This window comes from Babylonia areolata, chromosome 23, assembly GCF_041734735.1.
Source record: "Babylonia areolata isolate BAREFJ2019XMU chromosome 23, ASM4173473v1, whole genome shotgun sequence".
NCBI classification, from domain to species: Eukaryota; Metazoa; Mollusca; class Gastropoda; order Neogastropoda; family Buccinidae; genus Babylonia; species Babylonia areolata.
This window is the reverse complement of record NC_134898.1, coordinates 27,526,006-27,670,184: the sequence shown is the minus strand read 5'-3', so window position 1 is coordinate 27,670,184 and position 144,179 is coordinate 27,526,006. Positions and strand designations below refer to the sequence as shown.

Here is a 144,179-nt window from a genome sequence, read left to right as displayed (position 1 = left end):
AATTACAGCACACACATACACACACACACACACACACACACAGACATACACAGGCAAAGACACACACACACACACACACACACACACACACACACACACACACACACACACACACACACACACACACACACACACACACACACACACACACAATGAAGGCAATTTCACCCTTTGAAACCTCTTTGGTCAAAGAGAAAGTAAAATGAAAACACTGGTACTTTCGCAGCCAATACACGGACACACAGACAGACAATGACACTGGTATTTTCACAGCTATTACACGGACACGTTAACATGCGGACAGACACGTAAACAGCGAAATCTTCGGAGAGTAATGATAATAATAATAATGGTATTTATATAGCACTGAATCTTGTGCAGAGACAAATCAAAGCGCTTTCGCACCAGCCATTCACACGCATGCATAACTAAAACTGTAGAAACTAAAGATAAGAAAGGGCAGGCAAGGTAGGCTATTTTGGGAAGAGGTGGGTTTTAAGGCCAGACTTGAAAGAGCTGAGTGTGGAGACTTGACGAAGCGAAAGAGGAAGTTCATTCCAATCGCAAGGTCCAGAGACAGAGAAAGAACGGCGGCCAACAGTCGAGTGTTTGAATCTGGGTATGCCTAAACAGAGTGGACCGAAGCCGATCTGTCTGGTAGACATACAACTCGAGAAGCGAACATTCGGACAAAACGACCAGTAGGCAGACAGACAGACAGACAGAGGGACAGAGATACCTGCAGCGTGATGGGCAGTGAGTGAGACAAGGCAGTGAACTGTCAGTGTAGCTCTGTGTTACATCGGACCGGCAACTTAGCTCTGTAACAACATCACCAGCCCCCCACCCCCATCCACACACTGTCAGCAGCCGTAATGTACACTCCACCACACCACACCACACCATCACTCCACTGTCAATATTATCATCACTGTCAACGGTTGTGGTCAGTGTACAAACACTCCACCATCCCACCCTACACCATCACTCCACTGTCATAATTATCATCACTGCCATTGTGGTGTACACATACTCCATCATACCATACCACACCATCACTCCACTACCATAATTATCATCACTGCCATTGTGGTGTACACACACTCCACCACCCCACACCACACCACTCCACTGTCATAATTATCATCACTGCCATTGTGGTGTACACACACTCCACCACCCCACACCACACCATCACTCCACTGTCATAATTATCATCACTGTCATTGTGGTGTACACACACTCCACCACACCACACCACACCATCACTCCACTGCCATAATTATCATCACTGTCATTGTGGTGTACACGATGGAACACCCCGCACCCACCCTGTGTTGTACACACACTCCACCACACCACACCACACCATCACTCCACTGTCATAATTATCATCACTGTCATTGTGGTGTACACACACTCCACCACACCACACCACACCATCACTCCACTGCCATAATTATCATCACTGTCATTGTGGTGTACACACACTCCACACCATCCCACCCCACACCATCACTCCACTGTCATAATTATCATCACTGTCATTGTGGTGTACACACACTCCACCATCCCACCCCACACCATCACTCCACTGTCATAATTATCATCACTGTCATTGTGGTGTACACACACTCCACCATCCCACCCTACACCATCACTCCACTGTCATAATTATCATCACTGTCATTGTGGTGTACACACACTCCATCATACCACACCACACCATCACTCCACTGTCATAATTATCATCACTGTCATTGTGGTGTACACACACTCCATCATACCACACCACACCATCACTCCACTGTCATAATTATCATCACTGTCATTGTGGTGTACACACACTCCATCACACCACACCATCACTCCACTGTCATAATTATCATCACTGTCATTGTGGTGTACACACACTCCACCATCCCACCCCACACCATCACTCCACTGTCATAATTATCATTACTGTCATTGTGGTGTACACACACTCCACCACACCACACCACACCACACCACACCACACCATCACTCCACTACTATAATTATCATCACTGTCATTGTGGTGTACACACATTCCACCATCCCACCCCACACCATCACTCCACTGTCATAATTATCATCACTGTCATTGTGGTGTACACACACTCCACCATACCACACCATCACTCCACTGTCATAATTATCATCACTGTCATTGTGGTGTACACACACTCCACCACACCACACCACACCATCACTCCACTACCATAATTATCATCACTGTCATTGTGGTGTACACACACTCCACCACACCACACCACACCATCACTCCACTACCATAATTATCATCACTGTCATTGTGGTGTACACACACTCCACCACACCACACCACACCAGCACTCCACTGTCATAATTATCATCACTGTCATTGTGGTGTACACACACTCCACCACACCACACCACACCATTACTCCACTGTCATAATTATCATCACTGTCATTGTGGTGTACACACACTCCATCATACCACACCACACCATCACTCCACTGTCATAATTATCATCACTGTCATTGTGGTGTACACACACTCCATCACACCACACCATCACTCCACTGTCATAATTATCATCACTGTCATTGTGGTGTACACACACTCCACCACACCACACCACACCACACCACACCACACCATCACTCCACTACTATAATTATCATCACTGTCATTGTGGTGTACACACATTCCACCATCCCACCCCACACCATCACTCCACTGTCATAATTATCATCACTGTCATTGTGGTGTACACACACTCCACCATACCACACCATCACTCCACTGTCATAATTATCATCACTGTCATTGTGGTGTACACACACTCCACCACACCACACCACACCATCACTCCACTACCATAATTATCATCACTGTCATTGTGGTGTACACACACTCCACCACACCACACCACACCATCACTCCACTACCATAATTATCATCACTGTCATTGTGGTGTACACACACTCCACCACACCACACCACACCAGCACTCCACTGTCATAATTATCATCACTGTCATTGTGGTGTACACACACTCCACCACACCACACCACACCATTACTCCACTGTCATAATTATCATCACTGTCATTGTGGTGTACACACACTCCACCACACCATACCACACCAGCACTCCACTGTCATAATTATCATCACTGTCATTGTGGTGTACACACACTCCACCACACTACACCACACCATTACTCCACTGTCATAATTATCATCACTGTCATTGTGGTGTACACACACTCCACACCATCCCACCCCACACCATCACTCCACTGTCATAATTATCATCACTGTCATTGTGGTGTACACACACTCCATCATACCACACCACACCATTACTCCACTGTCATAATTATCATCACTGTCATTGTGGTGTACACACACTCCATCATACCATACCACACCATCACTCCACTGTCATAATTATCATCACTGTCATTGTGGTGTACACACACTCCATCACACCACACCATCACTCCACTACCATAATTATCATCACTGTCATTGTGGTGTACACACACTCCACCACACCACACCACACCATCACTCCACTGTCGTAATTATCATCACTGTCGTTGTGGTGTACACACATTCCACCATCCCACCCCACACCATCACTCCACTGTCATAATTATCATCACTGTCATTGTGGTGCACACACACTCCATCACACCACACCACACCACACCATCACTCCACTACTATAATTATCATCACTGTCATTGTGGTGTACACACACTCCATCATACCACACCACACCATCACTCCACTGTCATAATTATCATCACTGTCATTGTGGTGTACACACACTCCATCATACCACACCACACCATCACTCCACTGTCATAATTATCATCACTGTCATTGTGGTGTACACACACTCCATCATACCACACCACACCATCACTCCACTGTCATAATTATCATCACTGTCATTGTGGTGTACACACACTCCACCATACCACACCATCACTCCACTGTCATAATTATCATCACTGTCATTGTGGTGCACACACACTCCATCATACCATACCATACCACACCACACCATCACTCCACTGTCATAATTATCATCACTGTCATTGTGGTGTACACACACTCCATCATACCACACCACACCATCACTCCACTGTCATAATTATCATCACTGACATTGTGGTGTACACACATTCCACCATCCCACCCCACACCATCACTCCACTGTCATAATTATCATCACTGTCATTGTGGTGTACACACACTCCACCATCTCACACCACACCATCACTCCACTGCCATAATTATCATCACTGTCAACAGCCGTGGTGTACACGATGGAAACCCCCGCACCCACCCACCCACCCACCCCACACACAACGAGCATGTGTACCAGAAGCTTTGTCTCGTAACGTTTGTGAATCAGAAAGCTGACACCTATCAGTAACAAGGATATCTTCGTTGATATATTGCAATATGACGAGCTTGTCAAACCACCATCAGTCATCCCTGAACACGCCTCTCTCTAGCCAGCGTTGTCTACATTCTAAGCACAACACTAGCAATCATTATTATTCATTTACATTCTAGACACCTTCCAACTCAACCACAATTAGCCATTCCTTTTCTTTCCAAAAAAAACTCAGTTACAAAAAACTATTTAACTCTTCGTCATCAATTTACGAATTTTTGGTTAGTTTATCTAAATGCCCAATAGCTAATTACCAGAAGTATTCAGACATTTGACTCTTACCTTTTTTACCAGTCAGTTGATGTTATGGTTCTTTTTCTCGTTCGTCATAGGGATGGTTTTATGCTTGATTAATTGGATTCCTTTGTTTGTTTCCATCCCCCATATTTCTTTCTCCATTCTAGATTTATATTTCGTGTTACATTTATAATTGTATACAGTTCGAACACGTTCCCATACACATAAACACATACACTGCACACATTTTTTTTCCGCGTCTGAAATCACTTTCGTGAACAGACGTTAAAGTCAATGACCAATCAACCACAATTATCAGTCTAGCTTCCGTATACATCCCAGTCTAACCACCGTTATTCATCTAGATTCTATGCGTATTCCAATCCAGCCATCATTATTTTACATTCTCGACATATCACATCCAACCATCAACTATTTATTTAGGTCCTATGTATATCCCTCTTTAACTACAATCATTTGTCAAAACACTCTGTGCAATATCACTCTCCAACCGTTATCATTCGTCCGAGTCCAAAACATACACCGTTCCCTTCATCAATTCTTCCCCAAGGATCCAGTCATGCTGCTTTCCCTATATCAATCCATTTTATCAAGGATCTAGTCATTTTCCTCTCCCTTCACCAATCCTTTTTATCAGGGATCTAGTCATTTTCCTCTCCCTTCATCAATCCTTTTTATCAAGGATCTAGTCATTTTCCTCTTCCTACATCAAACCTTTTATCAAGGATATAGTCATTTTCCTCTCCCTATATCAATCCTTTTTATCAAGGATCTAGTCATTTTCCTCTCCCTACATCAATCCTTTTTTCATCAAGGATCTAGTCATTTTCCTCTCCCTATATCAATCCTTTTATCAATAATCTAGTCATTTTCCTGTCCCTTCATCAACCCTTTTTTCAAGGATCTAGTCATTTTCCTCTCCCTACATCAATCCTTTTTTCAAAGATCTAGTCATTTTCCTCTCCGTAAATCAATATTTTAAACTAGGATCTATTCGTTTTCCTCTCCCTTCATCAACTCTTTTATCAAGGATGATAGTTATTTTCCTCTCCCTACATCAATCCTTTTTTTTATATATATCAAGGATGATAGTCATTTTCTTCTCCGTAAATCAATATTTTTATCGAGGATCTAGTCGTTTTCCTCTTCCTACGTCAATCCGTTTTATCAAGGATATAGTCATTTTCCTCTCCCTACATCAATCCTGTTTTTATCAAGGATCCAGTCATTTTCCTCTTCCTACGTCAATCCTTTTTATCAAGTATATAGTCATTTTTCCTCTCCCTTCATCAGTCATTCTTTTAGGATCTTCTTGTTAAAACTATTCCCCAATAACGAACTGATTTGTCGCCCCTCATTTCCAAAATACGTCACAACCTTCAACCTGCCAACAGACCGAGGCCTGCTGGACACGCTGTTATAAATGATCTCAAACCTCAGTCACCTTCCTCTGAAGAGCATCTCGGCGCGGCCACGTGACCCGTGAGATTGGAAGACTGATTCAGGAAGGTGGAGGGGCAGGGAAGGTCAAGGTCGCAGCAGTCACAGCGGTCGTACAGCTCTCGCTGCAGACAGCCGTGTTGACAGCCCTGTGCACAGAGCCCACCAAGCTACCCGAGTCAGTCAGAGTGAACAGCAGAGGATTGTTCTATCTGCCATTCACAGTCCCTCTGTCTCTCTCCATGTTTCTGTTCCTCTGTCTGCCTTTGTGTCTGTCTCTGTGCCTATGTCTCTGTCTCTCTCATGTACTTGGCTTTGTTCCTGGACAAGGCTTTGAATGCACGGTGTTTGTAGGTACCTCTGCATTCACTTGTATCCAACCCGAATGGCATGGGCCATTGACTGATTCATAAAAAAAAAATCCGACAAAAAATCTCTCTCTCTCTCTCTCTCTCTCTCTCTCTCTCTCTCATTAACCTTTAGGTTTGCACTGTTATGGATTTTTATTCATGCAATGATGATTTTATATTGTACATTCTGTATCGACAGAATAATCTATTTTCTCTTTCTCCTAATGCCTGATGTTCTTTTCTGACCCGTTTCTTTCATTCCCTCTGTTCTTTTGAAGGCTGGATGAAAAAAAAACTGATTGCTTACTCCATTACCATCAGATGATGAAACGTAATTAATCGGCGCAATAGCCGAATGGTTTAAGTGTTGGACTTTCAATCTGAGGGTCCCAGGTTCGATTCACGGTAACGGCGCCCGGTGGGTAAAGGGTAGAGGTTTTTCCGATCTCCCAGGTCAACATATGTGCAGACCTGCTAGTGCCTGAACCCCCTTCGTGCGTACACACACGCAGAAGATCAAATACGCACGTTAAATATCCTGTAACCTATGTCAGTGTCCGGTGGGTTACGGAGACACGAAAATACCCAGTATGCATGAACCACGACAGAGTCGATGTTGGTCGTGTAACGGAAAGAAGAAGAAGAAAGAAGAAGAAGATTGCCATTGATTCATTCATTCATTCATTCACATATTCTAAATTATCATTTCTCAGCAGCTCACTCTGTGAGAATAACGTCACCTTCGTTTGAAGGCTGTATGAAAAAAAACACCATTGCCATTACCTATAAAAAAAACAAAAACAACCGTAATTAATCAAACAATCAATTATCATTCATTCATTCATTCATTCGTTCGTTCCTTCCTTCCTTAACATATGTCATTATTTCTCGGCAGCTCACTCTCTGAGAGTAACGCCAGCCAGTGTCAGCAGCGTACAGGTTGCGGTCGCTGTCTTCCTCTTCATCCACACAGTCTGATTCCAGAGATTGAGTGCTCTGCACAACACCACACATGTCGTCATTACCACACACTGTATGTGCTGCCAGCAGTCCTGCACAGCGACACATTCTGTGTCATCATTCACATTATTTGACTTCGGAGAGTCCTCCACAAACAACACTCATGTCGTCGTCATCGATATCATCATCATCATCTACACTGTATGACAGCAAAGAGTCCTGCACAACAAGCCCCATGACATCATCATCATCATCATCATCATCATCATCATCATCATCATCATCTTCATCCACAATGCGTGAACTGCAGACAGTTCTACAAAACAACACCTGTACCTTCACTATCCACACCATATGACTGCAGTCACAACACATGTGTCATCATCATCCACACTGTATGACTGCAGACACAACACCTGTATCATCATCATCATCCACACTGTATGACTGCAGACACAACACCTGTATCATCATCATCCACACTGTATGACTGCAGACACAACACCTGTGTCATCATCCACACCATATGACTGCAGTCACAACACCTGTGTCATCATCATCCACACCATATGACTGCAGACACAACACCTGTGTCATCGTCATCCACACCATATGACTGCAGACACAACACCTGTGTCATCATCATCCACACCATATGACTGCAGACACAACACCTGTGTCATCATCCACACCATATGACTGCAGTCACAACACCTGTGTCATCATCATCCACACCATATGACTGCAGACACAACCTCTGTGTCATCATCATCCACACCATATGACAGCAGACACAACACCTGTATCATCATCATCATCCACACTGTATGACTGCAGACACAACACCTGTGTCATCATCATCCACACTGTATGACTGCAGACACAACCTCTGTGTCATCATCATCATCCACACCATATGACTGCAGACACAACACCTGTGTCATCATCCACACCATATGACTGCAGACACAACACCTGTGTTATCATCATCCACACTGTATGACTGCAGACACAACACCTGTGTTATCATCATCATCCACACCATATGACTGCAGACACAACACCTGTGTCATCATCATCCACACCATATGACTGCAGACACAACACCTGTGTCATCATCATCCACACCATATGACTGCAGACACAACACCTGTGTCATCATCCACACCATATGACTGCAGACACAACACCTGTGTCATCATCATCCACACCATATGACAGCAGTCACAACACCTGTGTCATCATCATCCACACCATATGACAGCAGTCACAACACCTGTGTCATCATCATCGTCCACACCATATGACAGCAGACACAACACCTGTGTCATCGTCATCCACACCATATGACTGCAGACACAACCTCTGTCATCATCATCCACACCATATGACAGCAGTCACAACACCTGTGTCATCATCATCATCCACACCATATGACAGCAGTCACAACACATGTGTCATCATCATCCACACCATATGACAGCAGACACAACACCTGTATCATCATCATCATCCACACTGTATGACTGCAGACACAACACCTGTGTCATCATCATCATCCACACCATATGACAGCAGACACAACACCTGTATCATCATCATCATCCACACCATATGACAGCAGTCACAACACCTGTGTCATCATCATCCACACTGTATGACTGCAGACACAACACCTGTATCATCATCATCCACACTGTATGACTGCAGACACAACACCTGTGTCATCATCATCCACACCATATGACAGCAGACACAACACCTGTATCATCATCATCATCCACACCATATGACAGCAGTCACAACACCTGTGTCATCATCATCCACACCATATGACTGCAGTCACAACACCTGTGTCATCATCATCGTCCACACCATATGACAGCAGACACAACACCTGTATCATCATCATCATCCACACCATATGACAGCAGTCACAACACCTGTGTCATCATCATCCACACCATATGACAGCAGACACAACACCTGTATCATCATCATCCACACTGTATGACTGCAGACACACTTTAGAATCTAGAGTGACAACATTATGTATGAGATAATATCTGAGACCAAACGAAACACCAAGCAAACAAAGAAACAAAGCAGAAGACACATCAAAGACAAATGAGCTGTTGCGTTCCAGCAAAGCTGTACACACTGAACAACGTCAGACTTTCAGCAAAGTTGTACACATTGCACAACGTCAGACTTTCAGCAAAGCTGTACACATAGAACAACATCAGACTTTCAGCAAAGTTGTACACACTGAACAACGTCAGACTTTCAGCAAAGCTGTACACATTGAACAACATCAGACTTTCAGCAAAGCTGTACACATTGAACAACATCAGACTTTCAGCAAAGCAGTACACATTGAACAACATCAGACTTTCAGCAAAGTTGTACACATTGAACAACATCAGACTTTCAGCAAAGTTGAACACACTGGACAACACTAGATTTGATCAGGAAGTCCCCTCTTGTGAAAATAGAAATAACTGTGTCTGTCGTCACCTTCCTAGTCAAGAACACTATGTCTTTTTTTGTCTTTTTTTTTTTTTTTTACTGAGGGATAGTGGAATAGGGGAATGTTACGTCTGGTTCCACACAAGCAAAAATTGGGGATGTAATACCAGCCACGTGTGCACATTATGATAGGCAGCCATGGCAGTCTGACAGATAGGCAACTTCCCACAAGCTGGACTGGATTTTGTTAGGAAGTATGACAGCACTGTAACGACCTCCTTCCTAATCCTAGCCTCCAAATGGTCTTTCTGGCCTGCCAGTTTGATTCTCCTGTCAGGTCCCAGAGGATGTTTCATCTGTCTGTCTGTCTGTCTCACCTCTCTCTCTTTCTCGTTCTCTCTGTGTGTCTCTCCACACACACACACACACACACACATGTCTGCGATAATTACCTTGGTAAGAGAAACGTAGGTGACCTGACCTGCCGGCACAAAGAAGCCCTCTTCAGGCAGAAAGGGCGTGTCACGTGACTGGTGAACACCAATCACAAAGCCAGCCTCCTCCTGAGTGACGTCATTCAGGCTGGTCATCAGTTTCAGTATGAGGCCTGAGACATTATGGTTCATGTTGTGACGTCAACTTGTTGACAGACGTCATTATATTGTCACGTCATCTTGTTGACAAACGTCATCATCTTGTTAACAGACGTCATCATCATGTTGACAAACGTCATCACGTTGCCACCTCAACTTGTTTACAGACGTCATACCTTGTTGGTAGACGTCATGACATTGTCACCTCACCTTATTGACAGACGTCATCATCTTGTTGACAGACGTCGCCTTATTGTTACCTTACCTTGTTGATAGATGTCATCATTTTATCGCCTCACCATGTTGAAAGACGTCATCACAGACGTCATCCCACTGTGAGTTCATTTTGCTGACAGACGTCAAAACAGTTCATCATGTTTTTGTCCTTCATTAAGTTTCTTTTATTGTTCTTTTTATCTTCTTCTTTTCTGGCAATACGGCCTTGATTAATCAGACAACAAGGGGACACTCTACTGTTTAGTATTGTGTCCATCCTGCACTTGAATTGCCCATATGTCGCACGTGCACTACACACGATCCTAATGTCCCGTGAGTACTATACACATTCTAGTGTCACACGTGCGCTATCCACGGTCCTACTGTCCCACATGCGCTGAGCACAATCATAACGTCCCAATTCCTACATGCACTATACACAATCCTAACATTCAACGTGCACTATACACAATCCTAACGTCCCACGTGCACTATACACAATCCTGACGTCCCACGTGCACTATACACAATCCTAACGTCCTACGTGCACTATACACAATCCTGACGCCCCACGTGCACTATACACAATCCTAACATTTAACGTGCACTATATACAATCCTAACGTCCTACGTGCACTATACACAATCCTAACGTCCTACGTGCACTATACACAATCCTGACGTCCCACGTGCACTATACACAATCCTAACATTCAACGTGCAATATACACAATCCTAACGTCCCACGGGCACTATACACGATCCTGACGTCACACGTGCACTATACACAATCCTGACGTCCCACGTGCACTATACACGATCCTCACGTCCCACGTGCACTATACACAATCCTGACGTCCTAGGTGCACTATACACAATCCTAACGTCCCACGTGCACTATACACAATCCTAACATTCAACGTGCACTATACACAATCCTAACGTCCCACGTGCACTATACACAATCCTGACGTCCCACGTGCACTATACACAATCCTAACGTCCCACGTGCACTATACACAATCCTGACGTCCCACGTGCACTATACACAATCCTAACATTTAACGTGCACTACATACAATCCTAACGTCCTACGTGCACTATACACAATCCTAACGTCCTACGTACACTATACACAATCCTGACGTCCCACATGCACTATACACAATCCTAACATTCAACGTGCAATATACACAATCCTAACGTCCCACGGGCACTATACACGATCCTGACGTCACACGTGCACTATACACAATCCTGACGTCCCACGTGCACTATACACGATCCTCACGTCCCACGTGCACTATACACAATCCTGACGTCCTAGGTGCACTATACACAATCCTAACGTCCCACGTGCACTATACACAATCCTAACATTCAACGTGCACTATACACAATCCTAACGTCCTACGTGCACTATACACAATCCTGACGTCCCACGTGCACAATACACAATCCTAACATTCAACGTGGACTATACACAATCCTGACGTCCCACGTGCACTATACACATTCCTAACGTCCCACGTACACTTTTCACAGTCCTAACGTCCCACGTGCACTGTACACAATCCTAACGCCCCACTTGCACTATACACAATCCTAACGTCCCACGTGCACTATACACAATCCAAACGTTCCACTTGCACTATACACAATCCTAACGTCCCACGTGCAATATACACAATCCTGACGTCCCAGGTACACTATACACAATCCTGACGTCCCACTTGCACTATACACAGTCCTGACGTCCCACGTGCACTATACCCGATCATAATGTCTCACATGCACGAGACACAGTCCTAACGTCCCACATGCACTATACACAATCCTGACGTCCCACGTGCACTATACACAATCCTGACGTCCCACGGGCACTATACACAATCCTAACATTCAACGTGCACTATGCACATTCCTAACGTCCCACGTGCACTATACACAATCTTAACGTCACACGTGCACTATACACAATCCTAAAGTCCCACGTGCACTATACACAATCCTAATATCCCACGTGCACTATACACAATCATAACGTCCTACGTGGACTATACACAGTCCTAATGTCCCACGTGCACTATACACAATCCTAAAGTCCCACGTATACTATGCACAATCTTGACGTCCCACGGGCACTATACACAATCCTGACGTCCCACGTGCACTATACACAATCCTAACGTCCCACGTGCACTATACACAATCCTAAAGACCCACGTGCACTATACACAATCCTAATGTCCCACGTGCACTATACACGATCCTAACGTCCCACGTGCACTATACACAATCCTAACATCCTGCGTGCACTACACACAATCCTGACGTCCCACGTGCACTGTACACAGTCCTAATGTCCCACGTACACTGAACACAATCCTAACGTCCGACGTGCACTAAACGCAATCCCAACGTCCTACGTGCACTATTCACAATCCTAATGTCCCACGTGCACTATGCACAATCATAACGTCCTACGTGCACTATGCACAATCCTGACGTCCCACGTGCACTGTACACAGTCCTAACGTCCCACGTGCACTATACACAATCCTAATGTCCCTCGTGCACTATACACAATCCTAAAGTCCCACGTGCACTATACACAATCCTAAAGTCCCACGTGCACAACACTCTGTCCCACAAGCACCACACACTGGGCACACTGACCGTGCTGGGGCCCAGTCAGCCAGATGTCTTGGTGGGCAGAGTCGGGGCTGAAGGTGTAGCAGTTACCGTACTTGTGGTGGTAAAACCGCGTGAAATTGCTGCCGGAATCAGAATCAGATAAATAAGTCAGGTTTCAAACAACAGGTTGAGTTGCGATAATGCAAAACGCGCCGATTTAGGTCTGGTATGAACAAACAGGATGAGGATGACAGCAGATAATTATTATGTCAGGGCAAAACAACAGTAAGTGGTGATAATGTTTTAGAACAGAATGGGGTCAGAAAGAACCAAGAGAATCACAGGTAAAACTATATTACACATAATGAGGTCAGACTGAATTAACAGGATGAGTAGTCACGGCGCAGAATTAGGTCAGATTAAGCAACAGGTTGAGTAGTGACAACACAGAATGAGGTCAGGTTAAGTAACAGGATGAGTGGTGGCAACACAGAATTAGATCAGGTTAAGCAACATGATGAGTGGTGGCAACACAGAATGAGGTCAGGTTAAGCAACAGGATGAGTGGTGGCAACACAGAATGAGGTCAGGTTAAGCAACAGGATGAGTGGTGGCAACACAGAATGAGGTCAGGTTAAGCAACAGGATGAGTGGTGACAACACAGAATTAGGTCAAGTTAAGCAACATGATGAGTGGTGGCAACACAGAATGAGGTCAGGTTAAGCAACAGGATGAGTGGTGACAACACAGAATGAGGTCAAGTTAAGCAACAGGATGAGTTCTGACAACACAGAATTAGGTCAGGACGAACCGACAGGATAAGGAATGAAAATATAATACCCATAATCGATCCATTAATCTGCGTCCCATCCAAAACAAGAGTCTATCAGTCAATTAATCAATCACTCCATCCATCCATCAGTTGATACACCCATCCATCTATAAGTCAGTTCATCCATTCATCCATCCGTCCGTCCGTCCGTCCATCATTCAATCCATCCATCCATCCATGCTTCCTTCCTTTCTTCCATCGATCTACAAGTCGATACATCCACCAATCAGTCCATCCATCCATCCACACATCAGTCAGTCCATCCACCCACCCACCCCCACCCACCCATCAATCCACTCATCCTTCCTTCCTTCCAGTCAGTCCATCCAACTATCCACCCATCAGTCCATCCATCCACCCTTCCTTCTTTCCTTCCTTCCGTCATTTCCATCCGGCCATCCACCCATCAATCCACCCACCCAACCATCCATCCGTCCACCTACCAACCAATCCATCGATGTCAGTACATCCATCCATCTATCCATCCACCCATTCTTCCTTCCTTCCATCAGTCAAACCATCCATCTATCCATCCATCCACCCACGCACGCACCCACCCATCCATCCATCTACCCAGCCACCCTTCCATCATAGCATCCATCCATCAATCCATCTATCCACCCATGAGCCCTCCCAGGCCATGCAGACAGCCGACCTGTCCTCACAGGGGGCATCCCCCAGGGCACAGTCGGTCAGCCTGTCCTGCAGGACGAAGCCAGCTTTATCCCTCTCCTCAGACGACAGCTGGTCCACCAACGTCTGGTACTGGTGGCGTAACTGTCTGTTCTGTGCCTCGGATTGCTCGTTCTGAAACAGTTATCGTGCGTTCTGTTTTAATTCTCTCCATACGAACGGCGAAAGAGACGACGTTAACAGCGTTTCACCCCAATTACCACCATCAAAATATTGCAAGCGGAAGGCTCTTATACTGAAGAGGTAAATGTTGACAAAGAATACCACAATTCTGACGACAGAAGCTAAAGGTTGGGTCATTGAGACACCCACTGGACATCCGAGGGGTCTGTGTCGAGGAGAAGAGAGGGCTAGCCGTACTGAGTGAGTTAAACAGTGTCAGAATGACTGGTTGTGTAGGTTCCACCAGAACATTCTTGTTATGTAAGATATCAGGAAAAAAACCCTAACAATTTCCGTGTTATATAGGATATCGGGAAACAAACTAACAAACAATTTCCGTGTTATGTAGGATATCAGGAAACAAACTAACAAACAATTTCCGTGTTATGTAGGATATCAGTTATGTAGGATATCAGGAAACAAACTAACAAACAATTTCCCTGTTATGTGGGATATCAGGAAACAAACTAACAAACAATTTCCCTGCAGGAAACAAACTAACAAACAATTTCCGCGTTATGTATGATATCAGGAAACAAGCAAACAAAGAATTAAACACATGAAGAAACAAAGACAGGAACAAAGAAATAAAGAAAGGACAAAAACGAACCATTTACTCTCAACCAGTTTGGGTCTCCATAGAATTATCATCATTATCGTCATCACTCATAGTGACGTTTTGAAAGAACACACGCGCGCACACATGCAAACACACACACTCACTCACTCACACACATACACTCACTCACACATACACACACACTCACTCACTCACACTCACACATACACACACTCACTCACTCATTCACTCGCTCACTCACTCGACACACACACACACACACACACACACACACACACATCACAACATACCACAAACGCAACACAACACAACACAGCACACACACACACACACACACACACACACACCACCACAACAACAACAACAAACTCACACCACAACATACTACAAACGCAACACAACACAACGCAAACACAACACAGACATCCCTCCCTACCAGAGGTGTGTACAGGGAAAGGTTGGCGATCAGTAGTCCCCACAGCAGGCGGCTGCTGGCTTTGTTGACCACCCTCCGCACCCTGTTGAGCTGTACGGCGCGTACGTCACACACCGTGACATCAGGAAACGTCACGCTGCGCGTGTCGTCCACGCCTGACGTCACCGCACGACGTCTCTGCGCGCGGACCGTGACGAGTCGGACCACGCTGTACACTGCCACGGCTGTGGAGGGTCCACCGATGATGATCATGATGATGATGATGATAATAATAATTACAACATATTGTTGTTCTTTTTGTCATTATCATAATGATGATGACGATGATGAAGATGGTGATGATAATGATGATAATGATAATAGTAATAATGATAGTAATAATGCTAACAATAATAACGCTAATAATGCTGATAATAATAATGATAATGATAATAGTAATAACAATGCTAATAATTCTTAAAATAATAATAATAATAATAATGTTAATGCCAATAATAATAATAATAATAACAATAAATAAAAATTGAATGCTTGAAACCTATCACATAATCACAAGCCCAGGTAATGCCCAACTCAAATCACAATACTTAAAACCTCACTTTCCCTTCTACACAACTCCTCAACGACATACACAAACAGGAGAAACAAACACACTTTCCTAATCGTCGCAGGCATCTGGAAAGGTGAAATTCCATTGTCCACACACCCATCCATCAGTCCACACATCCATCATCCATCAGTCATCACGTCCATCCGTCATCCATCATCCGTCAGTCCACATATCCATCCGTCAACACATCCATCAGTCCACATATCCATCCATCCTACAGTCCATACATCCATCCAACAGTCCACACATCCATCATACAGTCCATACATCTATCCATCCTACAGTTCACACATCCATCCTACAGTCCATACATCTATCCACCCAACAGTCCATACATCCATCATACAGTCCACACATCCATCATACAGTCCATACATCTATCTATCCTACAGTCCATACATCAATCATACAGTCTACACATCCATCCTACAGTCTTATCCATCCTACAGTCCATACATCCATCATGCAGTTCACACATCCATACTGCAGTCCACACATCCATCCATCCTACAGTCCATACATCCATCCTACAGTGCACACATCCATCCTAGTGTCCATACATCCATCATACAGTCGCCACATCCATCCATCATACTGTCCATACATCATTCTAACAGTCCACACATCTATCCATCATACAGTCCACACATCCATCCTACAATGCACACATCTATACTGCAGTCCACACACCCATCCATCCTACAGTCCACACATCCATCCTACAGTCCACACACCCATCCATCCTACAGTCCACACATCCATCATACAGTCCACACATCCATCCATCCTACAGTCCACACATCCATCACACAGTCCACACATCCATCCATCCTACAGTCCACACATCCATCATACAGTCCACACATCCATCCATCCTGCAGTCCACACATCCATCATACAGTCCACAAATCCATCCATCCTACAGTCCACACATCCATACTGCAGTCCACTCATCCATCCATCATACAGTCCACACATCTATCCATCATACAGTCCACACATCCATCATACAGTCCACACATCCATCCATCCTACAGTCCACACATCCATCCTGCAGTCCACACATCCATCCTACAGTCCATACATCCATCATACAGTCCATCCATCCATCCATCCTGCAGTCCACATATCCATCCTACAACCCATACATCCATCATACAGTCCATACATCCATCCATCCTGCAGTACACACATCCATCCTGCAGTCCATCCATCCATCCATCATACAGTCCACACATCCATCATAAAGTCCATACATCCATCCATCCTACAGTCCACACATCCATACTGCAGTCCACACATCCATCCTACAGTCCACACATCCATCCTACAGTCCATACATCCATCCATCCTACAGTCCACACATCCATCCTGCAGTCCATTCATCCATCATACAGTCCACACACCCATCATACAGTCCACACATCCATACTGCAGTCCACACATCCATCCATCCTACAGTCCATACATCCATCCATCCTACAGTCCACGCATCCATCCATCATACTGTCCATACATCATTCATACAGTCCACACATCCATCATACAGTCCACACATCCATCCATCATACAGTCCATACATCCATCCTGCAGTCCACACATCCAGCTATCATATAGTCCACACATGCATCACAGTCCATACATCCATCCTACAGTCCACACATCCATCATACAGTCCACACATCCATCCATCCTGCAGTCCACACATCCATCCATCCTGCAGCCCACACATCCATCATACAGTCCACACATCCATCCATCCTACAGTCCATACATCCATCCGTCCTGCAGTCCACACATCCATCCTACAGTCCATACATCCATCTATCCTACAGTCCACACATCCATCCATCATACAGTCCACACATTCATCCATCATACAGTCCATACATACATCCAACAGTCCACACATCCATCCATCCTACAGTCCACACATTCATCCATCCTGCAGCCCACACATCCATCATACAGTCCACACATCCATCCATCCTACAGTCCATACATCCATCCGTCCTGCAGTCCACACATCCATCCTACAGTCCATACATCCATCTATCCTACAGTCCACACATCCATCCATCATACAGTCCACACATTCATCCATCATACAGTCCATACATACATCCAACAGTCCACACATCCATCCATCCTACAGTCCACACATGCATCCATCATACAGTCTACACATCCATCATACAGTCCACACATCCATCATACAGTCCACACATACATCCATCATACAGTCTACACATCCATCACACAGTCCACACATACATCCATCATACAGTCTACACATCCATCATACAGTCCACACATCCATCATACAGTCCACACATACATCCATCATACAGTCTACACATCCATCACACAGTCCACACATACATCCATCATACAGTCTACACATCCATTCATCATACAGTCCACACATTCATCATACAATCCTCATCATACATGCGCTGACGACGATGATAGCGACCCAGACGATGCGGACGACGAGGTTTGGGCGTGCTGCTCGTCTGACGCCTCCCACACTGCTGTCCTGCAGGTAGGCACGCCCCACCCCCCTCACCGTCCTGTCCTCCTCCTCCCCCATGCCCGCCTTCCCGTGTCCGTTTCGGTTTCTTAAGGAGGCGTCACTGCGTTCGGACAAATCCATATTCATACGCTGCACCACGTCTCCCAGGCACATGCCAGACAAGGCAGCAGTATAACACAACGCATAATAGTCAGGTCCTGTAGTGCCTGTGTATATGTTTGTGTACCTATCAGAGTGAATTTCTTTTTCAGAATATTGTGAGATGACAACGCGTTTCTTGCCATGGGTTCTTATCCAGTGGGCCGTGTGCCTTCTGCACACGGGAACCTCGGTTTATCGTCTCATCCGAATGAGATATATGTTCAGTGTCCACATATCACAGCTTCACACATATCACTTTTTTTCTTTCTCTTGGAATATTTGTAAATCTTTCCTTTTCTTCTTCTTTTTTTTATGAATGAAAGATGTGTGCGCTTGGTTTCAGTAACGTAAACACATATGTGAGCAGAATCCATTTAATCGTCACCATAATCTCTTCTCGGAGTGGGGATGTAACTTGGGCAAGACATTCTCTACAGCCCAGATATGCCTACTTGGAACAGCAGTTGCCTTCTCTGCTGTTCTGATGGTCATAGTCGGACACGACTGTCATACACACATATATACATACAAAGTCTCTTCTCGATAATCAGTCTTAAGATTTTATAGAATAGTCCAGTCTGTTATGATCAGTTCTTTAGTTGTTGTTTTTCTCTTTCCAGAAATAAATATAGCCTATTCAATTTCAGTTGTGGATGTATGGTAAGAAAGTTGAGTCTGTCGTCAGTTAATGTCAATTGATTGATATAAATACAAATTAGTCTTACACCGTGGTGAATATTTTTTCCCGAATTGAAAAATACAGAGGATTTTCGTTTCTTTCGTATTGATAAAATTTCACAGTACACACCTTTTTCACATAAGTAACACTGTATCTTTTCTATGAATCCAGTGACTGTGAACACGGCATGCAATATAAATCCCAATAGGAAACAGCTGAATTCTGTTGGTGTTGATAGATTCTTTGGTTAATAATTTTTTGGTTTTTTTTGTGTGTTTTGTCTTCCGGTGTCCTTCCGTTTAGAATAAGCAAAATTATTGTTGCTATGTTGTTGTAGACATCGATCAATCTGTGATCAAGTTTGTGAACAGCGTGGTCTGCTAGCCTACGCTTTCTCGCAATCCCACACTTTCTCTCACTTTGTCAGAAATCGAGGGGTTGTGAGAAAGTGTGGTTGTTCCCCTCCCACGTTTTCTCCCAACTGTGAGAAAGCATGGGGCCGCCTACCACCCAACGCTTTCTTACAATGTGTGATTTGACCCGATTTTTGCCGTTCAAAAGATGATGATATTGGAGGTTGATAGCAGCTTAAATTTTCATCTTTTAATCTTGCATATCAATCAGTTACTATCAGTGTGTGTGTATGTGTGTGTGTGTTTCAGCAGTTCAACATGATAATTATCAACATCGATGTGGGGTTAGTTATCCTCAAATCATCATCGCAGATTAGTTGTATTCCTAAAAATCCGAGCACACAACAGTCAGAATCAATCTTACTGTTCTCTCCATGCTGGCTTACCTGTTGCAAAGAAGTACCCCAAAGAACAGAGCAACGAGGATGGCTCTAAGTTCGCTGCAGGAAACAACAAAGTGACAGCAAGACAGCGGTGATCATCCAGCTTCAGTTGAGATATGAATCGTTCAGCTCCAAGAAGTCCTCTATATACACATGGTAAAGGGTGGGGGATAGAGGGGGGTGGAGGGGGAGGGAGGAAGGGGTGAGATGGTTTACCACTTCAGCCAATGCCTGTGGTGTGGACCCCAGGAGAGGTGCCGTTGTATCCGGGTTCAAAACGCCACGACCAGACTCGTCATACCGTTTGGAAAACACGCGGGACGCTCATTGCTTCAAGGATGTTGAGGATCCTTTCTTTGTTATTTCCCTTTTGACTGTATTTTTGCTTTTAATTCTCAGTTGCACACACACACAGTTTTTGTGTGTGTGTGTGTGTGTGTGTGTGTGTGTGTGTGTGTGTGTGTAAAGATGTCAGTTACAACTAGATACTTCAAACGAATGGCTATTTTCCATGTGTGTGTGTGTGTGTGTGTGTGTGTGTGTGTGGCTGCATCTGTTGTTTGTGTGTGCGCTTGCTTGTTTTCAAAGTCGAAGAAAGTACACCTCATTTCCATAATCGAAAAATAGTCCAACAAAAGTTTCCGAAGTGGTAGTGTGTTTTTATCTTATGAACTGATAATGCGAAATTATGTTTGACTTCTGTTTTAAACCTCTGGCAACGTGCTTTTCATAAACTTGGGATCTTTGTCAGACATGCCACACAAGCCTTTATCCAGGCCAGTCGGTTTGGGATTACTGCCACAGATGACCAGATGTAACTGGGGTTATCAACTCCGACGTATCAACAGCACATTCAATACACATAAACTATGAACACATTACGCCAGTTAGAGGCAGACCAAAATTGCTCAAAATAGCCAGAAAACTAAATAGGCTTCCCTAGTATCATGGACGGCAGTTTTCTTTAAAAATTCAAAATTCGTGATGTCAAATGTTGGCTACAAACAAGAATAATCCGTGAAACCAGCCGCTGTGGCGAAGTGGTTAGCGTCGCGGACTGACGGCTGGGAGGACGCGGGTTCGAATCCCAGCGGAGGTGGGTTTTTCGGCCCGTGGCCGGCTCCTACCCAGAGTTGAGTGTGCTGTGGGCTTAAATGGGGAGACTGGGACCACACAGTCGAGTGTCATCCACTTCAAGGATGCGTCTTTGGGTGTGTTGCTCTAATTACCTGACCAACACTGCAAGTGCCTGTATCTCTCGGGCCTGGTTAACGCCGGGATATCATCATGACAGGAAGCGTAGAGTACAGCCTTGTCACGCAGTCCCAAACCAAAATGGACCTCCATAGCAACATCGTCATCATCATCGTCATCCTCCTCCTCCTTCATCGTCATCAATATAAACAAAATAGTCTCAAAGTCTGTGGCCTTTCATGCCCTGCTCTCATGGTGACCTCAGTTTCGATACCCCTCCACTTCCGTGCTTGGGGTGAGTCCTGTCAATGTCGTCAGTGTCGGCAGATTCATGGGGGGCTGTTGTTTGGGGGACGTGGTGGCGGTCTTCACTCTGGGAGGGACGCTCACTCAGTCTGGCTCCGCGACTAAGCCATTATTGTCGTTAGTAGGGGGCTTAGTAGGTGGTGTCCTAAGTACGTTAAAACAGAAAAGGCACCACTGAACACCACCGAAGTGACTCAGCAGCAGTGCAGGGTCTCTTCTGGTGTGTGGCCTCCTGGCGACCTAACATCGATGGTTCCCTGTGGACTGCCGACGCTGGAACTGTGAAGGACGAACCCGGGTGTGGCCGTGTATGGGGGAATCTAAATGAGCGGCGTGGGAGTAATGCCACTGAAACGGTGCAGATAATGGGGCAGCAAAAAAAAAAAAAAAAAAAAAAAGAAGAAGAATAATCCGTGAAATCATTGCCGAAAATATTGTTGTGAAAACGATGGGCGTTAAATCCATTGCATTCACAATATCTTCGGCAATGATTTTGAAATTGCAATGCATTGCTGTTACAGCCACAGTGAATTGTGCTTGTACTTTCAGCGAAGATGAAAACTATTCCTTTGAACATATTCTATGGAGCTACAGACATCTTGAAAAATTAATGCAGAATTCTTTTGAAAGACTATTCAATGAAAATTGATTTTGACATGAAGATTTGAGTGTGGACAAACTTTTGAAAACAGATGCTGTTTTCTATTTCAAAGTAATGTTTGCTTAATCATATCATTCACAGATGCAAGATCGATAAATTATAAGCAACGGATCGAACGCGTTCCCCAACTCCGAACATTTCGATCACATGACGTCTTCTTCTCGGGACTCAAGTTAGTGTGACCTGAGGTCTGCAAACTAGAAAGCTAAAGTCTACACTGAAATATCTAAGCTTGTTCGAACATCACACGAACGGGTAAAAAAAAAAAAAAAAACCCAAAAACCCCAGAGGATAGCCTGCTACTTAACTTTGAAACTACAATAATCATACATTCACTCTTACATCACAGTAATAGGGAGACAAAAAGGCCTATTACATAGATGTAGGATGTGATTTATCGTTACCTTGCAAGGCAATCTCATATATCGTTTTTCATGATGCTTTGAACATGTGTACATGCATGTCGTAAAATGTACGAGTGAGAATTGATTGTTTTATTAAATACTTTGAACATGTGTTTATGTTTCAGGAAGGTAGAGTCACGCTGACAGTGCATGCTTTAGTTATATTTTGCATTAGATGCCTGAGTGTTGTTGACATTATCTTTTGGGGTTTTCTTTTCTTTTTGTTTTTCAGTTAGGTGTTTTATCATAATGGTTATTGTTGTTGTTATTTTTTTTTCTTAAACATTTTTTTGTTTTTGTTTCTTTAGTTTGTGGGGAGTGAATGAACATTAAACCCAAAATCTTTCATCAGGAGTCATGCTGCCAAGTCACTTTAAGTGCTGTTTACAAGAGGGAATCTCCAACCGATCAAGAACACGTCAGTCGGGGTCGGATCCACTGAAGCGCTGCAGATAAAAGAGGTTCTTGGGTTCGTAAACATTTTATTCTTCATGTCTGCATATACATTTCCAATATAATGTCGGTCGATTATACACTTCGGGTATGGAGCCATTGAGGCGTAGGAACTGTTCAAGTGTGAAACAACTGTATGGTCGATAGATGTAGGAACATGTCCTATATAACGGTATGTGCATGGAGTTAGAATGGGGGCGATTGTTTGTTGCTTTCGAAAGATGACGGGCGCAACAGCCGAGTGGTTAAAAAGTTGGACTTTCAATCTCAGGGTCCCGGGTTCGAATCCGAATACGAACTGTGTTTGCCTACATGGCAGAGGTAAAAACAGTCATACAACATAAAAACAAACTTGTGTGCATTCGAGTGACCCAGGGGAGTGGGGTGGGGTGAGGGGGGTACGACAAGCCGAGCAGTACAGGTGTGCTCAGTCATCCATGACCTGACAGTGAGGCCCGGGGACATGGCACGGAACCATCCCCACGCCACGACTCGCCTGACCCGCCTCTTTAATGGATCCTCTATCCTGTCCTCGGCCTCATCGATCTTCTCTATCGATATATATATGTGTGATAAACTCCCCCCCCCCTTCCCCGCACACCCCGCCCCTGCCTCCACCCACCCTCCCCCTGTCTCTAAGAGCTAGAGGGGGGAGAAGAGAGAGGAGGGAGTATGGGAAGGAAAACGGAGGTTGGGAAATCCCGAAACGGATGGCCACTGACGTCAAGACCATTTTCCTTGAACCGTTTCGGCAGAACTGGACTTTTCCATACCACCCATAAATTGACTGACTGACTGCTGGACTGGTTTGCTTGGCAGTTGAATGGTTGATTTTGTGTTTGTATGCAAATAGTATATATATATATATATATATATGTGTGTGTGTGTGTGTGTGTGTGTTTGTGTGTGTGTGTGTGATGGCTGCCTCACCACATGCCGTCAGTTCAGTGGCGTTCACACCCACCGCCCCACGTCCCCCCCACCCCTCCCACACACATCACACCCTCACACCCGTCCCCCTTCTTCGCTCTTCGCGAGCCTCCCATTCACAGCCACTCCCACCCAGGTTCGTCTGCCGCATTCACAGTCCACAGGGAATTATCGATATTAGGTCATCACCATGGTTCTGCCCGTGTCTTGTTCCACTGTATTGTTATCACTGTCCCATCTTAACTGGACTGCACTGGACCGAACCAATTTATGCCTGTGTGAACTGACGTGTGTGTGTGTGTGTGTGTGTGTGCGTGTGCGAGGGAGAAGGGGGTGGGTTATGTAGGATGGTCGGGTGTGGATGTATACTTTGTCTCAGCGCAAGATTCAGAGCTATGTAATTACAAGTAGCAGCAGTAGTAGTGTAGTAGTAGTTGTGTCAGCATCGTGACCCAAGCTGGTTTTTTTTTTTTTTTTTTAGTTCTGGTTTCATTTTTTTTCTTCAGATGTGGTGTAGCGTATATGTATCTGTTCACGCGCTCTGACACCTCCCTGAAACTGAAACTATCGCTAACAATGCTTTAACTGAGGCGTATGACTGCATTTGGACAGCTTCCGTCTATCAGTTGATAATTACTTGTCACACGTTGTACTGAGGTCTGTGACCTGCAAGGCCAGCTGAACTGGGCAGTGTAGCCTCCCCTGCTTTAACTCTCTTCTTCAAGGAAAAGATGGAGATCCCACCAGTAGGTTTACTGGACCGACGGATGAGTAGGCAGGCAGGCTTAACTGTCAGTGGGTGTCCTCATATGGGAGAAGAGGCCGATTCTGGATGCGCAGCACTTCCCACAATTGTTGCAAGGGAAAACGTCTCTAGAAGTTGAGCCCTGCTTCCTTCGCTCACGCTTCTCCTTAATGGCCAGCGTTCTCTTGTTTCCAAACGTCTTTATACCACTAGAGCACAACATCCTCCAGCGACAGCGGTCAAGGGTATCAGTTTCCCAGGAAGTGATGTCTATGTCACAGGCTTTGAGGTTTGTCTTCAAGGTGTCCTTGATGCGCTTGCAGGGTCTTCCAAGTTCGCGGTGGCCTTCCTTCAGCTGGCCATATAAAAGCATCTTAAGGATCCTGCTGTCTGTCATGCGGACAACGTGTCCTGTCCAGCGTAACTGGCACTGGATCAGCAGGCTTTCGATACTGGGCAGGCCGCTCCTCTCTAGGACCTGGAGGTTGGGGACCCTGTCTTGCCACTTTAAGCCGAGGATCTTTCGTAGGCATCTCTGGTGAAACTGCTCAAGTTGTTGAATGTAACGGCGATACGTCGTCCATGTTTCACAGCAGTACAACAAGGTGGTCAGCACAACAGCTCTGTAGGTTTTCATTTTGGTGCTGAGCCTGATGCCTTTGTTGTTCCACAGCCTGTTGTTGAGTCTGCCAAAGGCAGAGCTGGCGTCACTTCTGCATCAAGGGCTCCGTTGCTGCATAGGGTGCTGCCCAGGTAGCAAAACCTGTTGAATGACTTGATCTCTGTGTCATCTATCTTAATTGCAGGTGGGTGGGGAGGCACTGGCGTTCTGTGAGCTAGCTGGTTGGTACATGGACTCGGTCTTGCTGAGGCTGATGGTAGTCCAAAACGCCTGCAGGAGGTTGAGAACCTGTCCATAATGAACTGCATATCCTCATGGGTGTGTGCAGCAAGCGTGCAGTCATCAGCGAAGAGGAACCCTCTCAACAGTGCCTCAAACACCCTGGACCTGGCGTGGAGTCGCCGCAAGCTGAAAAGTTTGCCGTGTGAAACTGAATGTAGATACCTTGGTCACAGTCTTGGAAGGCGTCAATCAGCATGGCAGAGAAGAGAATGGAGAACAGTGTGGGTGCCAGGACAGAGCCCTGCTTCACTCCATTTACCACAGGGAACGGATCCGACATGTCAGTATTTTCCTGTATTCTCGCCTGCGTACCATCATGGAATGACGCAATCAGCTGGATTAGGCTCTCTGGGCAGCCGAACTTTAGGAGGATCTTCCACAGACTACCGTGGTTCACCATGTCGAAGGCTTTAGTCTGGTCTACAAAGACCATGTAGAACTCCTTATTCTGCTCACGGCACTTCTCTTGCATCTGACGTACGGCAAACACCATGTCACATGTTCACCTGCCTGAACGGAAACCACACTGTGCTTCAGGGATGACTGCGCTGGAGACACGGTCAACCAGTCTGTTCAGTATGATGCGGACGAAGATCTTGCCAGCGATGCAGAGGAGAAAGATTCCACAGTGATTATCGCAGGATGTTTTGTCTCCCTTCCGTTTGTAAATGTGGACAATTGAAGCATCCTTGAAATCCTGGGGGATCTCCCCTCTCTCCCAGATAGTGGCACATATGCACAATAAAATTAATAACAGTAACACTGCTAATGTGGTATATGCATGTAATGATATATGTACTAATAATTGTAATGTTGATGAAAATTAAAACTTGAATTTATATTATATAAAAGACAGGACCACCAAAGGAAGTTCACCTTTAATTTATTTGTATTTCCATATCAGGCCAACCTGTGTGTGTGTTAGCAATCACACATGTATATAGTCCGAAAAATTAAATGTAAAATACCTAAACGATGTAAACAAAAATCCTAATTAATCCAAGTGTCTTTGCTTCAGAGTGTTTTCAGTCAGAGGCAGTTCATACTTAATAAATTCACTGGCCTGTGTCATTCCCAATCGGATTAATAAAGATGTTTTGTATTGTATTGTATTGTATTCACGGTGCTGTACACTCCCGACTGAGGGAATTATTATGTAAAAGAGTCAAGGACATGCATTTTCATGATCATCCACTCACAAACAAACACCAGAGTAAACTGAGCTTTCTACTATATTCTGTATACCAGCTTTTAAAAGATCAAGGGATCATACAATGTTAACAATTAGGAGTCAGTAAAATATCTCAAAAAGCAGACTGGTTTTGATCTGCTTGCTACCCTCATTTCCAGGTGGGGGGGGGGGGGAATAGGAAGACGGATGGAGGCTCTACGAAAAAGGAAGGAAAAAAAGTGGCTGTGTGTGTGGGGGTTGGGGGGTGGGGGTGGGGGACAGAAAAAGAGAAATACGTTGAGAAAAAAGAGCGAGGTTGGAGCCCACCCCCAACCCACCCCCACACACAAAACAACAACAATAACAAATGTTTCGTGTGGAATTTTGTTTTACACTCCTGTCTCTCCCTCACACCCGCACACACATACACACACGCACACACTCTCACTCACATTCTCTTTCTCTCAACACACACATGCATGCACTGTTTAGTGCTGTTGTCGCATTTCGATGTGAAAGTTGTATGTATATATTATCATTATATATATATATATATATATATATATATATATATATATATATAGAGAGAGAGAGAGAGAGAGAGAGAGAGAACTGCGGGTTGGGGAGAGAAGGTGCTGGTGGGAAAGAAAAGAAGGTTGTAGCAGGTACAGACATGTGGATCCCCCTTCCCCTTTCCCCTACCACCCACACACACCCTACCTCCCACATTCAACCCCCCCACCCTCCACATAGCCTCCTACCACCTTCCCCAAACCCCCACCCTCCACCCCCACCCTTGCCAACAACTCTCCACCTCCTCCTCCCCAGCCCTATCTATTCTTGATGCCTTTCTTGTCCTTGCCCTTTTTGGCGGCCTTGGGTTTGGACTTGTAATCTTTGCCGGAGGCACCGTGGGACATGGGAGACTTGCTGGACACCTTCCTCTTCTTGTTGGACGCCGCATCTGCAAAGGGCACACACACAGCGTGAAAAGACACACACACACACTCTCTCCTTGTATCTTAAATTTTGAGAGGACCTGTGATGCTTATCTGATTTATGTATTGATTATTAACTTTGTTGTTGCCCCTCTTCATATGGGGCCAATGAATAAAATATATGTTTCAGTCTCTCTCTTTCTCTTGCACAGAGAGAGAGAGAGAGAGAGAGAGAGAGAGAGAGAGAGACAGAGTCTCACACACACACACACACACACACTGACCTCATTCCTCCCTCTCTACCTCCCAAACAACCCAGACAATTTCACGCCTACTGAAGTCACCCTCACTTCACAATCACCACTAACTGACCAACTGTCTCGATCGTCTCTTGTCTGACACAGCCCCTCAAGTATAGACAGCATAGACGGATAGCGTGACAGTCTGACACATACTGAACATATAAAGTGACAAGCTGCCGTGGCGAAGTGGTTACGCGACGTCGCAGACTGTCGGATGGAAGGACGCGGGTTCGAATCCTAGCGGAGGTGGGTTTTTCGACCTGCGGCCGGCTCCTACTCAAGAGTTGAGTTTGCTATGGGCTTAAAATGGGAAGACTGGGACCATACAGTCGAGTATCACCCGCTTCACGGAAGCGTCTTTGAGTGTGTTGCTCTAATTTACTGTTGACCAACACTGCAGGTGACTGTATTTCTTGGGCCTGGTTAACCCCGGGGTGACCCGCACTTCACACTTCTAGACAGTGCAGAGTGACACACCCCAACATCAACACAACCTCCAGATGACACAAATATTGCGTGACACACACTGACATCAAAACCTCCACATGGCATAAATATAACGTGACACACACTGACATCAAAACCTCCACATGGCATAAATATAGCGTGACACACACTGACATCAAAACCTCCACATGGCATAAATATAGCGTGACACACACTGACATCAAAACCTCCACATGGCACAAATAAAGCGTGACACACACTGACATCAACTCAACCTCCAGATGGCACAAATATAGCGTGACACATACTGACGTCAACTCAACCTACAGGTGGCACAAATATAGCGTGACACTCACTGATGTCACCCTCGCTTCAGTCTAGACAGCACACACAAAACGCAGCACGAACTGACGCTCTCCGGAGGGCACACGGACAGAAGTATTGCAAAGATTTTGTTTATACACAGGAGCCACAAATTAATGACGTACTATTGAAACGAATCATTACAGACGTAAAACAATACAGAAATGAACCATAACAGACCCGGGAACAACTTGTGTAAAATTCTTACAAACAAGTAAGAATACACACGTGGCGAATTTTACCTTTAATTTTGGTCTGTAGCAGAGAGTCCAAGGCCGCTACAACAGAAAACAGCAGGTTGTATAAGTCAAAATTAATGCTTTCCGGTCGCCTGGGGAAATCAAAGACAAACAAGAACAAGACAAGACAAGACAATATAAGACAAAAATCTTTATTTCCCAGGATAATAGATGAGCACTGATGTGCTTATTTTCATCCAGTCCTCCCCCGGTGAGATAGGGAGGGGTGGGAGGGGGGGGGAGGAGTTGCACGTATGAAGACAAAGAAACAGACAGAGAGACAGATAAAAGCGGCAGACAGACAATCATGGAAACAGTTTTGGAGACAGACTGGTGGGTTTTTCGGCCTGCGGCTGGCTCCTACTCAAAGTTGAGTTTGCTGTGTGCTTAAATGGGAAAACTGGAACCTCACAGTCGAGTGTCATCCCCTTCACAGATGTGTTTTTGGGTGTTTTGCTCTAATTTCCTGACCAACATGCAGGTGACTGTATCTCTCGGGCCTGGTTAACGCCGGGATATCATTATGACAGGAAGCGTAAAGTACACCCTTGTCACGCAGTCCCAAACCAAAATAGACCCCCATAGCAGTATCTTCGTCATCATCATCATCATCATCATCGACATCCTCCTACTCCTTCATCAAGATAAAATAAAATGGCCCTAAATCAATTAAGTGGCCCTTCATGCCCTGCTCTCATGGTGACCTCGGTTTCAATATCCTTCCACTTCCGTGCTTCGAGTCAGTCCTGTCAAGGTCTTCGGTGTCGGCAGATTCATGAGGAACTGTCTTTGGAATGATGTGGTAGCGGTCTCCGCTCTGGAGGGGTCGCTCACTCAATCTGGCTCCGCGACTAATTCACTACTGTCGTTAGTAGGTGGTGTCCTAAGTACTTTAAATCAGAACAGGCACTACTGAACACAACCGAAGTGACTCAGGAGCATTGCAGGGTCTCGATCCTCTGGTGGGTGGCCTCCTGGTGACCTAACATCGGTGATTTCCTGTAGACTGCTGACGGTGGGACTGAGGCAGATGAATAAGGATGTGGCCGTACATGGGTCTCGGAATGAGCGGCGTGGGCGTAATGCACTGAAACGGTGAAAATGATGGGGCAACGAAAAAAAAAAACAACAAAAAAAAAACTAGAAAAAACGTGTGTGTGTGTGTGTGTGTGTGTGTGTGTGTGTGTGTGTGTGTGTGTGTGTGTGTGTGTGTGTGTGTGTTTGTGTGTGTGTGTGAGTTTATGTATAGGCCTAGGACCGTTGTGAAGGGATATGTGAACAATAGTCTTGTAAACATCACATTATTACACACGAATGCATCAAAATATGTATATAAAAAACAACAACACATTATAACTAAACTGCACTTCAAATCAGTGTGTTGAGACTGAGAGAGAGAGAGAGAGAGAGAGAGAGACAGAGAGACAGAGAGAGACAGAGACAGAGACAGAGAGACAGACAGACAGACAGACAGAGATGGAGGGGTTAAGTTGGACAAGGAAACAGACACCCAAGTAGACAGGAAGGCAGACTGATTGACAAACAGGGTGAGAATGGCAGGGTACTGAAACACTAACAGTGAAACTCAATTACTGTCAAGAAAACGAAGTGAAACACAAGGAGACAGAAAGACAGAGGAACAAACGGGGAGATGTACCCTTGGATTCTGGGAACTTCTTAGCGAAATGGTCCAACATGGGCTCTATAGACTGTATGATACCTTTCTCTGTGCACACACAAGAACAAGCACACGCACACGCACACGCACGCACGCACGCGCACACACACACGCGCGCGCGCGCACGCACTATTATCATGGTGATAAAAAGAGCATTTCAAAGTTGATCTGAATAAGGTTGAACAAGGGAAAAAAAGAATGCATTATATATTTCTGTCATTTAAAATCCATGATGCACAAACCCTGTTGGTGAGGGACAACGTGTGCAAAGGTTAGTTACCATCCTCGCCGAGCGAAGGCGCCTATCTGGTATCAGTCATGGCAGAGCAATCATGGAATGTCTGCTGGAAAAACAGCAATATAGGCTATGTTCATAGTAGGAAGGAAACAACACAGGTAAGACTAAGGGACACATCCATGTACACAGATAATGAACTGCGATTGGGATTTAAAACTGAAAACAGCTGAAATCAGCTACGCGAACAAAAACTCTCATCAACACAGCGACGCGAGCTGTGAAGTAAGCAACCGGAGCCCAGACCAGTTAGACACGAACCTTCTTCTTCGTTCGTAGACTGCAACTGCCACGTTCACTCGTATGTACATGAGTGGGCATTTACGTGTATCACCGTTTTTACCCCACCATGAAGGCAGCCATACTCCTTTTTCGGGGGAGGGGGTGCATGCCGGGTATGTTCTTGTTTCCATAACCCACCGAACGCTGACATGGACTACAGGATCTTTAACGTGCGTATTTGATCTGCTCGCGGATACACACGAAGGGGGCTCAGGCACAAGCAGGTCTGCACATATGTTGACCAGGGAAATCGGACAAAATCCCCACCCTTTACCCACCAAGCGCCGTTACCGAGGTTCGAACCCGGGACCCTCAGATTGAAAGTTCAACCCTTTAACCACTCGGCATTGCGCCCGTAGACACGAACCGACTAGCCCAGATAGCCGGCATGCACACAGAACAATGACACACACGGGGTGGCAACAAAAGTGCACGCGTACGCTGTCCAACCTTTAGCGATAACAGCAGGAGTGCACGTGTACAATGGCGACGAAATTCCATCAGTGACAAAATCTGAGTGTCTTACCCGCGTGCTCATGTTCCTTTGTGATTTAATCAATACATGTAAGCAGTTCTACCCACTGTGACAGCAACAAAAGTGTCCATGTACTTAATGATATCATCCCTTCCACACCGTAGTGTCCCATCTGCAGTAACTGCAGTGACAGCTACAAGAATGCACTTGTACCTCTTGGGATATAATCCTTGCAGCTTGTACTGTATAAGCAGCGAACGCATAGGTGCGCAAAAGTAAACACAAACGTAAACGCAGTCCACAAACGCAAAATAGTTACTCTCAACATGAACACACTCTTTAGCAAACGGACATCTGCAAATCTCGAACCGTGAATACACTGCAGGCTTGTAAAATTGTGTCAGATGGGTTTTTAAGTATTGCATTATTTAGGCTTTTTCATGTGATATGTATGAGTGCAATGATCGTGTGCGTGTGCATGCCTGCGTGCGTGCGTGCGAGCGCGCGCGGTCGTCTGTGTGTGTGTGTGTGTGTGTGTGTGCGTGTGTGCGTGCGTGCGTGCGTGCGTGCGTGCGTGTGTGTGTGTGTGTGTGTGTGTGTAAATGAGTGCTTGAGTGTTTGGTTGGCTGACTGTACACGGATATGCATGTAAGTTTTTCTTCTTTTTTTTTCTTTTCATTTCAGTGTTTAAATGCATGTTATAAATGTCGGTATCTACAATGTACAGCGTAATTGAGCATGTTTTAAAGGGAAAGGCACTTTATCAACTATATTATTAAACTGAATTGAACTAACATCTCAACAACAAACGCTAAGAATCGGTCTCTGGGTTGCGGACAGCATTAACCGCTTGGCTACTGCTGACAGGTATGCTCGTCAGATGATACTGAGATTACAGGCAAGTTTTTTTGTTTGTTTGTTTTTTTGTTGTTGTTCTTGTTTTTGTCAGTCACCATTCTTATGAAATTATCTGGACCTCTTCTTCTTGTCATCAAATTACCTTTAGTTAGCAATATCACTTAGAAGTACACACAAACTTGTTAAATCACAATGAAATCTGATGCCACACTGATCTCACTGCACCAAAGTTCAGCAGTCAAGGGGTTAATCGCGTTTTGCGTTTCCTCTTCAGTTTGATCACTGGTGTATATACCTTCATTTCCACCGGGGCGATTTTTCTTTCCGAACTGTGTTCACGTATTGATATGTTCGCGGCAGTGAAAGTTTCAAAACTGCACAATCATGTTTCCCAGGAATGAAATGTCTACAAGCAGTCCCAACTTTTGACAACAGAAAAAAACGAAAAAAACAAAACAAAAAACAAAACAAAATATTGTGATCGCAGTCCTACCTTCCGCGGAGAGAACGCTAAAACTGAAAATGTGCTCCAGCTCCCCTACCTATAATGATGGCCACAGGAGTGAAGATTCTCTTCTGGGTGTCTATTTGACCAAAGCTTGGAGCGGCCATGTCCCAGGGCTCCAGTAAATGCAACCCTATCAGGACCCCAGTCTCTAGGTCACACAGATCTAGCTTGCCTGCACGCACACACACACACACGCGCGCGCAATTTGTTTGCCTCTGAACTTTTTTTCAGCCCGAACTGTTATGACATATACCTACATCCACATCTGTAAATGTCTGTCTGTATGTCTGTCTATATACATATGTAGGCTACCTATATATATATATATATATATATATATATATATATATATATATAGGGGTAGCCTACATATGTATATAGACAGACATATATATATATATATATCTGTGTGTGTGTGTGTGCGTGTTGTAATGTTTGCAGATTATAATTAATTTCTTGTGCAAGACTGCGCACATACGTTCAACGCTACTGTTTTGTTTAGCTACAGTGTCCATAATTCCTTTGACAAGATTTACGACAATTAAAAATAGTTTGAGACTGAAAGCCTGAGACTATAAAGTCTGAGTTTCTCTCTCTCTCTCTCTCTTTGACACACACACACACACGCACGCACGCGCGCACACACACACACACACACACGCACGCACGCACACACCAAAACTGTTACATTATTAGCATGTCTCTAAAATTGTTGACATATGACATAGACAAACAGCAGTGCTGACAAAACAGATTGTTTGATGGCGTCAATGACGAAAATTAATATTATCAATAACAACGAGGATGATAATGATGGACACAAACTCACCGCCTTCGGGCCAGTTCGAACATTTCCTTTGCAGGAACAGTTGGAAATGAATATAGTGACAGTTGCCATTGACAAACTGCCACTCTCTCGCTGTCAACACACACACACACACATTAGAAAGATAAAAGACAATATCCTGAAACCAAGTGACTCATTCAATTGCGATGACTGTCAATAAAATACTCGCCAAATATATTTCATTGCATGCATCTTAGATGACCTTTTCTTTCTGTTCCTTTGGTGTGTCTATTAATCCTTTGGGATTTTATGACAATAATTGAAGCTGAGTCGAGTCGAGTCGAGTCGAGTCGCCCACACACACACACCAGAAATGTTACATAAATGGCATGTCTTCAATTAAAGCAGGTAACATGTGACAGGCAGCAGTGCTGAATATATCAAACCGGTGACAGACGTCAGGGTTCCAGATTATCCTGACACACTGTCTTCTTGTGGCACTTAGTGTTGGACTTGGTGCTATATCCAGCCTGCTCAAATTCTGAAAGAAAAACTGAATACAATCTTTTCAGGCTCGTAGGGGAATACTCGAACTCGAAGTTGAATGCTGCCTCACCCAGCCAAAAACGTTGAGTGAACAGGCATTTCGCAGGTAACCAGAATATGTATGTTATGCATCAATCTGTTTTTACTCAACTGTCTCATACAAGCCATGGGACAGCCTTTATCACATAATGTCTTGATTTGTGCACTTAAATTAACAGTTTGGATCTGCTCAGTGGCGTCACATATCTGGATCAGTAGTTCACGGAATCGAAATTAAGCCCAGATCTAAATGCTGACTTACCTCCCATAACAACCTTGAGCAGCATGTTGTGTCAGGCGAACTGCTTTCACTTTTTCGATAAAGCCGGTAAAGTCTTCATCCTAATATATCGCAGACACGACACAATCACATGTAAGGGCCGATGCATATGGTGTTTGAGAAGGCCTTTGGGTTAAACATGGTCTCCAACAGACCCTCAGAGGGGAGACAACTCTACTCTACAAAGGGAAGAGAACCAGACATTTTCCGCAGTCATTCTGTGATTGTCCACAAGCGCGCGAGCATGTGTATGTGTGTGTCTGTGTATGTGTGAGGGGGGGTGGGGGTGGGGGGCCGGGGATGGGGGGTTGAGAGGGGGGACAGACGGGGCGGGGGTGTAGGTGTGTGTGTGTGTTTGTGCACGGGAGCGTGTGCGTATGTATTTTATTTTGTCACAACAGACTTCTGTTTGATAGTGTGTGTGTATCTGTTCATGCGTGCGTATGTGTGTGCTGTGTGTGTACATTTGTTTGTGTATATGTATTTATGCCAGTGTGTGTGTGTGTGTGCATTCCCGCGCGAGTGCATAAGTCCACCAAGCTATGCTTTTTTTCTACGATATGCAGATAATGTATGCCATTGCGAGTGCGGATTTGTGTGTGTGAAACCATTTGTACGAGTATGTGGACGCTGGGGGTCAGCTGTGTATGTGGGTTAGTCTTGGGCATATGTGAGACTGTACACTGGTTCATGTATTTTACGTTATCTCTTGTGTGTGTTTGCGATCTCATGTGCTGTAGTGTGTAGTGTGTGTGTGTGTGTGTGTGTGTTTCTGGGGAGGGGGTGAGAGGTTCAGGTGTAGAAGTTTTCTGAGTGTGGTCCATTTCTATTCTTATTCTAATCATTTGCCTTGTATGTAGCTCTCATATTTGTTCAATTTTTATTATTTTGATTGCTAATTTTTTTTCTACATTTAAAAAAAAAAAATATTTGGCTCATTTCATTTTGTATTGTAGTTTTACATGTAAGTTTATATACAGGAATAAATATAAATAAATGAATAATATATATATATATATATATATATATGTATAATTATGGTTCTGTGTTTGTACAACTCTCTCTCTCTATATATATATATATATCTCCATACATTCATTTATTTTTATTTATTCCTGTACAAAATACAATATATATATATATAGTTGTATAATTATGGTTCTGTTTTTGTTGTTGTTTTGTTGTTGTTGTTCTCAGCACTTGGTATGCTCCAAGAGCTGTCAAGTGAGTGGGGTTGATACAAAAGGCAGTCATCTGCAATGCTACCCCCACTTTCCCAATCCACCCACTTCCCTGTTATCCTTTCAAAGCAGTCAATCATAACACCATCACACAAAGATTTAATGTAATTTTATTTTGTCAAGGACATATTATTTGATGAATATTCCGTGCTGTTTATATAATTCTGAATCAAGATGAACATGTGTTCACAGTTTCCAATGTTCATTCCCAACACATAATTATGTAAAACAACAAAGAACCATTTACACATACACACCCTCACACACATGCAAACACACACACACACACACACAACATACATATACTCACATATACCAACACACTTAATACTTTTGCAACTGTAAAATATCACACACACTAACACACACACACACACATTACACCATTTGTCTTAGAATGACTGCTCTGAAATGCAACACCCGCATAATACACATACACACACAAACACACACCACCAAAGTCCATCAAGTGGTGTAGTCCAAAATCCATTGGCCTGTTATCTGTGATTTCAAGATCCTGTTTCATTTAAAACTCTGATATGACACAACTAGCATCACCCAAAACCAAAGATTTCTGATTCATCTGACAGGATTTTCACAGTAAGCCAGTCTTGTTTCATGTCTCGAAATGAATTTTTCACACTGCCCACTGCCTGTGCAAGAATGCACACACACACACACACACACACACACACATACACTTCTGCAAACACATTCTGCAACACAGATGGAGCTACACTTCATTGTAGCGTTTCAGAGTGAGACGAGGCACAATGTTCATAGCTTGCAGTTCCTGGAAGAGCAGTTTGCATGCATACGGCATCTTCAAGGTGGACATCGTCTTGGAAGATTCGCAGTACTTGCACCTGCAACCGTCACAGCACACTGGTCAGTTTCAGTATCAGTTTTCTATAAAAAAAATCAAAGAGGCATTACTGTGCTTGGACAAATCCATAAATGCTATACCACATCTGCAAGGGAGATACCTGATCAGCAGCATTACCCAACATGCTATACAAATAGGCGCCTGTGAGTGCTTGTATATTGATATATATTGTGTACCTATCAGAGTGGATTTCTTCTACAATATTTTGCCAGAGGTCAGTACTCAAAAGTTGCCACGGGTTCATTTTCAGTGTGCCAGGTATGTGCTGCAAATAAGACCTCGGTTAGTCGTCTCATCCGAATGAATAGATTCTCAGTTTGATTTTCCGGTCAAACGTGGGAGAAGGGGTGAGATTGGGATTTGAACCCAGACCCTCACGAACACAGTATTGGCAGATAAGCATCTTAACCATTCTGCCACCTTCCTCCCCAAATTGGTCAACCATAGTTCAGTTACAACCACCACCATCACCTACCAGCAATTCATCAGCTGTATTGTTGTTCTGATATTTTGCTGGTTTTTTTTTGGTTTTTTTTGTTTTGTTTTTTGTTTTGTTTAAAGATTTTGTTTAGTATTCTAACAACAGTCCAAGACAGCAAAGCTTTCCTTACTACAGTCAGCAACACAAAATGAACACATGTTCATTGAAGTCTTGTGGCTATATGGGGTTTAAAAATAAACTGAATTCTTGTTTCAACTCTTAAAGTACGATTTTGAAAAAAAAAGAAGAAAAAAGGAGAATCGTCATTCAAGAAAAAACAAATACTCCATCATGAAAAGATCTGACGGACCCTTGTTTCAAGCTACTGATAACATCATAACACTTGTTAGATCCACAACAACACTAACTTGTACCATACATAAAAGTCAAAATTTGCATGCACAAACTTACCTTCAGTTTTAGGTTTTTCACAAATATCCGCGCACACACACACACACGCACACACACACACACATGCAAAGCAGAATACTGACCACCCCGAATAGCCAATGAGACCACAGTTGCCGCAGACGTCCACCACAAAGACATCACTGGACAGCATCAGACGTTCCATCAGCAGCATGCTGCAACAACAAATCCAACGGCTGTACTCCTCCACACCACAGTCAAAAGATTTAAAGATTCAAAAAGAAATTTAATCCTTTTGCCCCTTTTGGGGTGTTGAGGATACAATAACAATACATACTCATTGAATCACAACTTCAGTCCAACAATGTCTCAGAAACACACAAAAATGCACACCTACGCACACACACATGCGCGCTAATGATGATTTGCAACAAAACAAATCAAATTTAAACATACTGACAAGTATGTTTTAGATGTAACAAAAGTTACACACCCTTTCCAAGTTTTATGAATTTACTTAGATTAAGTTCTGTCTTCTTCCCAGCAATGAATAAATTGCATAAACCGAACACTGACATATGTGATTCATATTTATGCGGTATCCATTTATTTTGAATTACAGTATTTCGGGGACATTCTAAAACAAAATGAAATTCATTCCCAACAGTACCCATGTTACATTCTTTGTCCCAGCTCACCTTGCCCCGTAGCCAATCAGACAGTCCCTCTCCATCTCGCCCAATCGCAGGCCCCCGTCACGGGCACGGCCCTCTGTGGGCTGGCGCGTGAGGATGGCGCGGGGACCTTTGGCCCGGGCATGCATCTTGTCCATCACCATGTGCTTCAGCTTCTGGTAATAGATGGGCCCGAAGAAAATGTACGCCTCCAACGGTGTCCTGAACACAATGTACTGTATTAGTATTGTATTGTATCACTCTTTTTTTGTCAAAACAGATTTCTCTGTGTGAAATTCGGGCTGCTCTCCCAAGGGAGAGCACGTCACTATCACTGAAGGCGCCACCTTTTTTTTTTTTTTTTTCCCTGCCTGCAATTTTATGTTTTCCTATTGATGTAGATTTTTTTCTACAGGGTTTTGCCAGGGACAACCCTTTTGTTGCCGTGGGTTCTTTTACATGTGCACATGGAACCTCGGTTTATCATCTCATCCGAATGATTAGCGTCCAGACCACCACTCAAGGTCTAGTGGAGGGGGAGATAATACTGGCGACTGTGGGATGTGAACCAGTGTGCTAAGATTCTCTCGCTTCCTTAGTGGATGCGTTACCTCCAGACCATTATTCCACTCCATGTAACACACAGAACCATGTTAAGCGTAATGATGGCAGCTGTTGGAGTCTAAGAGCAGGGCACTGGGGGGGATATGATAATGGTAAGGATGATAATGGCACTGCGGGAATGATAACGTAACAATGATAATGACACTGGGGGGAATAATTACATAAACAATGACAACAGCACAGAAGGGATGATGATAACAATAATGATGATACTGGAGAAATAACAATGATGAGGGTTCAGAAGGGATGACTATGATAACAATGGTAAGGGTACAGAAGGGCTGAATCATAACAATAATAATAATAATAATGGATACTTATATAGCACACTATCCAGAAATTTTCTCTAGGTGCTTTACAAAAACGCTTTTGATAACATAAAACATTACATCAATGTTACATACACACACACCAAAATGTGACTACACACACACACACACACACACACACACACACACACCATGCTAACAATGATGATGATACGGAGAAAAGATTGTATCAACCATGATCAGAGTGCTTGTGTTGTACACAGAGCACTTTCCCTTCAGCAATCTTTGTGAACAGACTATGTACCATGTGATATTCTTTGTGAAAAGACTACTTACCCTGTGGCATTTTATGTAAACAGACTACTTACCCTGTGGCATTTTATGTAAACAGACTACTTACCCTGTAACATTCTATGTGAACAGACTACTTACCATGTGGCATTCTATGTGAACAGACTACTTACCATGTGGCATTTTATATGAACAGACTACTTACCCTGTGGCATTTTATGTAAACAGACCACTTACCCGGTGGCATTCTATGTGAACAGACTACTTACCATGTGGCATTTTATGTGAACAGACTACTTACCCTGTGTCATTTTATGTGAACAGGCCACTTACCCTGTGGCATTCTATGTGAACAGACCATTTACCCTGTGGCATTTTAAGTGAACAGATCACTTACCCTGTGGCATTCTATGTGAAGAGACTACTTACCATGTGACATTCTCTTTTACCATGTGGCATTCTATGTGAAGAGACCACTTACCCTGTGGCATTCTATGTCAACAGACCATTTACCCTGTGGCATTTTATGTGAACAGACCATTTACCCTGTGGCATTTTAAGTGAACAGATCACTTACCTGTGGCATACCAGACCACCTACCCTATGGCATTCTATGTGAACAGACCACTTACCCTGTGGCATTTTATGTGAACAGACCACTTACCCTGTGGCATTCTATGTGAACAGACCACTTACCCTGTGGCATTTTATATGAATAGATTACTTACCTTATGACATTTTATGTGAACAGACTACTTACCATGTGGCATTCTATGTGAACAGACCACTTACCGTGTGGCATTCTATGTGAACAGACCACTTACCATGTGGCATTTTATGTGAACAGACTACTTACCATGTGGCATTTTATGTGAACAGACTACTTACCCTGTGACATTCTATGTGAAGAGACAACTTACCCTGTGGCATTCCAAGTAGAAAGGACCCCTTTAACTGTTAGATTTGTGAAACAGACCACTTGACCCAAGGCATTCTAGATAAGCTACCCTGTGGCATTCTATGTGAACAGAGAATTTACCCTGTGGCATTCTATGTGAACAGAACACTTACCCTGTGGCATTCTATGTGAACAGTACACTTACTCTGCGGCATTCTATGTGAGCTACCCTGTGACGTTCTGTATGAATAGAACACTTACCCTGTGGCATTCTATGTGAACTATGCTGTGACATTCTATGTGAACAGAACACTTACCCTGTGGCATTCTATGTCAACAGAGCACTTACCCTGTGGCATTCTATTTGAACAGAACACTTACCCTGTGGCATTCTATGTGAACTACCCTGTGGCATTCTGTATGAACAGAACACTTACCCCGAGCCCGTGACATTCTATGCAAATAGAACACTTACCCTGTGGCATTCTATGTGAACAGAACACTTACCCTGTGGCATTCTATGTGAACTACCCTGTTGCATTCTGTATGAATAGAACACTTACCCGTGGCATTCTATGTGAACAGAACACTTACCCTGTGGCATTCTATTTGAACAGAACACTTAACCTGTGACATTCTATGTGAACAGAACACTTACCCTGTGGCATTCTATCTGAACAAAACACTTACCCTGTGGCATTCTATGTGAACAGAACACTTACCCTGTGGCATTCTATGTGAACAGACCACTTACCCCCAGGTGCCTGACGACATGTAGTCCTTGCCCATGTAGCTGAAGCCCTTGTTGATGAGGATCTGAGACACGTCCTCCATCTTTTCCCCACCAAACGCTGCAACAACAAGGCTAAAGTTCACAGTTACTGCTGGTTTAGGGCCATCACACCATCTGTCACACACACACACACACACACACACACACACACACACACACACATACACACACACTTGCAAGTTGCATCACTGGGTCACTGGCATCTCTGTACAGCTTTTTCTTAACATAATTTTGGGCCGTCACTCTTTAATGCATGTATTGTTTTTGGGCCATCACTCATAGATTCATGATAACTATTGATTTTAGGCCAATGCCCATAAAATCATGTTTACTATTGGTAAATTCATGTTTATTACTGGTTTAGGGCCATCACTCTTAAATTCATGCTTACTACTGGTTTAGCCGCCACCATTCTTAGATTCATGCTTACTACTGGTTAAGGGCCATCACTGTCAAATTCATGTTTACTCTTGGATTAAGGCCATCCCTCTCAAATTCATTTTTACTACTGGTTTAGGGCCATCATTCTTAAATTCACGTTTACAACTGTTTTATGGCCATCGCTTTCAATAATTCATGTTTACTATTGGATAAGGGCCATCACTGTCAAATTCATGTTTAGTATTAGTGTAAGGCCATCACTATCAAATTCATGTTTACTAATGGTTTAGGGCCATCACTCTTAAATTCATGTTTACTACTGCTTGCAGGCCCACCACTCACTCAACTCACTGAACCGTGCAACCCAAGCGTAACTCAAGCACCTTTGAACCATTTGATAAACCTGCTCCCAAGCAACCTGCACTTGGGCACTCCTCATATGTCGAAGTTCGTTTCATTTCAACAGTTTCCATCTTCCTACATACCCACAAACTACAAGAAAAGGAAACCAACTTCTACAGTATTTATGGCTGTGTCCATACGTGTCAGCTTGGGAGGTGAAACGTGACCAATGTCTGTACATTTTCTGCATTTTCCAGCACTAATACAACCAAACATCAGGACAGAAAATACCTCACCTGTGCCGTATTTGAACTGTCCCTCCATGACGCCAGCCTTGCCAGACAACAACTCCATCAGCTTGCCCACCGTCATACGGGACGGAAACCCATGCGGGTTCATCACCTGTCTCACACACACACACACATGCGCGCGCACACACACACATGCACACACGCGTGCATGCACACACACACACATGCATGCACACGCACAAACACAAATGCACTTGCATTACTGAGTCACTGGCATCTCTCTGTACAGACTTTCTACTGGACTATATGTACTGCACAGCCACAATCATCTTCATTGTTATTCTTAGTCCCTTTTACTTGACTTGTTTGTGTGGTGGTGGGGCAGGGAGGGCGGGGGGAGTGCGGGGGAGCTTGCTTGTGGTGTGTGTGTGTGTGTGTGTGTGTGTGCGTGCGCGTGTGCGTGCGTGAGTGCATGCATGTGTGCGTGCATGCTTGCGTGCATGCTTGCATGCATGCATGCGTGCGCGCATGTGCGTGCATGCATGTGTGTATGTGTGTGTCTGTGAACAGTTTTCAGAATAAAGAACAATCAGCATGCTGAAACAAATAGAAGTAACAAAAAAGTAAAAGAAATTTCAACACAAAAAACACCCTTTCTATGGTGTTTGTTTAATCCCTCTCTGTACATCATCTCGTGCAGTCACAGGTACTCACAATGTCAGGAACAAGGCCAGAGTCAGTGAAGTGCATGTCCTCCTGGGGTACCACCAGACCAACCACCCTGAAACACAACACATCATACCCTGTTATGGTTTGTGTCATGAGGTATCATACCCTGTTATGGTTCGTGTCATGAGGTATCATACCCTGTTATGGTTTGTGTCATGAGGTATCATACCCTGTTATGGTTTGTGTCATGAGGTAGCATACCCTGTTATGGTTTGTGTCATGAGGTAGCATACCCTGTTATGGTTCATGTCATGAGGTATCATACCCTGTTATGGTTTGTGTCATGAGGTAGCATACCCTGTTATGGTTTGTGTCATGAGGTAGCATACCCTGTTATGGTTCATGTCATGAGGTATCATACCCTGTTATGGTTTGTGTCATGAGGTATCATACCCTGTTATGGTTCGTGTCATGAGGTATCATACCCTGTTATGGTTCATGTCATGAGGTATCAATCATACCCTGTTATGGTTTGTATCATGAGGTATCATACCCCGTTATGGTTCATGTCATGAGGTATCATACCCTGTTATGGTTCGTGTCATGAGGTATCAATCATACCCTGTTATGGTTTGTATCATGAGGTATCATACCCCGTTATGGTTGGTGTCACAACATATACCCCTTCATTGTTTGTGTCAGGACATATCACGCCCTGTTATGGTTTGTCACAATATGTATCCCTTTATGGCTTGTGTCACGACATATCACACCCCGTTATGGTTAGTGTCATGACATATCATACTCCACTATGGTTTGTGTCATGACATATCATACCCAGCTATGGTTTGCGTCACAACAAAAACCCCGTTATGGTTTGTGTCACGACATATCATACCCTGCTATGGTTTGTGTCACGACATATCAGACCCGGTTATGGTTTGTGTCACGACATATCATACCCCGTTATGGTTTTGTGTCACGACCTATCATATCCTGTTATAGTTTGTGTCACAATGTATCATACCCCGTTACAGTTTGTGTCATGACATATCATACCCCAATATGGTTTTGTGGCATGACCTATCATATCCTGTTATAGTTTGTGTCATGACATATCATACCCTGTTACGGTTTGTGTCACGACATATCATACCCCGTTATGCTTTGTGTCATAACGTATCATACCCTATCATGCTATGTGTCACAACGTATCATACCCTATCATGCTATGTGTCACAACGTATCATACCCTATCATGCTTTGTGTCACAATATATCACACCCTGTCATGCTTTGCCACAATATATCAATTTTTTTCATACCCTGTCATACTATGTGTCACAACATGCAATACCCCATCATAACCTTTCTGTCGCATGAATTACACAGAGCACATGAACGAAAAACAAATGTTCACGATGTTCCTCACCCAGACACCTCAATTCCCAATTGCCAAATTGCCAAGCAACTAGAAAAAAAAAAGGAAAAAAAAAAAAGAAACAGAAACAGACAGATAAATAACTACTACTACCACCACTACAACAACTACTAATGATAACGAATAAAGAAAGAAAACAGAAAAAAAAATAGGGAGAAAGAGGAGAAAGAAAATCAGTAGCAGGAGTAAAACAGTTGATTCCAAAGCACAGTCTCTGTCCCCGCTCACCCATCCATCCCCCTGCAAAAAAAAAAAAAAAAAAAAAAGACTAAAAACACCTCCCCCACTCCTCTCTACTCACCCTTTCTGTCCATGGCGACTGGAGAACTTGTCCCCTATCTCTGGGATTCGTGTCTGACGGAGGAGAACTTTGATGATGAAAGCTTCATCGGGGTTTTCCGCAATCATCACCTGCTCTGCGTACGATGCCTCCAAGCCCTTGTACCTGCACGTCAGTCAGTGTCCTGTTGATACAGTGTGAACTCACGGAACACTATAATGTACAGATACCACACAGACACTAAAACTCATGACATCCTGTACACAGATACCACACACACACTGAACTCAACTCATGATATACAGCACACATATACCACACAGACACTGAAACTCTTGACATACAACACACAGACAACTCACAGACACTGAAACTCCTGACACACAACTCACCTATATCAAACAGACACAGACACTCCTGATGTACAGTACACAGATACCACACAGACACTGAAATCTGACATACTGCACACAGTGACAAATATTACACAGACACTGAACCCAAGACACAGCATACAAAGACACAACACAGACACTAATCTCAGAAAACACACACACACGTAAACACACACACACACGCACACACGTGTATTCACACAAACAACATGCACACACACATAAACACACACACGAAACACACAACAAAACACAAAACTAAAAAAAAAAAAAAAAAAAAAAAAAACACCCTCAAGAAGAACAAACCCCCGCCCCCACACCCCCATCCCCCCCGACTCACGACACAGGCACTTCCTGGTACTGCACACTGTCCTGCTGGGTGACGCCCTTGACGGCCTCCATGGGGTTGGGGTCTGACTTGGTGACGGTGGGCATGGCCTTGTTCACCAGGGTCTGCCGGTTCTCCACCCGCTCCCCGGCCCCGATGATCCCGTCCGTGTCCAGGGCCTCGTGCTTCCAGATGTTCTTCCCTGTGCGCCCGTCCACCATGGGCCCCATCACCTTGTCAAAGGTCTGGTTGGCGTAGCGCTTGATCACCACCGTGTTCTTGCGGTACACGTGGCAGCGGCCAAAGCCTGCAACAAACCCGTGGGCGAATCAAATTAGGGTGCTTGTGAGTAGATCCTTGCCGACCACTATGGAAGGCTACCGGCAAAAACCTGCAAACCTTTGGATGAATCTTCTTCTTCTCCTTTGTTCGTGGGCTGCAACTCTCACGTTCACTCATACGTACACAAGTGGGCGTTTACGTGTATGACTGTTTTTACCCCACCTTGTAGGCAGCCATACTCTGTTTTTGGGGGTGTGCATGCTGAGTATGTTCTTATTTCCATAACCCATCAATGCTGACATGGATTACAGGATCTTTAACGTGTGTATTTGATCTTCTGTTTGCGTATACACACAAAGGGGATTCAGGCACAAGCAGGTCTGCACAAATGTTGACCTGGGAGACTGGAAAAATCTCCACCCTTTACCCACCAGGTGCCGTTACCAAGATTTGAGCCCTCATATTGAAATTCCAACGCTTTAACCACTCGGCTATTGCGCCTGTCGAATTAAATCAAATTATGGTGCTTAGAGCCTCGCCAACCACTAAGGAAGGCCATCTCAAGGCTATAGCCACATTAGTATCTACTTCCAATCAAGGATAAAAGAAAAGAAAGAAAAAAGTACAATAAAAACCGTTTCAAGTTTTTCATTCAAAGTTTAAAAACCAGAGTTTAAAACATTTAAATCTAATAAAAAATGTTCACTTTTTTCAAGAAGTCCATTAGTGTCCATGGAGGGACATCATGAAACAAAAAGTCTTCAGAGAATCCACCGTGTAATGTCTGTGTCTAACATCATGCAGATCCCAGCAGTCAAGGAGCACGTGTTTCACAGTGAGAAGCTCGTGACAGGGAATACATCGAGGGGCCTCCTCCCCCTTTAACAAGTAAGAATGAGTAAGAAAAAGGTGCCACTGCGCAGTCTGCACAGCACAGACTCCTCACAAATGCAGTCAGCGATGTCACTTTGCTGACCCCACGCTGGAGCGTTGGTGGCCTTAGGGGGTAGCGCGTCTGCACAGGAAACCAGAGAATCTGAGTGCAGAGGTTTGAATCCCACGCTTGCCAGTATTTTCTTTCCCCTTTACACTAGACCTTGAAAGATCATCTGGATGATGGTCATTTGGATGCGGTGATAAACCAAGGTCCCATGTGTAGCATGCACTTAGCACATGTAAAAGAACCCCTGACAACAAAAGCATTGTCCCCAGCAGCTAAAGTCTGTAGAAAAATCCACTTTCATTGGAAAACAACTACACATGCAGGCATGACAAAGAAAAAGAAAAAAAGAAGAAGAAAAAAAAGAAAAAAAAAGAAGAAAAAGGGTGTCGGTGCACTGAAGCAACACTCTTCCCGGGAAGAGCAGCCTGAATTTCACACAGAGAAATCTGCTGTGAGAAATATGTAATATCAATATATAAGCTGTTTCAGGATGTGGTCCTGTCACTCCCCTGACCCTTCACTGTTTCACAGTATGGTCTTGCCCCCTCTGGGCTCAACATGAGGATATTCAACACAAATATGACGTCTGACCTCCTGTACAGATCAGAGACTTCGTTTGATGAAAATCAAATAAAACACATTGACTCTTTCTTTCTTTTTTTTGGACAAATAACAACCTTGACCATTAACCTCTCACCCTGCTTACCAGATCATCATAAAGGGGATGACTGGAAAGACCCACAATCCCACCAAGTGTGGTTCCTATACCACTTGTGGTTGCTGAGAAAGTACCAGTGTCAATGTTTGTTTGCCACTAGATGTGCATACACACATTCACACACAGACTAAATGATTACACAGACTTTGTTTACACACCTGAGTTAGAAAAATCACTATTACGAACAAGATGTCGGAAGCCGAACACTGTTCACAAACACCTCGCAACATGTTAGCAAACACCACAAGAACACCAACATAACAAACAAATCAAAGTGAAATAAAGCACAAAAAACAACAAAAAACAAGCAAAAAATCCAAAACAATCTATTTTTTCAAACAATTAATAATGAAAATAATAACAATGATGATAACAATAATGATAATAATAACAACAATAATAATAATAACACAATAACTACTACTACTACATCTTCTGCCACATCCACCACTACTACTACTTATCACAATAATAATAAACCAAATGAAAACTCAGGTAATCAAAGCACAGGGCAGTCTGACCTCTGTCCAGCGAAGCCTTGTTGAGGATGAGGGCATCTTCGATGTCATAGCCTGTGAAACTCGTCACTGCCACAATAGCATTCTGCCCAGCCGGTAGTTTGTCATAGTCAATCAGCTCTATCGTCTGCACACACACACGCACACATACACACACATGACCAACACAGAATAGTAACTAGAATATAATAAAAACTGGAATGATTAAAAAACAAAAAAAACAACAACAAAAAACAATAAAAAGAAAGCCTTCAAGGCTCACACAAGAATGCAAGTGTCCAAGTAATCCAAATGAGTTTGCCCCTGTTTCTGAGTTGGAATATAATTTATCCAAAAAAACAAAATACAAGAAGACATGCACTATGGCAAGGGGAGTAGGAAAAGATTTCAATTTTTTTTTTAAACTGAGATAAAGGCATATAAAATAAGGCTGCAAACGCCTACACAAGATATATATACACATAAAAAAACCAAACCAGATGAAAGGCATCAACATCACACGCCAAGCAAAAAACCAATACAACATGCATGCGTGCACACACACACACATGCCCACACACACAGTCACACAAACACACACATACACACACACACACGCACACACACACACACAGTCAGTCACACACACACTCAAACATTCGCACACACACACAAAGTCACAAACACATACACACAGTCTGTCACACAGTCAGTTACACACACACACACACACACACACACATACACACACAGTCAGTCAGTCACACACACACACACACACACACAGAGTCACACACGCACATACACACACGCGCACACACACTGACTCACTCACAAACACACACTTCACCCACCTTTGTTTTGACCAGGGGAGCCTGAGGGTAGGTCATGAGGTACATGAGGGTATCGATGCGGTTTCGCTGGTTGTAGCCAATGGTGCCTGTAACCGGGACATCAATTCCCCTGTCACTACTACTATCATTATTATTATCATTATCATGAGCATTATTAGCATTATTATTATCATTACCATTATGAACATTATCATCATTATCATCATCATTATTATCAGCATTATTCTTCTTCTTTTTATTATTACTATGAACATTACTGTTGTTATTCTTATTATCGTTTTCTTTAAAATTATTTTCTTCTTCTTCTTATCATTATCATCATTATTGTTATTGTTGTTGTTGTTGCTATTCATATTGTTTGTTTTTGTTTTTTGTTTTTTTTATTCTATTCTTTTTCTATCATTAATTTCCAAAACAATTATTATTATCTAATCTTTTATCATAATTTCTATAGGTTATGTACATATTCATTTCCATTTATATATATATATATATATATAATCATTTTTCACTTTTATGTTTTATTTCTTTTTTCTTTTCTTTTTTTTAATGTTTTTATTTTATGATCACTTGTTTCCCATTAAGGCCTGACTAACAAAGCATGTTGGGTTTGTCACACTGCTGGTCAGGCAACTGCTTGGCAGATGCGGTGTAGAGTATATGTAGCATATACGGATTTTAGTCCGAACGCAGTGATGCCTCTTTAACCCTTTCACTGCTAAACTCACATTTATGGCGCAGCTGGGTAGTGGATCCACTACCACTTCTTCTTCTTCGTTCATGGGCTGCAACTCTCACGTTCACATGTGTGTACACGAGTGAGCTTTTTACGTGTATGACTGTTTTTACACCCCCCCCACCCCCCCCCATGTAGTCAGCCATACTTCGCTTTTGGGGGTGTGCACGCTGGGTGTGTTCTTGTTTCCATAACCCACTGAATGCTGACATGGATTAAAGAATCTTTAACGAGCACATTTGATCTTCTGCTTGCGTATACACATGAAGGGGGTTCGGCATTAGCTGGTCTGCAGGTATGCTGACCTGGGAGATCGTAAAAATCTCCACCCTTTACCCACCAGACGCCATCACCGAGATTTGAACCCGGGACCTTCAGATTGAAAGTCCAATGCTTTAACCACTCGGCTATTGCACCCGTCGAATGGTGTTTACTACACTGGCTGAAAACTTACACCGCCGATTGCCGGAAATTCAACATCATTTCACCATGGTTATGAATGGCGTTTCTTCTTCTTCTTCATTCTTCTTCTTCATTTGTGGGCTGCAACTCTCACATTCACTCATATGTACACGAGTGGGCTTTTACGCTTATGGCCGTTTTTACCCCACCATCCAGTCAACCATACTCCGCTTTCAGGGCTGTGCATGCTGGGTATATTCTTGTTTCCATAACCCGGACTCCTGCATTCAGCGATAACTTTAATTTTCCCCACACAGAAGGTCACACAGTTATCAATGATTCTAGTTTTCCTGTGTCATGCATAATTCAATAACACCAAGCTTTCCTAGGACATGTCATGCATTTATCAACGACACCAAGCTTTCCTAGGAAATGTCATGCATTTATCAACGACACCAAGCTTTCCTAGGAAATGTCATGCATTTATCAATGACACTAAGCTTTCCTAGGAAATGTCATACATTTATCAGTGACACCAAGCTTTCCAAGGAAATGTCATTATCTTTGGAACAACATTAGTTTTTTTTTTCTGGGACAGCACGCATTTCGTAAATGACACTTTTGTTTTCCTGGGAAATGTCATGTGTGTAAAAGAAAAAAAAGCTTTCCACCAATAACACTAATCTTCCTGAGATGTACAGAGTGTTACAAGGACACTGGTAGTGAAAGATACATAGACAGGAAGACAGACAGACAGACAGACAGACAAGGGAGAAGAAGTACCCATGGCCTGTTTTCCCATGGCACACTGGTAGGTGTTCCGCGGGGACTGGTTGTGGTTGGGGAAGGGGATCAGCCCCGCGCATACCCCTAGGATGGTGAACGGGTCGATCTCCAGGTGAGTGGTCCCCCTGTCAACACAGACACAGACAGCACTCAGGGACTGTCACTGTGACACAGCACTCAGGGACTGTCACTGACACGCCACTCACTGTACAATGACACAGCACTCACTGTCACTGACACAGCACTCACTGTCACTGACACAGCACTAAAGCACTCACAGTCAATGACACAGCACTCAGGGACTGTCACTAACACAGCTCTCTGTCAATGACACAGCACTCAGGGACTGTCATTGACACAGCTCTCTGTCAATGACACAGCACTCAGGGACTGTCACTGACACAGCACTCACGGTCACTGACACAGCACTCACTGTCACTGACACAGCACTCAAGCACTCACAGTCACTGACACAGCACTCAGGGACTGTCACTAACACAGCTCTCTGTCAATGACACAGCACTCAGGGACTGTCACCTACACAGCTCTCTGTCAATGACACAGCACTCAAGGACTGTGACTAACACAGCTCTCTGTCAATGACACAGCACTCAGGGACTGTCACTAACACAGCTCTCTGTTAATGACACAGCACTCAGGGACTGTCACTGACACAGCCCTCTGTCAATGACACAGCACTCAGGGACTGTCACTAACACAGCTCTCTGTCAATGACACAACACTCAGGGACTGTCATTGACACAACACTCACTGTCAATGACTTAGCACTCAGGGACTGTCACAGCACTCACTGTCAATGTAAAACTCTCTCTCTTCTTCCTGACAAACCGAACACAGCAGAATATGTATGTGATGCTACTCAGAGGAACGTGTACATGATAGAACACAGCAGAATGTGTATGTGGTAGTACTCAGAAGAATATGATGAAATATAGTAGACTCCACAGGTGATGGTACACAGCAGAATGTGCATGTGATGGAACATCGCAGAATATGTATCCGATGGTATACAGAAAAATGTATATGTTATCGAGCATAGCAGAATGCATATGTGATGGATCATAGATTGTGTATGTGATGGAACACAGCAGAATGGGTATGTGTGGAACACAGCAGAATGTATATGTGATGATACACAGAAGAATGTGCATGTGATGGAACACACAAGAATGTGTATGTGATGGAACGCAGCAGAAGGTATATGTGATGGTACACAGCAAAATGTATATGTGATGGTACACAGAAGAATGTGTATGTCATGGAACACAGCAGAATGTGAATCTGATGGAACATATCAGAATGTGTATGTGATAAAACACAGCAGAATGTGTATGTGATGAAACACAGAATGTGGATATGATGGAACACTTCAGAATGTGTATGTGATGGAACACAGCAGAATGTGTATGTGATGGAATACTTCAGAATGTGTATGTGATGAAACACAGAATGTGTATGTGATGGAACACAGCAGAATGTGTATGCGATGGAACACAGCAGAATGTGTATGTGATGGAATACTTCAGATGTGTATGTGATAAAACACTGTGATGAAAGACAGCAGAATATGGATAGGATGGAACACAGCAGAACGTGTATATGGTGGAACATACTGTACACAGAGGAATGTGTATGTGAATGGAAACACAGCTGAATGTGTATGTGATAAAACACAGCAGAATGTGGATATGACAGAATGCTTCAGAATTTGTATGTGACTGTACATAGCAGAATGTGCCTGCAAAGCTACTCACTGTTTGATCTTGTTTTCATACATGGCGATCAAGGAGTCGTTCTCCTCATTCACGTCAAGATATTCCACCAGTCCTTCCTGGATGAAGTCTTCAAAGCTCCTGACACATGCAGGTGAAACAAGAATTTCAATGCTTCTCTCTGGCTGTCCCTCTCTCCATTGCACACACACACACACACACACACACACACACACACACACACGCATGCATGCATGCATGCACATCTTAATGTAATGGATTCCGCATGCTCCCACTCTTACTCATTTCGGTCATCCATCATTCCCCAAATGCATCACTCCTTCCAGACAAAGTTCTTTGAATTTGTGAATCATCTCACGAACACGATTAGCAAAACAACTGCTTGGACTGCTTCAGATAAACCCAGGTGTGGCAGTGGAAGGGGTAATCAGAAAGAGAGGTGTGGGGAGTAATGACACTGAAAGGGTGCAGGTGATGGGACAACAGCAAAAAAAAAAAAAGAAAAAAAAAAGAGATTCATATCACATCATAGACTGACTCAAAGCATTATACACTGGTCACCCAGGAAACTCACTCACTCACCTCAAGCCTTGGGACAACTCCTTGATGTGCTTGTCTGTCACCAGTGGTCTCTGGTTCGTCACAATGATGTATGGTCTGTGAGACAGTCGTGCACACACACACACATACACACATACAAGTGCATGTGCACACACACGCACACACACACACACACATGCACACACTCATGCTGGTAAAAATCTATCAATATATGTGGAAAATGCACACACACACACACACACACACACACATATGCTGGTAAATATCTATCAATATATGTGGAAAAATGGAAAAATAAAAACTTGTACTACTACTAGTACTACTACAACTGCTACTATACTACCATCATTACTACCACTACTACAACACACATATAATGTGTGTACACACACACACACACACCTGCAAACACGGCCCCCGTCAGAAGCAATGTAGATGCAGCGCAGAGACTTCCTGACATGGATGGACACGAAGCGACTGATGCGACCGGTGCGGCGCAGCCAGCGGAAGTGAGAGACAAGGAATTCGTGACCACTGGTCACTCCCAGGATGATACCTGCCACACCACATCATTTCAGTATCTCTTGGAGGCATCACTGCTTTCAGACAAATCATGTACACTACACCACATCATATCAGTATCTCTAGGAGGCATCACTGCTTTTGGACGAACCTATGCACGCTGCACCACATCATTTCAGTATCTCTTGGAGGCATCACTGCTTTCGGACAAATCATGTACACTACACCACATCATATCAGCATCTCTAGGAGGCATCACTGCTTTCGGACGAACCTATGCACGCTACACCACATCATTTCAGTATCTCTAGACAGCAACACTGCTTTCAGACAAATCCATGTACGCTACACCACATCATTTCAGTATCTCTAGGCAGCAACACTCTTTCGGACAAATCCATGTATGCTACACCACATCATATCAGTATCTCTAGGAGGCATCACTGCTTTCAGACAAATCCATGTACACTACACCACACCAGTTTTAGTATCTCTAGGAGGCATCATTGCTTTCGGACAAATCCATGTACGCTACACCACACCATTTCAGTATCTCTAGGAGGCATCACTGCTTTCGGACAAATCCATGTACGCTACACCACATCATTTCAGTATCTCTAGGAGGCATCATTGCTTTCGGACAAATCCATGGACGCTACACCACATCACGTCAGTGTCTCTAGGAGGCATCACACTTTCCCCAAAATCCATGTACGCTACACCACATCTGCCTGTCATGCCACAGACCAAAGCCACAGACCATTGAAAGAGCCAGGAAAGAGAGACAGAGAGACAGACTGGGACTACAGAGGAATCAGAAGCCACAGACCGTTGAAAGAGCCAGGAAAGACAGACAGAGACAGAGAGACAAACAGAAGGATCAGAAGCCACAGACCGTTGACACAGGAAAGAGAGACAGAGACAGAGACACAGAGACCGAGACAACAGAAGGATCAAAAGCCACAGACCATTGACACAGGAAAGAGAGACAGAGACAGAGACACAGAGACCGAGACAACAGAGGAGTCCAAAGCCACAGACTGTTGACACAGGAAAGAGAGACAGAGACAGAGACACAGAGACAGAGACAACAGAGGGATCCAAAGCCACAGACCATTGAAGAAGACGGTGTGACAGTCAGGGGAAGAGAACTCCTCCCCACTGAGCTCTCTGAGGTCCTCCACGCCAGACCCGTACGCCAGGCTGATGAGGAGCTGGTCGTTCTTCTCCGTCTGGTCTGTGGTGATGTGGGTCATTAGGGCCAGGTTCTTCACCAGACCGCATGCCTGTCATCATCATCATCCTCACCATCATTATCATTACCATCATCATCATATGCCTCTCATTGTCATCATCATCACGATTACCATCATCATTACCATCATAATAAACATCGTTATCATCGTCACCACCACCATCATCATCATGTGTTGTTACTTTTCTGCCTGGTCTGTGGTGATGTGGGTCATTAGGACCAGGTTCTTCACCAGACCGCATGCCTGTCATCATCATCATTATCATCATCGTCGTCAGTATCAACATCATCATCATCATCATGTGTGGTCACTTCTCCGTCTGGTCTGTGGTGATGTGGGTCATTAGGACCAAGTCCTTCACCAGACCGCATGCCTGTCATCATCATCATCATTATCATTATTCATCATCACATGCCTGTCATCCTTGTCATCATCATTATCCATCATTATCATTACCATCAACATCACATACCTGTCATCATCATCGCCATTACCATCATCATCATGTGTTGTCACTGATCTGTCTTGAACGTTACATGGTAATGTGGGTCATCAGATGGCACACCGGTCATCATCATCATCATTATCATCATCATAAACATCACCATCATTACCATCATCATCATCATCAGCATCATGTGTTGTCACTGATCCGCCTTGAACATGACATGATAATGATGTTGGTCCTTAGACCGCAAACTGGTCATCGTCATCATCATTATCATCATCATCACCATCATCATGATTATCATCACCATCATTATGATTATCATCACCATCACCATCTTCATCATGTGCTGCCCCTCTCCGTCTGGTCTCTGGTGGGTCATCCAGGCCAGGTTCTTCACTAGAATTTTACTGCACACTGTTCCACTGTTCTTTACTTCACACTGGTCACACAACTTACTGTACACCACATACTGAATCTTATTCACTACACACAGCACACTTAATGTTTCAACCCCTACACACCGTCCACTGTTAAGTTAACACGGATAACAAAAGCAGTAACTACACACCATCACACACACCGAGCATTTACACAAGTACCATCATCAGAACTACCTATAAAACAGTCATGTCAGGACAGAACAACAGTGTCACAAAACACACACCAAAACAGAAGAAAGGAGAAGAAGAAAAAGACACACTGTCAGGTGAAGCACAACACACAGGTGACATAAACAGGGGTTACCTCCCCCTCAGGGGTATCACAGGGACACAGCATGCCCCACTGGGAAGGCTGAAGGGAGCGAGGCCCGCTCACTTTCCGCGTCTTCTCAAACTGCACACACACATGGCCCATCACACTTCTCGTCACACTTCGCCTTCTCTTTCCTTCATTTTCACCTTTCCACAAAGACGTTTCAGCTTCAGTTTCAATGCGTTCAGACATATCCATGTACGCTACACATCTGCAAGGCAGATGTCTGACTAGTAGCATAACCAAATGGCGCTGGTCAGTCCTTGAGTGCATGCATATAGTATTTGTGTATCTTTCAGAGTACATTCCAAGACCAACACCTCAACCACACCACCCTTCACAGAGAAAGACAACAGCCATGAACAACTTGACCTTAAGGGCAGACTGCCCATAGGCTGTTAAACTCATCACTTCAGAGTGGATTTCTTCTGCAGAATTTTACCAGAGGACAACACTTACAGCTGCCATGGGTTCTTTTACAAAGCTCCAAGTGTGCTGCTCATGGGACCTCAGCTTATCGTCTCATTCAAATGACTAGTCACTCAGTTTGATTTTCCAGTCAAACGTGGGAGAAAGGGCAAGAGCGGGAATGGAACTCAGGCCCCCATGAACACTGTCGTGGCAGACAAACTTCTTAACCACTCTGCCACCTTTTTCCTTCCTCTTCCAACAAAGATGATGGATGGGAATAAAAGGATGGGGCAGGGGGAGCTGGTGGGGGGGTGGAGGGTTGCAGCAGGGTGAGCTGTGTAGGAGGGTGTTCTGGGAATAGCATCTGAGTTTTGGAAGGTTTGGGAATTGGAAGGGGTTGGGTGGTGGAGTTGAGCTGAAAAAGAATTAATAAAATAATGCACACATGTACACACGTGCCACCATGTGTACATGCCAGTGCATTTACATGATACTATACCATTTAGGTTAATCATACAAATCTACCAACATGACTGTGTCTTAAAACTGTAGGACAGCGTGAATATGGTAAATTAATCAGGATTTGTTTGTTTGACTGTCTCATGGGAAATTCTTTCTCTTAGTTCATGGCAGTTGTCTTTTACAATGGTTACCATTAGAGTAAGTTAAGTTTCTGTATCATCTGCACCAATCTGATTATAATGCGTGTGTGTGTGTGTGCGCACACACACACACACACACACACACACACACACTTCACCCAAACACACATGTACACCCCTCTCACACACACATACCTGCACACAAACACAGAGCATGAACACACACACACACACACACACACACTCACACACACACACATACACACTCTCCCCCCCCCCCCCACCCCCCCCCACACACACACATGTGCACCCCTCCCACACACACACCTGCACACAAACAGAGCATGAACAAATAAACACACACACACACATACATATACACACATCATACACACACACACACACGCGCGCACACACACGAACACATGCACACGGACACACACATGTACACGTACACACACAACACACACACACACATGAACCAGAAACGTACACACACACACATGCACCACACACACACACACATACACACACACAACACACACACACATGCACCAGAAATGTACACACACACACACACATGCACCACACACACACACACACATACACACACACACCCCCCACACACACAAACAGCAGTTTAAGTGGGTCACCTGGCTGTTGACACGGGTCATCATGCCTAAGGCAGAGATGTAGGAGAGGCGAGACAGGACCTGTGTGATGCCCCCACGGTCCATCTTGAAGCGCTTGATAGTCCAGTTGCCCTGCACCACACCACACCACCATCACCATGACAACAACAACAACAATAATGATAATAATAATCATGACAATAATAATAGTAATAACAACAACAAAAATAATAATGATAATGAGAAGAAGAAGAAGAATGATGATGATGATGATGATAATAAAAAAATAAATAAAAAAAAATCTCTGGATTCTCCCATCATGTCCGATGGATGAGTAGGCATCCAGATATCATTATCATTATTGCTATTATTGTTGTCATGGTTATCATCATCATCATCATCATTATTTTTATCATCATCATCAGCAGCAGCAATATCATCATTATCATTATTATTATTACTATTATTATCATTACTACCATGGATAATAATAACATAATGATAATAATAATCATAATAATAACAACTACAACAGTAATAGAAAATAAAAGAATGATAATAACAGAAATAATGATAATTATAATAAGGATGATAATATTAACAATAATGATAATAATAACAACAACAACAACAACAATAATAATAATACTAAGGAACATAACCGAAAAAACATTAAAATACAAATTTGATAATACTGTTTGTAGAAGCAGTGTAACATCACTGACAACACCCACCCCTATCTCACCTCATCCCTCCCCCCACCCCCCCTCAACACCTGACACACTGGACAACTTTTCAACATGATGATGACACTATGAATAACTTCTTTGTCAGCATTCCATGACACCAACAGCACAGACAATCTCTTTACAAACATGACGTAACACTGACAGTATGGACATTTCCTTTATCAACACACCACTGATGGCACACACACCTTATCAACAAGACACAACTCGGACACCATGAACAATTTCTTTATCGATGATAAAACGACAAGAAGGAATGGATGGGTCTTCACCAATATGACACAACACTGATGACACAGATGGGTCTTCACCAATATGACACAACACTGATGACACAGATGAGTCTTCACCAATATGACACAACACTGATGACACAGATGAGTCTTCACCAATACGACACAACACTGATGACACAGATGAGTCTTCACCAATATGACACAACACTGATGACACAGATAAGTCTTCACCAATATGACACAACACTGATGACACAGATAAGTCTTCACCAATACGACACAACACTGATGACACAGGTGAGTCTTCACCAATATGACACAACACTGATGACACAGATGAGTTTTCACCAATATGACACAACACTGATGACACAGGTGAGTCTTCACCAATATGACACAACACTGATGACACAGGTGAGTCTTCACCAATATGACACAACACTGATGACACAGGTGAGTCTTCACCAATATGACACAACACTGATGACACAGGTGAGTTTTCACCAATATGACACAACACAAACAAGCAGGCAGGCAGACAGACAGACAGACAGGCAGGCAGACAGACAGACAGACAAACAGGCAGGCAGTCAGGCAGCCATACAGACAGAAAGGCATACAGACAGACAGACAGACAAACAGGCAGGCAGTCAGGGAGCCATACAGACAGAAAGGCAGACAGACACTGAGACAGGCAGGCAGACAGACAGACAGACAAACAGGCAGGCAGTCAGGCAGCCATACAGACAAACAAACAGAAAGGCAGACAGACACTGAGACAGAAAGGCAGACAGACACTGAGACAGAAAGGCAGACAGACAGACAGACAAACAGGCAGGCAGGCAGACAGACAAACAGGCAGGCAGACAGACACTGAGACAGGCAGGCAGACAGACCGACAGACAAACAGACTGACAGACAGACAGACAGACATGAGGGGAGGGGGAGAGAGGAGGCGGACTGACGGTGGAGATAGCGTTGACCAGGCCGTTGGTGATGCTGTCTTTGCGGAAGTAGTGCAGGATGTCAAACTGCTGGGTTCGAACCTTGATGATGGTCTTGTTGGCCACCATCCTCAGCTGCACAACGCAACACACACAACACACACCATGTCAAAGGCTGTCTGTATCATAATAATAATAATAATAAAAAAAAAGTTGAGTGCTTTCCTTCCTTAAAGGGAGCTCAAAGCACATTATAATAAACATTAAACACACACACATGCAATAACTCACAAAAGGAAGAAGAAGAACATTATTTAGTGTATGAAAGTATAGAACAGATTCAGAGAATACACATATTACGTTGCTTAATTACACACACACACACACACACACACACACACACACACACACAGAGGTAGAGAGAGAGAGAGTTTGCAAGGCTTATAACTGAGTAGGTATGAAAGGTCTATTCATAAGCATTTTCAAAAAGATTTGTTTTCAGACCAGTTTTAAAAGATTGAAATGAGGGATAGTGACGAAAATCATGAAGCAAAATCTTCCAGACAGATGGAGCTGAATGAGAACTGGAAGAATCACCAAAGGATCAGGTTTTAATACAGGAAGCAATTCAGCACTCTGTAGCTGTCTGACTAAAGTATCTTCCAGGGTTGGGTTTTTTGTTTGTTTGTGTGTGTGTGTGTGTGTGTGTGTGTGTGTGTGTGTGTGTGTCTATAATCTATATTGTTCATTTTTTAGAATGTTTGAAACCATAACTTTCATTGCTGACTCACAAAGGATCCCACCACACATGCTGACCACACATTCCCACAAAACACTTGTGGGAGTGCATGAAGCACTGATGAGTCCGGTCACACCCACTTTCAGTCACTGTCTGCTCTATACCTTCCATGTGACGGGTGCAATGGCAGAACGGTTAGAGCACTGGACTGACGCCCAAGTTTCCCGAGTTCGAACCCCGCTTTTGATGCACCTGATGGGTTCAGGTTGGAGATTTTTTTCTCCCAGATCAACAGATGCGCAGACCTGCTGGTGCCTGAAGCCCCTTTGTGTGCATACACATGCAGAATATCAAAACACACTGCAACATACACACACAACATACCCACTGCGCACACCTCAGAAAACGTGGCGTGGCTGCTTACACGGCAGGGTAAAAACGGTCAAAACACATTGGAGTCCACTCATACATATGAGTGAACATGGGAGTTCATACAAGTGAACATGGAAGCTACAGCCCACAAGAAGAACACCTTCCCAGCCTCCTCACCTCCATGTTGAACTTCTTGAAGAGATCCTCAAACAGGAGAGAGAGAAGCTGGCCTGCCAGCTCCAGACGCTTGTTGCCGTAGTAGTCGCTGTCGTCCTCCCCGATGACACTGTTCTGGGCCAGGATGACGCGTCGGATCATGATGGCCAGGTAGGTGGCTTTGCCCTGGAAGTTCAGCTGAGGAACCTGGGGAACAGACAGGTAGGCACCGCACGGTGCAGGGGAATGGAGGACAGACAGACACCGCATGGTGCAGGGGAATGGAGGACAGACAGACACCGCATGGTGCAGGGGAATGGAGGACAGACAGACACCACATGGTGCAGCGGAATGGAGGACAGACACATACAACACGGTGCAGGGGAATGGAGGACAGACACATACAACACGGTGCAGGGGAATGGAGGACAGACAGACACCACATGGTGCAGCGAAATGGAGGACAGACACATACAACACGGTGCAGGGGAATGGAGGACAGACAGACACCACATGGTGCAGCGGAATGGAGGACAAACACATACAACACAGTGCAGGGGAATGGAGACCAGACAGACACCACATGGTGCAGCGGAATGGAGGACAGACAGACACCACATGGTGCAGGGGAATGAAGGACAGACAGACACCGCATGGTGCAGGGGAATGGAGGACAGACAGACACCGCATGGTGCAGGGGAATGGAGGACAGACAGACACCGCATGGTGCAGGGGAATGGAGGACAGGCAGACACCACATAGTGCAGGTTACATGGAGGACAGGCATGGTGCAATTACACGTCAGGTCATGTCTTGTACTATCATGTTTTACGCCTTGTCCTGGGGTGTTGTCATGTCCTGTCATGTTTTATGTCCTTTAATGATGTGTCAGGTCATGTCCTGTCCTGTTCTGTTTTATGCCTTGTCCTGATGTGTTGTCATGTCCTGTCCTGTCCTGTCATGTTTTATGCCTTGTCCTGATGTGTTGTCATGTCCTGTCCTGTCCTGACATGTTTTATGCCTTGTCCTGATGTGTTGTCATGTCCTGCCCTGTTCTGACATGTTTTATGCTTTGCCCTGATGTGTTGTCATGTCCTGTCCTGTTCTGACATGTTTTATGCCTTGTCCTGATGTGTTGTCATGTCCTGTCCTGTCCTGTTCTGACATGTTTTATGCCTTGTCCTGATGTGTTGTCATGTCCTGTCCTGTTCTGTTTTATGCCTTGTCCTGATGTGTTGTCAGGTCATGTCCTGTCCTGTTCTGACATGTTTTATGCCTTGTCCTGATATATTGTCATGTCCTGTTCTGACATGTTTTATGCCTTGCCCTGATATGTTGTCCTGTCCTGTCCTGTCCTGCTTTATGCCTTGCCCTGATATGTTGTCCTGTCCTGTCCTGTCACGTTTTATGCCTTGTCCTGATGTGTTGTCAGGTCATGTCCTGTCCTGTTTTATGTCCTGTCCTGTCATGTTTTATGCCTTGTCCTGATGTGTCGTCAGGTCCTGTCCCATTCTGTCACGTTTTGTGCCTCGTCCTGATGTGTCGTATCTTACCAAGTCATGCTTCCAGATGTGCCATCCCATGTTCTGACGAGTTGTATCTTGTTTTGTCATGTGCTTATCCTGTCATGTCACCAGGTATTTTATGACTGTCCTGATGTGTCATATCTCGTCATGTTGCTAGGCATTTTATTCCCTATCCTGACATGTCATATCTTGTCTCGTCATGTATCATCTTGTCCTGTCACGCTGCCACATGTTTTATGCCATGTACTGACGTGCCGTATCTAGTCTGGTCATATCACCAATGTTTTATACCATGAGCTGATGTGTCATATCCTGTGATATCCTGTAACGTCTTGTCCTTCACCAGGTGTCTCATGCATGCAACATAACTGAATTACTTTTCACACACACAGAGAAACAAAAGCACACACACACACACACACACATGCATACACACACACACACACACACGTACACACACACACACACACACACACAGACCGTGCGCGCACACAAACACACACACAGACAAGGAGAAGAACTGACCGGCACATGGGCCAGCACAAGGTTGTACAGCATTTCCCGCCCCTCCTCCTCGTTGGTCCGCTTGGCCCCCCAGCTCCTGATGCGCGTCTTGCTGCCGATGTACCGCAACGCCTGCAACATCACCCCCACAACTGTGTCAGCCTGGCCCCACAATGTGGATAAACACAGTAACACACAACCCATGGAACTTGTCAGCCTGGCCCCACAATGTGGATAAACACTCACACACAACCCACACCACTGTCACTGTCTCAGCCTGGCCAGGCAATATGGATAAACACACTCACACACAACCCATAAAACTGTCAGCCTGGCCCAACAATGTGGAATTGCCGAATGGTTAAAGCGTTGGACTTTCAATATGGGGGTGCCGGGTTTGAATTTTGGTGGCGCCTGGTGGGTAAAGGGTGGAGATTTTTTCCGATCTCCCAGGTCAGCATATGTGCAGACCTGCCAATGCCTGAACCCCTTTTGTGTGTATATGCAAGCAGAAGATCAAATACAAAGATCCTGTAATCCATGTCAGCGTTTGGTGCGTTATGGAAACAAGAACATACCCAGCATGCATACCCCAAAAAATGTAGTATGGTTGTGTACATGGCGGGGTAAATAAACAAAATGGTCATATGTGTAAAATGTTACATGTTTGTCTGAGTGTGTATGTGTGCATGCCTGAAATCTGATTGAATGACAAAGGAAATGAATGATGAGCGCCCAATGGCAGCTGTCAGTCGGATCTACCCAGGTAGGCAGCCTGTTGTGTAAATGACCCCGTGTTTGTAAAGCGCTTAGAGCTTGGTCTCCAACCGAGATTAGGAGCTATACAAGTATCCATATCAATCAATAAATAAACACAGTCACACACAAAACATGCAACTGTCAGCCTGGCCCAGCAATGTGGATAAACAAAGTCACACATGACCCCCACAACTGTGTCAGCCTGGCCCCGCAATGTGTATAAACACAATCACACACTACCCACACCACTGTCAGCCTGGCCCCACAATGTGGATACACACACACACACACTACCCACACAACTGTCAGCCTGGCTCCACAATGTGGATAAACACAGTCACACACAACCCATGCAACTTGTCAGCCTGGCCCCACAACGTGGATAAACACACTCACACACAACCCATGCAACAGTCAGCCTGGCCCTACAATGTGGATAAACACATTACACACAACCCCCACCACTGTCTGCCAGGCCATGCAATATGGATAAACAGTCACACACAATACATGCAACTTGTCAGCCTGGCCCTACAACGTGGATAGACACGCTCACACACAGCCTATGCAACTGTCAACCTGGCTCTACAATTTGGATAAACAGTTACACACAATCCCCACCACTGTCAGCCTGGCCATGCAATATGGATAAACACAATCACATACAACCTATGCAACTGTCAGCATGGCCCCACAACATGGATAAACACAGTCACACACAATTCATGCAACTTGTCAGCCTGGCCCCACAATGTGGATAAACACACTCACACACAACCCATGCAACTGTCAGCCTGGCTCCACAATGTGGATAAACAGTCACACACCTCATGCAACAGTCAGCCTGGCCCCACAATGTGGATAAACACAGTCACACCCAACCCACACCACTGTCAGCCTGGCCATGCAATATGGATAAACACAGTCACACAGAACCCATGCAAGTGTTAGCCTGGCCACACAATATAGATACACACAGTCACACGCAACCCCCACAACTGTCAGCTTGGTCATGCAATGTGGATAAATACAGTCATACACAAGCCCTGTAATTGTTAGCTTGGCCAAGTAATGTGGATAAACAGAGTCACCTGACATTAACAGTGAGCCCAGCTACATACTGTGGATAAACAGTCACCATACATTAATTTATAGCCTGGTCTTGTAATGTTGATCTATACACAGTAATCAGATACTGTCAGCACATCCATGTAATGTGGATAAACACAGGTCACTCCATACAATTACTTATCAGTCCCCAAAATGTGATGTGGATAGTCACCATGCATTCACTGTCAGCCCAACCATGTAATGTGGATAAGCACAGTCACCTTACAAAGTTACATTGACTGTCAGCCCTGCCATGTGACATGGATAAACACAGTCACCATGCATTGTCAGCTGAGCCGTGTCATGTGGATCAACAGTCACCGTACATTAACTGTCAGTCCAGCCGTGCAATGTGGATAAACAGTCACCATACATTGTCAACTTCGCCTTGCAATATGGATCAAAAGTCATGAATACACTGTCTGACCAGCCATGTATTGTGGATAAACAGTCACCAAACATCAATTGTCAGTCCAGCCATGCAATGTGGATAAACAGTCACCATACTGTGATATATTAACTGTTAGCCCAGGCATGCTATGTTGATAAACACAGTCACCATACACCTGTCAGTCTGGCCTTGTAATGTGGATAAACACAGATATTAATATATATATTAATATATCACCATATATTAATTTGTCAGCCATGCCATGCAACGAGGATAAACAGTTACCATATCAAATGCCAGCCTGGCCATGTAATGTGGGTAAACAGCCACCATAAGTTAATTTGCATAGATAAACAGTCACTGTAAGTTACAAAAGTTAACTAATGTGGATAAATAGTCACCATACATTTATTAATGTGGATAAACAGTCACCATAGGTTACAAAAGTTAACTAATGTGGATAAACAGTCACCATACATTAACTAATGTGGATAAACAATCACCAAAAGTTGACTAATGTGGATAAACAGTCACCATAAGTTAACTTATGTGGATAAAGAGTCACCATATTAACTGTCAGCCTCGCCATGTAATCTGGATAAATACAGTCTGAGTCACCATAAGTTAACTGCCAACCTGGCCATGTAATGAGGTTAAACACAATCACAATGTACAGTCAGTCCAGCAACGCAATGTTAACAGTCACTATACATTGTCAGTGATGCCATATAATGTGAATAAACACCATTACCAAAAGTTTAACTGTCAGCTAAGCCATGTAATGTGGATCGACATAGTCACCATACACTGTCAGCCTTTTTCTTCCCCCTCAAGGCCTAAAAGTGTTGGGTTACGCTGCTGGTCAGGCATCTGCTTCGCAGATGTGGAGTTGGACATATGGATTTGTCCGAACACAGTGATGCCTCCTTGAGTAACTGAACTGAACTGTCAGCCTCGTCTTTTAATGTTGAAAAACATAGTAACCACACACTGTCAGCAAGGCCACACAATGTGGATAAACACTCTTACCATTAATAACAGCCAGCCAGGCAATGCAAAACTGCAATGTGGATTAACACACTCACCACAAATCAACTTTCTCTTTTAATTTTTTTGTTCTCATTCAATCTGTCTCACACACACACACACACACACTCAAACATACACTCACACATATGCACACAACACACACACACACACACACAAACACACACACACACACACACAATAAGTTGCATGCAGAGCAGTGTTTCACCTCTTTCTGTGAGAAGATGTTGTGTTTCTGACACTCCTCAAAGCAGGGAGCCATGGCCAGCACGGAGTCTTCATCCGTTCCCACCATCATCATCACCTCCTGGTCTGTCTCTATGCCCATCGCTTTCATCATGATCATCACAGGGATGTCCTGTTGCAATCATCACTACCATCAACATCATCATGACCATCAACATCATCATGACCATCAACATCATCATCACCATCATCACTACCACCACCACCACAATCACCATCATCACCACCACCACCATCACCATCACAACCATCACTATCATCACTACAACAATCCCCACCACCACCACCGTCATTACTACTATCGTAACCATTATCACCACCAGTACCATGACCACCATCATCACAACCATCACTATCATCATAATCACTATAATTACCACTATCATTATCATCATCACACCCATTACAGTTTGATGCCTCAACAATGTTGTCAGATTTTGCTCTTCCCTCGCTCCCACTTTTAAGTCTGATACAAATGTGGCCACACTGTTGTTGTTACCTCCGAAAAGCAGTTGTGCTTCAGATAGAATCTGTCCTTCTTGCAGATCACATACGTCTTGGTTTTCTTCTCATGGGTAGAACTGCAGACATAGCAGAGCTGGATACATCACCTCAGTGAGTCACATACATCACTACTGTGCTCAGTGAGTGTCACATACATCACCACTGCAATCTGTATTTCATCCAAAACACCATGACAATTTGTTCTTTGTGTTGCATCCACACACACCCTTACAAACTGTTCTTTGTGTCATGTTCACACACATCCTCGTAATTCATTCTTTGTGTCACGTCCACACAAACCATAACAATTTGTTCTATGTGTTCTTCCCACACTAACCTGAATAATTTGTTCTTTGTGTTCTGAGCACACACATCCTAACAATTTGTTCTTTGTGACACATCCACACACACCCAAACAATTTGTTCTTTGTGACACATCAACACACATACACAATTTGTTCTTTGTGACATGTTCACACACACACACATTTTGTTCTTTGTGACTTGTTCACACACACACACACACAATTTGTTCTTTGTGACATATCCACACACACCCTAACAATTTGTTCTTTGTGACTTGTTCACACATACCGAAACAATTTGTTGTTTGTTTCTTGTCTAACAATGTGTTCTTTATCTCTTATCCACACACTCCCCAACAATTTGCTCTTTGTGTCGCATTCACACACACCCTTACAATTAATTCTTTGTATCACATCACACACACCCTGACAATGTGTTTGTGTTCTGCCAGTATACCCCCCGAAACAATTTGTTCTTTGAGTTCTGTCCACCATTTTTTGTGTCCCTCCTCTACCCGCCCACCCACCCCCCACCCCCTACACCCCTCTCCCTCCCAACAACTGGCCCTGTGTGTGTCACCTGGTAACTGAGCAGTGGAAGTCCCCCAACAATTTGTTGTTTGTGTTCTGTCCACCATCCTTTGCGTCCCTCCTCCGCCCAACACCCCCCCCCCCCCCTCCCTCCCTAACAACTGGCCCTGTGTGTGTCACCTGGTCACTGAGCACTGGAAGTCCCCCTTGGGCCCCTTCTCCACGATCATCCGGTTCTTGGAGAGCTGCTCCTGGATGAGGATGACCTTCTCTGTGCCGCGGATGATGAAGTAACCGCCGGGGTCCAGGGGACACTCCCTCAGCTTGGCCATCTCTGCAGGGCTCTTGCCTGTCAGCACGCAGTTGGAGCTCCGCAGCATGATGGGCATGCTGACACACAACACACACACAATAGAATAGAATAGAATATGTCTTAATTACCAAGTGTACTGGGGGGATCACAAGGAGTATCGGGGGGGATACTACATAAAAAGGTACGAACACAAAATCAAAAATCATACACAAACCCATATACCATAGAATTTAGGATACAAACTAGGTACATGTATTTATTTTTATGGATTTCACAAACACACATGAATATAAACACTGGGCACATGTATGTATGTATGTATGTATATATACACCACATACACACAATGGGCTCAATCATACACATGCACACCACATACACTCCTATCATGTGTACAGTACAACATAATTTCTGGCTGATAAAGCACTTTTTTTTTAAATCTCAAATTTGACCCCTGTGTCTTATTGATTGTAGATGTCCTATCCCTGTCTGAAAACTTAATTCTGACCACTACTTGGTGATACACTGATACCTCTCTCAACAAACTCAATATTTGACAACATACTTGATCACAATAAACACGCAGAATCTCACTGAAATGCAAGATTTGCATGCTTTTTTCTTGCTACTGTCTGAATCAATGTTGTTTTATGTTCACCACATGCTTTAGTCTTATTACTGTCTGAATCAATGTTGTTTTATGTTCACAATCATTCTGCATTGAAACCAAATTGCACACAATACCAAATTTACAGTGAACATGTTGCAGCTCCACGTTTAGAGACTGGGTGGAAAAGTTCAGACTGTTTTTTAGTGGGAAAATAAAGCAATCAGAATGAATTGAGTGCCTGCAAGAAAATAGAAAATCGTTTTGCAAATGCAAAGCAAGAAGACAGCTGGAACTGGTAGCTGAGCCAAGCAGACTGGATTTTGATTTAACAAGTTCATTGCACTATGGTTTGACAACAGTGCAAGTTCAACTGACAGCTTGAGAATGTCAGAAATAGTACCAGCTAATGAAAAAGCAGATAACAGAGCAAACAGAGCAACAGATATGAGTCAATTAGTAGATGAAAACAACTCGGATTCAGCTTTGAAGATGACTCCACCATTCAGAAAACAACTTCTGGTGTCAACAAAGCTATTCTGCAAAAACCTGTACTCTATATGGCGGACTTTCACTTTTGAGCATTTTCAGCAAATGAGGATGTATGCTGTCTATATGTATTCAAAATAACTTTTTACTTTCAATTCAGGGGATGCGCACAAAACGCTGTACATATAATCTTTTAAGTCAGAAATTGCAGTACGTATGCATCACCCACACACACACATGCACACACATACACACACATACATACATACACATAGCTCTTGTTACACACAACAAACTGGCAACCTTTTGAAAACTTTCCAATGGTGATGTTTTTACAAACAACAGATAAGGTAACAGTTTTTCATATTACTATGTATACCGACCTTCCAATGACAACGTTTTTACGCAGAACTAGCTGGTGCCCTCGGGTGTACTCCACGTCCACCATTATGGGTGCAGAGTAGGTCATGTCCCTGAGCCGGCACTGCCAACAAAGTTACAATGCACTTGATGTACATGGTGTGTGTGTGTGTGTGTGTGTGTGTGTGTGTGTGTGTGTGTGTGTGTGTGTGTGTGTGTGTGTGTGTGTGTGTGTGTGTCTATTTGGACAATAAACCATGACTCAGTAATGTGTGTGTGAGTGTGTGTGTGTGTGTGTGTGTCTGTGAGAGAGAGAGAGAGAGAGAGAGAGAGAGAGAGAGAGAGAGAGAGAGAGTGTGTGTGTGTGTGTGTAATTGTCTGTAGTATAAATGGACAGTAAACTAAGACTCTGTAACCTGGTCGTTTCAACTTTGTAAGTGTTGATGACTGATTATCAACTCAAACTTAAACCCTGCAAATAACAGATAACATTTACAGTGTGTGTGTGAGTGAAAGAGAGAGAGAAAAATAGAGAGAGAGAGAGAGAGTGTGTGTGTGTGTGTAAAATGTGTTAATGATTGTGTGTGTGTGTGTGTGTGTGTGTGTGTGTGTGTGTGTGTGTGTAAAATGTGTTAATGATTGACAACAAGCTCCAAACTTACTCTGTACATAACAGATTCCATAATAATCTGGACAAGACAGCACAGAATAAGCAAAGTCACCATCTTCCTGTTCACACAGCACAAGACTTATCACCTTTTCACAGCTGCCATTATCAATGGAACTTGAAGAGAATGACTGCCAACAAAAAGCCAGCTGCCAACCAACCAACCAATCAAACCAACCAACAACCTACCCAGTAGCAAGTCAAAACTGACCTCATGTGGAGAGATGGGTTTGTCCACATTCACATCATGCCATGATGGCATTCCCACATAGATGTTGGTGTATCTGAAACATGAGACACATAGCATACCTTGGTTAAAAGGTGCGCGTTTGTGTGTGTGTGTGCTCGTGCGTCTGTGTGTGACTGTTCTGACATAACACTCAGATTAAATATGAGGCAGACATTATAATGAGTGAAGTCTTCCAGATAACTAATCAAGCTACTACTACATGGTATAATAACAAAATTTACAAGTTATTTCCCTAAATGTGACTACTGACAATGCCAACAAACCACTGGAGAGTTCCATGCTTACATGACAAACTGTTATAGAGGTATGTCACATAACCTGTGCTCTCAAAGTTGATTGGCTCTCTAAAGCTGCAAGCAACAAAGGCGATCGAGGGAGGAAGAACATACAACACAGAAGGTTTCTTTTTTTTCTCGACTTTTTGCTTTTTTTGTGAGTGTGTGCAAATAATGGCACTTCATTGTACAGAGTTTTGTTATAGCAATGGAGGCTATCAACTAAAGAAATGGAGGACAGCACATTTGCTGTTTTTGTCTGGTGATCGCTTTTGGCATTGCTCACGATTCTTTTTAGTAAAGTAAGACGCGCATGCGCAAGATCCAAGATAACCGCAGAACTCTCCAGCAGTCTACTACAATAATTACAATCACATCACAGACAGGGACAAATTTATCTCACTTGAGGTAGAATTTGGGGTCAGCATCACAGGTGACTTTCTCATTGGCCTTCACAATGCTCTTCAGCTGCACACATCATTCAGTACCAACTTCATGTTTTCACCATTACACATTCCAATGATAATAGGAGACAGACAAATTGATAGACTATAGACAAACAAGACATATAAAAAGATTGATAGGCGGACAGATGGAGAGATGCTGATACAGGCAAGAGGAAGACAAACAGACCACAGAGAGAGTAGAGAGAGTAGGGGGAGAAGGGGGGGAGAGGGAGGAAGGGAAAGAGAGAGATAGAGAGAGACAAAGACAGGGACACAGAGAGGAAAAAATCACAAAAAGTAAGCAGATAGACTGGTCTTTTAAATCAAGTATGACAGGGTCTTCATCATGGAACACTGTAAGAGTAACTTTAAGGCTTCAGCCTTCTCCTCCTGCAAGTATCCATCCATCTAATCATACACAAAGGACCTATTTCAATTTTTGTGCCCGTTTTCCCCTTGCTAATTTAGCGTGAACTGCATGAATGTGACACTGTCACACATGTCCATTATAACAGTCCTGTGAGGATTCATCTATTCATTAGAATTCAAGGACTGATCTATGAGATGGTAAACAGGCTTATTTTTCAGAAATATAATCATTACCACTATGATAACTTATCTATGAAGCATGTCCATTACAACTTTAAGGATTCCCAGGTTAAGTTTTAAAAGTCACCTATTCTGATCTGCCTAGTATGTTCCGAGTCACAATGTGCTTCTTCAGCTCCTGCTGGTGTGTGCATGTGTGCGTGCATGTGTGCATGGGTGAGTGTGTGTGGTATGTCATACTTGAATGCACATGTATGAGGAATTTAATAGAAAAACCAAAAGCTCCCTCAGTTCATGTCCAGGTCACATGTGTCAGTCTGCAATATTTAATTTCATACTGCTCATTCCCAGTTTTGAAAGAAAAAAATGTGCTCAACAATTATTTTCAATCATGTTTCTGTATACTTATGTGTGTGTTTGCATGCGTGAATGTGTGTGTGTGTGTGTGTGTGTGTGTGTGTGTGTGTGTGTGTGTGTTTGCGCACATGTATTCTATGTCCTGATGCTACAAATGGGAAAAATATGAGCACTCACTACCATCACAGTTGCCCATCAAATCTGACAAAGACATGAACATATCAATGTTGTCATCTATTGGAAAAATCAATGAACACACACCCATACAGTGATACACACAGAGTCACACTTGTTACTAATAGTGAAAAGACACTTAACTAAAGAATGAACACAGTGAGAAAGAGACAGACAGAGAGAGATAGCTCTAGACACAGAGAGAGAACACTATGAACTGAAAAAAAAAAAAAAAATCCTGAAACAAATCAAACAGGCAAGAAGCAAGCAGAGGCACTGACCTCTCTGTTGATGAAGTGGTTGAAGGAGGCTATGTGCTGCTTCACCAAACCTTTCACCTTGAGGAACGCTGGCACCAGCTTCCATTTCTCCTGCATCAGTCATCACATCCAAGTTGCAACTGATCAAATCACATTTCAACCTCTCTCTCTCTCTCTTTCTCTCCATGCATTCGTTTTGTTTTCAGTTTTATGTATTCTCTGCATTGTATGGCAGACAGATCCACACGTGGCAAGACACAGAACACAAAATGTTATGACATTGTTAAAACTGAAGTTATATGTTGGTTACTGCTTCATTTTTTCATTTATTATCTGCTTGATCACAAATGCTGTTTCAACACTTGTTCTATGCGATTTATCAATTTAAAAAAAGAAAGAAAAAAAGATAATTTAAAAAGGAAGAAACTGACAGGCATAACTTTCAGTATAGTAACTAGACTTATTTCTGTCAATTCTTCACTCATTCTTTAGTTGATTTAGCCATGGGGAAAAAAGTGGGTATCATCTGACCTTGAAGTTTTGTGTTCTTTATAAACAAGTCACTCAACTCAACTCTGCCATCACAAAAAAAGATAAACGAGTTCTGCAAAACAAATGTAGGGTGCCCCAGTGGTGAAAGTTTCAGTTTCAGTATCAGCTTCTCAGTGAGGGGCACTGCGTTCAGACAAATCCATACACGCTACACCATATCTGCAAGGCAGCATAACCCAACACACCTTGTCAAGCCTAGTTGAGTGCATATATATATATATATTTACAGGACCTTGATTTATCATCTCATCCAAATGACCAGACACTCAGTTTTGAACCCAGACCCTCACTGACTCTCTCAGTCTCTATTGGCAGCAGATGAGCATCTTGACCATTCTGCCACCTCTCTCCTCCACAGAGAGAGAGAGAGAGACAAAGACAGAGACAGAGAGAGCGAGAGAGAGAATAAAAACAAAACAGATCAGAATCAACTGACTGAAATAAAAGCTTTGTATGGAGGTTTTTATAACCATAAACTGTCATCATTTCTTAAACAAAGTAAAACCATGATAAAAAAAAAAAAGTGGCTTGATTACATCTGTTTGCAGTATTCACAAGCATTGTCAGGTATATCAACAACCCTTCATCACATTAGTCTGATTAGATGTCGCCATAGTCCACTCCATGTGATTATTTTTTGTAATAACTAATATATAAATTTTTTGATTTAGCATTTGTTTCCAGCTGTTGCAAATACACGATGGTATCAGATTAAAGCTACTGCATCACTGTAGTATTTTGTGTGCATATCTCAGGTCACTCAACTCAACTCTGCCATGACCAGACAACAAAACACGACAAGAATTTTCAGTCCATGTGGTAGGCTTACACAGTGGACATTTGAGTTTTATTAGAACATTATTAGAACATTAGAACAGAGCAGAATATAACAGAATAGAATATGTCTTTATTACCAAGTGTACTGGGGTCTGAAGGAATATTGGGAGGGGATATTACATAAAAAGGTACAACACAAATCGAAAATCATGCACAAACAGATACAGTAGAATTATGGATGCATTCATGTGCATATCAATATAAGAACTCACACACATATATATGCACACTCACACACCCGCACACACACACTCATGCACGTGCACACACACACACATTGACACAAGCACACACACACGCACACATGTTTGAGCATAAGCTGCACATAACATATGGATGAGGCTGATAACTAGATCTTCAAGTAAATGGTTGCTGATTGCAAAATCACCTTTGATCACACTGGATTTGTTCGAGAGACAGGGCATTGACTGCTTAGGGGAAAAGGCTACTGGTGAAGTGATTGGTTTTCATCCTTATACTTCTGTACCGACGCTCTGAGGGGATCATTTCAAAAATCCCAAAAGCTGGATGTAATTCATCCTGGCTGATTGATTTTGCTTTTTTGAGTAGCAGCTTATAATATATGTCGTCTAGAGAAGGTAGATCAGCCCAGTTAATCTTGATGGCAGTTTTTACAATTCTGTTCAAGGCTGTGATTTCTGCCTTGGAAATGTTTCTGTACCACAAACAGTAATAGCGAAGGTAAACACGCTTTCAATGACAGCTCTGTAGAAATCAACCTTGATTTATTTTTCAGTTCTGAACTTTTTGATGCGCTGAAGAAAGTACAGGCTCTATTGTGCTTTATTTTCAATTTTGTCCGTATTTTTCTCCTATTTCAAATCATGGGAAATGATCAGTCTGTGAAATTTAAATTCACTTATGATCTCTACTTGCTTGTCTTTATGTTTAACTTTATAACAACGTACCACGCATATATGCACGGAGGCTGATGCTCCACTGGGCATGACTCATGTATATCTGCATGGTAGCACCATTTACAGTTAAACATGCAGCGTGCGCACTTGCATGCCGAGCTTTGTTTCGAAACAAACTGCCCATCAATGGTCCGAGGGAAAAACACACATGGAATTCCACATACCAATCATCCGTCTATTTTTAGACCAGTTTATGATGAGCTAGTCAGCGTTATCTGGTCGAATCCCCAAATTGAAACAAAGGACTTGAGACCAGTCTTCTTCTTGTTCTGCGTTCACTCGTATGCACATGAGTGGGCTTTTACGTGTATGACCGTTTTTACCCCGCCATGTAGGCAGCCATACTCCGTTTTCGGGGGTTGAGACCAGTCATTTTGCTACCAAGGATGGCGTCGCAACGGACAAGGTGGACGGTCGTGTCACTTGAAGAAGGCCTTCAAGTTGTTCAGAATGGCTCTGGCGATGAAGGTAACTGTTCAGAAGGTGAAGATGAAGACAGAGAAAATGAAGACAATTTACTTGAAGATGTTGTCGTTACGGATGACAGTGAAAATGACGAGGAAATTGACGATACCGAGGAGGTGCGTGTGGGTGATGGCGATCCTGATTTTCAACTCGAAAACGGAGAAAGCGACAGTGACAGTGGTGATTCTATGGTTGTTGATGTGTGTGTGTGTGTGTGTGTGTGTGTGTGTGTGGTCGAAATATACCAGAAAATGCTAGAAAACAAGACTGCAAGACAAAACAAAACAAAAGTTCCCTTTGTTAAAAAAGCCAAGAACTTAGAAGTCTTCAACAAGAGTACGAACCTCTATGGTTTTGACTGGAGATGTGAGTTTCTTTTTATCTGCTTGCATTATATCTTCAATAGTCTCCATTTTGCGAAGTCGTTTTCTTTCTGTTCAGTCGGTGTCCTAACCAGGTGTGTTGCTTGCATCAGTCAACAAGAGTGATCTGCCTTGCTTATTTTTTTTCCACCTAATTGTCTTCCCACCAAAATAATCCAAAACACGAGCATAAATGCACCACAATTTACTACTGCTCCTACTACAATTACTACTCATAATTATGAAAATGATAATGATAATCATAGTAATCGTAATAAAAGCAACAGCAACAACAACAAAAGCAATGAGAAGAAGAAGAAGAAGAAGAAGAAGAAGAAAATTGTTGTGGTGCTTGCGCGCCACTGTATATTATATAAGATCGTGGATTCATTTAGCGCATGACACTCCATGAACAATAGATCAAGATAAATGAAAAATAGAATCAAGGAGACATGTTCAATGATAATAAGAATAAGAACAATGGCAGTCACCGTCATCATTATCATTTTCATCACCATCATGATGATGGCAACATAAACAGGCAAATTACCTTTCTTCTGGATTATGAACATATATTGGGTGTAGTTTTGTGACAGCAACTTTCTTGTTATTGGTTGTTGTGGTTGTTGTTATTTTTGTTTTTATTTTATTTTCATTTTCATTTTTTATGTAATTGTTGTTGTTTTTTCATCTGTTTCTTCCCCAAAGCTCCTACATACTTCCTTTATAATCCCTTTACAACCGTTTCTTTTATCTGTGTGTTCATTATTTCTCTTTTTTTCAGACGTTTTTGTACGGCTTTTATCACCCATCCACAAGCTTTTCAGCAATATTATATTTGGGACAGATCCGGTTTATCTGTTTAAAGAAATGGGAGTCAACAACAGACAAGAACAAAATTTCACTGAACTACCTTTCCTCAGTTTGAAAAAAAAAAAATCAGAAAAACCTAAATAAAATCATTGTAGATAACACTGTGTATGCACATGGATCTTTGGTATGCACAATGTGCTTTGAAAAAATAAAATAAAAAGTAATTACGGAAGAACGGTAACTCTGAACTTGCTTAAGATTTTGTCGTCTGGAGAATCTTTTGACTTCTGAGTGGTACATGAATCAGTGAGCCTTTTCTCCATCTGCTGTCTTTGCTCAAGCTAAGTGGAAGTGAAAGTTCTGGTTCTTGATTGGCACAAACATGCTAACTGGTAAACGTCAATGCTTAAGTCCGTTTTGATCTATTTTTGCTGGTAAGTGCTCGTGTTGTGGCATGGCTGAAAGACTTTTTATTTTATTTTATTTTTTTTATTTTTTTATTTATTTTTTTACAGCAGACAGATAGACAGCGGTATAATTTAAAACCAGCAGCACGCAGAGCTATGAATGGTGTTCTCATCATACAACTGGTTGACTGTGCATATCCATGCGCACGCACCCAGCTACCAATTGACACCCCTGTCCCCTCCGCACCCCTTCACCGCCCCCCCCCCCCCCCAACACACACATTCAGTCTGTCTCTGTCTCACACACACACACACACACACATACACACACACTCTGTCTCTCTATCTGTTTCACACACGCACGCACGCACACACAGACACACACACACACACGCACGAACGCACGCACACACTGCAAAGGCTTATATCCCTTTGTGTTAGTATTTAGACAGAAGATAGATGCACTGGTTAAGGGTCCCGTTATTCATATAAGAGTTTGATAGGTTATCAGGAACATGAAAATATTGTACATTAGTCATGAGCAAAGCTCCAGGGAATTGATGTTTGTGAAAAAGAAAAGGTGTTGTGTCAGTCTCTTTCTCTCTTTTGTCTGTCTGTCTCTCTGAAGTAGAGGCTGCAAACCATCCACTTTGCTCTGACACTTTGTGCTGTGGTTCATCAGTTGGTTTGTGAATTGAAACAAGTTGGTTGGTAATTATGTTTGAAGGTGGATAGCTTGCTGTGTATAGATCCATTGATTAGAACTTTATGAATTTTTAGTGTTCACCCAGAACAACATGATCACAAGTGATTAGCCTATACTGTACAGGGTTGTTGTTTTTTTTTTTTTAATTGAACCTGCTTGTTGATGAATGTAATTACCTTTTATGTCTAAATAGCACAGTCAAGAATCTATTTCCATGCTAAACCTTTTTTTGTTGTTGTTGTTGTTTTTTGTTGTTGCTTTTCAGAACACCAAGGAGGCACCACCAAGGTTGGATGAATATTTACATGTGATATTTCCTGAATCACCTGTTCTCACCATGTCAACAACACTCTTCTCTCGTGCAACTTCTATGTGTCCAACGTACTGTAAATCCCATCTGGTCTTCAAGCTGTTGAAAAAAAATATAGACAAGGCATCAGTTGTTATCAGCGTCGGTTCACAAAGACCTACCTCCTCAGGAAAATCCCGAGCGAAGATGCAGGCCTGGCAGATACACCAGTACGGAGACAACAGGGAGCTGACTCCAACAGACAAAGCACGTGCAGCCACCATCAAAGCTCCCAACGAACTGCTGATTAAAGTGCATGCTGCCAGTGTCAACCCCATTGACGTTCGTATGAGAGGTTAGCTTTATTAGGGTCTTGGGATTTGTATAGTTGTCAAAAGTACTGACATTGATGTGTGAAAGTTATGTGTGTGTGTGTGTGCATGTGTGTTTTTGTGTGAGTGTGTGTGTTACCATTATATTATTAAATTATAATGCAATTACCTGCCACTGTGGTGAAGTGGTTAGCGTCACGCACTGACGGTTGGGAGGACGCGGGTTCAATTTTTTTGGCCCGCAGGAGTATCATCTACTTCATGGATGTGTCTTTGGGTGTGTTGCTTAAATTTCCTGACTAGCACTTCAGGTGTCTGTATCTCTCTGGCCTGGCTTACACAGGGATATCATTATGAAAGGAAGCATAAAGCACAGCATCTTGTCATGTAGAGTTAAAAGGACCTCCATAGCAACATTGCTCTCAGTACCCTCCTCCTCCTTCATCATCAATGATTAAAAGAATTCAAAAATTCAAATTCAAAATACTTTATTATCTGCTTCAACCAAAAACAGAAAATTCTCTTTAGGCTCACTTAAAATAAAATGCCCGTCAGCAAAAATCAAGGAGAAAAAAAAACAAACAAACAACTGACACCCTTCACTTATCACCATGCCCACATCAATTATTATTTAAAAAGAAAAACATGTGGGTAAGATACTATTACATTATGATTTAGAGTGTAACAACTGTGTGTGTGTTGCGTGTTGAGCGTGTGTACGTGCACGCGTGCGCGCACATATGTGTACATTTCAATCATAAGAAAAAGGAGAATATTTAGTTAGATAATTATAACATTTAAAAAGACAAATGCTCATCAACAAATACAACCGAAAAATGAATGAGCAACTAGCACACCCTTCCTTGATCACAACATACATATGAACTATCATGTAAAAAGAAAACATTCAGGTAAGAGAACAAAAATTTCATTTTCAACCCCTTCTCCAATTCAGTGCTTGTCAAGGTCTTCAGAGTCTTTTGGGGACTTCTGTTGGGGGACGTGGTGGAGGTCTTCACATTAGGGTTTGGGGGGGGGGGGATGCTTGCTCAGTCTAGCTCCGCGACTAAGCTATTATTGTGGTAAGTAGGGGGCTTAGTAGGTGGTGTCCTAAGTACATTAAATCAGAACAGGCACTTCTGAACACCACCAAAGTGACTCAGCAGCAGTACGGGGTCTCCTCTAGTGTGTGGCCTCCTGGCGACCTAACATCGATGGTTCCCTGTGAACTGCTGATGCTGGGACCATGACAGACAAACCTAAGTGTGGTTGTGTTTGGGAGATTCAGAATGAGCAATGTGGGAGGAATGCCACTGAAAAAGCGCAAATAATAGGACTGAAAAAGAAAATTATGATGTAATCTGTCAATATGTATAGTATATTTGCCATTTATGTCAGATTGTTGTAAATGCAATCTGTTTGTATATATTCAAGTATATTTCTCACAAATGTCAGTATACTGTCTTATAGTCTGTCTGTACTGTGTAGACATGTGTATTTCCCATAAATGACAGTATATTATTGTCATGCAGTCTATTTTAGTATTTATTTGTTCTTTTCCCACAAACATCTGTTTATTTGTTCTTTTCCCATAAATATCAATATCTTGTTACACATTCTGTGTGTGTGTGTGTGTGTGTGTGTGTGTGTGTGTGTGTCCACTTTCCCCATATATGTAAATTGTTATGCATTCATTATTTATATTTCAATTTTCAGGTGGCAGCGTATATACATTTCAGATGCCAATGTGTACATCAGATGGCAATGTTTTTCAGGTGGCAGATGTCTTTTTCAGGTGGCTATGAGTGTATTTCAGGTGAAAGTTTGCATATTTCAGGTAGCTGTATGTGGAATTTTGGAGTGTGTGCTTGCATGTCAGGTGGCATTGTGTGTATTTCAGGTGGCTATGGATCAAAGATCCTGAATGCTCTGAGAAAGCGTCAGGGAGGGTTGAGTGGCAGTGAATTTCCCTTGATTCTAGGACGCGATTTCTCTGGAACAGTGGTAGAGACAGGGCAAGCTGTTCGACGCTTTAAACCAGGAGATGAGGTATAGTATCCCATTTTTCGCTTCGTGGTATTTGCAGAAACTGAGTGCATGGGATCAACATTGATTCTGAAGCATTGGCAGCTGTGGATATTCTGGTGGTATACTTTATTTTACATAACTGAATTTGGTCCTGGTTTATTTCACCTCAGGTCTTATGACACAAACAAAACAGATCAAAACAAAACCATCCAAACAAAACACCCATACATACATATATACACATGTTTGCACTATCTCTCTCTCTCTCTCTCTCTCTCTCTTTCTTTCTTTCTCTCTCAGAGGCACACACACACACACACGCACGCACGCATACACACACACACACATACACAAACACATAAACTCTCTCTCTGTCTCTCTCAACATGATTGATTGTATTGTGTTTCAGTGTTTAATACATGAATGATAACTGACTGATGCAGGTGTGGGGTGCTCTCAGTCCATTTCGTCAAGGCAGCCATGCACATTGTGTAGTGGCCTCCGAATCTGAGGTATGCTGATTGCTATTGAATGACATCATTTGTGCGTGTTATTTGAGTGGTTGTGTGAGTGTGTGCGGTTGTGTGTGTGTATGGTTGTGTGTGTGTGTGTGGTTGTGTGTATGTGTGTGTGTGTGTGCGTGGATGGGTATGTGTGTTCGTGTGTGTGGTTGTGTGCATGCCGGCACATGCATACACATGTGAGAATGTGTGTGTCTGTATGGTTACATGTGAGTACATGGGTGGTGGATTCTATGGAGGATTTGGGGGTATGGTTGAGTGGGGGTTCAGAACAGGGGTGAGTGGGGTTGTACTTTTTGTTTGTAAGTAGCAGGATTTTTGCGTTGATAGAGATAAATGGAGGTGCTGTTATTTGGGAAGAAAACATGTGGTGGAAAATGCACGATAAGAGACAGCAAAACTTCTATGAAGAAGACGAGATAAGGGACTGCGAAACACCAAGGTAGCAGCATGAACAAAGAGAATTCAAGGAAGTACTCTGTGTGATATTACAGATTTCGAAGAAGCCAAAATCTTTATCCTATGTGGAGTCAGCCTCCATTCCCTATGTGGCCGCAACAGCGTGGACAGCATTGTGCACAGTTGGAGAGCTAAAGGAGAGAAACGCTGCAGGGAAAAGGTAGGACCGCATGATAGTCATTGAGTCATGCGGATGAGACGATAAACTGAGATTATGGATGCAGCATGCTGTTAGCATACTTTAAAGAACCCATGGCAACTGAGATTATGGATGCAGTATGCTCTTAGCATACTTTAAAGAACCCATGGCAACAGAAAGGTTGTCTCTGGAAAAATTCTTCAGAAAAATCCACTGTAATGTACGTGTGTGTGTGTGTGTGTGTGTGTGCCTGTGTGTGTGTGTCTTTGTGTTTATGTGTCTATGTTTGTGTGTGTGTGTGTGTGTGTGTGCATGTGTGTGTGTATGTGTGTGTGTGTGTATGATATTTATAAGAATAATAGTAGTAATAATGTGTGGTGGTGGCCTGTGGCTGACCTGTGTATGCACAGCTTTGTTGATTGTCTGTGGTGAGCATCATTGTACAGCGAAATGGTAGAACCACATAATACCATGTGATGGTGACCTTTTGCTAGCGTCATGACGGTCCAGCTCATAGAGTGGAGAATGAAGGAAGACATGGGAGAACAATGAGTTCTATGGAGACAGATCTAGACATGAGTCATTTCTGTGTTTGTGTGTGTGTGTCTGCGTGCGAGTGCATGTGCCTGAATGCATACACTTAGGTCTTATTTCCTAAATTAATCTAAAGATTTTCTATACGATGGTAGGTTGAAAATGGGCCAATAAATGTTTAGTCCTTTTCCCTCGATACAAAAAGTTTTGATTTCAGTTTCAGTTTCGATTTCACTTAGCTTGACCATGATGATAATTATAGCAAATGTTATAATGCAAATGATAGTTATTATCTTCTTTTTTTTCTTTTTTCTTTTTATTCATCTTTTCAGAGTTCTGATTCAAGGTGGTTCAGGTGGAGTGGGGACATTTTCAGTCCAGGTAAAGATTTTTTGCTTTTTTATTTAGATTTTATTTTTATTCATATGTGTGAACAAAATGACTCTTCTGTTAGTTTTGTCTGTCATTCTATTCGTATGTGTTTGTGTGCGTCTGTGTGTGTGCATTCTCAGCTATTCTAGACACAGGCTGCGCTGCATTAGTGATTTTAGCAGCACAAACTTTGCTCAGTGTCAAAATGTTTCCTACATCTATGCTTCTTCCAAAGAACCTTAGCTATCAGCAAACTTAATACTGCTAAGATCAGTCATATGACCCAGCCCTGGATCTATCTTTTTTTGCATGTATCACAAATATTGGAAGATTGAAACTATATAGGATGATGAAGTCCTTATATTCTTCCCATGAGTAACCACTGCTGTCTTGCTGTTTTGGTTGTTAAAAACAAAACACAAAGAGTTGTAGTTTATATTTGTTGTTCTTCTATTTGTTTAAATGGGGAGGGCATGGGCATCAGAGAAGTTCCTTGTTGTCTGCATCTCTCCTTACTCACCGGAAAACATGACTGGACTTATATTGTTGTTCTGAATACGAAATATGAGACAAGAATGTTTTATTGTATTTTGAACAATACGTTAAGACATACTAAAGAAGTTTACCATGAAAAGACAAAAGTTATGTATCAGTGGAAAAGATGTGCAAGCTCTGTTTTCACACTATCTGTTTATGTTAGTGCATTGTCTGTGGGATTCTGTAATGTGTGCATTTGTTTATTGACTGTTGTATGTGTGTGTTTAAGGATTGTATATGTAGGTTTGTGTATTTATGTCTGCATTTGTGCATGTGTGTATTTCTGCATTGTTTGTGTGTTCATGTATTGTATGTGTTTGTAGTTTGTGTGTTTGTGCATCGTGTTTTACCTGTGTACAAATGATGACTGACTGTGTAGATACAGAGGTGGCAGTGAGGATTAATAGCTGGCCGTAGTACCCAGCGATAGTTTAATGTGTTAACGCTAGCTATATTCCTTCTACAGTGTGTATGAACTGTGCAAAATCCTGGTAATGATGATGATGATGCTTCTCATTTGAGAAATATAACCTTCAATGCAAGGGACGAAAAAAACAAAAAAGAAAGAAAGCGATGGCTGTGTGTTGGTACAGCTGCTGAAGGCGTGGGGAGCGGAAGTGACAGCGACATGCAGCACAGACGCTGTGGAGTTTGTCCAGGGGCTGGGGGCGGACACTGTGGTGGACTACAGGACCTGCAGCGTGCAGAAAGAGCTGGCCAGACACCCTCCGTGAGGCATAGTGTCTGTGGTGGTGTGGGTGGAGGAGTGTCTGTGGTGGTTTGGTGAGGGTGGTGGAGTGTCTGTTGTGGTGTGGGTGGTGGTGTGGGTGGAGGAGTGTGTGTTGTGGTGTGGGTGGTGGTGAGGGTGGTGGAGTGTCTGTTGTGGTGTGGGTGGTGGTGTGGGTGGTGGAGTGTCTGTTGGGGTGTGGGTGGTGGTGTGGGTGAAGGAGTGTCTGTTGTGGTGTGGGTGGTGGTGTGGGTGGTGGAGTGTCTGTTGTGTTGTGGGTGGTGGTGTGGGTGGTGGAGTGTCTGTTGTGGTGAGGGTGGTGGTGAGGGTAGTGGAGTGTTGTGGTGTGGGTGGTGGTGTGGATGGTGGAGTGTCTGTTGTGGTGTGGGTGGTGGTGTGGGTGGTGGAGTGTCTGTTGTGGTGTGGGTGGTGGTGAGGGTGGTGGAGTGTCTGTGGTGGTGTGGGTGGTGGAGTGTCTGTTGTAGTGTGGGTGGTGGAGTGTCTGTGGTGGTGTGGGTGGTGGTGAGGGTGGTGGAGTGTCTGGTGGTGTGGGTGGTGGAGTGTCTGTTGTGTGGGTGGTTGTGTGGGTGTTGGAGTGTCTGTTGTAGTGTGGGTGGAGGAGTGTCTGTTGTGGTGTGGGTGGTGGTGAGGGTGGAGGAGTGTCTGTGGTGGTGTGGGTCGTGGAGTGTGGTGGTGTGGGTGGTGGAGTGTCTGGTGGTGTGGGTGGTGGAGTGTCTGTTGTGGTGTGGGTGGTGGTGTGGGTGGTGGAGTGTCTGTTGTGGTGTGGGTGGTGGTGAGGGTGGTGGAGTGTGTGTGGTGGTGTGGGTGGTGGAGTGTCTGTTGTGTGGGTGGTGGTGTGGGTGGTGGAGTGTCTGTTGTGGTGTGGGTGGAGGAGTGTCTTGCGGTGTGGGTGGTGGTGAGGGTGGTGGAATGTCTGTTGTGGTGTGGGTGGTGGTGAGGGTGGTGGAGTGTGTGTGGTGGTGTGGGTGGTGGAGTGTCTGTTGTGTGTGTGGTGGTGTGGGTGGTGGAGTGTCTGTTGTGGTGTGGTTGGAGGAGTGTCTGTTGTGGTGTGGGTGGTGGTGAGGCTGGTGGAGTGTCTATTGTGGTGTGGGTGGTGGTGTGGGTGGTGGAGTGTCTGTTGTGTGGGTGGAGGAGTGTCTGTTGTGGTGTGGGTGGTGGAGTGTCTGTTGTGGTGTGGGTGGTGGAGTGTCTGTGGTGGTGTGGGTGGTGGAGTGTCTGTTGTGGTGTGGGTGGAGGAGTGTCTGTTGTGGTGTTGGTGTCTGTTGTGGTGTGGGTGGTGGAGTGTCTGTTGTGGTGTGTGTGGTGGAGTGTCTGTTGTGGTGTGGGTGGTGGTGAGGGTGGTGGAGTGTCTGTTGTGGTGTGGGTGGTGGTGTGGGTGGTGGAGTGTCGTGGTGTGGGTGGTGGAGTGTCTGTTGTGGTGTGGGTGGTGGTGAGGGTGGTGGAGTGTCGTGGTGTGGGTGGTGGTGTGGGTGGTGGAGTGTCTGTTGTGGTGTGGGTGGTGGTGTGGGTGGTGGAGTGTCTGTTGTGGTGTAGGTGGAGGAGCGTCTGTTGTGGTGTGGGTGGAGGAGTGTCTGTTGTGGTGTGGGTGGTGGTGTGGATGGTGGAGTGTCTGTTGTGGTGTGGGTGGTGGTGTGGATGGTGGAGTGTCTGTTGTGGTGTGGGTGGTGGTGTGGATGGTGGAGTGTCTGTTGTGGTGTGGGTGGTGGAGTGTCTGTGGTGGTGTTGTTTGAGGAGGAGTCTGGGGTACTTAAGTGACATTGTTGTTGGTGTGCAGTGATTTCACTGGTGGTGTGATGTGTGGAGGGTGTTCTTGTTTGTGTGTGTATTTCTCACTGTCTGTGTTTGTGTTTCTCACTGTCCATGTGTGTGTATTTTTTAAAAATTTATTATCATTATTATTTTTATTTCTCAAGGCCTGACTAAGCGCGTTGGGTTACGCTGCTGGTCAGGCATTGCTTGGCAGATGTAGTGTAGCGTATATGGATTTGACCGAACACAGTGACGCCTCCTTGAGCTACTGATACTGATACTGATACTTCTCACTGTCCGAGTGTGTGTATTACTCACTGTCCATATCTGTGTGTGTGTGTGTGTGTGTTTGTGTGTGTGTGTTTCTCCTGTCCATGTGAATGTGTGTGTTTCTCATGTCCATGTCAGTGTTGTGTATTTATCATTGCTCATGTGTATGTGTATTTCTCGCTGTTCATGTGAGTGTATTTCTCACTGCCCATGTAAGTGTGTGTATTTCTCACTATCCAAGTGAGTGTATTTCTTCTATCCATGTGAGTGTGTATTGCTCCTACCAGCCTACACATGTATGTTTCTTACTGTCCATGTGTGTGTGTACAGGTTTGACTTTGTGCTGGACGTAGTGGGAGGTTCCACAGCAGACGACTCCTTTGAGCTGCTGAAGAAATGGAGCAACGCCAAATTGGTTACCATAGTGACCCCCCTGCTGAAGGAAGTTGACAACAGAGGTTTTGTGCCTGGCCTGGCCCAGTCCACCTTCTCCCTGGGTACCAACCTGTTCAGGGTGGGTGGTCCATGATATTCTGTTCAGGTCTGTTATATCTGGGTATCAACCTTGTCAGGGTGAGCAGCACATGTTGTATGCGTGTCAGCCTGTTCAGGGTGGGAAGCGTGGGACCTCATGTTATCATTGTAGACATGTGAATCAGTCTGCCTTGTGTGTTTGAACCACCGAGTCAGGATACAATAGCTGTAAGCATTGAAAAGTATGTGATTATCATCATTGTCAGTGCGAACAAGTTATTAGAGAGACAATCTGCCCTTTTCTTTATTTTGTGAACAAGTTATGAGAGAGACATCTACCCTTTTCCTTATCTTTCTTCTCTTAAAAAATGGCCCATTAAGGTTGTTTTTATTGACAGCATTATTATTTATTGGTTATTTTGTGAAAAGGACAAAAATGTTTATAAAAAAGAATTTGCATTATGGATTACAAACAAAACAAAACAAAATGCACTAGTGTAGGTTGTGCTGAGTCTGATTGAGAGTTATTTTGTGTTGTTTTCTGGTCTGAAACCATATTCTTCTTCTTCTTCCTTTTCGCTTCCCATTAGATAAGCAACCCGGTGTCCTCGATGAAGGCTGCCGTCCGTCACAGCTCCTCCAGGGTGCCGTACAGTTTGGCTTCCACTGCTGTCGGTGTTGGCCAGTACTTCCTCCTGGATGCTGCATGCATCCTACAGTTTTGAAGGATGTGGTCGGTTGTCATTGGTCCCTCACCACAAGGGCACTGTCCACTCTGTCCAATGCCAAATTTTGTGTGCATGTGGTGGAGCAGGCGGTTGTGTCCAGTCCTCAGGCGGAAGATCTTGACCTGTTCCCGTCGTTCCAGCAAATGGTATCTGTCTTCTGGGTTATATTTGGGGTGCTGGAGGCGCCACTTTATTCCTTGCTGTGCCTTGATGATTGTCTTGATTTCATCGTATGACACCAGTTTGTTGGCCTGCTCCTTCTGTGCACCGTCTTTTGCCAGAATGTCCGCTTACCATATTAAACCATATTATATGACTTACTCTTTACATTGTGATAATGTGTATATGTTTGTTTATGTATTTGTGTGTGTGTATGTGTATACATTATGTGTGTGTATGTGAATATATTATGTGTGTGTGTGTGTGACTCTCCTTTGTCCAGGGCCTTACTGGAGGACAGAGTTACCGGTGGTCATTTTTCATGCCAAACAGCCGAGCCCTGGAGAGAGTGAGCCAAATGGTGGATGCTGGACAGGTGGGTAACAAGAGGAGATCAATAGATGGTCATACTGATGCTCTTCACCTGTGTGGTCCTGGTGAAGCTCTACCCCCGTGTGGTCCTTGTAGTACGTTTGAATCTCAGTTGATGATCCGATACATTGGCTTTTTGTTGTTACTAAGTTATCACAGTTCAGGGTAGCCTTGGTTTCATATTCAAGAGAAAGTAACTCATAACATCTCTCATGTCAACAGAATGTTTATAATCTAACGACAAAAGATAATGTAAGCTAAATAAAAGCATTTAATGTGAGTAACAATGACTAATAACAGACACTGGTGGCGTGGGCTCATATCCCACCACTGCCACCATGTAATGAATTTGAGTCTCAGTTGATGGTCTGATATGTTGGCCATGTTGTAATCGAGTTCCTGGAGTTGAGGTAACAGTCATTTTCACATTCATGGGAAGTAACTCACAATAGTCATGGTGAAGCTTTCACCTCTGTCCTCTCTTTCCCATAGCTGAGAATTAGTTTACACTGACAGAAAGGGGTTTCTTGTTCATCTTTTTCAAGAAGTGATAAGCAGCCATGTCATTTCATTTCAAATGTTTAATTAACCCATTCAACCCAAGGGCAGTTCACAGCCTAGGCTGGTTCCCATGCAATACTGACACGAAATAAATGCAGAAAATATACTGTACTTCCTCCAGACTACATCCAGAAATACTGTAAAAGTTAGTTCCTTTTCCTGGTGATTTGTGCAAATGTCAGAACATGAAAACCATTTTGGTGAGACACATTTTGACACCAGAGCAGTGCTCAAGCGCAGGGATTAATGAGTTAATCACTTGGAATTCTTTGACATACATGAATTTCCCATTTCAGCTAATTAATTCTGACATGTGGTGTATGCATGTTGTCTTTACTAATTGTCACTGATGTGGTGAATTTGTGTTCTTTATCAATTGTCATTAATGTGGTGCATATTACTTATTATCACTGATGAAGTGAATACATGTTTTTCCAGATGTCACTTGTGCGTTTGGTGGTTGTTTTTTCCAGTTGTCACTGCTGTAGTGTCTGTATGTTGTTTTTCCCTATTATCACTGATGAGGTGATTGCATGTTTTTTCAGTTGCGACTACTGTGGTGTCTGCAGGTTTTTTTCCCTATTATCACTGATGAGGTGATTGCATGTTTTTCCAGTCGTCAGTGCTGTGCAGGTGTCTGCATGTTCTTTTTTCCCTGTTATCACTGTCAAGGTGAATGTATGTTTTTCCAGTTGTCACTGCTGTGGTGTCTGCATGTTGTTTTTCCCTGTTATCACTGATAAGGTGAATGCATGTTTTTGGTTGTGACTGTTGTGGTGTCTGCATGTTGTTTTTCCCTGTTATCACTGATAAGGTGAATGCATGTTTTTGGTTGTGACTGTTGTGGTGTCTGTATGTTGTTTTTCCCTGTTATCACTGATGATGTAAATGCATGTTTTTCCAGTTGTGACTGCTGTGCTGTCTCCTTGTTTTTTTTCCGTATTATCACTGATGAGGTGAATGTGTATTTTTCCAGTTGTCACTGATGTTGTGGTGTCTGCGTGCTGTGTTCCAGATTCAGGCAGTCGTGGAGAAAGTGTTTCCCTTCAGTGATCTGCCGGCTGCTTACCAGCACGTGGAGAGGGGTCATGCACGGGGCAAGACAGTGATCCAGGTGGCTGACAGCAGCTGAAGACACTCAGATCCTTAGGGCAGCATCACCACCAACCCATCCACTCACTCTGCTTAGTCGAGTTTGCTGTTGCCATTAGCAGTGTACTCTAAGCTGAGGGGCCATAACGTCCTGCGTAAGTACAACATGACCAGACCTGCTTTCGTGCAGTGTGGAGTTTGCATACATCTCCTGAAGATATATTGAGGCCTGATGTTCGTTTACTGGTCACGCATGCAATACTGAGTGTGTTGATCTGAAGTAACAGGAACTAAACCTTCCCAATCCTGAAGTTTTCTTGTTTAAATGCAGAGTGTGATTCGTTAAAAGCTGTTGTCTATGTATGGGAGTTCTCAGCTGAGACTCGCATGCTCTCTCTTCTAGTATCACTGTCTATCCTCTTTATCTGGAAAACCTTTCAAATCTTGTCCCTCATTGTACTGAGTCAAGAGTCTTTCAAATCTCGCCCCTCATTGTATGGAGTCAAGAACCTTTAAAGTCATGCAGTCATTGTCCAAATGCCTGATTGTCCGGAGTTCAAATGACGCCCCTCATTGTACCAACTTCAAATTATGTTCCTGAGTGTACTGAGTTCAAACCATGTTCCTGACAGTAACCGTATTGAGTTAAAAATCATGTTTCTGATTGTACAGAGTTAGTCATGTTTCTGATTGTGCAGAATTAAAATTGTGTTCCTGGTTGTATGGAGTAAAGATCATGTTAATGATAAAATTGTGTTACTCATTGTACAAATGAAAACTACACCTTCTTTCATCAACACACATGTATGGACTGAAGCACACACATGCAAGCAAACTCATTGTAACACTGGCGCCCATGCTTGCATGATTGTACAAACACTTCTTTTTCCTGGCTTTATAGTTTCTCTTTTCTCCTACAAAAACATTACCATCATGATCATTTGAAATCTTCTGTGCATACAAATACATTTCATCAGTATCATTTCACACATGTAGATGCAAAATGCAACACACTAGTTATACAGAAGAAGGATCAGTTATAGCTCTGCTCACTTTTCAGTAATGATATTTGTTAAAAAAAAAAATTAAAAAAAACTTTCAAAATGTGTTGTTGTATTAGAACATGCATGCCAATTTTATCTGCATGTAAATGAATACATATCTATAAAAAAAAAAATTTAAAATCTTTTGTACACATTGAATTATGAAACAACACAGAAATTGTACACGTTATAAACAAAATATCCTATAAATGTAATAGTGGATGGAACCCAGATTGGATAATACACTTGAGTTTCAAACAGGGAGACATTCCCCAGAATAGTATAAAAAGAGTATAACTGCTTAGGTGGCGATGTGTTCACAGTCATTCACAGAAAAGCCTACTCATAGATCCAAGAGAACATGAGCAACAGATTTTGTATACAAGTACAAACACACCATACACACTAACACACAGACACAAAGCCATGTGCACAGACATGAAACACAAATGACAAGAACAGCGACAACTGTAAAACTGTGGATGTGAGGACAACCTCTAAGCTTTGTGAAAGCTGGTTCAAGAGCACCACTATTGTTTTCCCTCCTAGTTTTCTATGTAGAGAGCACCACCATTTTCTCTCTCCTAGTTTTCTATGTAGAGAGCACCACCAATGTTTTCTCTCCTAGTTTTCTATGTAGAGAGCACCACCATTTCTATGTAGAGAGCACCACCTTTGTTTTCTCTCCTAGTTTTCTATGTAGAGAGCACCACCATTTCTATGTTGAGAGCACCACCATTGTTTTCCCTCCTAGTTTTCTATGTAGAGAGCACCACAATTGTTTTCTCTCCTAGTTTTTTTATGTAGAGAGCACCACCATTCCTATGTAGAGAGCACCACCATTTCTATGTTGAGAGCACCACTATTGTTTTCCCTTCTAGTTTTCTATGTAGAGAGCACCACCATTGTTTTCCTTTCCAGTTTTCTATGTAGAAAGCACTGCCATTGTTTTCCCTCCCAGTTTTCTATATAGAGAGCACCACCATTGTTTTCCCTTCTAGATTTCTATGTAGAGAGCACTACCATTTCAATGTAGAGAGCACCGCCATTGTTTTCCCTTCTAGTTTTCTATGTAGAGAGCACCGCCATTGTTTTCCCTTCTAGTTTTCAATGTAGAGAGCACCACCATTGTTTTCCCTCCTAGTTTTCTATGTAGAGAGCACCACCATTTCTATGTGGAGAGCACCACTATTGTTTTCCCTTCTAGATTTCTATGTAGAGAGCACCACCATTGTTTTCCCTTCTAGGTTTCTACACAGTGAGCCACACTGTTGCTTTCCTATATAGATAGTTTTGTCTGCAAAGAGCACCACTGTTGCTTTTTTTCCTAGTTGGTTTGTTGGGAGGGGGGCTGGGGGTTGTGGGTTTTTTTGGTGTGTGTGTGTGTACTGAGCACCACTGTTGCTTTTCCTCCTAGTTTTCAAAAGCAAGCACCACTGTTGCTTTCCTTTCTAGTTTTCTATTGAAAGCATCACTGTTGGTTTCATCGTAGTTTTCAAAAACAAGCACCACTGTTGCTTTCCTATCTAGTTTTATTTTATCTTTCTATTTTTTTTTATATAGTAAACACCACTGACGCTTTCCTTCCTGGTTTTTCAGTAAGCACCAATGATGTTTTGCTTTCTAGCTTTCTTTGTAGCACTTCAGCACTATTGTTGCTTCCTTAATAGTTTTCTCTGTAGTGTCCAGTAGTGAACACTGATGTTGCTTTCAAGTTTTCTGAAGCATGCATCACTGTTGTTCCTTCCTAGTTTTCACCCACAGATTAAATTGTCATGTTTCTGGTCACAAAACCTTTATTTTTAAATATTTTCTTCCATTGTGCCAGTATGTGTACTCATATTACCAAAACATAAGAGTCATCAAAGTGAACAACTGTGTGTATATAATAACATGAAGACAACTTTATTTAGAACGCTAGCAGATATGGGCACATGTTGCACCATGGGTACATGTGTACTGTACCACCAACACTGTAAAGAAGGCAAGAGAAAGGGGTGCTGAAAGAACAAATGCAGAGATGGTCAAAGAGAGAGACTGAAAGAGAGAAAGGATTATTCACAGAGAAAGTGATTCACAGACAGAACATGGGCAGGTTTACCACATTACTTTTATTCCCAACTTGAAACGGAGATCACCATTCCTTTTTTGACAAAAAATAAAAAAGGCAAAAATAAAAAGGCAAAAGAATATCTATAAATGTACGTGTGAAAGTTTACTTGAAATTAATCCAGTTCATGATTTCATGCTTGCACCACTGCGTAAAGCTTGCACCCTCTTTGAAAAACAATAACGTTGTTTATAAAGCACTGCCACTATGCCAGATTACACACACAACTGGCCAAAAGTTAAAATCTTTCTTATATTTCCTTGTTGTTCCTTCTTCACAACTAAGTCCGTCCGTTATCACCAGCCACCATGGCAATGCGGTTATCAAGCTGGCTACCATCAGAAAAAAAGGCCATTCTATGGTCTACCAGTTGGATCAGTAATTAAGTAGTATTTCCTTTTTCAAGGCTGCTATGAAGACAACCGTTTCTCTTTAATACAACACATGATTCTGAGCATGATGGTGGTGGCACTGAAATCTGAAGAAAACAAAATACTTCCCATCTTGTGCTGAAGATGTCACGATCCCAAGAAACAGAGACCACACAGTGTGATGCTGCACTTGGACATCAGCACGGCATGGCCAGCCATACAGTTACCACTATCAACTACACAACACTGGTTTGCTGTTTTAGGTTCATGCATAAAAACTGCAATGTCTGTTACATTAAAACCACTGTAATATGCCCCATCCATTTTTCTGACACTGTTGTAAAACTGTTATGTGTTAAGAGAAAAACATTGAATATGAATATCAAAAGCACTGCTGGGTTGATACAATTGTTAAAAAGAAATAAAGGAGTAAAAACAGACAGGTGTTAAACATTCCAGGCAGTAACTCGCCAAAGTTCAAGACACAATGTGACAGCACAGCCCTTCTGTTGGCCAACTTGTTATGGATGCTGAAACCTGTAATGTGTGACTACGACACAGCTGCCCCTGAAGACCAGCTGAGGCCTCACACAGGCTGTAGAGTTCTGTGGTGACAGGGGAGGAGTTGTTATCAGTCATCATCCGACCCTGACAACACACTACATAGTAACATATCCTCCAGTCCTAACAACACGCTACATGTCCTCCAACCCTGACAACACACAGCACATAAATGTGGCCTCAGGGTCACAGCAGTCACTGCCACTGTCCTGACAAGGGGAAAACCACAACCACCGCTGCCTCCTGTCAGATCAGCCCTCAAAGCACCCTGCAGTTCCCCACCTTTCCTCTTTCACTTCTACACTGCCCTAGACTTCATCACTAACACACTTCTCAGCTGTTGACATACACTTCTCAGCTGTTGACATTTCCTGTCCCTTACCCCTCCAGGGCTCCACACTTAGCTGTTGACACCACCCAGTCCCTTACCCCTCCACACTTCTCAGCTGTTGACATTCCCTGTCCCTTACCCCTCCACACTTCTCAGCTGTTGACATACCCTGTCCCTTACCCCTCCACACTTCTCAGCTGTTGACATACACCTCTCAGCTGCTGACATACACTTCTCAGCTGTTGACATTCCCTGTCCCTTACCCCTCCACACTTCTCAGATGTTGACACCACCCAATCCCTTACCCCTCCAACCCCCACTTCTCAGCTGTTGACACCTCCCTGTCCCTTACCCCCACACTTCTCAGTTGTTGGTACCACCCAGTCCCTTACCCCTTCAACCCCCACTTTTCAGCTGTTGACACCATCCTGTCCCTTACCCCTCCACACTTCTCAGTTGTTGACACTGTACTGTTCCTTACCCCTGCACACTTTTCAGCTGTTGAAACCATCCTGTCTCTTACCCACCAGTTTCACACGTACTGAAGCACACAGCTGCCATAGGAGTGCTGACAATGCAGTAAGTTTACTTGGGCAAGTGAAGACTCCTCTTTCATGTCACTTCACCGTTACATGAGCATGTCAAAGACATCCCATCCCAACCCCAACCCCTCCGACATCCCCACATAGTCACAGGTGTGTGATCTATCATCAACACAACACCTCACAATATAGAACTTGTGCCTCGTGTAGGTAACTTGACAGAAATAATGATGCACTCTGTACAACGTGTGTGTCCTAGTAAACTGCTGCAAGTTGTGAGCTGACGGTCTGTTCACCGCAAAGAGTGACGTCTGCTCATTTCATTTCATTCAGTGCTGCGCATTGGAGAGCTGATCCTGAACCACCCACTGTGCGTCACAGCCTGGACGCTCTCTTCTCTCAGTCACTGTCGGCTCTGTACATCCCCCAGTCACACTCTGTGACGGCCTCAGTCAGTCACCATCATCCAGAATTTGTGATGGCGTCCAACACACTTTTCTTCACTCCCTTGGACAGTTTGGTCACCTGCCGCTGCAGTTCTCGGTTCTTCACCTGCACGCAAAAACAAAGATAGGATGGACAGAGGTAAAAGTTTCAGTTTCTTAAGGAGGCGTCACTGTGTTTGGACAAATCCATATACACTACACCACATCTGATAGGCAGATACCTGACAGCTGCATAACCCAATGCACAAGTCAGGCCTTGAATACATGCACATATATTTGTGTACCTATCTGAGTGGATTTCTACAGAAACATTTTTGTTGTTTTTTCAGAGTACCAAGTGCGTGCTCCACACGGAACATTGGTTTATCATGTCATCCAAATGACTAGCTCAGTTTGATTTTCCAGTCAAGCTTCAGAGAAAGGGTGAGAGTGGGATTTGAACCAGACCCTCTGTAATGGCAGATAAGTGTCTTAATCATGCTGCCACCTTCCTGGAGGAATAAGAGCAGGCCTGTATACACACACACACACACACACACACACACACACTGCTGCATGGCTAGTTTCACCTGCTTTGCCCCGCCTTCATCAAGAACAAACTCTGCTTCATAGTAAGTAATGGCTTGGGAGTGAGAGAGACAGACAGACAGACAAGCAAACAGATAAAAAAAAATATACAAAAATAATTAAAAAAGCAAAAACAGACAAATACAAACAGTCAATCAATACTAAACTCTTGCATGCTAAGGTATTGTCCATTAAAATAGAAGCAGACAGACACAGAATTGTGCATGAATGGAAAAAAAAGGGGGGGGGGGAGAGAGAGAGGAAAAAAAAGAGACCAGAAACTTAAAAAAAAAAAAAAAAAAGTACAGCAAATGTATAAACCTGAAAAATGGGACAAAGTGGGGAAAAAATAGGAGGTTGGAAGCCCAGCAAATGAACAAGAAAGAGGGGGGGGGGGGGAATGCCCACCTCTGCCCATTCACTTCTCTCCCCTGTCATGCTCAGCAACCACACCTCAACCCCTCAATGGTATTTCCTTCATTCCATTTGGTTAAGTGGTGTGTGAATGGGCCAGACCACATGGAAATTGAGACAGAACATGTGGAGCAGCCACACTTGAAAAAGTTTCAGTTATTTTGTAGTTTTTAGCATGCATTTCAACATTACTCGTACTGTGAATGTCTTGCAGAAATGAAAATTTTTTCACAGGCATTGACCTGAACCTGTCTGTTCTGAATGGATACATCATGTCTCAAAAATGGTGTCAATACAGGTTTCATTTAAAACAAGACTGAAGGGCCTTACAGAACTTGACAAACTGTGGAAGAGGCATGTCACCAAATGATAATAAATAATAATGTAAATTATATAGCACCTATTCTCTAAAGAGGGTTCTAAGGAATTTACAAAAATGGGTACACACACACCCACACACACACACACACACAAGCATGCACACACACACACACACACACACACACAAGCAAGTACTCACACACAAACACACATACACACAGAAATGAGAAGTAAAGAGAACCAGGTAAACCGAATGCCAAGCACACCTGACAGTGACACAGAGCATGGCAGCACACCTTTGGGTCTTCACCTAAAAGCCCTCCTGTAAAGGAGAAACTGCAAACACACGCTCTCACCTGCCAGTTGCTGATGGCCACCTCATGCTGTTTCTGCAGATTCTGCACCTTGACTCGGGCTTCCTTCTCCGCTTCATAGTTCTCCGCCTTCAGTTCATTAATCTGCAACAAGACATGACAACCATGTTCACTGATCTGCAACAAGACACAGCAACCATGGCCACAGATCAGCAACAAGACATGGAAACCAAGTTAACTGACCTGTAACTAGACATGGCAACCATGTCCATTGATCTGCAACAAGACATAGAAACCATGTTCACTGATCTGTAACTAGACATGGCAACCATGTTCACTGATCTGCAACAAGACATGGCAACCATGTTCATTGATCTGCGACAAGACATGGCAACCATGTTCAATGATCTGCACCAAGACATGGCAACCATGTTCAATGATCTGCAACAAGACAGGGCAAACACATTCATTGATCTGCAACAAGACAGGGCAACCATCTTCATTATCTGCAACAAGATATGGCAACCATGTTCACTATCTGCAACAAGATACGGCAACCATGTTCACTATCTGCAACAAGACATGGCAACCATGTTCATTGATCTGCGACAAGACATGGTAACCATGTTCACTGATCTGCAACAAGACACAGCAACCATGGTCACGGATCAGCAACAAGACACGGAAACCATGTTAACTGACCTGTAAGTAGACATGGCAACCATGTTCAATGTTCTGCGACAAGACACAGCAACCATGTTCAATGATCTGCGACAAGACATTATTTGTATTTGTATTTCTTTTATCACAACAGATTTCTCTGTGTGAAATTTGGGCTGCTCTCCCCAGGGAGAGTGCGTCACTGTACTACAGCGCCACCCATTTTTCTTTATTTTTTCCTGCGTGCAGTTTTATTTGTTTTTCCTATCAAAGTAGATTTTTCTACAGAATTTTGCCAGGAACAACCCTTTTGTTGCCATGGGTTCTTTTACATGCACTAAGTGCATGCTGCACACAGGACCTCGGTTTATTGTCTCATCTGAATGACTAGCGTCCAGACCACCACTCAAGGTCTAGTGGAGGGGGAGAAAATAGCGGCGACTAAACTGTGATTTGAACCAGCGCGCTCAGATTCTCTCGCTTCCTAGGTGGGCGCATTGCCTCTAGGCCATCAATCCACATGGCATTTTGTCCCATTTTTCATGGCAACCATATTTACTGATCTGCAACAAGACATGGCAACCATGTTCACTGATCTGCTACAAGACATGGCAACCATGTTCATTGATCTGCGACAAGACATGGCAACCATGTTCAATAATCTCAAGATTCCACTCTGCATTATGACTATTCAAGCTATCAGGCCTTGAGTCTCATTTATAACTATTCATGGTGTCAGGACTCAACGTCATGAACATTCATGCTGTCTCATAACTATTCATGCTGTCAGGACTCAACGTCATGGGTATTCATGATGTTCAGACTCAATGCCACCTGACCACTCACGCAACCTGGACACAGATAGAGATCTCACCTTCTTGTCCTTCTCCAGCAGCTGGGCATCTTTGGCCAGAATCTGTTTCTTCAGACTCTCAATCTGCTCCCTCAGCTGCGTGATCATGATCACGTTCTCCGAGCTGCTGGTGTCCACCGCACCGGAGTCTGACACGTTGCTGCCCGTGCTGAAAAGGGACAGTGCAGGCTGGCTGCTCAAACAGGGGATCAGTCTCCTGGTACATTGTGATTTGGGGGAATCACTATCTACTAATGAGAAGTTTATCCATATGGCACCTCATCAAATAATTCTGCTCTTGAGCACTTTACAATACAATGGTTTCAATTAGAATACATTGCAATACACTACACATCCATAAAAAAGAACTTGCATTACTGGTTAAAACTGGTTGACTGTCTTGAGTATGTGCAGTAGGGTTACGTTTTAGTTTTAACTGTCATTTGAACAGGTAGACAGCTGTCCTGTGTCACATGAAATACTGTCTGATGTTGTGATGACAGCTCTGTGTTGTTTATGCATGCTCTGTAATGATGTTCCGTGTTGTGCCTGCTGTGTTGTGATGTTCTGTGTTGTACCTGCTGTGTTGTGATGTTTTGTGTTGTGCATCTGAAAACTGATGTACATGTTAAGCAAGATATTTTGATGGAACCTTTTTTTTTTTAATAACAAATTTAAGATAGATGGTAAAGTCTTGTATTTTGAAGATTGGGTGAGAAAAGATGTTTATTGTGTGAAAGGCATTGTGAAAGGGAATGGAAATTTTTTTTTAGTATTCACAAATTTTTTTTTAGTATTCACGAATTCCAAGATAAAATTGAAAAATCCAGTCCCAGTGTTAGATTACTTTGGTTGTGTTAATTCAGTTAAAAGTTTTTTAATAGAAAAAAAACCCAAACATTTGAAAACAATGATCACAATGGAATCAGCTTTAATAAAGCATACACTGCAATGATCAAGGCCCCAAGAGGAGTGAAATGTTTCTACGAAATAATAACTGGAAAACCAGAACAACCAAATGCCTGTAAAAATTGGGACTTGAGTTTTGAAAACAAGCTTGACTGGGAGAACATTTTTTCAATACAAGAAAAATCCATGAGATAAGTTTGAAATGGTTTCAGATGAAAATTAATTATCATATTCTTGTGACATATTCTGTTTTGACGAAGATGGGAATACTTCCAGATAATATGTCATTTTTTTATGTGTAATTTTTGTAAGGAAGAGATACAATTCTGTATTATCTAGGGGAATGTAACCATGTACAACACTTTTGGACAGTTTGTGAAATATATAAAAGAAAAATGTTTACATTGTGATAGACTTAACCTGAATGACACACTGGTGCTTTTTGGACATAACAAATGGAAAAGTGATGAATGTTTCTCATATATTTTAATGATAGCTAAATTCTATGTATACAAATATAGAATCAACAAAGTAAAACCAATGCTACAAATGTTCAAAAAAGACCTCAAACAGGCATATGAAGAGGACAAGTATGCCTTTACATAACTATGGAATATAACAAGTTTGTGGGAAAATGGGCACTTTATAAACGTTTAATACAAGATTAATCATAAAACTATACAGTGCTACCTTGGAATTATGCCACTGAACATGTATTGTTTTGCTGTTGTGGACTTGTCAGTACTTAGAACTTGAATTATGTGCTTACCCTATACTTTCTAATGCACAAAATATAAATTCTGTATCTGTAAACCTTTGTCTGAATAAAATAAAAGGTTGGAAAAAAACAACAACAAAAAACAACTACGGACGAATCGTAGTACTAGGCATGTCTGTGCATGCTGTGTTGTGATGTTCTGTGTTGTACTTGCTGTGTTGTGATGTTATGTCTTATGCATGCTGTGGTGTACTTCCTGTGTTGTGATGTTCTGTGTTGTACTTGCTGTGTTGTGATGTTTTGTGTTATGCATGCTGTGTTGTACTTGCTGTGTTGTGCTGTATGTGTTGTACTTGCTGTGTTGTGATGTTCTGTGTTGTGCATGCTGTGTTGTAATGTTCTGTGTTGTCCTTTCTGTGTTGTAATGTACTATGTTGTCCTTGCTGTGTTGTGATGTTCTGTGTTGTAATGTTCTGTGTTGTCCTTTCTGTGTTGTGACCTTCTGTGTTAAGCGTGCTGTGTTATGCTGTTCTGTGTTGCGCATGCTGTGTTGTGATGTTCTGTGTTGTAACCTTCTGTGTTAAGCGTGCTGTGTTGTGCTGTTCTGTGTTGTGCATGCTGCACCATGACGTTTAGGCTGTGTTTTGCTGTCCCATGTTGTGCATGCTGCACCCCACCGTGTCATTTTGTGTTGTGCTGTACTGTTCTGTGTTGTGCTGTGCTGATTCATGTTGTGCAATGTTTTCCCATACTTTGTTCTGCTGCCCCGTGTTGTGCATGTGCTGTGCCATAATGAGCTTTCAAGTTCTGTGCTGTGTTGTCCTGTTCTGTGCTGGGCCTTATCATGCCATTACTAAGCTGCCCTTGATGTGCCATGATGTGTTGTGTCATGTTGTGCTATTCTCTTGTGTCATACTGATCTGTACTGTGCTGTCCTATGTTGTGCTATTCTGCTCTGTGAAGTGTCAAGCTGTGGGATACTGTTTCACTGTGAGCAGAGCCGTGCTGTGTCCTGCCATTCTCTGCTGTCAATGTGCAGTGAGGGCTGACCTTTTGGGAGTGGAGACCCCATTGGACAGGCTTTTGTCCAGCTTGGGCTTCTTGCTTGGGCTCGCCTCCTCTCCCTCCTCCCTGCATCAGACACAGTCAATCCTCTTCCTTAAAGACACAGACTGAGAATGAGACAGACAGACAGACAGAGTATATGAAAGAGACAGACGGAGTATTTGTCTTCCAATTTCTCCTGGCAACACCACTTCACATGAGCACTGCACAGTATGCAAGTAACAAACAACTGCTACACACACACACACACACACACACGCGCGCGCGCGCGTGCGCACATGCACATGCACATGTTCATATCATCCACACAATCACAAGTGTGTGATATGACCTGTACAATTGACTAAACATCCCACTATTGTTTGAAGAAATACTTTTTCTACGACCATCAAGGGTGATCACTTATCATTCAGCACATAGCTCCAGACAGAAAAATACTATAAAGAATTAAACCTTATCCACTGGAAATTGAAAAAAATAAGAAGAAAATGATAAATTCTATCATAACACTTAATTCACAAAATATAATAAATAATAAATCATGGAAATTTATCTGTAAAAAGCCTCCAAAGTATCAAAGGCATGACTTCACTCAAAACGGTGTCACAAATATGCCAGTCACCTATCTCTCTTGTTCCCATGTTTTCCACACCAGCATCTGAACACATGTATGGAGAACGTATAATCCTTCATACGCCCATGTGTCATACTGGTGAACATACATGAAACTGATATCCAGAAAGTCTAACATCCATAAAGAAGGAAATGCCCCCACCCCAACTCCCCACACAACAACGAATAAAGGAAATATCCCCCTCAGCTGACACTGACTTGCTCTGCTGGTGTTCCTGTCGCTTGGAGTGGCGATGCTTGGAGTGGTGATGGTGATGGTGATGGTGTGACCTTGACCTGTGCTGCTTCCCCTCCTTCCCATCTCTTCCTCCCGTGGCCACAGAAGCGCCCCCTTTCTCCGACAGACTGCTGGTGCGGTCCAGCAGATTGGATGTCTGCTCCGTCAGGCTGCGAGAATGGCTGTGCTTGTGGTGGTGGTGGTGATGGTGACCATTGGGCCCGCTTGTCTTGCTCTCCGAGGAGCTGAGTGACTGGGGGTTGTTGGCACCGGCGGTGGGGGCAGTGGAAGGGGTGGGTGTGGAGGGATTAGGCTTTGTGTTGCTTGAGGCCATTCTCATGATTGCTGCCGCCAGACCCACCTTGTCGTCTCCGCCGCTGCCGTCCGAGGTGGCCTTGTGGGCGTCATGCTGGGAGGTGCTGGAGGAGGACTTCTTCATGGCCAGTGACAGGTCTTGGGCATTGCGCGTCTTGGCCAGCACGCGCTTGTAGGCCTGGGTGCACAGCCAACACAGCAGCTTCCCGTCCACCTGACACACAAACACACACATACATATATATATATATATCTATACTGCATGTTTGTAGGCCAGAACACACGTAACTAATATCTAACACACACACACAAAGTTCACATTTGTTGGCCTACACAAAATAATGCACTTAACCTTTCCCATACATCGCCTAAAATTTTGCGTGCTGTACGTCGTGGGTGTACAGACACCCATGTTTTCTATGAAGGAAAGACTCCTTGCCGTACGCCGTGGGTGTACAACAACCTGTATAGGAACTAACCCCTTCCTGTACATCGTGGGTGTACAACAACCCATGGCCTGAGTATAGGAACTAACCCCTTCCTGTACATCGTGGGTGTACAGACACCCATGGTTTCTTGAAGAAACAAGACCTTGCCGTACGTTGTGGGTGTACCGTCGGTAACCCACATCTGTCCATAAAACAAATTTGACGTTTCCTTCAGCAAACTTTCATGTCCGGTTTCCAATTGCATGCATGCATTTACTCAAGCGCTTGACCAAATGCAGGGATGTGAGAGCTTCACGTAAATGGGCTTTTCCGTTTCATTATAAACAATAAAAGATTTTTTTTTAAAGGAACTTTTAGTCAGGCGTGACTGCCGCAGAAAACCCCCAGCCAGAGGCCATTCCTGAGATATGTGCAAATCCGGAGAGAAAATGGGGGAGGGGGAAGGAGGTGGAATTGTACACCAAGGTATTGCGACGCTAATGACGATGTATTTGACGACAAAATCGAAGAAAAAAAAAAGCCACACTCTTTACGTCTGTCCCCATGACTGATAATAATGAAAGGCCTGTTTCAGTCTGTTCTGTTCTGCACATGTTGGTGGCAGCTCTCTTGTGCCAAACTTTATGTATTTCTTAGAACTGACTGATAGTCAATTCTGAGTTGCTTAGATGAAATCTAGCATGCTTTGAATTAAAAACAACAAACAAAACAAGCGCACTTAACAACGAAGAAACAAATGATTCATTCCCGCCCTTTTGTTCTCATGGTCTGGCAACACACACACACACACACTGATATATGTGTGTACATAGACACCTCCACACAGACACAGACAGACAGACACACACACACACGCCACCCTTGCACATATACAAGCACCCGCATACACATTGATGCACACATGCACAGAAACGCGTGCACGATCTCTGTCCCTGTCCAGCCAAACTTTGTGGAAGGGAACCCCACAACATTTGACTAATGCTCTGTGTGTGTGTGCGTGTGTGTGTGTGTGTGTGATGGAGTTACGTCAGCTGATGATGCAGTGATAGATTTTGTGGCTGCAGCTTGTAGATGTTATTTAGATCAGGGATCTATAGACGAAGTACAAAAGATGCATCTTCATTAGGAACAGAAATGTTTTTTGGGTTTTGTATCAGATTTCAGGTTTATAGGAAACACTGTTCTTTCGTTTTTTTGTTTATGTGCATACACACACTCCACACCCCATCCTCTACACACACACAGATACACATACACACACACACACTCACACAAACGCATGCACGTCCATTCAATATGCTGTCAGAAAGGATTGTAAAAGTACCCACACAAGTGTGAGTGATTCTTTCGTGCCCTTCCCCTTCTTTCCCCCATCCCCTCCTCCCTTATCGCTTAATGCGATGACATACACAAGCAGGGTGTGTTTACTGTATGGAGTTCAACTGATGCCGGCGGCACTGGTACCAGTCCCCTTTCCCTTGACCGAGATGTCGGCATTCCTGGTGCTTTTTTTTTCTTCTTCATAGGCAGGTTTCCTTTGTTTCAAACTGATTGGAATAAGAAAAAAATTCTGTATCAACTAGATGTAGATCAATGGATTTCACTTTCAGACATAAAATAATATCTACTTCTCAAAAACGTTTTTTCCAACTAGATAAAAATAGCCGGTACCAATCAGTTCTGATGATCTTTTTTTTTAACAAGAAAAACAATTCATTCTAAATTGTATTTAAATCAGTTCTTTTATCTAGTACAACAGTTATCCATTTTTGAAACAAGTTAAACTTCAGAGTAAAACCGCAGACTTGAACAAGTATATCATGCACAACAGACAAAAAGGTAGTAGCAGACGGAACTGAATCTGGCCTGATCTCGGTGGCACCAATTCCAAACAGTGGGCAAGAAGCACATACCAATGCCTGCCCCCCCCCCCCCCCCAGCCCCCCCTCACCCCTGCTCACACCCACCCCCCTCTCTCTCCTTCTCTCTAGCTGGCGCAAGTGACGTCACATAAACAACATGTGGCATGCAAGGCGTTCTTTGCAAGTATGCATGGCTCCACACCCACAACATACAGCGCACAAAATTTATTCTTTAAGAGTATGGGTGTGCACACACCCACGACATACTGGGACATTTACTGTATATTCATTTCTTTGTTTATGCATAAAAGAAAATAATTTTCAGTTGATATGTAGTATGATACATTATAAACAAAGTCATGAAATTTAATGGAAGTGGCTACAAAATTACTAGAGGTACAGAGCAAAAAATGTGTGTGGGTGTGAGCACACCCATGATGTACGGGAAAGGTTAACTGATATCTAACATACACGCACAAAGTGCAAATTTGTTGGCCTACACAAGCACACTTAACAGTTATACACACAACTGACACTCATATAGTACAAATTTGTAGGCGTTTTTGTACAATTCGCAGGCCTCTTTGTACCTATCTCACAAGCAAACACACACTTACAAACCCACAGTTCACATTGTAGACTTATGCATGTACACACTTAACACACAAACACAACTGTTTCTTATGTTTGTGTGGACACAAAACATAACAAGAGAGGCAACGCCTTCAAGACTGACTTGTGATACACTTTAAAAAAAAAAAAATCTAATCGTTAAAATGTGTTCTATATTTGTTATTATAAAGCCTCGGGTTAAAAAAAAAAAAAAAAAAAAAGGAAAAAAGAAAAAGAAAAAAAAGTCCTAACTAGATTCGAACCCCACGTGTTCAGGTGAGAAGAAACCGTCTTACCCATTACACTATCATGGCTCCTTAAAGGAAATTTTCTATCTAAAATTACGTTTAAATAACATACTTACCGTGACCCAACTAGTGCAGACTCAGGCAGGGGTCTGACATTCCTGCCTGTGCAAACTACTATCCGCCTATGCGGAGAAAACAAAACTACGGCCGATAACCTCCCAGAAGTAGTTGAGGATACTTTTTTAAAGGGTGATAAATCAATTGTGGTATTCGCAGTGAGAACGCTGTTTAAATCATATTATTCTGGTGTATCTTGGGTATTCAAAAAATCTTTAAGGGCAATAAAAAGTTCTTTTTAAGTCCACAGTAAAGGAGACGTGGCTATCACCACAATCACACTGCAACATTCCTCTAGATCTAGATAGATGTACAAGTTCCCGCCGGGAATGTAGTACAACATGGTCGATTCAATTTCTCTTTTATGTTCATTCTAGTTTTATAGTTTTAAAGTTGATACGAAAATTTAGTATTTTGTTAAACTAATAACATGTAGAGCCAAGTACAAGTACTTCTAAACGTCGTAAGAAGTGAAAAGGACTTCATTTTGAGAAAAGTCAAGACTGGAAATTTTTTCGTTTCATCGTGATCAATTCAAGGGTATTAACTCGCATGGTTTACAATTTTTAACTGTGAATTCCAACTGATTCTGTGGATATTTTTATGGCAGTTTGGGGCATAATCCAGTAAGTGATGAGGTGTTCACAAATCTTTCTCTGAATAAATATTTAACAGTCTCCTTCTCCAACTTTCCATCACATGTTTTCGTGTACTGTCCATTGAATATAGAACTGAACGGGCAGGTCAACAACTTGAAACAAAATGGCGTCGTTCGCGTTTGCAAAGAATATGAGCACGCGCTTTGAATGTGTATAAATATGTGTACGCAACTGATTTTTGCCCATGACCTTCAGGGCTCAGCCAATAGATCTGTAAAGTCCACTTGTCGTATTGATTTTAGTATTTTCCAAAAAAGACCACTTGGGCGAATGAACATAGTGAAAGCCCTGTATACTGAGAGTAAAACACACAGGCTTTTTATGTATTGAGTATAATTTCAAAATGTAATGTTTAAGGTGAGAAAGATCAGTTTAAAGCAAATTAAGTCCCCTAGCATTAATTACAGATTAATTTCCCTTCTTTACTATCTCCACCACAACGTTTGCAAAATAAATAAAACTTCCATGCTTAGCAAAGTAAGTTCCTGTTTGAACAAAAAATGATAATAATGACTGCTCTTGTTGTTGTGTCAAAATATCAGATCAAAGTGCCAAGTTTAGAGAATACAAAAAATATAAATATAACAGTAAATGCAGTTTGCATATAATTTGCCTTCTTTTTTTATTTTTTTGTGCCCATCCCAGAGGTGCAATATTGTTTTAAACAAGATGACTGGAAAGTACTGAATTTTTCCTATTTTTATGCCTAATTTGGTGTCAACTGACAAAGTATTTGCAGAGAAAATGTCAATGTTAAAGTTTACCACAGACACACAGACAACCGAACACCGGGTTAAAACATAGACTCACTTTGTTTACACAAGTGAGTCAACAAAAAGGAAAAAAAAAAACAACTAAAGAGAAAGCCAGAGCAGGCAGTGAAGTAACTAACCTTTTTCTTGCTTCCATCGCGACGGTGGAAGGCACATTTCAACTTGCACTGTTCGCAGGTGGTGGGAGGGCCCCACTTCTTCACTGAGTTGACACAGCGCTGACATCGCTTTCCTATGAACGCTGCCAGAACACTGCAGTACTCACACGCTTTGGGCTGAAATCATTCAGACCAATGTTACACTTCAATCAATTGTGGGCTTTCTGACAATTATTGTGTGCTGTGTAATGAAGAAGCAGCTTACGAGATTGTGTGTAATGCGTGTGTGTCTATGCAAGCTTGTATGTGCATACATGTGTGTGTGTGAATGTAAGCTTTTGCGCTTATTTGTGCATGCAGTGAATCTATGGTGGTGATGACAGCATTTCAGATTTGTGAGAACTGGGTCTCTTTCTTATACTTATAGAATATGTATGAAAACTGAAATTGTTTGAACATGGATAAAATATTACAAGGAAAATTACCTGACACAAAAAAAAAATCAACATAATTTTCATTTGACTGTAGATACTAACATTTAATTCAACTAAAATTCAGGAATGTAACAGTGTAAGAAAACAACAGAATTATTATATTAATACAGCCTAGTTTAACTAAAAACAACAAAGTTCTATGAATTATATTCTTCAATCTTCTCTTATACTCTAAAGACAGAAGCAGAAGCAGAGACACTCGGACAGAACCAGACAGTGTGACAGTGAGTGCGAGTTCCCAAGAAGAGAAAATAATCACCAAAGGATGCCTACCTTTCCATAGGCTTTGACATTCTGAGAACACTTTTCACACACTGTGCTGGTGCTCCCTTTGCTGGGGAAAGAAAGCAAATCACGATTTGTCCATTAAAGATATCAAAGAAAACAACGCAAACATAGCTGTGAAACAGATTTTCAGATCCACATCATTAATATGTTCTCAAGTCAAAGCTAAGAAAAATGAATAAAGCCTTAAAGGAAACATTGTCACAAACTACAACTTTTAACAAATTACAAATTTTACAATTCACAATCAAAAAGTACACCAACACTGCTGAATGTGACAATGTGAGCAACAACATCTGCAAAGAACAAAAAAAAAAAAAAAAAAAAGGACAAAAAATCTCCCAGGAAATGAGAAATGCTGAGACTGCTCTGCTCATTTTCAGAATTTTTAAGCAACTTCTGATTTCTCCTTTCACAAAGAAAAAAACAACAAGAAAAAAACAGACACATTTTCACACTGAGAGACACAGACACACACATGTATATTTGCCTGCATTGTTTGATGCCATAAACAGATTATGTGCTGCCTTCCACAACTCTCTCCAAAACCCTGACACACAGCAGCTATTACACAGAGTTTATCACTATTTCCTTTTCTGTTTTCATTTTTCTGTTTATCATCAGAACATCTAACGTAATGCTTGTGTAACTTCAGATCTTTTCATGTGTGTAAGTGTGTGTGTGTGTGTGTGTGTGTGTGTGTGTGTGTGTGTGTGTGTGTGTGTGCATGTGTGACTGAGACTGTGAGTGTAAGCATGTGAGTAAGAAAGACATGAACCTGAACTATGGGGTGAGAATGACAGTGTCGAGTGTGTTCAACTTAAAGTCCTGTTCCCATCATTATCATGTTTTTAATCCTTTTTTTTTTTCTCAAGGCCTGACTAAGCACGTTGGGTTACGCTGCTGATCAGGCATCTGCTTGGCAGATGTGGTGTAGCTTATATGGATTTGTCTGAACGCAGTGACGCCTCCTTGAGCTACTGAAACTGAAACTAATCTTTATTCTGACAAAAAAAAAAAAAAAAAAAAAAAAATTGCCAGCCAAAGAATAACCACACACAGACATACCTGCTCAACTGAAATTCAATACGGCAGTATGTACACTTCACAACCGGAAAGTTGCTGCGGCAGTCCTGGAATAGACAAAAAAAATTTTTTTTTAATCAGAAAATATCAGACTTTATTTTTTTTTAAAAAGGAGGGGGTGGGGGGGAATTTCCAAATTCTGTTCAATTCAATTAAGTGAAACTACATCATAAATGCACAAATATAATCTAAAACATACACACACATACTGACATAGAAAGAGAGAGGTGTGGGGGATGGGGTGGGCGGGTGCAGGAGGAACGAAAGGGAAGTAATCTGAAATCAGAGAGATTGAGTCTCAGAGAGACAGACAGGGGGAAATAAGTGACTAAACATAAAGTTGAATCAAATACGAAGAAAGCAGCAAAGAAAGGCAAAAAAGGAATGGTTGAACTAAAAATTATCATTACTGATGTATCTGCCCAACCCTACAAAGGTGATCACCATATTATAGGACTTAGATATGGCAATATCCACACATTTCTTCCACTCCACTTCTCTGTGTGACTGATGGAGTGAACATCCATGCCTTGTTGTGGACACTACTCATTCCATCTTGAGTGGAAAAACTGAGGATATTGTCAAGATATTTTAGCTGAAATGGAAAGCGAAGATGATACACGATACAGTAAACTGAAATATTATTGTACATGATATAGGCATGCTACTATCCACTAACAAGGAGTATGTGTGTGTGTGTGTGTGTGTGTGTGATATATATATATATATATATAGAGAGAGAGAGAGAGAGAGAGAGAGAGAGAACGTAGAAACAATGCACACACAAAAATCAATCTTTATCCTTATATTTTGCCCTGGGTTCATTCCATCTTTCTCTTCATATTTTGCCCTGGGTTTATTGTTCTGGTTAATTTTACGTCGTTAAACTGGTTCGCGTTTGTGATCGAACAATACAAAGAAAATAACAAAGAACTGTGTCAAAAAAGAAATGGACAAAAAAATCTCATTGGTGGTGGATCTGACTGACCTTACAAAGCTGGTCACCATGAGATAGGACTTCAAATGGAAAACGACCATGACACTTCGTGCAAGCAAATAATGCTGCCATTGTATTGGGGAAGGTAACGTTGTTTTGAAAGAAAACGCGTAGACTAGCAACAACACAATGTTTGTCCGAGTTCTTTCTGTCCCAATAAACAGGAAGTGTACGCAGACCAACACTTCTGCGCATGCGTTCAAGTGTAGAGAATAAAAATACTGGTACGGACATTGATTTGTGTTTGATCCATTTTGTTGGTTGTTTTTTTTTCAAAAAGATAGAATATCAAAATATTAATAATTGTCATGCTCCGTTCCTATTTCCCTATAGTATCCTGAACTCAGGGACCTATTTTGACGGCAATGTTCGTGCATAACTGAAGCGATATTATCACTGATGTGGTCAGCTAACCATAATAAGTGTTGTTCGGCTCTGTGTTTAGGGTATTTCGCTAATTTTGATTTGATTTGATTTGATTCAGACGCATGGACTTGTACAGAAGCCTGTGATCAGTCCCTACACTAATCATGACCACAGCCCTGAACGACTTGGCGTCAGTCAATAGGTCGTTAAATACCACCAGCTCCTGCGCGAGTGGCCGTCCATAAAATCGTCGATCATATTAATTGACGGTGGACATCGGGTTCTATATACTGGGGACCTCTCTGGTCGTACCAGCGGTTGGTGAGCTTTGGTTGTACGTCAAAAGATATCCATTATAAAGAGAGGCGTTTCCAGCATAGCCAGTTAAATGTTCCCATTGCAGCCAGTACAGCATGTAGTGGTCTTCATTGCAACCAGAGATGCCTCCAGTACAACCAGTGGTCTCCAGTTCAACCGGAGGTCTCCAGTACAGCCAGTGGTCTCAATACAACCATAGAGAAGTCTCCAGTACAACCAGTGGTCTTCATTACAACCAGAGAGGTCCCCCAGTACAACCAGTGATCTCCACGGCGGCAGTGCAACCAGCAGTTTTCATTACAACCAGAAATGTCCCCCAGCACAAGCAGTGCATGGTCTTCAGTACAAGCAAAGGTATCTAGTACAAGCACTGGGCTCCAGTACAACCAAAGATGATGGGAGTCTCCCGTCGGACTGACGGATGAGTAGGCAGGCAGGCTTATCTGTCGGTGTGTGTCCTCATATGCCGGCCGGGGAGAAGGGGCCGAGGATCTTTCGTAGGCATCTCTGGTGAAACTTCTCAAGTTGTTGAATGTGACGGCGATACGTCAGTCGTCCATGTTTCACAGCAGTACAACAAGGTGGTCAGCACAACAGCTCTGTAGGTTTTGATTTTGGTGCTGAGCCTCAGTGATGCCTTTGTCGTGTTCCACAGCCTGTTGTTGAATCTGCCAAAGGCGGGGCTGGCTTTGGCGATACGCAGCGTCACTTCTGTGTCAAGGGCTCCATTGCTGCATAGGATGCTGCCCAGGTAGCAAAACTTGTCGGCTAACTTGATATCTGTGTCATCGATCTTGATTGCAGGTGGGGGGGAGGCACTGGCGTTCTGTGAGCTAGCTGGTTGGTACATGGACTCGGTCTTGCTGAGGCTGATGGTGAGTCCAAAGCGCCTGCAGGAGGTTGAGAACCTGTCCATAATGACCTGCATGTCCTCATGGGTGTGTGCAGCAAGTGCACAGTCATCAGCGAAGAGGAACTCTCTCGACAGTGCCTCAAACACCCTGGACCTGGCATGGAGTCGCCGCAAGTTGAAAAGTTTGCCATCTGTGCGAAACTGAATGTAGATGCCCCTGTCACAGTCTTGGAAGGTGTCAATCAGCATGGCAGAGAAGAGAATGGAGAACAGTGTGGGTGCCAGGATGCAGCCCTGCTTCACTCCATTTACCACAGGAAACGGATCCGACATGTCAGTATTTTCCTGTACTCTCGCCTGCATGCCATCATGGAATGACGAAATCAGCTGGATTAGGCTCTCTGGGCAGCCGAACTTTAGGAGGATCATCCACAGACCACGGCGGTTCACCATATCGAAGGCCTTAGTCAGGTCTACAAAGACCATGCGGAGCTCCTTGTTCTGCTCACGGCACTTCTCTTGTATCTGGCGTACGGCAAACATCATGTCACATGTTCCCATGCCTGAGCGGAAGCCGCACTGTGCTTCAGGGATGACTGTGTTGGAGACATGGTCAACCAGTCTGTTCAGTATGATACGGGCGAAGATCTTGCCGGCGATGCGGAGGAGAGAGATTCCACGGTGGTTATCGCAGGATGTTTTGTCTCCCTTCCGTTTGTAGATGTGGACAATTGAAGCATCCTTGAAATCCCGAGGGACCTCCCCTCTCTCCCAGATAGACTGGAACAGGGTGGTCAGTTTGTCTGTCAGCACCTCACCTCTATACTTGTAGATGTCAGCCTGGATTCCATCCGCTCCTGGTGCTTTTCCTGACGTTGTCAGCTTCAGGGCCTTCAGGGTCTCGGCCTTGGTGGGAGGGGCAGCTAGCGAGTCATTGACTGTGGGAGGGCTGCAATTACCTCGTCAGATATGGACGAGTCCCTGTTGAGGAGGATGTTGAAGTGCTCTGCCCAGTGGGCAAGGATGTCTTTCTTGTCTGTCAGGAGGGTGGTCTGGTCCAAGGCTCGGACAGGGGTTGATCCTGTGACTGTCGGCCCATACACAGCTCGGAGACCATCATGGAAGGTCTTCATGTCGTGAGCATCAGCAGCGGACTGAAGCTCTTCGGACTTTCTCTCCCACCAGGTGTTCTTCATCTCACGCAGCCTCTTCTGTACGAGTTGCTTGGTTTGCAAGAACTGATCCGTCTTCCTCTGGCAGTCTTTATCGGAAATGTGATCCTGATGCTGTATATGCAGTGTGTTCAAGAGCTTGGAGATTCCAGAGTCGTTCTCGTCAAACCAGTCTTTGTGGCTCCTCTGTACAAAGCCGAGTGTGTCAGCTGCTGCTATGTACAAAGCATCTCTAAAGGTGCTCCAAACCTCTTTTACATCAGTCGATGCAGGAATTTCTTGGAGAGCTGCTTGGATTTGCTGCTCCAGCACGTCCTTGGTGATAGGGAGGTGGTGGATGTTCAGCTTTCTAGGGGGTTTCTGCCTGGCTGGTTGGAGCTTGCGTGCAAGTCTGATGTTCATCTTGTTGCGTACCAGGAGATGTTCCGACCAACAGACTGCTCCTCTCATGCAGCATATAATGGAAACATCACCTCTGTCCCTCTGCCGGACAATCACATAGTCCAGCATGTGCCACTGCTTGGAGCAGGGGTGCATCCATGTGTTCTTGTACTTGTCCGCTTGTTGGAAGAGGGTGTTGGGGATGGATGGTCAGTCCATGCTGCGCGCAGAGCGAGAGCAAAAGCAGTCCGTTGGAGTTGCACTTGCCAGTGCCATGCTGTCCTAGGACTTTTGGCCATGAGGAGAACTCAACGCCAACGCGGGCATTGAAATCCCCAAGGATGATCAGCCTATCCTTTCTGTATACTGCTGAAATAGTGCGGCTGAGCTCCTTGTAGAAAGCTTCTTTGATGTCATCAGGGTTGGTCATCGTCGGTTCAGACGCAGGGCCGTCATCAGCCTATCGTTTATCCCACGTGGAAGGCTGTCAAGCTGTCGTGCAAGTTTGGTTTGTATGACAAAGCTCATGCCTGAGGTTCTTCGGGTGCCATCTGGCTTTCCAGTGCAGTAGAAGGTGTAGCCCCCTCCAACTTCCTCCCGCTGGGTTTCAGCTGCAAAACTGGTTTCGCTCAGGGCTGCTATGTCCACCTGGTTGCGATCAAGCATTCTAGCAATGAGTGCTGTGCGCCTTTCTGGTCTGTCGTCACTGTCCAAAAGGGTGCGAACATTCCAGGCACCCAGAGTCAGGGCATGACTCCTGGTTCTATTCTTCTGTTGTTTTCGACCGCTAGTGTTGGACCGCTAGTGTTGGATGTCCAAGTAGGTGCGGTTTCCTACTAGGGTGTCCGTGAGGGTGTGGGTTCGAATCCCGCTCTCGCCCTTTCTCCTAAGTTTGACTGGAAAATCAAACTGAGCGTCTAGTCTTTCGGATGAGACGATAAACCGAGGTCCCGTGTGCAGCACGCACTTGGCGCACTGAAAAAGAACCCATGGCAACGAGAGTGTTGTCCTCTGGCGAAATTACGTAAAATGAAATCCACTTTCATAGGTACACAAATATGTAAGCATGCACTCAAGGCCTGACTAAGCGCGTTGGGTTATGCTGCTGGTCAGGCATCTGCTCAACAGATGTGGTGTAGCGTGTATGGATTTGTCCGAACGCAGTGACGCCTCCTTGAGAAAGTGAAACTGAAACTGAAACTCCTACTAGGTACTACGTGAGGCAGGCTTTGTTTAGGGTTCCTTTTATCTCCCCTTCCCCATGTGGGGAGAGCAATGCTGTCCCTAAAAAGGGCTGCTCTGACGCTGTGGGAGGATACGGGCGCCGCATCCGCCCCAGTCTACGGCGGACGACCATCACCCCACAGCCGCCTGCGTGCAGAGTCGTGACTAGGAACTGCCAGCAGCATCCTCTGCCTGTCCCCGGCCGTTACCACTTCTCCATCGCCGCAGGGCTTGGGAAAGCTGGGTGTTGAAGGGCTGACATTAGCCTGGTTGCCTGACCAGCACAGCTGACTTTTTTTTTTTTTTTTAGTGAAGAGGAGTTGTGCAGTACCTTCGCCACTCTCTCGCCTACTGACTCTCATAGTCCCACAGGTGCACTGAGATACTGCCACGTGTAGAACGACCTTGGCAGGTGCAGGTTTTTTCTTCGGAAGTTCCGTCTCGTAGGAGGACTTCCAGCCAAGGATAAGGGCTCCCCCGGCTGCCCTTTGGTCATCCTCTTCCACCTTCACAGCCGTTGGGAAAGGTTACCTCCTCCGCCTGATCCGTCGTTGGGAGACTTCACATGCAGCAGGTAGTACTGGGTTACATGGTACCAATAGCAAGGGCTACTGATGACAACCAAAGAGATCCCCTGTAAAACCACTGTGACTGGTCTCCTGTACAACCAGAGAGGTCTCCAGTACAACGGCCGAGGAGGAGGAAAATGTGGAGGAGTGGCATTGACTTGTTAGACAGCTTTTTTTTTTCTTTAAAAACAATTTTTTTTTTACCTTTTTTCTTTTTCTTCCCCCCCCCCCCCCCCCCCAGTTTGTGGTTTGTTTGGGGTTTTTGTGTGTGGTTTGTTGCTGTTGTGGTTCTTGTTTCAAGTTGTGGGTTTTTTTTCTTCTTCTTCATAAATCATTCTACTGACAGACATGACGCACTTTTAGTTCATGAAGCTTTCAGTCATTCCCTCTTCTCATCCTTTTCTTATTCCTGCTTTTTTTATATTTTTATCTGTCAATGTTCTGTCAGTTGTTTCCTCAACAATCCTCAATCCCCATGCTCTTTCCAGCAGCTGTCTCAACCTTACTATCCTGTCTTCTGAACATGCTGATGGAGCCTGCATGTTCTTTCTTCGTAGACAAGGGACTGAAATTATCCCCAGGAAAGACCGACACACAGTAATTTCCCTTTGATATTTTTAAGCTGGTTTCATTAATCGTACATTTTACTATATGTTGAATTTAAAATTAAAGTATATATAGGAAACAAAATATGAGCAGATAGTTCTTTTATCAATGCGGAAGGATACATCGTAATGATTAGTATCAATTATAAGTATTGACAAAAACTATTAACACCCTGCTTATTTCAAAATTTGATAATATTATATTCTATGAGCCAGCATGTAAAACGAAAAACAAAATGACGTAGTAATTATCGATTATTTGACAAGAGGTCTATTGAAATGATATTGCATAGTGAATGCTGGCAAGCGCAGCAACGACACGACAAGCAGGTTGTCAATAATGGTCACAATAACAGTTTGTTTTCTCGATATTTTCACACACGTAGAGCTTTTGCCAACAAACGTCTTCTTGAACGGTAAATCCAGCGATGATTTAAATCATATTCGAATGCAGAATTATTTTTTTCTCAACAAGACAAAGTCAGACGTGTTTAAAACACAATGCACGAAAATCAGTCAATATTAATTCATTAAAAAAACAAAACAAAAAAATGTGGCATGTCAAGTTGACATGAACATCGCAATAATCCAAGCATACCCATACAGTTTCAGTTTCAGTAGCTCAAGGAGGCGTCACTGCGTTCGGACAAATCCATATACGCTACACCACATCTGCCAAGCACATGCCTGACCAGCAGCGTAACCCAACGCGCTTAGTCAGGCCTTGAGGAAAAAAAAAAAAAAAGAAAGGTGAATCAATGATAGATAAGCTTACACAAATAAATAAATAAATAATAACTATAATGGAAAAAAAAAAGCAAATAGATGTAAAACATTAAGACACACATACACCCACACATACATAACAGATATGCACCGAACACGCAGTTTCACAGATATGACAGCACAGTCAAATACATATAAACGTACATGAGCTCCAACACACACCACACACATTACCCTGCACCTCCTCTACCCCCCTCCTCCACACACTCATTTCTAGTCTACGTATCACAGCTTCCACGGCACACACACACACACACACACACAGATGAACACTTACTTGTACAAGCGCACACAGATATGCCCATATCTCCACACACATATGTACAAAGATATATATATATATATATATATATATATATATATATATATACGTTCCAATATCCTGTTGCTCCCACAGTGTAGGCATACATACACTCACATACCTCATCCTCTACCCCACCTCCCTCCGAACCCCCACCTCCCCCTCACACACACACACACACACACACACACACGCACGCACGTGCACAGAACTCTACTGACACTTGTGTACACTTACGCTCTCGCGCATGCACAAACGCACTCAAAAATACAGACCCACACATGCACACAAACACACACGCACAGAGGCTGCCACTGATTGGCCGCAAGAGGGATGGGAAAAGATCTCTGATGCCAAGAACGTGGCGTCTAGTGTGTTGCTCAGTCTATTGTATTTGGAAAAGCCCACAGAGACTCTGTTCCGTTTTGAAGAAATTTGCGCAATGTTGGTTTGGAAATTATGCCGATATTTGTTTGATTAGCAAAGCATCGTGCTCTGCCTTTCATGTTAGACTTACGGCCACTCCCTCTCTCTGCTTTTATTTCTTTGAGGCGATCGATGGTGTGATGGCCTTGTACCTGTTCTTTTTGGTATTCTTTGACTTTTCTGAAGATTTCCGATTTTCCTAGATGTAGGCCGCTCGTTGGTGTTGCGTTGCCAGCAAGTCTGTCAGCTCGCTCATTTCCCTTAACACCTGCATGTCCCGGGCAGTATGACCATGTGAGTTTTTTAATCTGAAAGTTGCGCATTGCCTTATGCCACTCTGGGCTTCCCATTCCGTTTTCAGTTTTCTGTATGAGGTTCATTGAGTCGGTTAGAATCATGGCATGTTGGTTTCCGGGCGTATGGATGGACGATAGCCACTGGAGGGCATGTGTCACAGCTTCAACTTCCATCGTTAGGCTGGAGGTTGTGACTTTGTAGGCAGCATTCTCCTCGCTAACTGTTTTTCCATTTTGTTTCGCAGTGAATCCCCAACCGGATTGGTCTTTGGTGACTGAGCCATCTGTGTATATGATGATGTCCTCTTCTTTACTGTTTTCTTCTATGAGTAGTTTCACTTCCGCATCAGTTTTGCCCTCTGGCCATTCCCGACAATGTCCTCCTAGAGTGGGTGAAGTGGCTGTGTTGAATAGATGGTTGAGGTTTTCGGGGTTTTTCTCCCATTCTTTTGTTTCTTTCAGGTCTTGTAGTTGGCATACTAGCTGGATTGTGTCTTCTGCTTGCCCCATCCATGATCTTCCTCGTCCTAGGCGGCTGCCTTTTGATTCTTTGACTGCGTCATGCAGTGGGTTTTGAGGGTTTTCTAATGCTTTGAAGTAGGTCTTGACCTGTTCTAACTTGTTTCTGGCCTGCACTGAAGGAAGGTCAAGCAGGTATCGCATGGTTTCTGTGGGCGTGTCTTTTGTTGTTCCAAGGATCAGCCTCATAGCTTCATTTTGGACTCTTTCTAATTTTAGGAGGTTGCTTACCCATACAAAGATTGGTCTAACAGTCATTCAATTTGAGTACACAAAACATATTAAAGGGGACATTATTATAATTTTTTAAATAATGCTTCAAGTGTCATAATCATACACATGCAATAAGCACAGTAAGATAACAGGCACGAAGCAACATGCATCATTAAAACCAACATAATGAACGGTATTGCATGGCCATATGTGCATGCACATACATAGTGAATATACAAGCATGTGCGTGCTTAATGACTAATCATATAAACGCTTGTGCGTTATGATTAATTGACACGAGATATTCATCAGTGTGTGTGTCGATGTATGCGCGCGCGTCTCTGTGTGTGTGCAGTGTCGTGTCAACTGAATTTACTGACTTCTCAGCGCCGTACTTGTGTGTCAACCGATGTCTCGGTACCGTCAAAGACTCTGTATTTAAGGTTTTTGGTGCCGTGTTGTGTGCCATTAACAGCCCTTGTCAATAGAAGCGACGTGTACAGAGGAATCTGATCATCGCTCGCTTTTCACTTGCACTGGCGCATGCCTGCCACCCGTCAAAGACCCGGGTAGGGTTACCCGTACCCGGCTGAGGTGTGTGCCGCTCTAACCCGTGCCGATCTTTTGTCCCATTGTGAGGCGGGGAGCGGGCTGGCCAGTTTCTATCCACCACAACAGGCAACCCGTCTCATATCAACAGTGCACCGCCCATTGTCGGAGTTGCCGCGAGCTCTTTTGTTGGCCCACAGTGAGAACTTGACGCCGCTATGAACTTCAGTTCAGTAATATGTAAATAGTGTACCTGCAATTTCACTTTGGCTTCGATCCACACTCGGTGGAAAAAAAAAAAAGTAAAAAAAAAAAGTAGGGAAGGGTAACGGAACTTGAAAAGCGGTTCAGTAGCTGAGTGGTAAGATATAGCGGGTTTTCAACGTTAGTTGTTGTTGTTGTTTTTCAATGTAAATGGTTGTTGCCGGTATATTTACTGCGCACTTTCGGTATAAACGGTGAAACGTTTTGTATTTGATCTTTACAATCGGTTCATTGTTAAGTTTTACACCAGACTTGTTCAAGGTGACCTGGAGTGTGTGTGTGTGTGTGTGTGTGTGTGTGTGTGTGTGTGTGTGTGTGTGTTGAATACTGTTAGGTTACATTAATTATTTACGACTTTAATTGCTTGTCATGTAGGGTTTATCTTTTCTTTATTTCTTTTCTTTCTTCTTAGTATGCACGCCATGTAGCGCACGACTGCCGCAGCTAAAATCCCGGTGACTGTTGCATGGTGACTGAAGGGTTAGGTCACTTTTCATTTCTTCAAGATCAACAGTGCTAGAGATCTGTAGAGTGACCATTGCCACCCTTTCACCTCAATGACCACCACTGACGCCCACACCACCCAGTCACGGCGAAACAAGACAAACTTTTCTTGGGGAGGTGGAGGGGGGTGGGGGTGGGGGGTGGGGGGGTGGAGGTGAGGGGAGGAGGGTCGCAGTGCACAGTGCACTAGTCACGGTGCAAGATGTGAACATGTTCATTAGTTTTTTTCCCCAGTGTTGCTACAAAAAAATGAGCATATTCATTTTCCCAGTTATGGTACAAGACGTTACATGTTCATTTTTCCTAGTCACGGTGCAAGACGTTACATGTTCATTTTTCCTAGTCACGGTGCAAGACGTTACATGTTCATTTTCCTAGTCATGTTACAAGACGTTACATGTTCATTTTCCCAGTCATGGTACAAGACGTTACATGTTCATTTTCCTAGTCACGGTACAAGACGTTACATGTTCATCTTCCTAGTCACGGTACAAGACGTTACATGTTCGTTTTCCTAGTCACGGTACAAGACGTTACATGTTCATTTTCCTAGTCACGGTACAAGACGTTACATGTTCATTTTTCCAGTCACGGTACAAGACGTTACATGTTCATTTTCCCATTCACGGTACAAGACGTTACATGTTCATTTTTCCTAGTCACGGTGCAAGACGTTACATGTTCATTTTTCCTAGTCACGGTGCAAGACGTTACATGTTCATTTTCCTAGTCACGGTGCAAGACGTGAAAATGTTCATTTACCAGTCATGTTACAAGACGTTACATGTTCATTTTCCCAGTCATGGTACAAGACGTTACATGTTCATTTTCCCAGTCATGGTACAAGACGTTACATGTTCATTTTCCTAGTCACGGTACAAGACGTTACATGTTCGTTTTCCCAGTCACGGTACAAGACGTTACATGTTCATTTTCCCAGACACGGTACAGGACGTTACATGTTCATTTTTCCAGTCACGGTACAAGACGTTACATGTTCATTTTCCCAGTCATGGTACAAGAGGTTACATGTTCATTTTCCTAGTCACGGTACAAGACGTCACATGTTCATTTTCCTAGTCACGGTACAAGACGTTACACGTTCGTTTTCCCAGTCACGGTACAAGACATTACGTGTTCATTTCCCCAGTCACGGTACAAGACGTTACGTGTTCATTTTCCTAGTCACGGTGCAAGATGTGAACATGTTCATTATTTTTTCCGGAGTCGTGCTACTAAATAAACGTGAACTTGTCCATTTTATCCAGTCATGGTACAAGACGTTACATGTTCATTTTCCTAGTCATAATGTATGCTGTGAACATGTTAGTTAAAATTTCCCCCAGTCATGCTACTAAACGCGAACATGTTCGTTTTCCAGTCATGGTAGAAGAGGTAATATGTTCATTTATCCAGTCCTGGTACAAGACGTGACATGTTCATTTCTCCAGTCATGGTACGAGTTGTAACATGTTCATTTTCCTAGTTATAGTACAAGACGTAACATGTTCATTTTTTGCAGTCATGGTAAGACTGAACATGTTCGTTTCTCCAGTCATAGTACAAGACGTAACATGATCGTTTCTCCAGTCATTGTACAAGACGTAACATGATCGTTTCTCCAGTCATAGTACAAGACGTAACATGATCGTTTCTCCAGTCATTGTACAAGACGTAACATGATCGTTTCTCCAGTCATAGTACAAGACGTAACATGATCGTTTCTCCAGTCATAGTGCAAGACGTAACATGATCGTTTCTCCAGTCATTGTACAAGTCGTAACATGATCGTTTCTCCAGTCATTGTACAAGACATATCATGATCGTTTCTCCAGTCATTGTACAAGTCGTAACATGATCGTTTCTCCAGTCATAGTGCAAGACGTAACATGATCGTTTCTCCAGTCATTGTACAAGTCGTAACATGATCGTTTCTCCAGTCATTGTACAAGTCGTAACATGATCGTTTCTCCAGTCACTGTACAAGTCGGAACATATTCTATTCCCTAGTCACGGTACAAGATGTGGCTGTGTACAATGGGAGAATCAGGATGAACGGTGTCGGGAAACGCATCTTAGACGGCGCGGATGTCTGGGCAGAAAAAAAAATAAAAGAAAGAAAGAAAAAATAATAAAGAAAGAAAGAAAGAAAGAAGAAAAAACAAGAAGAGGAAAACGTTGTTTTTCTTGCTTTTCATTTGATGTATATTTGAAGTTTTCATAGATGTAATATTTGTGCATTCGTTCTCGCTGAGTGTCCCACGTAAAAGAGCATTGAAAAAAAATGAATACTACTACTACTACTACTAACTACTAGCTACTCGACATCGATTTTTCACCACGGAAATAAGCGTTATCAATACTCTACAATACAGTTATGATTTTGTGCAGGTAGATCAACACCCACATGGGTAGGTGGGAGAAAGTTATCAAGTGTGCAGGTTGGGGGACGTTGGGGCACTTTATGACAAAGGCAGTAATAGATGGGACAAAGTTATCAAGTGTGCAGGTTGGGGGACATTGGGGCACTTTATGACAAAGGCAGTAATAGATGGGAGAAAGTTATCAAGTGTGCAGGTTGGGGGACGTTGGGGCACTTTATGACAAAGGCAGTAATAGATGGGACAAAGTTATCAAGAGCGCAGTTTGGGGGTGGCGAGGATCAAGGCACGTTCACACAAAGGTAATAAAAGGTGGGACAAAGTTATCAAGTGTACAAGTCGGGTGTGAGAGTATGTGTGTGTGTGTGTGTGTGTGTGTGTGTGTGTGTGTGTGTGTGTGTGTGTGTGTGTGTGTTTGCCGGTGTGTGTGTGTGTGTGTGTGTGTGTGTGTGTGTGTGTGTGTGTGTGTGTGTGGACGGGGGTAGGGGGTGGGGCGGGGGAGGGGGAGGGGGGAGAGGGGGGAGGGAACGTTGACACAAAGGCAATGATAGGCAACACTCAGCTTATATCACGGATTGTTATAAGTTTACAGTTGGGCCAACAGTAAAGTGAGGGCTGTATTATCAATGGTTTCTCCATTGCAATGGGAAATCATTTACAGCTCTTAAAGCTGCAGCCTTGGGGGCTAGTTGGCCTTTGCGAACCACCCCAGTGCCAGCTGTCCGAGAACCCTCTTGGCCGAGAGAGTGGGGATGTAACTTGGGCAAGGCACTCTCCACTATAATCAAATTCTAGCTGGACAGCAGATGCCTCCTCTGCTGCTCTGATGGTCGTAGTCGAACACGACTGACTATCATACATACAATAGGTGGATGAAAAAATGCTGACCGCTGGATCTTTTAAAACGGGACACTATTAGCAAGTGTGCATTGTGTGTGTGTGTGTGTGTGTGTGTGTGTGTGTGTGTGTGTGTGTGTGTGTGTGTGTGTGTGTGTGTGTGTGTGTGTGTGTGTGTGTGTGCGAGGAGGGTGGGAGCGTAGTGAGCATGTTCACACAAAGGCAAGAAACACACATCCACGTGAGCATACTTACACATAAAATGACTATTCAGCTTATTGATGTATCGCTAACGTCTTGAGGACCCTGGAACTGCCTTCCTCTCAGCTGTTCATCATTTAAGTTATGAGGGCACCAACGGGCACAACAGTTCCCAACGCCAAGGTGATCATGGAAAACGACATTGATACTTCCCGATGAAAAGTATCTCTGTGTTTTCTGTTTCATCATAGGTAATGGGTTCTCCTCTATCACTGACCTCGCCTGGGTAACCTTCGCTGGAGTAACGACATTACTTTATGATCATAACGGTCATCATCTTCGAGCGCTGATCTCCAAAACTTAATTTTTTTGAGTCAGTTTAAAACTGTTGTTCTGCATGGAGTTTGCTTGGCAAAGTAATGTATCAAACTTTGATAAAATCTTTCATTGAACTGTTTTCCCTGGCAAAAGTCATGATGGATCATAGCAGGAAAATGACGCTGTGAAAGGGCCACGTTTCCTGTAGTAGGGCCATCACCGTTACTCCACACATTGCCTTCCTGAGCGGAACAGGTTTTCACGAATGAATCAGTATTTGTCATTATAGCTTGGATGTTATTGCTCTATTGTATGACGTGGTTTGTGATTCTGTTGTTTTTGTAATCTTTCCTTGCTTAGATACTTATCAAGCGACCCTCGTAAAAACAGAACTCTCTCTCTCCCCCCCCCCCTCTCTCTCTCGAACACACATTATGCGCGCACGCCTGCGCATGGGACATGTGCACTCAGTCTATATATGGCATTGATCTGCAAACGGTCGTACATGAGCAAAACGAATGAGTGAGAGAAGGTGAGATGGTCTTGCATTCAGAATCTTGAATAGGTTCTTTCCTCTCCTGGCTGTCAAAGAAGCCAGAGTGGGAGTAACTGTTCAGTCAAATTACCCGTCTGCCTTTAATGCGATCACAGAAATTTGTTTTGGCCAACGCGTAGAATGCCCATTTAATTTAGTCTGATGCCCACACTGAACTAACTATTCATTATTTGCATTCAGTTTGGTTTCAGGGCTGTTCTTGAACAGGCTCCTTTCTTTCCGCCATATACACGTAGGTTTTATTGATTGATTGACTGATTGATTTTTAAGGACAACGTAGGAATAGTTTGAATAGTTGAAACGTGGTCGTTGCCTTATCGATTCCATTCAGGTGTCTGATGCGGGTATTATTATTCCCTTACCCCCAAAGAGGTAGCTCTGCAGTCAGATTGCAGACACACACGAAAAAGTGAATGTCATTCAGATAAGTGATCCACCTCTTCACAACTGAAAACGACACGAGATGGCCCCCATACTGTGAGATGGGCCATAAAACTTCTTTATGATACCACTCCTCCTTTCAGTCTGATATAGGTAGGACTGGGGAGGGAGGGAGGGGCGGGGGGGTGGGGGGGGGGGTAGGAGGGGGCTAGGGGGGGGGGGGGGGGACGTGGGCTTCCAGGTGCTTAGGGAACGTCGACCTCTTCATAATGGGACATCAAACGTGGTGAACCGCACGAGTGAATCTGTGCGCAGGCATTATTTTCATCCGGTGGTGGTGGCTCTCCACTTTGACGCTTCGATGGCTTCTTCTTCTTCTTCTTCTGTCAAACCGTGTCCGGACTTGAAGGAGGTCAGTGGAGTGAGTGACAGTGGAGTGTTTTGTGCAGTTTTGTAAGGGGGAGCTGAAACGCACGGACCCCATGCGGTGTGAAATTTTTTGAAGTGTTGTTGGAGTTGGGACTGTGACTGCTGAAAGGTAAGAAAGCGCTAATGGCTTTTCCATGATGAAAATCTGGTTCGTGCCACCAGCGTTTTGTCAGCGGCACTGCGGCTTTTTGGAAATAAGTTTTTATACAAACGTAATTGCCTGTGATGTACCTAAAACTTTTTTTTCTCGTGTTTTGATTGCAAACCACATTTTCTTTTCATTCTTTCATGAGAAGTCTCTGTGTGTGTGTGTGTGTGTGTGTGTGTGTGTGTGTGTGTGTGTGTGTGTGTTGTGTGTGTGTGTGTGTGTGTGTGTGTGTGTGTGTGTTGATATGACTTTTTATTTGCGGTAAAAATAACATCGTTTTATGTCAATGGAAAGGCTGGAGAGGACCAGCAAAATGTTGCTATAGATTTCAGGAGCGGAGGTGGGAGATAATCTGTGTACACATTTTTTGTCGGTACCCATCCACTCCCTCTCCTCCCCCCCCCCCCACCCCCCTCACCGCCTCCGACCCCCTAAACATCAAGTCAGCGAATAGTGAGGCAGGGTTGTTGCAGGGTGGGGTGGTGGGGGTGTGGTGGGGGAGGGGACCCTATGAAAAAACAGGGGTTGTTCAGACAGGATTTCTCCAATGATTGAAACAATGGACAAATCACAATTCGTCCGTACTGAAGTGTGTGAAAGCTTGTTTGTTTACTTGACTGCGTGGTGACGGAAGCATGTATTTAACGTGTTGTGAAGCAACAGAAAAAACAACAAACAAACCCAAAAGGAGCTTTGTGTGCTTGACAGTGGTCAACCCTCAAACAGAGCGATGACAAGACAAGACAAGACACGGCAAGGCAAGACAAGACAAGACACGGCAAGACAAGACAAGACAAGACACGGCAAGACACGGCAAGACAAGACAAGACAAGACAAGACACGACACAAGACAAAACAAGACACGGCAAGACAAGACAAGGCAAGACACGGCAAGACAAGACAAGACACGGCAAGACACGACAAAACAAGACAAGACACGACAAGACAAGACAAGACACGGCAAGACAAGACAAGACAAGACACGGCAAGACAAGACACGGCAAGACAAGACAAGACACGACACGACAAGACAAGACACGGCAAGACAAGACAAGACACAGCAAGACAAGACAAGACGAGACACGGCAAGACAAGACAAGACATGACACGGCAAGACAAGACACGGCAAGGCAAGACAAGACAAGACAAGGCAAGACAAGACACGACAAGACACGGCAAGACAAAACAAGACGTGTTTATTTCAGAAAACCCCGTGGGGATAATATGTTCCATGTAACTAATACAAACTACCAGTTTGTTTAATTTCAAGACAATCTTATAAAATCGAAGTGGTAACTTTGATGCCAGATCAGTCATATCAGGGTACCATACATCACTGATACTCATATCACAGTACTGGTACCATACATCACTGATACTCATATCACAGTACTGGTACCATACATCACTGATACTCATATCACAGTACTGGTACCATATATCACTGATACTCATATCACAGTACTAGTACCATACATCACTGATACTCATATCACAGTACTGGTACCATACATCACTGATACTCATATCACAGTACTGGTACCATGTATCACTGATACCCATATCACAGTACTGGTACCATACATCACTGATACTCATATCACAGTGCTGGTACCATACATCACTGATACTCATATCACAGTACTGGTACCATACATCACTGATACTCATATCACAGTACGGGTACAATACATCACTGATACTCATATCACAGTACTGGTACCATACATCACTGATACTCATATCACAGTACTGGTACCATACATCACTGATACCCATATCACAGTACGGGTACCATATATCACTGATACTCACATCACAGTACTGGTACCATATATCACTGATACCCATATCACAGTACTGGTACCATATATCACTGATACCCATATCACAGTACGGGTACCATATATCACTGATACTCACATCACAGTACTGGTACCATATATCACTGATACCCATATCACAGTACTGGTACCATATATCACTGATACCCATATCACAGTACGGCTACCATATATCACTGATACTCACATCACAGTACTGGTACCATATATCACTGATACCCATATCACAGTACTGGTACCATACATCACTGATACTCATATCACAGTACTGGTACCATATATCACTGATACCCATATCACAGTACTGGTACCATACATCACTGATACTCATATCACAGTACTGGTACCATACATCACTGATACCCATATCACAGTACTGGTACCATATATCACTGATATCAATATGACAGTACTGGTACCATACATCACTGATATCAATATGACAGTACTGGTACCATACATCACTGATATCAATATGACAGTACTGGTACCATACATCACTGATATCAATATCACAATCATCTTGTCGAAAAGTTCTGTTTTGATTTAAAGGAAACACATTTTTCTTTCGATTTCTTAATAAAATAAGAAACATAGCTCTCGATGCTTTGTGATAATTGTGAAACTTATTTCATTATCGAAGTGAAATTAGACACCAAGAAAGATTGAAAGCTAAACACAATTTCAACTTACCTGCCATTGTATGAGAATTTTGGAATATTTCATATTTTGGAATGTTTCGAATTTTATCTTTTGAAGAAACAACAAACAAACAAAAAACTTTCGTTTTGGACGACTTTTTAAACCTCGGGTTTTCACAACATTCATACATTGTATCTAATGCAATTTATAGTAACTACCGTTTCTGCCCAGCCAAGCTCTCGAACAAGTCAGGCGTTGGTGTTCACGCACAGAGCACCGTGCCTGTGTGGTGCAGCCTTCCTATAGCGGGTGGATCAGCCACCCCTTTTAATGCTGAGCGCGCACACCACCTCCTATCTACTGTACAGTGACTGGGCTGTTTGTCACAGCGTGAATGTGGCCCCGAACAGCTGTGGCCCCGCGTCATGTGTGAATAAGGTGCGCGGGGGAGCTAGGCGCTGTGTGTGTGTGTGTGGCTGTGTTAATCCTAACTAATCACTGACCACTCACTGCAGGCGTGCCTCCCCTCACTCCTCCACTACACCCAACCCTGTCCACTAACTGACCAGCCATCCCCACGCCCACCCTCCCCCAGCCCTGGCTGTGGCCTGGAGCTGTCCACACCGCTTCTTCCCTTTCCCTCAGCCAAGCTCAGGACAGAAGACGTTGTGGTGTAGGGTAGGTCTGGAACTCTTGTACCCCAGCACAGGCACCTCACGCTGTGTGTGTGAGTGTGTGTTTGCGTGTGTGCCGGAATCAGTGGTTCGGGAACGGCGCACTTCCTTGCTAACTGTGCGGAACCAGTGATCACAACAGAACGGTGCCCTGTGTGGGGGAACACGATCCAGGACTTCGGCGTGTGTCAATTGACGACAGACAGACCGAGCGACAGTGAATCCATGTCGCTGGATTCATTCCGTTTATTATTATTATTTTTTTTTTTTTTACTGTGCGCGAGTAACGTGTTACTTTCGTCAGTGCAAGTGTTTGTTTATTAATAATTCACTCAGTCGACACCGAGTTTTTTTTTATTTGTGGTGCCGCCGCAGTGAGCTGGCCTTGCCGTGCCTTCTACAGGACTGAGCGACTTGGTGTTTTATACTGAACAGAACTGTCGGATTCGTTGCTGTATACAACGCGTGGCCCACGCTCCCGGTTCAGTTACATCAGTCATCCCATGTTCGACGTAGGTAGTGAAGTTGTAGGAAATCTATCCGCGGTGATCAATACGTGTGGCACGAAAGGGAGAGGTACGGAAGTTATTCATTGGTGAGCAGTTAGTCAGTGAGTGAGCTAGTGGTCAGCAGTTACGGAGTGAGCTACTGGTGAACAGTTAGGAAGTGAGTCTCAAGAGGTTCAGCAGTAAGGGTGTAAGCCCTTAGAGAGTGGCAGGGGAATCAACCACTGATGGGTGGGAGTGAAGTGAGCAGCTGGTGAGCAGTACTATGAAAGTGAGTCACTGGTGAGCAGTACCAGAGAAGAGAGTTAGTGGTGAGCAGTGCTAGGGAGTGAGCCACTGGTGAGCAGTACTAGGGAAGTGAGCCTCTGGTGAGCATTATTAGGAAAGTGAGCCATTGGTGAGCAGTTGAGAAGTGAGCCACTGGTGAGCTGTACTAGGGAAGTGAGCTACTGCCGTGGTGAGCAGTACTAGGGAAGTGAGCCTCTGGTGAGCATTATTAGGAAACTGAATCACTGGTGAGCATTACTAGGAAGTGAGCCTCTGGTGAGCATTATTAGGAAACTGAATCACTGGTGAGCATTACTAGGAAGTGAGCGACAAGTGAGCCTTGCTGAGGGGAAGTAAGCCACCGGTGAGCAGTACTAGGGAAATGAGCTTCTGGTGAGCGGTACTAGGAAAGCGAGCCACTGGTGAGCAGTACTAGAGAAATGAGCCACTGGTGAGAAGTACTAGAGAAATGAGCCACTGGTGAGCAGTACTAGGAAAGTGAGCAACTGGTGAGCAGTACGTGGAAATTTGAGCCACTGGTGAGCAGTATTAATAATAATAATAATAATATTTATATAGCGCTGATTCTTGTGCAGAGACAAATCAAAGCGCTTTCGCACCAGTCATTCACACGCATGCATAACTCTAAAACTGCAGAAACTAAAGACAAGGAAGAGGCAGGCAAGGGACCGGGAGGCTGTTTTGGGAAGAGGTGGGGTTTTAAGGCCAGACTTGAAAGAGCTGAGTGTGGAGACTTGACCAGGGAAGTGAGCTAACGTATGGTGAGTCAGAAGAGGTAGTGATGAAGTGGGGATTTGAAGCCCTGACCTGCTGACAGTTCACGACAACTGTGGGATAAACATCGTGGTTCTCCCACCCCCCCACCCCCCACCCTCGGGCCCCCTCCGGCCCCCTTCCCACTCTCCCACCCCCACCCCTCCCCCACCCTTCTCCTCCCTTTTCCTGTACCGCCGCCCCCCGTCTCCCCCCACCCGTCATCATGATGATGGACCAGCAGGCTGACCTGTCCGTTGACACGGTAAGTACGGGTTCAGAGAGACAGAGAGACAGAACTCAGAACTCAAAACGTTTTTATTCAAGGATTAAGACTTTAGGCATTGCCTATTCTTCCAATCTGTCCTTGCTAATCTACATCTATTACAAATAGCACACACATAAATGAAAGGAAAAGGTTTTCATGCAGAACTGTATATATAATGAAGAAAACACCCCCCGGCCCTCCACACACACCCACATCCGTGCACACACATGCATACACACACTGACGCTCGCGTGCGAGCGCACACACATATATACACACACACGCGCGCACACACACTGACAGCACCCCTTCACTCCCCCCATACACTAAGATTGACAGATGGATAGGACAGTGAGTCACAGAGAGAGAGAGAGAGAGAGAGAGAGAGAGAGAGAGATGTCATCAATATAGAAGTTCCAGAAACATCCGGGTGTTCAAACGGTACAGTATTGTTACTGTCTCTGAAATCAATGTGTGGCAAGTGCAGCATACTACAGTGACTACCACCATCACCAATATTACTTGAACACTTGTCACGATTATGATAGAACGAAATGAATAGATTATGCATGCATAAGAAACAGAACGAGAGAAGAAGAAGAAGAAGAAGAAAAAAAGAGAGAGAGAAGGGGGGGGGGGGGGGGGGGGGGGGAGAGGGGGAGGAAGAGAGAGAGAGAGAACGAACAAACGAACGAACGAAATTTTATTTTACGAGGGTAAAGGAGTAAGCACAAAGAAGTTGTCTACATCCAGCCCTCTGGGCAAGAATAATAATTGAGAAAACAAAAAGAAAGAAAGGAAAAAAAAAACCGAGAGTCAATTCACAACACCAACACCAAAATTACAAAAGCATGTGCAAACATAAGCATAGAACTAACGTACTAACGTGCAATACAATAACGCAATAGATAAATAACAACAAAGACAATAGGGTAGGGGCGTGGTGGAGAGCAGAAGGAAGAATGGACAAGGGGAAGAGTAAAAAAAAAAGTAGGGGAGGCTGACTGATCAGACAGATATAGTGACAGTGACAGTGACAGTGACAGTGGAGACAGACACAGAGAGACTGACAGGGGAGAGAAAGAGAGAGGGGGGAATAAATGGAGTGAGAGAGAGAGAGAGAGAGAGAGAGAGAGAGAGAGATGGGGGATGTAGATCTTCGGAAAAGAGCATCTCTGCAGACATCTTCTCACCCTGACGGAATATTCCTTATTGATTAATTAAAGATCGCTGTTCATAGCATCTGTTCAAGCCAGAATTGAATATAAAGTTGCCTGCCTATGCTTTCAGTGCCTGAATTATGATACCACACCCTCATATCTTTCTGAGCTTATTAACTCACTCAGTACGGCCAGTCCTCTCTTCTCCTCTACACAGACCCCTCGGATTTCCAGTTGGTGTCTGAATGACCCAGCCTTTAGCTTCCGTCGTCAGAATTGTGGTATTCTTTGTCAACATTCACGTCTTCAGTATAAGAGCCTTCCGCTTGCAATATGTTGATGGTGGTAATTGGGGTGAAACGCTGTTAACGTCGTCTCTTTCGCCGTTCGTATGGAGAGAGTTAACCTGTACTTGCCAAACAGAACATTGAGATCTCTTGATTCCTCCCAGCTAACTGTTCCCCGATAGTTCCTTAACTCCTGTGGAAAGAGGTCATTTTCCGTCTTCGGCCCAACAACTTGGAATTCTCTGCCTATTGCTCTCAGACAACTCATCTATCTACCTGTAAAGCAAATCTTAAAACTTATCTCTTTAGAAAATACTTGTCATAACTCAGATAGTGCTGTTGTCCCAGGCCCATGGCAATGTGAGTGTATGTGATGGGAGAGTAGAGAGAATAGGGGTTGGTAGATGGATGGTGGTGGTGTGGTTCGCGTCGGAAAGGGAGAATGACCCGATTTTTACCCATTTTACCTTTTCTACCCAAAATTTTATTTTACAATTTTTACAAAATCTGTGGCACGCAGATTACAATTATGTTCCTTTGTACATGTATGTATTTTAAGTGAAAATTGCTGTCATCTCAGCCGTTTAATCATGTGTGTGTCTGTGTGTGTGAGTGTTGGAGCGTAACAGTTGTAGTATTGATAGTATGTAACTTTGTGAGTTTTATGCATTGTGTTTTTACAATATTAATGATTCTGTTTTATGTTTCTGCTACTTTTTATATGCTTTCTTGTTTCACTTTAGGTATTGGATTGTAAAGCGCTTAGAGCTTGCTTATGCTTGTATTATAGCGCTATATAAAAATAAAATATCATTATTATTATTATTATTATTATTATTATCTGTAGACTCCTTTGGTTTGAACATCATTCATCTTTCGAACATGTCATTTTACAACAGTTAAAGATTCAGTGTCAGTTTCTCAAGGAGGCTTCACTGCGTTTTGACAAACCCATATACGCTGCACCACAGTCTACAAGGCAGATGCATGACAGGCCTTGTGTGCATGCACATAATTCTATTTGTGGACCTGCCATGGTGGGTTTCTTGTACTGAATTTTGCTAGAGGACAACGATTTTGTTGCCACAGGTTCCTTTTAAATAATAATAATAATAATGGTACTTATATAGCGCTGAATCTTGTGCATAGACAAATCTAAGCGCTTTCGCACCAGTCATTCTCACGCACGCATAACTCTAAAACTGGAGAAACTAAAGACAAGGAAGAGGCAGGGAAGGGAGGCTATTTTGGGAAGAGGTGGGTTTTAAGGCCAGACTTGAAAGAGCTGAGTGTGGAGACTTGACGAAGCGAAAGAGGAAGTTCATTCCAATTGCAAGGTCCAGAGACAGAGAAAGAACGGCGGCCAACAGTCGAGAGTTTGAATCTGGGTATGCGTAAGTGGAGTGGATCCGAAGCTGATCGTAGTGAGCAAGATGGAGTGTAGAGGTGAAGGCAGCCACAGAGATAGGAAGGGGCTGATTTGTGAATACATTTGTAGCATAGAGTGCTGATCTTGTACTTTATTCGGTGTGAGACAGGGAGCCAGTGGAGATGTTGCAAAAGAGGAGTGATGTGCTCAGATCTTTTCAGTGCGCCAAGTGCTTGCGGCACACGGGACCTCAGTTTATCGTCTCATCCGAATGACTAGACGCTCAGTTTGATTTGGTAGTCTAACTCGGGAGAAAGGGCAAGAGCGAGAATCGAACCCAGACTTCCACGCACACTGTATTGGCAGGTAAGCGTCTGAACCATTCTGCTATCTTCTATCTCGCTGTGGATAAACAGGACAACACTGGAAAAAAAATCTCATACAAAGTCCCGTACTACTAATATACATCTTAAATGTGTGCGGATGTCTTCAGAGCCAGTTCTAAGTTTGAAACTGACCATTCGTGAATTTAAAGAAAGATACCTTTTTGGGTCCGCAGCTCTCTCTCTCTCTCTCTCTCTCTCTCTCTCTCTCTCTTCGCTCTCTCTCGTTCTCTCTCTGTGTCTGTCTCTGATACTCTTTCTCTTTCGCCCCCCCCCCCCCACCTCTTTCCTTATTATCATTATTATTATTAATTAGTAGTAGTAGTAGTGAAGAAACGCACGTGCACCCAACCTCACCAAAAACAAAAAAACACCCAAACACACACACACACACACACACACAACCCCAAACAAACAGAAAACAAAAACAACAACAACAAAAAACCCAAACACACACACACACACACACACACACACACACACACACACACACACACACACACACACACACACAAAACAACAAAAACAACAACAAAAAACAAACTCCCAACAACAAAAACTTTATAGCCAAGACAAAGTTGGGGGGGGGGGGCGGGGGGTTGGGGGGGGTGGGGGGGGGGCTTCCTGCGATTAGTTCCATGACTTTCTATTCACTGTTCCTATCCGGCGAGACAGGCAGGAAGAAGGAGGAGGGGGAGGGGCGGGGGGGGAGGGTGACGTGCTGCAGCATGTGGGCTTCAGAGGCCGAGTGGATCGAGTCACATCCTTCATCCTTCATTGTCCTTATTATTTATTTATTGTTATTTATTTATTTATTATTATTTTTATTTTTTTTAATTATTATTATTATTATTTTTTTTGTTTGATTTTTTTTTTTGTTTTATTTTATTTTATTTTTTATTTATTTATTTTTTTAATCATTTTATTAGTATTACTATTATTATTACTACTACCTTTTTCTATATTATAATTATTATTCATTTATTTATTTATTTATGTAAGCTTATCTATTATTTATTTCCCCGTTTGTTTGTTTTTGTGTTTTTTTTTCTCTCTCAAGGCCTGACTAAGCGCGTTGGGTTACGCTGCTGGTCAGGCATCTGCTTGGCAGATGTGGTGTAGCGTATATGGTTTGTCCGAACGCAGTGACGCCTCCTTGAGCAACTGAAACTGAAACTGAAACTGTCCTTGGCTGACGGTCGTTGAGATGGCGCAAGCAAATAGCAGCAATATTCCATCGCGCACACACACACACACACACACTCGCGCGCGCACACACTCGCGCGCGCACACACAGAAACGCACACACACGCACACACACAAACACACACACACACACACGGGCGCGCGCACCCACACACACTCTCTCTCTCTCACACACAAACACACACACACACACGCACTCACACATTGAAGTCACATGCACGCATGCACAGCGCGCGCGCGAAAGAGAGAGAGACAGAGAGAGACAGAAATAAATAAATAAAAACATTCACAGAGAGAGAGAGAGAGAGAGAGAGAGAGAGAGAGAGAGAGAAATTCTGAGAGAGACAGGGACAGAGACACACACACACATACAGACAGAGACAGAGAGAGAGACAGACAGAGAGAGAGAGAGAATTCCGAGACAGAGACAGGGACACACACACACACACACACACACACACACACACACACACACACACACAGAGTGAGAGCTGAGGGTAAGTGTATGTCAACACAGTGACAGGTTAAGTGGTGGGAGATAGGGGCAGAAGTATGGTCTGTGTGTTTTTTCCCTTGCCCAGGGACGATCATCAGCACCGTTGATTTAAGGTCTGGGCATTACATAGCAGGCGTCAGTCGCAGCACACCCCTCCTGAACACAAACCAAGCGCCTAGACCACACCACACCACACCACACCACACCCACACCCACATCCGTCTACCCACCTGCCACCCCCCTCCAATCCCCCACCCACTGCACTCGATCCGCTCTTCACTCACTTTCAAGGATCTGTTGACAAGAGTTTTGAGAAGGAGTGGGAGGAATGCTATGTCGCAGCACTGACGTCTGTTGGCAAAGACCACTGAGATCTCTCTCTCTTTCTGTGTGTGTGTGTGTGTGTGTGTGTGTGTGTGTGTGTGTGTGTGTGTGTGTGTGTGTGTGTGTGTGTGTGTGTGTGTGTGTGTGTGTGATGTGTGTAGTCTAATGTTTATGGCAGAAACGGCATGGAAGGAGGGAGAGAGAGAAATGTAAGGGTATTCCACTGGTGTGTCTCGTGAAAGCTTAAAAAACAAAAAAACAAAAAAAAACAAAAAAAAAGAAAAGAAAGTTTAAGATCCCATAGCTTTAAACAGCATCCAGGGCTGTGAGTTCCTATCCACCGTGTCCAGGGCTCGACAATGACAGTAAGGCGGGGCCCATGCCTCTCCTTCCACGTCCATTTTAACCTTCCCCAACCCGAAGTCAGGGTACCCGCTGTCACGCCCACCTGGATGCCAGTGGGGAACATTGGAATCAACTGCTCTTTCCCAAGGACACACAATACCATGCTGAAACTGGTCCTGGAACTGAACCCTTGATCACTGGTGATCAGTATCACTAGCTCAAGTGAGGCGTCACTGCGTTCGATGAAATCCATATACGCTACACCACATCTGCCAAGCAGATGCTTAACCAGCAGCGTAACCCAACGAGCTTAGTCAGGCCTCGAGAGAGAGAGAGAGAAAAAAAGATAAATACATAAAACTACTACTACTACTGAAAATGATATTTATAAGGCGCAAAATCTTGATGAAGCCAACATATATCAGATGTCCACCGCCTGCCTGGTTCTGTCGTAACACCACCTTTTGGAGGGAGGGAGGGAGAAAGGCTGGGGGTCTTCCACTGGTGTCTTGTTTCTGTCGACAAGAAGTCCAGGATGAAGGAGGAGGAAGGCATGGGCTTCTTCTTCTCTTCTTCTTCTGCGTTCATGGGCTTCAACTCCCACGTTCACTCGTATAATATACGCGATTGGGCTTTTTACGTGTATGACCGTTTTTACCCCGCCATATAGGCAGCCATACTCCGCTTTCGGGGGTGTGCATGCTGGGTATGTTCATGTTTCCATAACCCACCGAACGCTGACATGGATTACAGGATCTTTAACGTGCGTATTTGATCTTATGCTTGCGTATACACACGAAGGGGGTTCAGGCACTGGCAGGTCTGCACATATGTTGACCTGGGAGATCGTAAAAATCTCCACCCTTTACCCACCAGGCGCCGTCACCGTGATTCGAACCCCGGGACCATCAGATTGAAAGTCCAACGCTTTAACCATTCGGCTATGGCGCCCGTCGGCATGGGCTTTAATCCATTGAACACTACGCGCAAGAACTGCTCGAGGGTCGAAATTCGTTCCATTAATTTAAAACGGTTTTCAGGTTCTCACTCCTCCGCAGAACGCCAGCAAAGGGAACTGACTTCTACAGCATTTGTGGCTGTGTCGACACGTGTCAAATCAGGGAGCTGGGGTGTAGACGGTTGATTTCAGTATATATATATTTTTGTTGTTGTTTTTTTTTTGCGTTTTTCTGCATCAGTCTGACTGGGAAACCTGCTGAGGCTGTAAACTCTTTGGGGTTGAATGGGTTAAAATAGTACAAATACATTTCTGTTTAATAATTACGATGTAATAATTAATTGCAATGTTTTTAAAAGCGAATATGTGAAATGCTTTTATTTGAGAACATATGTTTATTACTCTTGTTTAATCAAGTTATCCGCGTGTGTGGTGTGGGTGGGTGGGTGGGTGGGGGGGTGCGGGTGGGTGCTGATTATCTGGTTGTGGTTTTTACCGCAATTCATCTTTATTCTTATCTTATCTGTCTATTATAATCAATGTGCAGTATAGTAGGCTATGTTTATAATTATATTCAAATAATGTTTCTTAATTCTTTCTGTTTTTACATAAAGAATACTAGTTATTACCTGCAGTGTGTGGATGTATGTATGAAACGATGTATGTGATATTTTTTTACATGTGTATCTTCGTAATATTTGTAGGGGCTGTTGTTGGCTTTTACAGTTATGGTCCCCATGTTGTTTACTTGTCTATGTTGTGATAATGCACCTGACCAAATTTCTCCAGTTGGAAGATAATAAAGTTATTCTTATCTGATCTTATCTGATCTTATCTTACATTTTTAAAGTCCGTGGAGAGAGGGTGGTGCGGTCAAAGGTTAGAGAGGAAAGGTAGGGTCTCCCACTGGCGTCTGTTGACAAGGGGTTTTCACTTTCACTTTCTCAAGGTGGCGTCAATGCGTTTCAACAACTCCGTACATTCTACATCACCACCACTAGACACATGCCTGACAGCAGCAGCAGCATAACCCAACGTCCTGAATCAGGCCTTGAGTGAATGCTTACATGTTTGTGTACCTATCAGAGTGGATTTATTCTGCATGAATTTTGCCAGAGGACAACACTTTCGTTGCCATGGTTTTCTTATTTTTCAGTGCGCCAAGTGCGTGCTGCACACGAGACTTCGGTTGATCGTCTCATCCGAATGACCAGACACTCAGTTTGATTTTCCAGTCAAAACTTGGGAGAAAGAACGAGAGGAGGAATTGAATCCAGACCCTCGCGGGCACTGTATTGAGAGATTATAAGCGTCTGAACCAATCTGCCCCCCTGCCCCCCCTCCCGACCCCTCCTCTGCTGACATTGTACATGCGTGCGTAAGCTGGTGCGTGCGTGCGTGTTTGTGTGTGTGTGTGTGTGTGTGTGTGTGTGTGTGTGTGTGTGTGTGTGTGAGAGAGAGAGAGAGTTATATTCCATGCTATTTTTTTATGTTTCGTGATTAACTCTTGTTGTTGTAGTTGCTGTTGTTGTTGTTACCGTCTACATCGAGTGTCCGTACCGATTTTCTTTTTTCTTTCTTCTTTTTTTTTTCTTTCTTGTTTTTCCTTTTTTCATCTTTTGTGCGTGTGAGTGGGTGTGTGTGTTTGTGTGTGAGGGAGGGCATGGTGTAAAGAAGCTTCCAGCTTATCCAGTTACCCTCAATAAAACATTTGTTCCTCTCTCCCCCTCCCCCCCCCCAAAAAAAAAAAAAAAAAATTAAAAAAAATCGTCCAATGTTGGTTAAAGCATGGGTCTTTTATCCCATGTAATGGTAGTGGTCTGAACAAAGATTCCTAGATGGAGGGAGGGGGGGGGGGGGTGAAGTGGGGGGCAGGAGTGGGGGGGGGGGGGGCTGCTTGGCTCAAAGGCAGCAGGAGGGAAGGAGTAATAGAAGCAAGGGTCCGACACTCTACTCTGTCGAAAAAAACAAACAAACAAACAACAAAAAAAGAACAAAAACCATTAGCTCCCGGAAGCAAGTAGAGCAGCCAGGGGCCTCCATTGAGGCGAGCTGACTAAAAGCAGACAAGAGAAGGGAAGGTGCGGCAGATACGGCCAACTGAAGTCAGCAATACCAGAGCCACGGAGAGGAGACTGGAAAACTCGTTGACATCGATTGACGAGGGTTGCCTTGGGCAAGGAAGGTATAGACTGTTCCACTGTTGACCAGGGCTCCACGGCAAGGCAGGAAAGGCAGGCTCTTTCGCTGTTGAGAAAGGCTTCACCAGGCAGGGAAGATAGGCGCTTTCGCAGTTGACAAAGGCTCTGTTAGGCACGGAAGGTTGGCTCTTTCGCTGTTGACAAAGGCAATACTTGGCAAGGAAGGCAAGCTCATTTGCTGTTGACATAGGCTTCATCAGGTGGGGGAGAAAGGCTTTTTCATTGATGACATAGGATTCATCAGACAGGGAAGAAAGGCTTTTTCACTGCTGACAAAGGCTTCACTTGGCAGGGAAGGTAGGCTCTTTCGTTTATTTACAGAAGCTCCAATAGGCAACGGGAAAAATGATTTTTTTAATACAATTGACAAAGGCACCAGCGGTCAGGGAAGAAAAGTTTTTTCGTTGTTGACAAAGGCACCAGCTGGTAAGGAAGAAATGTTGTTGTTTGTTTTCGCTGTTGACAAAGGCTCCACCAGTGGAAGGAAGCCAGGAGCCTTCAGTGTTGACAAGGGCTCTGCTGGGATAGTGCTTCCCAAGCGTCGACTGGGGACCCCAGGAGAGAGAGAGGAGAGAACGAGGAAAGGCAGGCAGCGGTCTGAGGTAGAGAAGGCAGACCTCTGGTTTATTCTAACTTTTGTGGAGTACAGTTCTACGGGATGGTGGGGGGTGAGGTGAGGTTGGGTGGAGTCCATGGACCCTGGCGGTAAACTCTGCGAGGAGTGGTGCGGTGCCAAGTCTTATGTGCTTAGGTAAAGGGGATAATGTCTCTGTGTCAGTCCAGTGGTCCATAATGGATCGCGCTGCGGGCAGATTTTGCGTCTAGGCGTTGGACCCTACCTCTGATCCAGTGTTCATGATAATTGTCATCAGTTATCAGGAGTTCAGGGTCCCCGATGCGGCAGTGTGTTGTTGGTGTCCATTGTTGGGGAGAGGGCACTTGATTTATTCTGATTTTCCTCGCTTCACCCCCAGGTGTGTCAATACTTACCTTACGTCGGTTGGGAGAATTAAAATGACGGAAGGAGAGGATATATATATATATATATATATATATATATATATATATATATATATATATATATATGTGTGTGTGTGTGTGTGTGTGTGTGTGTGTGTGTGTGAGTGCGTGCGTGAGTGCGTGCGTGCGTGCGTGCGCGTGTGTGTGTGCGTGCGTGTGTGCGTGCGTGCGTGCGTACGTGTGTGTGTGTGTGTGTGTGTGTGTGTGTGTGTGTGTGTGTGTGTATTCACTGCCCAAGTGGCTGTAAAAGGCTATTAATCTTAACCTTTTCGCCTACCTGTATCATGTTGCAGCGGGTAATCTGACTCCGTTTTGCTGACATTTTTGTGGAGATGTAGTGGTTGTACAGTGTCTCTTTGTTCTGATGGTCCCAACACGTTCTTCATAGTCACTTGAGACACAAACAATGTGACCGACATAAAAGATTGTCCCCGGCAAAATTCCTACATTGGAAAAAAACAACAACAACCCCCAACCCAATTTGATAGGAAAACAAATGAACTTTCAGCCAGAAAACAAAGGGTGGTGCTGTCACTGTTGCTTCGCGCTCTGATCCCTACTAGCAAGAGCAGCCCGAATCTCAAGGAAAGAAATCTGTTGTGATACAATACAATACAATACAATACAACGCAATGCAATGGAATACAATACAATACAATACAGCCAGTGCAATACAATACAACGCAACGCAATACAAGACAAACAATACAAACAATGCAATGCAATACAATACAATACAACCAATGCAGTAGAATACAACGCAGCGTAACGCAACGCAACGCAATACAACACAATACAACACAACACAACACAATGCAACCAATGTAGTCCAATGCAAACACAATACAATACAACACAACACAATACAATACAGTACAGTACAACACAACACAACACAATGCCATACAGTACAACACAACACAACACAATGCAACACAACACAACACAATGCCATACAGTACAACACAACACAATGCAACACAACACAACACAACACAACACAATACAACACAACACAATGCAATACAGTACAACACAACACAACGCAATACAGTACAACACAACACAGCACAACACGATGCCTTACAGTACAACACAATACTACAATACAATGCAATACAGTACAACACAACACAATACAACACAACACAACACAATGCAATACAGTACAACACAACACAATACAACACAGTACAACACAACACAACTTAATACAACACAACAGTACAATACAATGCAATACAGTACAACACAACACAACACAACATAACATAATAGTATACAACACAACACAACACAATGCAATACAGTACAACACAACACAATGCAATACAGTACAACACAATGCAATACAGCACAACACAATGCAATACAGTACAACACAACACAATACAATACAGTACAACACAATGCAATACAGTACAACACAACACAATGCAATACAGTACAACACAATGCAATACAGTACAACACAACACAACACAGAGTGGGGTTGGGGCGTGGGGACAGAGGAAAGCAGGAAAGCAGGCAGGCACCTCATGCCAGCCAGACCCGCCACTCACACTGTCACCACATTCAGGGGGGGGGGCGGGGGGGAGGGGGGTGGGGGGTGGGGAAGGGTTGGTTGTCAGTAGAGGTACGTTGGAACGTCCTCAAAGTCCGTCCCATTGAGCAGTCAGTGCGCTGACATCTTTAGGGTCGCTACCTGTGCTGATCATTGCTGTCTGAATGGGGCCACGGATCCAGCGTGCTTTGTCGGATAATAGCGGTTTACTTTTCTTTCTGTCGTCTACCCCCCTCCCACCCCCCCCCCCCACCCCCCTCCCACCCCCCACGCCCCTACCTGATCCTTCCGTTATCAATGCCACTTTTCTACAATGTCCTTTCTTTTCTTCCTCCGCTATCTTGTCCCGTTATCCCCTCTGCCTGTAAAGGGATGAAGGGTTTCACCTGTCCCCCCCTGTTGACGCAGTCACGTGCTGACGTGCTGTCACTGATGTTCGTGTGTTTGTTTGGCTTTGTTTTCGGAATGGAACCCCGCTTCTCGGCAACTGATCTCTTTCTGTGATTCAGTACACACAGACACACACACACACACACACACACACACACACACACACAGAGTCACAACACACACACACACACACACACACACACACACACACACACACACACACACACACAGACAAACAGACAGACAGACAGACAAGACAGACACACACACATATGAAATGTATCTGCATCAATGTATGTATGTGTAATTGTATTTGTAAACGCTCTGGGCTCTCCGGAGATAGGGCGTCCTAAATACTCACTACTATTATCATTATTATCATACACACACACACACACACACACACACACACACACACACACACACACACACACACACACATGTATACACTTAGTTATGACAATTACAGGCACAGAGTTTCAGTCACAGTGTCAAGCAGATCGTTATTCAAAGGCACTGATTGATCGGTATGCACTGCACCATATCTGCCTTCAAGGACAATGGGTCTCAAGAGGGGTGAAACACCTGACGTACTTTTTGCCCAGTGTTGGTCAGCCTTGAGAGCTTAGCCTTACAGAGAGAGAGAGAGGGGAGAGAGAGAGAGAGAGGAGGGAGAGGGAGAGGGGCGGGTGGTGGTGGGGCGGGGGGGGGGGGGGGGGGGGGGGGGGGGCGGATTGTGGCAGTGGGGGTTGTTGGAGAAGAGGCGGAGGAGGGGGTAGGGGTGAAACGTAAAGTTTGAACAAGGAATCTGCAGACGAAGCTCTGTGTGTGTGTGTGTGTGTGTGTGTGTATGGCACGCCCACTTGCGAGCTTAAACCTGTTGGAACAACATTCTCCAACCCACCAACCCCTCTGTCCCCCCCGCCCTACACACACACACACACCACACCACCCACCTACTTTGCTTGTGGCCCCTGCCGTCCTATCGCTGGACTTAAATGGGACAGAACAGGTGGTGGTGTGATTCCGTCAGTGGATAAACTCTGAGCAGCGAAGCGGGAGTTGGGGGAGGGAGAGGGAGGGGAGGGGTGGGGGGTCATGAGGGTGGCAGGGAAAGTAAAGGGGGGCTAAGTGTTGGGGGGGACTGGGGGGGGGGGGAGAGGGCGGACTGACCACTGTCAACTGCTCAGAAACCAGTGACCGTTACGGACCAGAGAGAGACGGGCCTTGTGATAGCAGTGTAGTGTTGGTCAGGCCGGCAGGAACACACAATCACAATCTGTCGCTGTGATTCTTCTTCTTCTTCTTTCCCTTGACTACCGCCTTCATCATTTTGTAGATTCTGTAGACTATAAGGGGGGTTTGCGTGTTTTGTGGTTTCCTGAGGTAGAGGTTTCTGGGCCAGGGGATGGGGGGTGAGGGGGGGGGGAGGTATGGGGGCGGGGGGGGGGGGGGTAATCAGATTTGGGATTTGAAGCCTTCCAGGGTTGTGCTGAGAGCAGCCTCAGCAGGAAGGCTGTTCCAGTTTGTTATTGTTCGAGTAAAGAAAGATTTTTGTCTGTATAGCGTCCTGCAGAGGTGGTACGCTGCTGGGTGCGATCCTCGGGTCCCAGTGGATGCTGAAGGATTTTGAGAGGGCTTGTGGCATGTGTTGATGATAAGACTGCCGCTATGGAACTTATAGAAGTTAATCAGTCTTGCCTTTCTCCTTCGCTCTTTGAGGGGAGACCACTGAAGAGTCTCCATCGTGTCTTGCACACTGGATGTTTTCCTGTGTCGATGGGTCGCCCAGCGAGCAGCCCGGCGTTGTACTGCCTCAAGTTTGTTAATATCCTTCTCTGTATAGGGGTCCCACACAGAGCTGGCATACTCCAAGGTTGGGCGGACCAATGTTTGGTAGGCTTGCTGTTTGATGCACTGGGAGCCTACTTTCAGGTTCCGTCTTAGTAGGCCTAAGGTCTTGTTGGCTCGGTTGGAGACAATGGAGATGTGGGGGGTCCATCTAAGGTCAGAGGTGATGGTGATGCCGAGGTATTTGGATTTATTGACTACATCAAGGGTGTGGCCACGAAGGGTGTACTCTGATGGTAGGGGGTCTCTCTTCCGGCTCACTCGCAGGGTCTGACATTTGTTTGGATGGAAGCTCATAAGCCACTTCTGCTCCCATTCTGCAAGGCAATCCAGATCCTTTTGTAGGGCTTGCTGGTCGTTGGTGGAGGAGAGATTTCAGTGCACTGCTATGTTTCTGCCTCTCAGGCAAACTCCGCTCGTATAGCAGCCGCTCTGTGTACTGATTTCAGCTGCAAGATTCTGTCGAGATTGTAATTAATCCTGGAAGGCCTGACTAAGAGCGTTGGTTGGATTATGCTGCTGGTCAGGCATCTGCTTAGCAGATGTGGTGTTGCGTGTATGGATTTGTCCGAATGAAGTGACGCCTCCTTGAGTAACTAAACTAAACCGAACTGAACTAGTCCTGAAACCTTTTTTTTTTCTTTTTCTCTTTTCTTCTTCTTATTTCGAGGGTATGTGGGATTTAAGTCAAAATGCCAACATATGTAACTCACAGTAGATAACTATGTTGGGCTATTACTGAAACAAATGGCTAAAATCCACTTTCAAACCCAAACTGGGTGGTAAGTGTTTTTACTTAAATTGATTAATTTACTAATTCAAAGTATTTTGCATAAAATAAAAACGGAATGAACACAAGTATAATTTCGTGGTATTGATTGGTCTCGTAATTTCGAGTGTTTGGCTCATTCCATAACAACCGGGACTTAATCTCCAAAATGACCGTCTGTTATCTTTACAAAAAAGCCTTCTTTTGCTTCTGTGGGCAATCGTAACTGTTGACCAGCTTCAAGCACAGGTTTGTGGGTGCTACGCTGGAACTGAATCAGTAGATATGTGTACACACTTGTGATCTGATGATATATTTCTCCTGTTTAAAATCAGTTTTATTACTCTGAAAAAAACACACAAAACATTTCTTACCAAATGTAAACAATTAGGCCACAAACGTATGAAACCAGTTTGAACTGGATATCTCGATAAAGACTGTAATCATTTCAAA

At 43.7% G+C, this 144,179-nt stretch overlaps 4 protein-coding genes and 1 pseudogene across 5 annotated transcripts in view; 2 read left to right on the top strand and 3 right to left on the bottom strand.

Annotated features, from left to right (window-relative positions):
* The window catches only part of LOC143297627 (epithelial sodium channel subunit alpha-like), a 26,319-nt gene extending 7,004 nt beyond the window's left edge, over positions 1-19,315 (bottom strand). Inside the window, exons 1-8 of the mRNA XM_076610043.1 lie at positions 19,174-19,315; positions 16,113-16,336; positions 14,897-15,048; positions 13,451-13,548; positions 10,415-10,569; positions 7,434-7,529; positions 6,188-6,332; positions 740-821 (exon numbers count right to left, since the gene is read on the bottom strand). Of these exons, the coding sequence (XP_076466158.1) occupies positions 740-821; positions 6,188-6,332; positions 7,434-7,529; positions 10,415-10,569; positions 13,451-13,548; positions 14,897-15,048; positions 16,113-16,336; positions 19,174-19,315 (1,094 nt within the window). The remainder of the gene's footprint in view (positions 1-739; positions 822-6,187; positions 6,333-7,433; positions 7,530-10,414; positions 10,570-13,450; positions 13,549-14,896; positions 15,049-16,112; positions 16,337-19,173) is intronic.
* A 17,699-nt stretch (positions 19,316-37,014) lies between these two features.
* LOC143297601 (DNA-directed RNA polymerase III subunit RPC2-like) lies at positions 37,015-76,575 on the bottom strand. The gene is made up of 28 exons (XM_076610018.1): positions 76,454-76,575; positions 73,339-73,428; positions 71,935-71,999; positions 71,218-71,290; positions 70,363-70,463; positions 68,751-68,960; positions 67,730-67,811; positions 67,193-67,342; positions 63,699-63,809; positions 61,669-61,854; positions 60,402-60,515; positions 58,473-58,583; positions 56,798-56,887; positions 55,461-55,632; positions 54,227-54,380; positions 53,846-53,920; positions 53,285-53,383; positions 51,507-51,634; positions 49,586-49,671; positions 48,756-48,879; positions 46,304-46,598; positions 45,590-45,733; positions 43,894-43,960; positions 43,225-43,330; positions 42,167-42,263; positions 39,355-39,552; positions 38,782-38,871; positions 37,015-37,786 (listed from the first exon to the last, which is right to left on the bottom strand). Exons 1-28 carry the CDS (start codon positions 76,520-76,522, stop codon positions 37,654-37,656), a joined length of 3,420 nt encoding a protein of 1,139 aa, XP_076466133.1. The 5' UTR covers positions 76,523-76,575; the 3' UTR covers positions 37,015-37,653.
* Positions 76,576-77,364: 789 nt separating this feature from the next.
* Positions 77,365-90,499, top strand: LOC143297811 (NAD(P)H oxidoreductase RTN4IP1, mitochondrial-like). The gene is made up of 10 exons (XM_076610320.1): positions 77,365-77,718; positions 78,663-79,041; positions 80,919-81,067; positions 81,490-81,558; positions 82,062-82,186; positions 83,032-83,080; positions 84,202-84,338; positions 86,706-86,889; positions 88,020-88,112; positions 89,685-90,499. Exons 2-10 carry the CDS (start codon positions 78,735-78,737, stop codon positions 89,799-89,801), a joined length of 1,230 nt encoding a protein of 409 aa, XP_076466435.1. The 5' UTR covers positions 77,365-77,718; positions 78,663-78,734; the 3' UTR covers positions 89,802-90,499.
* A 2,397-nt stretch (positions 90,500-92,896) lies between these two features.
* LOC143297839 (protein FAM76B-like) lies at positions 92,897-110,008 on the bottom strand. Its single transcript, XM_076610358.1, has 9 exons — positions 109,823-110,008; positions 108,817-108,881; positions 107,737-107,797; positions 106,991-107,146; positions 101,818-102,365; positions 100,972-101,052; positions 98,316-98,463; positions 96,824-96,925; positions 92,897-95,271 (listed from the first exon to the last, which is right to left on the bottom strand). The coding sequence occupies exons 1-9, from the start codon at positions 109,901-109,903 to the stop codon at positions 95,182-95,184; spliced, it is 1,332 nt and encodes a 443-aa protein (XP_076466473.1). The 5' UTR covers positions 109,904-110,008; the 3' UTR covers positions 92,897-95,181.
* Positions 110,009-127,360: 17,352 nt separating this feature from the next.
* The window catches only part of LOC143297850 (centrosomal protein of 57 kDa-like), a 63,593-nt pseudogene continuing 46,774 nt past the window's right edge, over positions 127,361-144,179 (top strand). Inside the window, exon 1 of the transcript XR_013057315.1 lies at positions 127,361-129,400. The product of XR_013057315.1 is annotated as a centrosomal protein of 57 kDa-like (transcript). The remainder of the gene's footprint in view (positions 129,401-144,179) is intronic.

Bases quoted from the DNA above. Each gene is read 5' to 3' on its own strand.
- LOC143297811 (XM_076610320.1), top strand. From the start codon at position 78,735: ATGTCAACAACACTCTTCTCTCGTGCAACTTCTATGTGTCCAACGTAC. The intron at 81,559-82,061 runs GTATGCTGATTG...GTGATATTACAG, and splicing joins TAGTGGCCTCCGAATCTGAG to ATTTCGAAGAAGCCAAAATC. The intron at 86,890-88,019 runs GTGGGTGGTCCA...TCCTTTGTCCAG, and splicing joins TGGGTACCAACCTGTTCAGG to GGCCTTACTGGAGGACAGAG.
- LOC143297601 (XM_076610018.1), bottom strand. From the start codon at position 76,522: ATGGAGACTATTGAAGATATAATGCAAGCAGATAAAAAGAAACTCACA. The intron at 67,343-67,729 runs GTAACAACAACA...TGATTGCAACAG, and splicing joins AGCACAACTGCTTTTCGGAG to GACATCCCTGTGATGATCAT. The intron at 43,331-43,893 runs GTGAGTACCTGT...TGTGTGAGACAG, and splicing joins CTGGCCTTGTTCCTGACATT to GTGATGAACCCGCATGGGTT.
- LOC143297839 (XM_076610358.1), bottom strand. From the start codon at position 109,903: ATGGCAGCATTATTTGCTTGCACGAAGTGTCATGGTCGTTTTCCATTT. The intron at 98,464-100,971 runs GTCAGCCCTCAC...GTCCCTTTTCAG, and splicing joins GGGGTCTCCACTCCCAAAAG to CACGGGCAGCAACGTGTCAG. The intron at 96,926-98,315 runs GTGAGATCTCTA...GTCTTGTTGCAG, and splicing joins TGCTGGAGAAGGACAAGAAG to ATTAATGAACTGAAGGCGGA.